The sequence below is a fragment of the Rosa rugosa genome, chromosome 4, assembly GCF_958449725.1.
Source record: "Rosa rugosa chromosome 4, drRosRugo1.1, whole genome shotgun sequence".
NCBI classification, from domain to species: Eukaryota; Viridiplantae; Streptophyta; class Magnoliopsida; order Rosales; family Rosaceae; genus Rosa; species Rosa rugosa.
Genome location: NC_084823.1, coordinates 46,433,514 through 46,561,985, shown reverse-complemented (window position 1 = coordinate 46,561,985; position 128,472 = coordinate 46,433,514). Strand labels below are relative to the sequence as shown.

The following is a 128,472-nucleotide window of genomic DNA, read 5'->3' as shown; positions in this document are numbered from 1 at the left end:
CCCACACCTGCCATTCAATTCTACGACATGCAGGACCGGCTTGGATACGACCAGCCTAGCAAGGTCGTCGATTGGCTAATCAAGAAAGCCAAGGCCACAATCAACGAGCTCGACTAGCTGCCACCGTGGAACCCAAACTAAATTTATGTTCATACAACATTTTCTCCGACGATGCCGATATCCTCCGCGCAGACACGCAGAACGTGAGCCTCAATTTCTCGATGGTTGAGGCTCCGAGTCCCTTTGTTACTAATCGGCGAGGCACAATGATGGGTAGCAGCGGAGTGGCGAAGCTGGTGAATAAGAACAGCTTGAATTTTCTGCAGGTGAGGATGGTGTGGAGGCCGAAGTTGTTAATCTTTGTCTGCCTAAAATTGCCTCTGATCGAAGTTGGGCTAGAGGCCGAAGTTGTCGGCGAAACCGATGAAGTTGCAGGTGAGGATGGTGTGGAGGTGGTGTTGCATGTCGGGAAGAAGGAGAGGATGGAGGGGTGTGATTGGAGCTGTGATTTGAGAGTGGAGGGCTGGCAGGGTCTGAGTTTCTGATCAATGGTGTATAAAAGGGGGTCGGAGGAGAGAACGAGAGTGGTGGTAGTCAAGTCATTGGTGGCGGCGGCGGGGATGAACTCAGAGTGAGCGGTGAAGCCTCAATCCACAATTTCAATTTGTTATAGGATTTGAAGTTGGGGGAACCAGAAACATCTGTGGTGCATGAAGGTGGATTGAGACGCAGCGGCGGTGTTTGATTGGCGATCGGCGGTGGGAATCGGACGAGCAAGATGATTTGAATCTTGATTATTCAAATCAGGGGAAGAAGAAACTAGAAAAGAAGAAGAAGAAAGAAAGAAAGAAAGAAGAATAAAGAAAAAAAAGAAAAAAAAAGAAAGAAAGAATTTGAGGGTAAATCGGTCATTTTGTCTTCATTAAGTGACTCACGTGCATTGCACGTGCAAAATTGGGAAAAATTCACCAACGGTGTCTGGACACTTAGGGGACTTTCAGAATGATACCTGAACTTACAAAGTTATCAATGTGTCGACGCCACCGCGTGCCCCGGCCAGCCTCTCTCGGACTCAATCCCTGCCGCCTTCTTCAAATACCATGTAACCGGCGGCGACTTGACTGTGAATTCGAAAGTATTGTCCTTAAACACCTTAATGGTCACTTCCATGGGAGTATCGGGTTTGCGCGCGCTTCTACGTTGGGCATTGAAGTCTTTGCAGAAGGCCATTAGGTTGAGGCGGGACTGACCTAATGCCGGACACCGGCGGTGCGTGTCAGGTGAGGCGGGTCGAGGGAGGTGGATCGCCGCGGCGACTGGGTGACGTGTTAGGATTTCCTCAAGGGTTGCCATCGGTGAAACTACACTCTCTGCTCTGATTTTGATGATAGATGATTTGGGTTATTGCTTCATGATGATGGATGATTTGGACAAACCAAAAACACATTTCAGATTCTGAAGCAATTCAAAACCGAAAGCCAGAAAATGTCTTCCTCGAAATCCAATCTTAGGAGCTCTTGTTCCTTCCCAAATATCCTCCTAGCACGCTGGAATGTCATCCTCTTCATTCTCTCTGTCACATCTCTAGTGTCCACTATCCTTCTCCGAATGCCCCCAACTTCAATGGGTATGGCGTTTCTCATGATTTCCGGAATCTCACTTCTCTCTTCATTCGTAGGCTTCTACTCTCACCTCTGTTTCATAACCCACGTCTCCCTTCTACTCTCTCGAGAGAGGACACGACGAAGAAGTTGAGTTGACGGCTTGCTAAGGTTCAAGAGGAGCCCATGGCCAATGCTGAAAAAATTGCAGAAATTAAGGCTAAAGAGTTTGAAGAGAAGATGAAGAACAAGTATGGACAGAGGGTGAAGCCTGAGTCTCTGAGTTGTTTGTATGGGTCACTGTGGTTGTGGCCATTGGGTTATGTATGTGACGTAAAGCTTATGAAAAATAAAATAAAATGGATGATTTGGATTCAAGGACATGAACAATTGTTGTGTTTTTGTTTTTGCTATTTTGGCGTCTTGGTTAATGGTTATTCTGGGTTCAAGAGGAGGAGGAGGAGATCGCAGCAACAAAACAAAGGAAGAAGAAGAAGAGGAGAGAGAAAATTGTAAAAAATAAAATAAAAAATTATGGGGTCATTTAAGTCATTTCATGGCATTTTTGGGGCCCACATGCTTGCCACGTCACACATCTAACGGAGCCGTCAGCAAAATTTGACGGAAGTACCTCATAAATAGCGAAATATGTGTTCAGGTATTACATTGGTAGCACTGAGAGTCTGGGTATCAACTTGGCCGGTGCACAAGAGTTGAGGCACTGATGGTGCATTTTTCTCTTTAAATTTTGTTCTGATATAAAAAAGAACACTCATATATGCATGATAAAAAAATTTTATTACCTGAGATGCTTGAGGTAATAATTGATCCTTATTAGACGATCTTGTATTTCTCTTTCTTGATGGTTTAGTTTGATCCTGTTTGACAAGAACAAATTTTTTTTTTAACTCTACACATATATAATAAAATTATCAGTTCATATTATACAAAATCCATTTATCACCTGGGATTGTTGAGGTACTGATTGATCCTTACTAGACAATTTCTTATTCCTCTTTCTTGATGGTTGAGCTTCTTGATCCTATTTGACAAGAGTGAACAAAAAATTAAATTTACCTGCATATGATAAACTCACATGTGCATGATAACAACATTTCTTACCTGAGATAGTTGTGGTACTGATTGATCTTTATCAGATGATTTCTCATTTTTCTTTTTCGATGGTTCAACCTTCTTGACCCTGTTTGATAAGAAAGAAAGAAAAATACTAAATTCGCTACACATGATAAACTCATACATGCATGACAAGAAAAAATAAATCAATTTGTTGAACATATGACATGTAATCAATTAATACTTCTTTTCTTTACTCAATGCTAAAGCTGGTTCTGAAGGATCAAATAGGTCATGGCTTGGGGAGTCATTGAAAGCAAGACTTTCGGTTTAGTGTATATGTCAAAGAACAGAGGAAGGAGCCTATTAATAGATTAGAGTATTTAGCCTAACTCACAGGAAGATCTATGAAGTTTTCAAACTGATGTAGTTCTCGACCTCAAGGATAATTAAATATGAAGTTTCAATTTTAACCTAGTTCCTGTACAAATAAAAGTATATGCATTGACAAACTAGAGAGTTTAACCTAAGTCATTCTAAGTAGAACTATTTGACTTTCAGAAACCAATAAATTATGTACTTCATAAATCAGTGGACATAACAATTAGTTCATATATCAAATAAAGTATTAAGAGGCCGTTTCAAAAGAGGAACCTGATTGTATTCATGCCTTCTTGTAACCATGGACGATTTTCCATAGAAGCGCAGAGAAAGAACAACGTAGCAAGTCACGCATAGAAGAAAGACTTTGACGCCAAGCGGAGTCTTTAACGCAGAGGAGAATTTTTTTTTTTTGGCTAGAGTTAACGACAACTAACGTTACCTTAACTAGAGTTAGAGTAACTCTGTGGTGGTGTGGGTTGCGACGACGTGGCTCGTGGCAGTGTGGGTCGCAGGCGGTGAGATCGTTGCGGCGCGGATCGAGGCGGTGCAGGTCGTGGCGGAGTACGGCGGATGGAGCTTCGCTGGACTGTTGCGAATGACGGGGAAGCAGATGGTTGGGTGGACTGGACCGGACCTGCCGTATGGGCCTTGGGTGGACTTTCTTTGCTAGCTGCCCTATTTGGGCTTTGAGTTTTGGCCCTAGTGCATTATCTAGGATAGTAATTTTATTACTTTCAATAAGTCCCTAATTTTTTAGGACGCTACGCACTTTTGTGCCTCTAGCGAATCTTCCGGAGTAGTACCGATGGAAGATTCATGTTATTTCGATGTATTTAATGTCAAATGAGTGACCTAGTTCTATGTACCACTGTGGGTACTAACACATCTTCTTGTCTGTCTATAGATGACAGCAGAAGGGTATGTAAAGGTCATTCTGGCTTTTGATCAATATATTGGCTACTGCCTTCTTTCAAAAAACTAGAGTTAGAGTAGAGAACCAAAAATTGATCCAAGAATGATGTGTCACTTTTCAGAGCCCTTAGATTAGATAAAGAGTCAAGATTTTATGAAATTAAAGTAAATTTACAGACTCCTCACTTTAGAGGAGTCGGATCCCATTCCAAAGGTTTCCACTGTGTTCTTCAACATGACTGACGGGTAGGAGCCCATGTACCATCTCTATAAACCTTCTACAGTAGTTAAACTTGACTAGCTTACCAGCATTTACCAGCATTATTTTCAACAATAAGTATCTTTTTGTTTCTTTTGATTGTGTCGGGGGCGCTTTGCAGTGGTGCAAAAACCACTACATCTCCGGGACTCCGGCTCTGTCCCCTTAAAGCCACCGTGTTAGAACATTCTTTTTGGTTGTTTGGGTTACTAGCATAAATTAACCAAATTTGCTTAGAACCACCTCATTTGCAAAGGACAGGCCATGGGGCAACACAATCACATTATTTGTACGTGGGTCATAGCGCATTAGCCTTCCAATTCTTCCAGTTTGGTTTGCAAAGTTGACTGACGATTCCCATTGCCTTCTTGGTTAACCGTGCTTCTGTCTGTGAAATACACCGTGCCTGTGATGTGAGGGGACTAATCTCCAAGGCATTTACAATCTCTCCCGGAGGAAGTAGCAGTCTGTTGGGCTAGCCCACCACCAAAGTAATCGTCTAGTTTTGGGATAAAACTTGAGACTAATTGGCCTCCCACATATTGTTCGTTGGCTTTGTTGTCGAGCCATTGCATAATATTGTTGTCCCAAACCACTTCAACTAATTTCCAAGCCACTTGAATATACGACAACACTTTCCGGTCCCAAACCACTTTAACTAATTTCCAAGCCACTTGAATATATATATATATATATATATATATATATATATATATATATATGACAACACTTTCCGGTCCAAGTACTTCAGGATGCATAATCTCGTGGTTGTTTAAGTCACCAACGGAATTAGATTCTCCTAGGGTAAGCAGAAAGAAGGTGAAAGTATAAGAGAAGCTGGCCTCATGGTTTGGGCTGAGAAATATAACTGATGGTAGATTACTTGCTTGTTGCATGCAGAAACAAACAGTCCCATCTAACAAAATCAATACATACACCTGAGAAGCCGATAGGATATATAGCTAGCTAAATACAATTCTTCCATCAACGCTAAAGCCATGGAGGCCCTTATGAATACACATCGATCTGCGCGCCCAAGTACTTTAGTTTTTTGAACCCTAGAAGTCGCGGCCGGCATAGAATTCTTTCTGCATTGTAAGATATTTCCTAATTTTCTATTACGTATCGAATAATCAATTGATATATATACACATTACTGTTATTCTCATTCTCCAACAATAAGTTAAAGTTTTGTGATTGTTTAACATCCATAATATCATATTAATTTGGGGCACGTACGTACCGTCGTACCATTAGAAGCCTTAGCTAGGAGGCATGAAAGAGTCAAGGAGACAACGTACTGTCCCCTCTTCAGGAGTTGAAGAACTGTTTGTCACAGAAAAGGTTGGACGTACTTAACTTTTTTGGCAAAGACTAGCTTGCAATTATGAAGTAAAAGTCTAGTAATGGAACCCAATGGAAATTGAATGAATTCTTGGTATATATTCGAAAATTCTAATATGGACCAGGGTCCAGGTGGACCACGGTTAAATCCGGCGCGTGAAAAGCACGCGCGGATTTCAGGCGAGTGAAGAAGACAGCTGACACCGTGGGGCCCGCTGATCTGCAAATGTTGGGTTGTCGCTGTTCCCGACTTCGTCCTCGTCGGCGTTCCTTCATTAAACCAGCTACACAACGAAGAACACCGACGCTCAGAAGATCAAATCCACAGCTCAACTGGACAACCGATCCACCACCCAACCGGAGCCCCATTCCAGCGAACCCTTCAGCGATTCCACGGTCGGCGATTTCAACAATCTTCACCGAAACCCCCGATGGGCTTCAACGACAACTGCTCCGCCACCCTGAAGCTCATCTGCTACTGCGGCGCTCCCCAAAACCCTAGCCTGAAACATCGAGAATGGCGGTGGCGCTGTTGTAGACGGCGAGGTTCCGAGACGATTGCGGCGACGTCGATATATATATATATATATATATATATATATATATATATATATATATATATATATATATTAAATTTCTATTAACGGTGAAGATCAAAAGATGCACAACGTACGGTCCAGATCGAACCTCTAAAAAATTAATTTAAAATAAATAACTGATATGTTTTTAATAATATAATACAGAAATAATTTTTTAAATTTTAAAACGTCTAAAAATTGTAATAAATAGCTCTTGGGTCGGAAAAAATTCATAATAATTCTGAGAAACTCAACATGACGTGTACTTTAATATTGTGTCTCAAAACTCTTACTCTTGAACGGTCTAGCCATTCGAAGTGTAAGTTAATAGAAATAAGAAAAAAAACTTGGTCGGTTGACCGAGCGGATCGACGTAATAAATATTATGGAATTTTCCAAATTTTTTACCTAAACTCTAAAATGATGTACTTGCCACATCTAACGGATGGTATCTTAATCTCACAATCCAACTTTACCCTTGCTCTTTGAAGCGTGTAGTGAAAAAAATAGGGTTATTAAAACTAAGTTGTTTGACCGAGCCGATCAACATCCTAACGATAACGGATTTATCCGAATTTTTGAACCGATGACGGAAATAATGTACATGCCACATCTGACGGAAGATTTGTCAAGGGTACGATCCGATGACGCCCTTGCTCTTTGAATCTTGTATTGAGAGGGAATAGGTACTATTAAGTCTTAATAGCTTGACCGAGTCGATCGACATCCTATCGATGACGAATTTTTCTAAATTTTTGATTGGAATTCTAAAATAATGCACTTGGGACATATGACGAAAAGATTCTCAAGTGCACTGTTCGATCACGACATTTCCTTTTGAAGGTTGTACAAAGAAAAAAGAGGGTTATTAAGCCTTAATCGTTTGACCTAGCCAATTGACATCCTATCGATGATGGATTTTACCGAATTTTGTACTGAAATCATAAAATATTGTACTTGTGACATCTGACGGAAAGATTCTCAAGTGGACGATCCGGTGACGACATTTCCCTTTGAAGGTTGTATATAGAAAAAAATAGGGTTATTAAGCCTTAATCGTTTGACCTAGCCAATTGACATCCTATCGATGATGGATTTTACCAAATTTTGTACTGTAAGTCTAAAATATTGTACTTGGGACATCTGACGAAAGGATTCTCAAGTGGACGATCCGGTGATGACATTTCCCTTTGAAGGTTGTATCGAAAAAAATAGCGTTATTAAGTCTTAGTCGTTTGACCTAACCGATCAACATCGTATCGATGATAGATTTTGCCAAATTTTGGAATGGAATCCTAAAATATTGTACTTGGGACATCTGACGGAAAGATTCTCAAGTCGAAAATCCGGTGATGACATTTCCCTTTGAAGGTTGTACATAGAAAAAAGAGGGTTATTAAGCCTTAATCGTTTGACCTAGCCAATTGACATCCTATCGATGATGGATTTTACCGAATTTTGTATTGGAATCCTAAAATATTGTACTTGGGACATCTGACGGAAGGATTCTCAAGTGGACGATCCGGTGACGACATTTCCCTTTGAAGGTTGTATCGAAAAAAATAGGGTTATTAAGTCTTAGTCGTTTGACCTAGCCGATCGACATCGTATCGATGATGGATTTTGCCAAATTTTGGACTAGAATCCTAAAATATTGTACTTGGGACATCTGACGAAAGGATTCTCAAGTGGACGATCCAGTGATGACATCCTTGGAAGGTTGTATATAGAAAAAAGATGGTTATTAAGCCTTAATCGTTTGACCTAGCCAATTGACATCCTATCGATGATGAATTTTACCGAATTTTGTACTGGAATCCTAAAATATTGTACTTGGCACATCTGACGGAAGGGTTCTCAAGTGCACGATCCGGTGACGACATTTCCCTTGGAAGGTTGCATAGGGAAACAATAGGGCTATTAACCCATAGTAGTTTGACCCAGTCGATCGACACTCTATCGATGACGGATTTTGCCGAATTTTTGACTGGAATCATAAAATATTTTACTTGTGACATCTGACGGAAGGATTTTCAAGTAGACAGTCCGGTGATGACATTTCTTTTTGAAGGTTGTACATAGAAAAAAGAGGGTTATTAAGCCTTAATCATTTGACCTAGCCAATTGACATCCTATCGATGATGGATTTTACCGAATTTTGTACTGAAATCCTAAAATATTGTACTTGGGACATCTGACGGAAAGATTCTCAAGTGGATGATCCGGTGACGAGATTTCCCTTTGAAGGTTGTATCGAAAAAAATAGGGTTATTAAGTCTTAGTCGTTTCACCTAGCCGATCAACATCGTATCGATGATGGATTTTGCCAAATTTTGGACTGGAATCCTAAAATATTGTACTTGGGACATCTGACAGAAAGATTCTCAAGTGAATGATCCGGTGATGACATTTCCCTTTGAAGGTTGTATATAGAAAAAAAAGGGTTATTAAGCCTTAATTGTTTGACCTAGCCAATTGACATCCTATCGATGAAGGATTTTACCGAATTTTGTACTCGAATTCTAAAATATTGTACTTGGGACATCTGACGGAAGGATCTTCAAGTGGACGATCCGGTGATGACATTTCCCTTTTAAGGTTGTATCGAAAAAAAATAGGGTTATTAAGTCTTAGTCGTTTGACCTAACCGATCAACATCGTATCGATGATGGATTTTGCCAAATTTTGTACTGGAATCCTAAAATATTGTACTTGGGACATCTGACAGAAGGATTCTCAAGTGGACGATCCGGTGACGACATTTCCCTTTGAAGGTTGTACATAGAAAAAAAAGGGTTATTAAGTCTTAATCGTTTGACCTAGCCAATTGACATCCTATCGATGATGGATTTTACCGAATTTTGTACTGGAATCCTAAAACATTGTACTTGGGACATCTGAGGGAAGAATTCTCAAGTGGACGATCCGGTGATGACATTTCCCTTTGAAGGTTGTATCGAAAAAAATAGGGTTATGAAGTCTTAATCGTTTGACCTTGCCGATCGACATCGTATCGATGATGGATTTTGCCAAATTTTGGACTAGAATCCTAAAATATTGTACTTGGGACATCTGACGGAAGGATTCTCAAGTGGACGATCCGGTGACGACATTTCCCTTTGAAGGTCGTATATAGATAAAAGAGGATTATTAAGCCTTAATCGTTTGACTTAGCCAATTGACATCCTATTGATGATAAATTTTACCGAATTTTGTACTGGAATCCTAAAATATTGTACTTGGCACATCTGACGGAAGGATTCTCAAGTGCACGATCCGGTGACGACATTTCCCTTGGAAGGTTGCATAGGGAAACAATAGGGCTATTAACCCGCAGTCTTTTGACCCAGCCGATCGACACTCTATCGATGACGGATTTTGCCAAATTTTTGACTGGAATCATAAAATATTTTACTTGTGACATCTGACGGAAGGATTTTTAAGTAGAGCATCCGGTGATGACATTTCCCTTTGAAGGTTGTACATAGAAAAAAGAGGGTTATTAAGCCTTAATAGTTTGACCTAGTCAATTGACATGCTATCGATGATGGATTTTACCGAATTTTGTACTGGAATCCTAAAATATTGTACTTGGGACATCTGACGGAAGAATTCTCAAGTGGACGATCCGGTGACGACATTTACCTTTGAAGGTTGTATCGAAAAAAATAGGGTTGTTAAGTCTTAGTCGTTTGACCTAGCCGATCAACATCGTATCGATGATGGATTTTGCCAAATTTTGGACTGGAATCCTAAAATATTATACTTGGGACATCTGACGGAAGGATTCTCAAGTGAATGATCCGGTGATGACATTTCCCTTTGAAGGTTGTATATAGAAAATAGAGGGTTATTAAGCCTTAATTGTTTGACCTAGCCAATTGACATCCTATAGATGATGGATTTTACCGAATTTTGTACTGGAATACTAAAATATTGTACTTGGGACATCTGACGGAATGATCTTCAAGTGGACGATCCGGTGATGACATTTCCCTTTTAAGGTTGTATCGAAAAAAAATAGGGTTATTAAGTCGTAGTCGTTTGACCTAACCGATCAACATCGTAGCGATGATGGATTTTGCCAAATTTTGTACTGGAATCCTAAAATATTGTACTTAGGACATCTGACAGAAAGATTCTCAAGTGGACGATCCGGTGACGACATTTCCCTTTGAAGGTTGTACATAGAAAAAATAGGGTTATTAAGCCTTAATCGTTTGACCTAGCCAATTGACATCCTATCGATGATGGATTTACAGAATTTTGTACTGGAATCCTAAAACATTGTACTTGGGACATCTGACGGAAGGATTCTCAAGTGGACGATCAGGTGACGACATTTCCCTTTGAAGGTTGTATCGAAAAAAAATAGGGTTATTAAGTCTTTTTCGTTTGACCGAGCCGATCGACATCCTATTGAAGACGGATTTTTCTGAATTTTGAAACCATACTCTAAAATAATGTACGTGCCACATCTGACGGAAGGATTCTCAACCGTACGATCCAATGACACCCTTGCCCTTTGAAGGTTGTACAGATAAAAAATAGGGTTATTAAGTCTTAGTCGTTTGACCGAGCCGATCGACATCCTATTGAAGACGAATTTTTCTGAATTTTGAAACCATACTCTAAAATAATGTACGTGCCACTTCTGACAGAAGGATTTTCAATTGTATGATCCAGTGACGCCCTTGCCCTTTGAAGGTTGTATAGATAAAAAATAGGGTTATTAAGTCTTAGTCGTATGACCTTGCCGATCGACATCCTATCGATGATGGATTTTGCCAACTTTTGGACAGGAATTCTAAAATATTATACTTGGAACATCTGACGGAAGGATTCTCAAGTGGACGATCCGATGATGACCTTCCCCTTTGAAGGTTGTATAGATAAAAAATAGGGTTATACTTCTTAGTCGTTTGACCGAGCCGATCGACATCCTATTGAAGACGGATTTTTCTGAATTTTGAAACCATACTCTAAAATAATGTACGTGCGACATCTGATGGAAGGATTCTCAATCGTACAATCCAATGACGCCTTTGCCCTTTGAAGGTTGTACAGATAAAAAATAGGGTTATTAAGTCTTAGTCGTTTGACCGAGCCGATCGACATCCTATTAAAGACGAATTTTTCTTAATTTTGACACCATACTCTAAAATAATGTACATGCCACATCTGACTGAAGGATTCTCAATCGTACGATCCAATGAAGCCCTTGCCCTTTGAAGGTTGTATAGATAAAAAATAGGGTTATTAAGTCTTAGTCGTATGACCTTGCCGATCGACATCCTATTAAAGACGGATTTTTCTGAATTTTGAAACCTGACTCTAAAATAATGTACGTGCCACATCTGACGGAAGGATTCTCAATCTTACTATCCAATGACGCGCTTACCTTTTGAAGTTTGTATAGATAAAAAATAGGGTTATTAAGTCTTAGTCGTTTGACCGAGTCGATCGACATCCTATTGAAGACGGATTTTTCTTAATTTTGAAACCATACTCTAAAATAATGTACGTGCCACATCTGATGGAAGGATTCTCAACCGTACGATCCAATGACGCCCTTGCCCTTTGAAGGTTGTACAGATAAAAAATAGGGTTATTAAGTCTTAGTCGTTTGACCGAGCCGATCGACATCCTATTGAAGACGAATTTTTCTTAATTTTGAAACCATACTCTAAAATAATGTACGTGCCATATCTGACGGAAGGATTCTCAATCGTACGATCCAATGACACCCTTGCCCTTTGAAGGTTGTATAGATAAAAAATAGGGTTATTAAGTCTTAGTCATATGACCTTGCCGATCGACATCCTATCGATGATGGATTTTGCCAACTTTTGGACAGGAATTCTAAAATATTATACTTGGGACATCTGACGGAAGGATTCTCAAGTGGACGATCCGATGACGACCTTGCCCTTTGAAGGTTGTATAGATAAAAAATAGGGTTATACTTCTTAGTCGTTTGACCGAGCCGATCGACATCCTATTGAAGACGGATTTTTCTGAATTTTGAAACCATACTCTAAAATAATGTATGTGCCACATCTGATGGAAGGATTCTCAATCGTATGATCCAATGACGCCTTTGCCCTTTGAAGGTTGTATAGATAAAAAATAGGGTTATTAAGTCTTAGTAGGATGACCTTGCCGATCGACATCCTATCGATGATGGATTATGCCAAATTTTGGACAGGAATTTTAAAATATTATTCTTGGGACATTTGACGGAAGGATTCTCAAGTGACGATGCGATGACGACCTTGCCCTTTGAAGGTTGTATAGGGAAAAAAATGGGTTATTAACCCGTAGTCGTGTGACCTAGCTGATCAACATCCTATCGATGACGGATTTTGCCGAATTTTTGACTGGAATCCTAAAATACTGTACTTGGGACATCTGACGGAAGGATTCTCAAATTCACTATCCGATCAAATCCTTGCCCTTGGAAGGTTGCATAGGGAAAAAATAGGGTTATTAAACCCTAGTCGCTTGACCGACTCGATCGACATCCTATCGATGATGAATTTTTCTAAATTTTTGATTGGAATTATAAAATAATGCACTTGGGACATATGACGGAATGATTCTCAAGTGGACGATCCGATTACGACATTGCCCTTGGAAGGTTGTGTAGCAAAATTTAGGGTTATTAAGCTTTAGTCGTTTCACCTAGCTGATGGACTAACTATCGATGACAGATTTTGCCGAATTTTGTACTGGAATCCTAAAATATTGTACCTGGGACATCTGACGGAAGGATTCTCAAAGGGAAAATCAAGCGGACAATCCATTATCTGCCGAATGGTGGTGCTGTTAAGCCTAAAATAATGTACTTGCCACATCTGATGGAAGGATTCTCAAGTGTACGATCCGATAACGGCCTTGCCCTTGGATAGTGTGTCGATCGGGTGCGTCAAACGACTAAGACTTAATAACCCTATTTTTTACCTATACAACCTTCAAAGGGCAAGGTCATAACTGGATTATCCACCTGAAAATCCTTCCGTCACATGTCCCAAGTACAATATTTTAGGATTCTAGTACAAAATTCGGCAAAATCCATCATCGATAGGGTGTTGATCGGCTAGGTCAAACGATTAGGGCTAAATAACCCTCTTTTTTCTCTATACAACTTTCAAAGGGAAATGTCATCACCGGTTCGTCCACTTGAGAATCCTTCCGTCAGATGTCCCAAGTACAATATTTTATGATTCTAGTAAAATTTTTTGCAAAATCCGTCGTCGATAGTTGGTCTATCGGCTATGTCAAACGACTAGGGCTTAATAACCCTAAATTTTGCTACACAACCTTTCAAGGGCAAGGTCGTAATCGGATCGTCCACATGAGAATCCTTTCGTCAGATGTGGCAAGTACATTCTTTTAAGATTCAAGTCAAAAATTCGGTAATATCCTTCATCCATAGCATGTCGATGGCCTGGTCAAAAGATTAGGGATTAATGACCCTATTTTTTTTCACTACAAGTTTCAAAGGGCAAGGGCGTCATTGGATCATACACTTGAGAATACTTCCGTCAGATGTGGCACGTACATTATTTTAGACTTCGCTTTCAAAATTCAGAAAAATCCGTCATCAATAGGATGTTGATCGGGTACGTCAAACGACTAAGACTTAATAACCCTATTTTTTATCTATACAACCTTCAAAGGGCAAGGTCATCAATGGATTGTCCACCTGAGAATCCTTCCGTCAGATGTCCCAAGTACAATATTTTAGTATTCTAGCACAAAATTCAGAAAAATCCATCATCGATAGGGTGTTGATCGGCTAGGTCAAACGATTAAGGCTAAATAACCATCTTTTTTCTCTACACAACTTTCAAAGGGAAATATCATCACCGGTTCGTCCACTTGAGAATCCTTCCGTTAGATGTCCCAAGTACAATATTTTATGATTCTAGTAAAAAATTTGGTAAAATCCGTCGTCGATAGTTGGTCTATCGGCTATGTCAAACGACTAGGGCTTAATAACCCTAAATTTTGCTACACAACATTTCAAGGGCAAGGTCGTAATCGGATCGTCAACATGAGAATCCTTTCGTCAGATGTGGAAAGTACATTCTTTTAAGCTTCAATTTAAAAATTCGGCAATATCCTTCATCCATAGCATGTCGATCGGCCTGGTCAAAATATTAGGGATTAATAACCCTATTTTTTTCACTTCAAGCTTCAAAGGGTAAGGGCGTCATTGGATCATACACTTGAGAATCCTTCCGTCAGATGTGGCACGTACATTATTTTAGACTTCGCTTTCAAATTCAGAAAAATCTGTCATCAATAGGATGTCGATCGGGTACGTCAAACGACTAAGACTTAATAACCCTATTTTTTATCTATACAACCTTCAAAGGGCAAGGTCATCACTGGATTGTCCACCTGAGAATCCTTCCGTCAGATGTCCCAAGTACACTATTTTATGATTGTTGTACAAAATTCGGAAAAATCCATCATTGATAGGTTGTTGATCGGCTAGGTCAAACGATTAGGGCTAAATAACCCTCTTTTTTCTCTATACAATTTTCAAAGGGAAATGTCATCACCGGTTCGTCCACTTGAGAATCCTTCCGTCAGATGTCCCAAGTACAATATTTTATGATTCTAGTAAAAATTTGGTAAAATCCGTCGTCGATAGTTGGTCTATCGGCTATGTCAAACGACTGGGGCTTAATAACCCTAAATTTTGCTACACAACATTTCAAGGGCAAGGTCATAATCGGATCGTCAACATGAGAATCCTTTCGTCAGATGTGGCAAGTAATTTCTTTTAAGCTTCAATTTAAAAATTCGGCAATATCCTTTATCCATAGCATGTCGATCGGCCTGGTCAAAATATTAGGGATTAATAACCCTATTTTTTTTCACTACAAGCTTCAAAGGGTAAGGGCGTCATTGGATCATACACTTGAGAATCCTTCCGTCAAATGTGGTACGTACATTATTTTAGACTTCGCTTTCAAAATTCAGAAAAATCTGTCATCAATAGGATGTCGATCGGGTACGTCAAACGACTAAGACTTAATAATCCTATTTTTTATCTATACAACCTTCAAACGGCAAGGTCATCACTAGATTTTCCACCTGAGAATCCTTCTGTCACATGTCCCAAGTACAATATTTTAGGATTCTAGTACAAAATTCGGCAAAATCCATCATCGGTAGGGTGTTGATCGGCTAGGTGAAACGACTAGGGCTAAATAACCCTCTTTTTTCTCTATACAACTTTCAAAGGGAAATGTCATCACCGGTTCGTCCACTTGAGAATCCTTCCGTCAGATGTCCCACGTACAATATTTTATGATTCCAGTAAAAAATTTGGCAAAATCCGTCGTCGATAGTTGGTCTATCGGGTATGTCAAACGACTAGGGCTTAATAACCCTAAATTTTGCTACACAACCTTTCAAGGGCAAGGTCGTTATTAAATTTCACGTCACGCCAAGTTTGTGAGAATTTTTGAGAATTTTTGCCCACTCCAAAGCTATTTATTACAATTTTTAGAAGTTTTGGAATTTTAAAAGTTATAATACAAATATTCTCAAAAACATATCAATTATTTATTATAAAATAATTTTGAAGAGGTGCGATCTGGACTGTATACTTTGCATATTTTGATCTGAACCGTTTATAGTAATATGTGAGCTCCGAAAAAATGTATTGAGCTTAATGGAGATCGTACGCTAAATTATTCAACGATATCGATAAATGTCATGATGCTTGAGGAAATTTTTAGAAATTTTTCATAATTGAAATCCTCAATCTAGGAGTTGGATAATAAAGTACACGACCTGACAAGTTCGTGAAAATTTTCGGGGAATTTTTCGGATACCCGACCTAATTGTTATGATTTTCCGAAGTTTTGAGATTTTGGAAATTAATTAAGAAAATAGAAAATGGGTGGAGTGATCCTAGCCATCCACCGTTTCCAACTCTTGATCACAGCCGTTCACAAACAATTGAAACAGCCTATGATGGACGATCTAGAACACCCGAGAGAGCATCAAAGCTCTCTGACTCGAACTGCAACCCCGCGACCCGACGACGTGACCCGACCGGAAATCTCTCCTCCGGCCATCTCTCCGATGCGGACCACCGGAAGAAGCTTCGTCTCGCCGTCACCTACGTCCCTGCGATCTCCGATTGTCCCTGCGATCGCTGTCTTCAACAGCACCACCGCTAACGTCGTTGTTTCCGGAGGCAAAGTCGGCTTCGGCTTGGCCGCAATCGGGCTGAGAAGAACACCACTGCAGCTGCTCAATCTCTGCCCCGGCAGACGGAAGTGTAGGCCAGAATGGGATCGAGGCCACCCTCGACGGGTTGGGCCATGGAGGAGAGGTCGGTGAGGGCCTGCGAGTCGTCCCCGGCAGTGCAGATGTGGCAAGAGCTGTGCGGGGCCCAAGCAACGGCGTTGAAGCTGGCCTGGTGCCTCTGCAACTCGACGACCAGATGAACAGGGAAGCTGATGTCGAGGACGATGGCGTTGGCGCTATCCATGATGATGGTGGCCATGTACCTGGAGTCCTGCTTGCTCCATTGCAATTTGTCTCTGTTTTGCAGGTGGTCCAGAGGCTTCGAAGATGGAAAGGAACTGTACCCTCTGCATAACCAGCCGCGGTTAGGTAACCGCGCGTGTCCTTCAAACGCCCTCTAATGGCTTGGTGCAGGTGGACCTTGGTCCATAGAAGTCTCTTCGGTATATATTCTTCGAAATGATAGAAATCTCGATCTCTTGGGTTGGCAGCAGACTCTTCTTTATTTTTGCTTTTCTTTTATCTTTTCGGACATTTGAAACTATCCCATCATACCAGACAAGTTCTGTATTTATGGATGATAGAATTGATTGAATTATTGGTCTGTTTTGATCGATGTGTGAGCCCCTAAAGTTGACATCCGAATCAATTTATGGATTTTTTTCCCCCTAGCCTAAAAGATCTAGCATTGAGAATCGTGGAAATTATTCTATGCACCGACGGTGCAAATGACCCAACACTTATAAGATGATCTTAATCCTTGATATTTATAATTAATACTTTTATTAATAACATAAGAGTGTATATAATATAATCTAACCATCCATTCATGTTGGTGCAAATGCACGTCGGTGCACTGAATCCTCCCTATGAGAATCGTTAGTTGATATTGCTAGTTGTTGTACTATGCATCCAATCAATACTTTAGTTGTTTCCAGATCCCGAATCCGATTGTAACTAGTGGTTTTGCTGTGAATTAACTACGTGAGAGTGTACCTAGTACTTAATTTACATCATGAATGAATATGCGATTTCAGTTAATTGTTTTGTCAAATCGATAAGATGATAATTATTTAGACAATAACGAAGCCAAAATAAGAAAAGAAAAGAAAATGACTAGAAATACTAGCATGGTTAACACAAAGGCGAAGTGGGTTTTGTCTAAATTTGCAGTACACTTGATGTAGTGATGTTTCATGTTACATGACATCATCTTAATCATTAATTTTATCTTAAGGCTCTAATTTATTATTTATAAAATCATCATGGTGAAAAAGAAAAATTTAAAGTTTAAAAATATAAACTAATTAAATAGAATTAATGAAAATGGACCCTAATATTAACTAATAGAAAAATAAAAAAGATAAACGTAAGACTGATTTCTACATAAAACTGTAGACAGTGGCAGATGCAGAAATATATATAAACGGAGGCAAACATTGGGAAGCAGAGGAATGCAATAATTGAAGCAAATATATAAAGCTGATGTATACATCATAGAAAGCTACTATGTATATTAGATAAAGCAGCTGAGTACAAGAAGCAAATATGAAGGAGATCCTAAATTTGCTGTGTACATGCTAAAGCTAGAATTTGAATCAAATTCAACAAAGCTAATCAATAAAGCTAATCAATCAAAGAAGTGGAAAAGTTAGGGACCCAAACACACAAAAAAAGATGTGCAGAACAAACTGAGTATAGAAAACAAACCAATTAACAAGAGGCAAAGTTGTACTTATAATTGACATGCTGTGTACAAGATGCAAAAAAGAGTACGTTCCTAGCAAAACAAAGTACTTCCACATCTATAATTGTCCTCTACGAGGTGCTATGAATTAAGCTGTCAGAAAGAATATCAGCCAAATCAAATTCTACTAGACTCTGTTTTAATCTCTTACTCTATAAGGGGTCATGATAACTCATTTGATGTTCGTTTGAAGAATCTCTCCATCTTTCACAACTGGAATTTTAATAAAAGCAGTAATCTAAGATTCTAATCTGATCAACAAGTCTTCAATCCGGGAAGCAAACTGAGAAGATGAATAACTAACTTGCAAAATGGTTAGATGGCAAAGTAATCTTTCACAACTGCTGAACTGCTACAGACCGGAGATTGAACCATTGAAGACTAAAAGTTGGACTTGAAGGGGAAGACTCGGAATTTGGCCTTTGGGGATTCTACGGTTCTACACTTCTACCGAGATTATAACAGGAAAAGTCTATATCCTTTAGCCCTTAGGAATCCTTTATATATTCAAGGGAAAAATTCACCAACGGTGTCTGGACACTTTGGTGACTTTCACAATGATACATGAACTCTGAATGTTATCAATGTGATACCTGGACTCATTTTTTCATATCAATGTCATACCTACGACCAATTTCCGTCACGGAGCCGTTAAATTTTGCACGTGCGATGCACGTGAGTCACTTAATGAAGACAAAAATACCGATTTACCCTCGGAAAAAATTCACCAACGGTGTCTGGACACTTAGGGGACATTCAGAATGATATCTGAACTTTCAAAGTTATCAATGTGATACCTGAACTCATTTTTTCATATCAACGTCGTACCTACAACCAATTTCGGTCACGGAGTCGTTAAATTTTGCACGTGCGATGCACGTGAGTCACTTAATGAAGACAAAAAGACCGATTCACCCTCAAAAGTTTTTTTTTCCTTTTCTTTTCTTTTCTTTCTTTCTTTCTTTATTCTTTTTTTTTTCCTTTTCTTTTCTTTCTTTATTATTCTTCTTCTTCTTTTTCGGTTTCTTTATTCTCTCCTTCTCTCCTTGCCAACACCACCGCTTTCGGAGAACCCACCGCGCAATGACCGCTGCTTCTCGATTGGGTTTGGGGATAAGGATTGCTTCTTCCTCCATCGCCAGCGAAATCGTGGAGGCTCGAGGCCACATTCTAAGGGCCACCGGCCGGAAGGACTACCACAACAAGGTCTGCACCGCCAAAGGCCCCAGGGACCATCGTGTCCGGCTAGCCGCCCACAACGCCATTCAATTCTACGCCGTGCAAGACCGGCTCGGATATGACCAGCCCAGCAAGGCCGTCGATTGGCTCATTAAGAAAGCCAAGGCCGCAATCAACGAGCTCGATGAGCTGCCGCCGTGGAACCCGAACTCAATTTATGTTCAGACAACATCTTCTCCAACAGTGCCAATATCCGCTGCGCAGGACAAGCAGAACACGAGCCTCCATTTCTCGATGGTGGATGCTCCGAGTTCTTTGTCTGCTAATCGGCGAGGCGCAATGGTCGGTAGTAGCGGAGTGGTGGAGCTGGTGAATCAGAACAGCTCGAAATTTTCTGCAGGTGAGGATGGTGTGGAGGCCAAAGTTGTTAATCTTTGTCTGCCTACAATTGCCTCTGATCGAAGTTGGGCTAGAGGCCAAAGTTGTCGGCTAGACCGATGAAGTTGCAGGTGAGGATGGTGTGGAGGTGGTGTTGCATGTCGGGAACGACGGAGAGGATGGCGGGGTGGGATTGGAGCTATGATTTGAGAGTGGAGGGCTGGCGGGGTCTGAGTTTCTGATCAATGGTGTATAAAAGGGGGTCGAAGGAAAGAACAAGAGTGGTGGTGGCTAAGTTGTCGGCAGCGGTGACGGGGATGAACTCAGAGTGAGCGGCGAAGCCTCAGTGCACAATTTCAATTTTTTGTAGAATTTGAAGTGGGGGGAACCAAAAACATCTGCGGTGCATGAAGGTGGATTTAGACGCAGCGGCGGTGTTTGATTGGCAATCGGCGGTGGGAATCGAACGAGCAAGATGATTTGAATCTTGATGATTCAAATCAGAGGAAGAAGAAACCAAAAAAGAAGAAGAAGAAAGAAAGAAGAATAAAGAAAGAAAGAAAGAAAAGAAAAAGAAAAAAACTTTTGAGGGTAAATCTGTCTTTTTGTCTTCATTAAGTTACTCACGTGCAAAATTTAACGGTTCCGTGACGGAAATTGGTCGTATGTACGACGTTGATACGAAAAAATGAGTCCAGGTATCACATTGATAACTTTGTAAGTTCAGGTATCATTCTGAAAGTCCTCTAAGTGTCCAGACACCGTTGGTGAATTTTTCCCTAAAACAAACTAAGAGCAAAATGTCTTTTTTGCCCTCATTTTTGGGCTCACGTGAGTCACACGTGCTCACAGTTGACGAAGACGTGACGGAAGTTCGCCAGAGGTACGACGATAATAAGAAAAGTAGAGTCTAGGTATCACATTGATAACATTCAAAGTTCAGGTATCATTGTGAAAGTCACCAAAGTGTCCAGACACCGTTGGTGAATTTTTCCCTATATTCAATTATATATGACATGTCAATCACTACTAGAAATAGGGCCTAAGGGGACACATAGAATAGGGACAGATGAAGGATGTGTGCCTTTAAGTGATCAATAGGCACAGAAGAAGATATGTGTCCCTTTAGTTAGAAAAGGGATAGATGAAGTGTCCCCATTTGATAAAAATACCACATACACACTACCAATATGCATTTTTATCTCCACAATAGGGAGAAGGGACGGATGAAGTGTCCCTATTTGATAAAAACTAACACGTATACACTGAAATACGTATTTTATCTCCCATTCTCTCTTTCCCATTTCTTCTTGTTTGTTTTCACGAGGTGTGTATTGCGACTCCACTTCTGTTCCCAGTGCCACATCTCTCTTTGACAAACCCTGATCGAAGCCATCTCTCAAAAATGAACCCTGACCAAAACCATCTCTGCCTCTAGCTAGGTTATTCAATTTGTAGCTTATGAGTTAGGGGTGGGAAACTTGAAGATCTGGGTTGGTTTGGGAAAACTGAAGGGGATCTGGCCTGGGTTTAAGGGTTGTTCAATCTGGGTTCTTTGGTTGTGTTGTTCCATTAGTTTCTTCACCCGACTTTTCTTTTGTGTTCTTCAGTCCGGTTCTTCGATTCAATTTTTCAGTTGGGTTCTTGGGTGGTGGTGGTTGGTTTCATCTTACCATTGAAGCCAGCTACTGTCAAGAAGGGTAGCACTGCTCTCCTTATGATGAGGTATTGTAGTCAAATTCATTTTCAATTTCAAATTTCAAATAGGGAGCTCTTACTTTTTAAGCTTATATTAAGAACTAGGAAGTAAACTAAACAAAGCTTATATTATGGAAAAGAAGGTGCCTTTCTCATTCTTCTTTGCATTTCAAAATCTGGGTCTTGATCTGATTTTGGTTCTATGTTTGTTTTCAATAGCTTATTGTTTGTTTGGTTGAATATTGATGGTGGGTTTAGTTGATTTCTTAGGCTTTTGTTTGGCTTAGTTATGAAAATGAACCGATACAAGTTAGCTAAGATTGAAACTTTTTTTCGTTTTTGGTCTGATCAAAGATTCAAAGCTTCAATTTTTGATCGGTTAGGCATGGACATTGTGCCCAATTAAGCTAATTTTTTTTACCCTGTTTCATTTTTAGGGTAATGAACCTTGCTCTGTAAAGCTTCAAATTTTGATGGGGAGGCATGTACATTTTTAGCAATTAAGCCTATTTTGACTATGTTTTTAACTCTGTTTCAGTCTGATGTTATATCAACTTATGACCATAGATTTTACTAATTTTGGTAGTAGTATGTGTTTTTGAAACCATTTCTGGATCGAAGTAATAAATTATAGGGAAAATTTCGCAAACAGTACACTAAGTAAAGGCCACTAATAATTCTTATATATAAAGTTCCAAACCAAACATTTCGATACACGAAATCTGAAACTCGACCCACTATCAGTACACGACGTCAATTTTTGACACCAAATGTCCATTATGCCCTCAGTTCTTTTTTTTTTAATAATTTTTTTTTCTGTTATTTTTTTTTCCTTCGTTTTTATCTCTTTCTTCTCCTTCTTCCAGGCTCACTCCCTCGCTTCCAACGCCGCCCTTGCCCTCCAATTGAACGCCCATTCCTCCACCCGAGAACAGGTTCTGCTCTAAATTTAGTAGCTGGGTTTTTGAATTTGATTGTGATTCTTGTGTACAACTCTGAATTGTTACATATCTTGTTCAAAGTTTGGATCTTTCTTATCAGGGCGTGTTGCTTTTAATTCGAATTAGGAGGTTTCTCTATCTGGGTCTTTGATTTTGAAGCAGGAGTTAGATTTTCCCATTATTTTTCTCTCTCTCTCTCTCTGACTTCTTCTCACTCTAAAAATTCTCACACTCTTTCTCTCTCTACGCTCTCTCTCTCTCTCTCTCTATCTCTCTCTCTGATAGGACCCGCCCCGGATTTCACCTTGAAATCCGAAGTGGCCCTGCGGGGCCCACCTTAGAAGAAATTCTACCAAAAAAATTGGCGGAACTCCCTCTAAAAGTGGACTACCCAAAAACCTGTAGAAAGACATTTACACTTCTAAAATAATCCACCACAAACTTCTGGAGCCACCCTGCTCCCTAAATCACAACACCTCCCAATTTCACAAACAATTCTGAACTTAAACATATTAATCTCAAAGGTTATCAGAGCAATCTATTTCTTAGGCGTACAAGAAGGTAGAATACAAGATAAAGGCCGATACTTTTATAATGCGGAAGCTATGACAGCTATGCCTCAACCCCAAGTACGCTCGACCTCAAGCTAAACTGGCCTACAAACTGGGCATTTGAAACCGAAGGGCCCAGGGGAAAACATTTAAAAACCGTTAGAGTGAGTGGACGAAAAATAAGTAATTTCGAATGAATAAGTAAAACTTAATGCTTTCCCAAGTTATTCTCTAAAGGGGTTTTGTCCATTTACCCCATTTCTAGGGATTTTTTTCCCACTTACCCCATTAAGTTTTTTTAATTCTCTCTTACCCAATACACTCTAAGGGAGTGTTCCCTAATACCCCATTAAGATTTTTTTTTTGTTTTTAATTTTTTTTTAATACCATTTTACCCCTCACCCCTTTGTTACTTAGAGAGAGAGAGAGAGAGAAAATGGAAGAGAGAGAAACCATAGGAGACTTCGCCGGAGCCCGTCACCGGCCGCCGGGATCCGGTCACCGGCCGCCGGAATCCGGTCACCGGCCGCCGGAATCCGGCCAACTTTCCCCGGAATCCGGTCACCGGCTGCCGCCCACTGGAATTTGCTGAAAATCTTACCGGAAAGTTTTTTTTCCCCCAATAGACATCTATTGCCCCCTAATAGAGGGGCAATAGACGTCTATTGCCCCCCAATAGACGTCTATTGCCCCAATAGTCTATTGCCCCCTAATAGACGTCTATTGGCCCCCAATAGACGTCTATTGGCCCCCAATAGACGACTATCAGCCATGTATTGCCCCCCAATAGACGACTATCAACCATGTATTGCCCCTAGTAGACGTCTATTGCCCCCCAGTAGACGTCTATTGGCCCCCAATAGACGACTATCAGCCATGTATTGCCCCCCAATAGACGACTATCAACCATGTATTGCCCCCCAGTAGACGTCTATTGCCCCCAAATAGACGTTTAGATTACCGAAATGGTAATTAATCTTCCTAAAACTACACAAATAAAACTTTGATTAAAAAAAAAAACGAGGAGATTACATCAATTCAAAACGTCTATTGCCCCCCAATAGATGTCTATTACCCCCCAATAGACGCTTTAACAGATGTCTATTGCCCTCCAATAGCCCTCTATTGCCCTCATATTTTCTAAGATAAATGGTCAAAACCCCAAAAAAAAAAAAAAAAATCTGATTGGGCACCCAGAAAATGATATGGGCACCCATGTCCTCTTCTCCCATCTTTCTGGCTGTAGACCCGGGACCGGAAGTAGTCTTCCGGCGAGGCAGGGGTCGTGGATGATGTCGCTGACGTCCTCCAGGAGCTCGAGCCCAAAGCCTCCTCAAAACCCGATCTGATTGCGCGACCTTGACCTCCTCCTCGACGACACCATCTCCGCCGGTTGGAAGCTCTGGAGACTGGATCAGGGGACAGCTTCGTGTGCTTCTTGCGTTACTTGGAAACACCAGAACAGCCATGGCCAGACGTTTGGATCGGAGATGGCTTCGTGCGCTACTCGAAAACACCGGAACAGCCATGGCCGGACGTTTGGATCGGAGATGGCTTCGTGCGCTACTCGAAAACACCGGAACAGCCATGGCCGGACGTTCTTGCAAGTCGCAGCCATGGCCGGACGTTTGGATCGGAGATGGCCGGACTTCTCTTCCTGCTGCCGCCGGTCTACAGAGAGAGAGAGAGATATCGCCGGATCGGAGAGGGATGAGAGCTGTGGCCGCGAGATAGAGAGAGGAGAGAGAGAGAGAGCTTCACCGGTCTGCACAGAGAGAGGGAGGAGAGAGAGAGAAGGATGATGAGTGGCAGATGGTAGTTTTTTAATTGGGTTGAGGGTAATATCGTCATTTTATTTTAAAACGGGTTGGTGGGAATAAAAATCTCTTGTTGGGGTAAGTGGGATGATTTTTATCAATTTTGGTGCTGTGGGTCAAGAACCCTTCTCTAAAATCTCGCATGCAGTAACAATCTTGAAAAATACTTTTAATCATCATCTTTACTGCAATCTTAATCGCGTAGGAATAAAACATCTTGAAATCTCTTAAAATATCATCCTCAATCCTTATAAAAACATCCTTTTCAAGAGGCTTGCTTGATGACTAGAAAGGACTGCTGTTTAGTCATCTCATGCCATCTGGGAGGGACTGCCACCCAGATGACGCATCGGAAGGGACTGCCAACCGGAATAGGAGGCGGTGGTAGAAGGGACTGCCAACTAACCACAGGTAGTAGACGGGACTGCCGACTAACTACCTCATGTCATCTGGAAGGGACTGCCACCCAGATGACGCATCGGAAGGGACTGCCAACCGGAATAGGAGGCGGTGGATAGAAGGGACTGCCAACTAACCATCTCATGCCATCTGGGAGGGACTGCCACCCAGATGACGCATCGGAAGGGACTGCCAACCGGAATATAGTCTGGAAGGGACTGCCAACCAGATTATTACCTAGAAGGGACTGCCAACTAGGTAATATGCGCATGCGCCGTAAATAGCTTCCTCAATAAACTGAATAGCCTCCTCAATATACTGGAAACAACCTCTTTCAATTACTTGCTTTCGGAAAGAAACTCGCTGTTACTTCAATAAAACATTAATAATCCACTGAAAGCATAACTCAGGATTATCCCGCTAACTCAAACCTCAATATCTCAATAAATCCTCGAAAGCATAACTCAAATACTCTGTAAATCAACAAATGCTTTTGGAAAGAAATCTCAATCTAACTTCAAGGCTGATAAGTGCGGAGCTCAAAACTCAATAAATCTCGATAATTCAATCATGCTCAAATATTTGCTAAATCCTTCATACTCGTATATCATCATATCAACTGATATTCGAAATCAATAATTCTCATAATATTTTCTGAATCAGTCACTTCCCGCAAATCATTTCCCAACTCAATAACTCATAAATAAATAGCTTGAAAATCTATTGAAAGCCCTCGGGAAAGAAATCCACTAAAAATCCCATAACTCATAGAGCATAATAAATCTCAAGAAATCAAGCTCATAAATCATAATACTCAATAATTCAAATAATAAATTAAACCTCAATCGGAAAATAATAATATACTGCAAATGTCCACTCACAGTACTATTTAGGCGATCACGTATACGAATTCCTTCATCGAGCAATAGCTCGGTATATCGCCCTGTACACAATTATAATTCGTGAATAACGATTCGGCAATTAAATACGATTCCCACATCAAATCCTCATAAATTAACATTTCCATTTCTTCTCCAATTTAATCCAAACTTCACCATTAACACCAAAACTTATCATTTGCACCAATTCTTTAATTGAAGGTTTCTAGGGCAAAACTGAGAGAAATCCGATAGTGGAATTCTCATAAATCAATAACCAAACTATTGAACTTCGGAAATTCCGATTAATATCCAAACCTCCTCCAATTTCCACCAAACATCTATCCATAAATTCATAACAATATAAACTACTCAATAGACCAAAATAACTCACCAGGAACGGCCGGACGCGCCCTCACGCGCCGCCACAGACGACTGCACGTGGGCCCCACGCGCCGCCGGTCAACCACCACATCTGGCTACCAAATTTTACCAACATCATCAACTCAACATTCTAAGCATCTTTCATAACTGTGGCCAAGCTCAATTTCAAGTCTAGAGGGTCGAAATTACCTCAAATCCGAAATCTCCAAATTTAGCTCAAATCTTCGATTCACCTTCCTCCAGCTGAATTGGAACATGAAACTTGGTGGATTAGGACCGTGGAGGAAGGGGCTAAAAAGCCCAGACGGTGGAGTCGTCTAACATGGCCGGAAAATCCCGAATTGGCCGGAAAACCAAAAACGAGCTCGCCGGAAATCAAGTTGCCGCGCCGTATTCTGCCATTATCATCGTGCATCGTTGCCACAGGGAGGAAGAGGAAGATGAGACGTCCATGGGAGCCCGGTTGCACGGCCGGGGGTGGCCGGAAACGCCGGTGGTGAGGCCAGGAAGCCCACTGCCGGCTATCTCCCTCACTCTCACTCGAGTTCCCTCTCTTTCTCTCCTCAGCTTGCAGAAATGGAAGCCCCCGAAAATAATGGGTTTCCCCTTTGGGAAACCCCCATATACCAAAAAAAAATCTCCCAATTTACAAAATTGCCATTGCATTCCAACTTATATAACTTTTTCGTTACAGCTCCGATTTTAACGTGCTGCGTGTCCACGAACTCGGTTTAACGTCATCTACGACTGTCATGAAGGAAATTTTCTCAAATTTTGACCCGAACAAAAAGTCAACTTTTAGGGCCCCCGAAAATGTCGAAACGGAGCCAAAAAGTAAATGTAAATGTCGTTTACCCATCGAAAGACTCGTAAACTGGTAAATTTAGGTTCGGGACGTTACACACACACTCTCTCTACAAGACAAATTGTGGTGTAGCTGTGGCTATTGCAAATTGTGTTAAAGTTCAGGGATTTTTCCTTGTTTTTGGTCCTGGTTTAGTTTCATGGTTGTAGGTGATCAGTGCCTTTTTATGTTTCCTTTGTTGATATAGTTCCTGTTTGTACTTGTGGACAGGCCCAGTTGAGAGAGGTGACATTGCAGGAGGAAAATGCTGCATATGAAAAGGCTATATCAAACTGTGAAAGTAAAATACAGGAGAAGATTGAGGAAGCAGAGTTACTTAGGAGGAAGTTAGAGGTGAGATTTATGGTCCTACAGCTTATATTTGTAACTCAGCCAATATTCAGTCATGTGAAAAGTTCCCATGATGCTTGGAACTGTGTATCTGATTGGTGTGCCTTCTTCTAGTGATTGTAATTTGTAATTCAGAAGTTTAGACTTGAAAAGAAATATGTCTTATAATGTTGAGGATATGCGTTGTAGTTAAGTTTTAAGCCAATTTGTTGAAATTGATTAATATTGTTATCAGGAATTGGAGGACACTGAAAAGAATTTGAGAGATGAGCTGGAAAATGCACAAACAGAATTGGATACCAGTCGATCTCACGGATCAGATGAAGTTGTTGGCAACTCCAAAACATCAGTTGAAATTGGAGATGACATGGAATCATCAAATAAAGCTATACTAGACAAGTTAGAGGAGAGGAAAAGAGAATTGGTTCATTGCTCTTTCTTTTGATCTTAAAATTTTCTGACATCTTGTTCTTTTTTCAGAGTGCGTGTGCACCTGTGTTATCTTATTTTGGTGGGTGAGCTCGGGCTTCTTCTCACATGAAAACAGAGGTGGGTTTCGTGGAGCCGGAAGAAGGAAGAAGAAAGAGATAAAAACGAAGGAAAAAAAATTATTAAAAAAAAAAGAACTGAGGGCATAATGGACATTTTGGTCTCAAAAATTGACGTCGTGTACTGATAGTGGGTCAAGTTTCAGATTTCGTGTACCGAAATGTTTGGTTTGGAACTTTATGTATAAGAATTATTAGTGGCCTTTACTTGGTGTACTGTTTGCGAAATTTTCCCTAAATTATAAGAATGAAAGAGTCTCCTTGTTTCCGTTTACAAATTAATGATGGTTGTTGATTGTTGTACAGAGCAATCTAGAGTCAGAATTCTTCACAAAATATGGAAAGGCAAGCAGGTACAAAGTTCAAGAGGTCATTGGGAAAGGAAGTTATGGTGTTGTGGGTTCTGCGATTGACACCTACACCGGAGAAAAAGTTGCGATCAAGAAGATTAATGGTGTCTTTGAGCATGCCTCAGATGATACAAGGATCCTGAGAGAAATGAAGCTTCTTCATCTGCTTCATCATCCTGATATTGTTGAAATAAAGCACATTATGCTCCCTTCTTCATGACAAAAATTCAGAGATATCTATGTTGTGTTTGAGTTGATGGAATCATACCTTCACCAGGTTATTGTTGGATCATAATTCATATACATATTTGTCCCATAAAACATGGAAATTACTTGTTCTAAAGTCCAAATTTAATGTTGACTAATCCAATTTCATTATTTCCCTAATCTTGTACTTTTGCTTAACCTTTGTGTTTATTTATATATATTTATTATGTTTTCCTTATCATGCTAGGAAATGATGGAGAAGAATGAAAATGCACTAAAAAGTCAACCTTATAACATTTTCTTACTCCGGCTAGGAGAAAGTGAGCTAGACAAGGAAGAAGGAGCGGCCGCCTGACCAAATGAACTCCAAATAAGCTGAAACTCTCCAGATCCATTCTAGACATCCTACGAAACATTTCTTATGAAGAGTGTAAGAGCCAGATAGAAGTCGAAGGCCTTCAAACAATTAGTCCAATTTTCTGCAGAAGCAAAACTGGAAAACTGGACCTGTAAGGAGTTCAGTAGCGTTTCCGGCCCAACTACTATTCCAAAAATTCTAAAATTCTAACAGGATATTCTACACTCATAGAGGAACATTTGATATGAATAAATCGGAGGCCCATGATGAAGTCTTGGTGGAGAAATAATTGAAGGAATAAAGGGGCAGAAAGTGACCTAAAAAAACAGCTCAACATATTCCTACCCACATGAAGAAAGCTAGATGCTTTTCTCTTTTTCTTTGGATATATTTTTCTACTCCATCCTTTTTAATATATATCATCATCACTTCCATATTTCTGCACCTTCATGCTTTGCTTTCATTTCATCATTATTCCATCTTTTCCATATTTTACAAACCAATTCCATACTCCACTTTCATTATTTTTATTTCATGCTTTATTTCACTCTTCTTTTTATTCCCTATATAAACACCTTCTCCTCTCACTCTCAACATCACCCATTCCATCCCATTACATCTTCTTTCTCTGTTCATCTCCTTCATAAAACCTCCATATCCACCTCCCAAAATCCAAACCCACAATACCCAATCTACTCCATCTCCTCCATCATCACCACCACAACTACCATCTTCCACCACCATAAACTCCATCACTACCACTCAAAGTTAGCCAAATGAGCATCATATCTTCATCACCATTCCATTCATCATCACCATCAAGAAGTTCATCATCCATCCATTCCACCATCAAGGAGGATTCAAGGAGCATTGAAGGAGAAAAATGAAGGAGAAGCTACCCATTGATTTGTCAAGCTTCAACTAGTTCTTTCTTCCCTTAACTCTTTAATTTACCTTGATTTACTTTATAGATTTGATGCCAATTTGTATGATTATGACTGAGTAGTTACTTTGTTGGGGCTAGGGTTGAAAGCCCTAGCCAAACTTGTATGAATTGTTGTTTTAATTCACATTTGATATTATTTATGATTTTCATCTTCATATGCTAATTCAAGAAGTGAACGCATTCATTCAAACTTAACTAATTTGAATGTGTTGTGTTTGTCATCTCATGAAAAAATGTTTAGAGAGTAGTTAACCTTGAGCATTGATAGCATGATAGCATCCTCTATGTGCATGTGAAGGTTGTGAGTTAAAATCACCTAGATCTAGGATTGGTTTGCTTGCATGATTATCTAAACTCAAAGCTTTATGCATCTAGGAACAATGAATTGAGACTTAACCAGTAATAGGAATTGTTCTTAGGTAGTTAATTCTAGACTTATCCGGTTGGAATTGATACCATTAAAGGAGTTTAAGCCTTTGTAGTCTTATCCGGATGCAAAGAGGGTAATTGGGAAATTAGAATAGCATCACTTGTATTTGAACTTCAATATTTGCAAGGGAGGTTAGTGGTAGACAATCAAACCCCTAACTTCATCCATTATTTTACTAGTTTAGTTTATATTTGATCATTTATTTTATTTGGTTCACCACTCTATCCAACAAACAATTTCACTATCACCACAATGCACATACTCACCATAAGCCTAGATTTCCTTGTAAATTTAGGTTTGTGATTGTAAATTTGTATATTCTAGCTTTCCTTAGGTTAACACCCTAGCTAGTGAAAGGAATCCAATCCTCGTGGGTTCGACAACCTTTCTTAAATCCATATACTATTACTTGTACCCCTTATACTTGAGGGTGACTATTTGGCTAACAGTTATCAAGGCAAATGATGGTCTTACCCCTGAGCATTATCAGTTTTTCATGTACCAGCTCGTTCGTGGTTTAAAGTATATTCATACATGTTGGTATTTTGGACTAATTATAGTAGTGGTATGCAGTTTCAGTGATTTAATTCATTTTGCTTTGCATTTCTTGCAGCAAATGTATTTCATCAAGATTTAAAGCCAAAAAATATCCTTTCTAATGCTGATTGCAAATTAAAGATATGAGACATTGGGCTTGCTCGAGTATCTTCACTGATGCCCCATCTACTATTTTTTGGACAGTAAGTTGCCACCAAACAAATCTGAGAATGTCTATTGTCAGAAGTTTTTCATTTGCCTATAAACGACAATGGCTACAGACTAAGCTTTTTTGTATCTGTGATGGATTATGTTGCAACTCGATGGTATCGACTATCGAACCTCTGAACCTTGTGGCTCATTTTTGTCAAATGTAAGTTTCATTTCACTATTGAGACCTCTGATATATATATATATATATATATATATATATATATATATATATATATATATATATATACAGTCCGGCTACACTAAGGATGTCCTTAGTTTTTCTTAGGTACGAATTTCCGGTTTTCACCCACTTTCCGATCAAATTTTCACATCTTAACCGTTCAGTTTTTAGGTCCTAATGTATAGATCACCTCTGCAAAATTTCAGCCAAATTGGTGATCATTAAGGCATCCAAAACTGCAAATTACAACAATGTAAACGAACGGTTCCGGTTCGACAGATTCGGTTCGTTCGTGTAAATTGCAGTTTTGGACGCCTTAACGATCACCAAATTGGCTGAAATTTTGCAGAGGTGATCCATACATTAGGACCTAAAAACTGAACGGTTAAGATGTGAAAATGTGATCGGAAAGTGGGTGAAAACAGTAAATCCGTTCCATAAGAAAAACTAAGGACATCCTTACCTGAGAAAAATCCTATATATATATATATATATATATATTTTTTTTTTGAGGTTAAACATGTTACTAAGATGGCTAATGGGAATATGCATAAAAATTGATGCTTCTTTATTAATCTGTGATCTTGAAAAGCCACATACTCTTGTCCTGCTAGTTTAGTTCAATGTTATGATTTATGCTAGACCTATTCAGAAGTTGCACAGCTTGTACACTTGTGTCTGGTGAAAGACGAGTTATATTGATCATCAAACATTCATGTACAAATTAGCTTCATTCAGGATGCAGCGATGATTCCAAACATGCCTTGACTGAATTGTGTAGTAGTATGGTAGGGTTAATAGTAGTAGTATGTGCTTCATCTTATTAAGTGTTGCTTTGATCATATAATTCACATACTTGTGCAGTTTGCTGGTTTGCTACAATCTCTATTCAGGAAGTATGTGTATAAAGGTAGTTGATTTCATATTGGAGCGGGTCGGACTGTTGGACCAAGTGCTGCTGAAGTACTTAACTTTTTCATGTATTAATGATCCACTGAATTGAAGTTTCGTAGTTGGATATGGTAACTTATTATATTGTAACATTGAAATACTTATTCATTAATGGGATTGTGATTACTGTTTTTATTCTTTGATATGGTTTCTAATGCATATTGGAGTACTTTACTGTTGGAATTGTCCTGGATTGATTTGAATCTATTATGGTCAGGGAACCGGGGGCAAAAAAAAAAAGGTCATTGGCACAGATGTAAGTGTCCCCACGAGTGAGTATATTTTTCCTGTATTTATAGAAGTGTAGTACAATACTTGATACAGAATCCAAATTTGTAGTGTAGAGAGACCCATGGGACCTACTCTTTTATTTGGGGACACATGAGATATGTGTTCCATTTAGCAATAGGAACACTAGCAATAGGCACACATACCATATCTGTCTCTATAGCTCAATGGGGACACATATTTGTCCCTATAGGTATCAATAGGCACACATGTTATGTGTCTCCTTAGGCCATTTTTCTAGTAGTGAATATATCAGTATTCCGCAAGTTTAGGCATATTCTAAAAGTCATACTTAACGTATACTAAGCTTATGGCACGGGTAAATTTAAAATAACACGTGCATGAAATTTAAAATGTGACTCTGTGACATATTCAAACATGTCAAACCATATATCAATCTATATTTTTATTCAAGTTCTTTCATACTATGAATTCACTATTGGTAAATCATTACGACCCTCAAAATTACAACAGAGCATTACGGTACACCATGGCCACATGCACAAATGGAAGATCGATGTGAAATAAATATAGGACAACAATTTTCTGTGGTATGGTGTTGTTATTCTTTATAATCTGTTCATGTGAATAGAGTGATCACTTGTATAAAGTTTAAGCACTTAATTAGGTGTTATCATTTGACCCTTCGACTCTAAATTTGGTCTAAAAAAAATTTAAACACTTAACTAGGAGAGTCATTATTTGGTTCTCAATTGCACAAAATTTTTTTTAATTCAAATATATGCTTCTAAAATGTTATGCGATTTTTATTTTAGATTCATTTAATAATTAATTTTATATTTGTTAATTAGTTTTTTTTTTTTTAATTAATGCAGAAAGGTCTTGATCGCTGTAAATTTATGTCGCCTTGACTCCCCGAATTCTCAAAAACAACCCTTCATACATACAGATGATCTTAATCGTTGATGAAATTATCCTTTCGTTTGATTCAATCCGATAACTAAAACATGCTTTCAGTGATTTTGTTGGGTAATTCTGAATATGCATTTGGTTTCTCGGCCGTTGAGATCCGACTGCAACCGGCGGGTCCCCACCGCACCTTGTTTCTGCCAAATCATCACTTTCACTTACAAGCTCTGCAACACTTGACAGATGTGTTTATCACTTTTTACTAATTCAATCAGTGACATATGAATATGATCATATCTAGGCATCTTCTACGAAATTACTTTTTTTCTTCCGTAAAAATTTGCCTCTTCGGTTTTTGTATTTTTTACAAGAAGTTAAAATATAACATGTTGGATAAAATGTCTAAAAGAAATATACAAAATTTCTAATATCTGGTAGTTAGTGAAGTTTATTAACTTGGTTTTGTTGTTACAGAGAAACTTCTTACATTATTTTACAATTGACAATTTACTGAAGAAGTTGAAGAGTCGAAATAAAATGTTGAAAATAATTAAGAACAGAGAGCAGCAGTTTTTTTTGGGGGATTTTACATCTTTTTTTTAGGCTAGACTAATAAGATTGTATTTTAGAATGTATGGTGCATTCATGTAGAAAAACCAAATTGCACTAGTCGAATTCGCTTTATATTAATGCAGTCCATCTAGCTTAACTACTTTCTTTTAACTATTGCTCCATCTCATTTAGCTCATTTCTTAATTCGTTTTGTTATATCAATTAACAGTAGTAGTCCAGTAAATACCGACAAGTTTCCAATGGCACTGCATCAACAGACAATGTTAAGTAAATACCGACTATTCTCCAGAAGAGGATTTACAGACTGCACCTGTACAATAACAGTAAGATACCGACAGTGATGGACTGTTTGTTATTAGATATGGTAAGCATTTTATCATGCTTTACATGTTATATATCAAATGTAATGTTACCTTATACGAATTGGTATGTTCAATAGTACCGTATGACTTTTTGTTGGTGGGTAGAGAAGATACTGGCTTTGGGGAGTGAAAAGCTTTATGTTCTGAACCAAACAACTGGTCTCATAGATACCTCTCTCTATCTATTGATGCCTTTACATTCAATGATCGCTACAGCATTGAGGATACGATATGCGACATTGTATTTAAAGGGTTAGAATTTACGTTAAAGTTATCCATATCCAAATACGGGATATGCGACACCGTATTTGCATTGTGGTAGCTACAACATTAAAGTTAGAGAAAAATTCAGGTACCCTCCCCAAACTATTCTGCCAAGGCCAATTTGATACCCAAACTCTCAAAAGTATCAATGTGATACCCAAATACCTAAATTGGCATCAACGTGATACCTCCGTCAAAAATTTCTAACGGTTCAGTTAAAAAATGACGTGGCAAGCACATGAAGACCAAAAACAAAGAAAAATACCAATTTACCCTTTTCTTTTGTTAATTCATTTGTTTTTTCTTTTTCTTTTTCCTTCTTCTTCAGCTTCTTCTTCTCTGATGATCTGGGAACTGTCCCAGAAAACTTGACATCATCATCATGAGGAGTCGATGATGCTTAAGCCTACTTTACTACTACCCCAGCTTCTCTCGTCTTTTCCATCATCCTCACAAACTCAAAATCAAACCCAGATAAATTCAGTATGTCATAAACCCAGATAAAACATTTTGTTCTATCTCCATCATCATCACTCAATATAATCAGATCTGTGAATTTAAATGAAGAAGGCCATGAAATTCGATTTGTAGTTGTTAGTGACCCCAATTTGACCCGCTCATTATCTCTCTCTGTCCCTTATATTACTCCAGTAGTACTATTACTTGCTATTGATGTTCTAATCAATCACTCCACCATCAGAAAGCAAGCAAATAGTGGGCTAAAACCAGGGAACTGATAATGACCTTTAACACTTTATCTTTTTCTTCTTTGCTTATCATCTAACATCTACACCAGCAAATCAAAACCAAAGATTGAGATCACGAAAAGAAAGCTCTGTAACTGATCACTCAGCTTATCGCACGGATCCAACATTTTGTGCAACTATTTTGAAGATCTAAGACAGACCCAGATAAGAAAAACGAGTGAATCGAACTGGGTCTCCACTAATTTGATCAAAGACACAATGCTCTTAAATGAAAAAAACTGAGATTGAAACAAAAGGGGCAATCAGTTTCCATTTGGCATACAATGGCAAGTCAGTCCTCTTGCCATCCTTGATGTTCCTCCCCGCGAAACCGGCTGTGGAGAAGCTTGTTGCCTTGCTCTCAGCTCAGATCCCATACTCCGGAAGCCAAATGCGACCTCATCGACCTGCAAATCTTTCGCCTTTTTCGAATCGGAAACTCACCGCCCACTAATTGGGATTGGGGTTTTCAAGGCCGTCGGGGCTCAGATTGGGATTGGGGCGGTAACTGTCATCGGGGCCAAGCTCGCGTTCGAGTCCGAAATTGGAATCCATTTTGGGGTGGGTGGTTGGTGGCTGTTGACTGTTGACGTCGTCAGGTGTGGGTGCGGAGGACGAGGACGCTTGAGGTCGAGGTCGGTGTGGGTGAGGAGGACGAGGTTGGTGAAACCTAAGGACTGGAGCTTGCGGATGATGGCGGAGCCGAATTGGAGAGGATATCGGCGGGGTTAGTGATGGTTTGGGTGGTGGAGAAGGAGAGGAGAGAGAGGAAGTGGAGAGAGAAGAAGAAGAAGTCAGGTTGAAGAAGAAGAAAAAGAAGAAGAAGAAATGAAAAAAAAAAAAAATTGAATTAAAAAAAAAAAAAAAAGAGGGCAAAAAGTCCATTTTGCCCTTTTTTTTTTTGCTCACGTGTTTGCCACATCAACAAACAGATGGGGCCGTTGGATTTTTTTGACGGAAGTATCACGTTGATGCCAATATAGGTCTTTGGGTATCACATTGATACTTTTGAGAGTTCGGGTATCAAATTGGCCTTGGCAGCATAGTTTGGGGACGGTACCTGAATTTTTCTCTTAAAGTTATCAAATCAATTTATTGTCCCGCTGGAGATTTGGTCCATCTGTAGTCTGCTGCATTAGCTAGCTACTGAATGGTAGTTTGCTTTTCAAAAGCCATAAAATACATGTTCATGTTTTCTGCCATATTGAGCTCACTTCGATTTGTTTCCGGTTTCTGGAAATTATGAAGTGCCACCTAAGTTTTAAATTGCATGTGGTCCATGCACTTTGTAGAAAAAAGCAACCATTATGATGATCCATATATGGCATCTTGAATCTTCTCTGGGAGATTCGTACGTATACTTTTCCAAATGCAGGCATATAATATAATAAACTGGACAAAGGAAATAAGACATATATTGCCGTACATGTTTCTTGGAAGGTCTAAAAAGATCTTCATAAAAAAAAAAAAAAAAGTTATCAAAATATCACATGTTACTAGAAAAATTAAGACAGAAGGATAACCGGTTGAGTAGCAGTAAACAAGACAAAATAGAGACTGCCAAAATTTTCCTCTTATATTTTTTTTTTTTAGGTTTATCCTTTACATGTACAATCAAACACCATATGCAATTAGTCAGCTCATTCTACAGTCATTTTTTTCCTTTGTTCAACTGTCTCTCTCTTGAAAGGAAAAGACTACTAGAAGATTAGTTATATCTGTGACTGTGTGTTATGGATAGGTGGGAAGGTCGTAAGCGAAAGAAGATGACAATTGGTGGTTACATGGGCATGTCACACATTAAAAGCACTATAAGGAGCAAGACAAGTTCTCCCGGGTATGAATACTTGCCTTTGATAAAAAAGATAGAGAGTGTGAGTGTTTGAAAGGCAGGTTTCTGCCTGAACTAGCCAGAGATCTCCAAAGAAAAACAAGTAAGCACTTTTGTCCTGAAAGCATGTTAGACCTAGCTAGAGTGAGATTTCTGGGTTTTTCCCAATGTCTGAATGCATCTTTATTGAGTTACATTACATGCATTGTGTGTTTGAAAGGCAGGTTTCTGCATAAACTAGCCAGAGACCACCAAAGTAAAACAAGTAAGCACTTTGTTTTGAACGCATGTTAGACCTAGAGTGAGTTTTCTGGGTTTTTCCCAATGTCTGAATGCATATTTATTGAGTTATATTACACGATGGGTAGCTTTATAGCATTTGAACATATATATGTTTGGTCTTCGATAGTACCTTTTCTAACTTGGTGATAGCTTCATATGTACCCAACAATCAGATAATTTTTCTTCAAATCTGTGAAGAGGAAGGAACTTACCTATACAATTATGTTTTCAAGTACATATGTTGTTCATATGTACGTACTCTATGTGGTCTTAACTTACTACTGTTGGTCTGCTTAAAATTAACAGTGTATTTAAGATGCATTTCCTTTTCTGCTTTCAAATTCTTCTCCCTCGTAATTGTGCAGACTTTCCAGATCACTGGGGAACAACATGGGGGAGGGTTTCTGGACCTTATTCTGCACCAGTTCCGAGTGTTCAAATGGGTCTGGAAATGAATGCAGTTCTGGCATTCTAGCCATTATCAATCCAAATTCATGTATCAACAATATTGTCGTCATTGCAGTTGATATTTTGCTCCTACTCATCTTGTTATGTTTCCTTATGTATAGAATAGCATCAAAGAAGATTATAGCACCATCACAGCCTCAAACCTTCTCTCCAGTATCAGTTGTGTCAATCAGTTTCAATGCAGGTTTGGCTTTGGCCTACTTGGGGTCTGGGATATGGACAATCATTGAGAAAGTATATACATATCACACGGTTTTACCTCTACATGGATGGCTAGTATATTTTTTTCAAGGGTTTACATGGTTGGGCCTGGGTTTTACCATAAACCTCTCAAAACCACACCTTCCGCATAACGCAATAATGAAATTCTTTTCAATTTTTGGTTTCTTAATTGCAGTTTTCCTTTGTGGTTCATCAATTTGGGAATCTATTCTGGATGGGGCCTTATCAGTTCTGATTGTTTTAAACATTCTTTGTTTCCCTGGATCAATTATCTTGCTCTTTAGTGCATTTGAAGGAACAAATAATGCAAAAGGTGATCCAGAAGTCCATAATGGTCATGCTTTCTACACACCTTTACCAGGTGCAGAACCAGATATCACAGGTGATATCAGTCCAAATGACACTGTAACTCCTTTTGCAAAAGCTGGATTGTTTAGTAAAATGTCATTTTGGTGGTTGAATCCATTAATGAAGAAAGGTAAGGAAAAGATCCTTGAGAATGAAGATATTCCACAATTGCGAGAAGCTGATCGAGCACGAACATTGCACTCAATATTCAGGGAGCAATTGCATAAAAGAAAGGAAAGACATCCGTCTAGTGACCCTTCTATTCTGACCATAATTTTTTTCTGCCAGTGGAAAGCAATTTTGGTTTCAGGGTTCTTTGCACTCCTCAAGATTCTCGCAATGACTGCCTCCCCACTGTTTCTCATAGCTTTCATCAAGGTTGTTGATGGCGATGCAGCTTTTAAATATGAGGTTTATGCACTGACTGCTGGTCTGTTCGTTGTGAAAATCGTGGAGTCACTGTCAGAGAGGCAATGGTTCTTTAGAACTAGACTTATTGGACTCCAGGTAAGATCATTGATATCTGCAGCAGTTTATCAGAAGCAACTAAGACTCTCAAATGCTGCCAAGACGACTCATTCTCCTGGTGAGATAGTGAACTATGTAACAGTGGATGCTTACAGAATCGGTGAATTTCCTTACTGGTTTCATCAGATATGGTCCACAAACCTTCAATTGTGTCTCTCATTACTTATTATCTACTTCGCTGTTGGGGCAGCAACTCTTGCAGCTCTAACTGTTCTCATATTGACTATGGTGGTAAGCTCTCCATTGGCGAAGTTGCAGCATGAGTACCAAACAAAGTTCATGATTGCACAAAACAAGAGGTTGAGGGCCATTACAGAAGCACTATCAAATATGAAAATCTTGAAGCTGTATTCTTGGGAGACAAATTTCAAGAAAGTCATAGAAGGTTTTAGAGCAGAAGAACTAAAATGGATAGCTAAAGTACTGTCACAAAAGGGATATTGTAATGCTTTATTCTGGACAGCTCCTGTTTTGGCAGCAGCTGTCACCTTTTGGACATGTTACTTCCTGGGATTTACACTCACAGCTAGTAATGTTTTCACGTTTCTAGCAACTTTGCGTATACTTCAGGAGCCAATTAGGCTAATCCCAGACGTCTTTGGAGCATTTATTGAAGCAAAGGTTTCATTTTCTCGGATTGTGAAGTTCCTTGATGCCCCAGAGTTGGAGAACAGACATACAAGGAAACAGAGCTGTGACAAGGAGGTTGAGCATTCAATTTTCGTTAGAGCCTCTGAAATTTCATGGGATATAGAAGCTACAAGGGCCACATTGAGGGACATTAATTTAGTGGTTAAGCAAGGAGAAAAAGTAGCTATTTGTGGAGAGGTTGGCTCAGGAAAATCAACCCTTTTAGCTGCAATTCTTGGAGAGGTTCCACGCATCAATGGCATTGTAAGTATTCATTTCCATTGCAAAAAAGAAATTAATAAAAGCTTATAAGTTTAAATCCACCTACAGCTTGTGACTGCCTGAAGTACAGGTTCAAGTATATGGCACGATAGCATATGTCTCTCAGTCTGCATGGATCCAAACAGGAACTATACAAGATAATATTCTGTTTGGGACTCCCATGGATCATGTTAGATACCAAGAAACTCTTGAGAAGTGTTCACTCATAAAGGACCTCAAGATTCTTCCATTCGGCGATCTCACTCAGATAGGAGAAAGAGGTGTCAATCTAAGTGGTGGCCAGAAACAGCGCATTCAACTTGCACGTGCATTGTATCAAAATGCTGAAGTCTACTTATTGGATGATCCTTTCAGTGCTGTTGATGCTCATACTGCCATAAGCCTGTTCAATGTAACTATTACTTCTCAACTAGTTTGATATTGTCTTTCAATTTGAAATTGTCTCCTTTGAAATATGATGTGAAAGTTTTTCAGGAATATGTCATGGGAGCTCTGGCAGAGAAGACAGTGTTGCTTGTTACACACCAAGTCGACTTCCTTCCAGCTTTTAATTCAATATTGGTAATGTATAAGCTCTTCTAAATTCTCAGCTTTTCTGTGTACTATTCTTATGTTTTTGATAGATTAATTACTGTCCATTTTGGTTTCATGATATAAGTTTTCTTATTCAATGATCTGCCCAGTAAGTCTCATATGTGAACCAATCAGTTTATGTATAGTATTTTTCTTTTCTTCACAGTTGATGTCTTGGGGAAAAATTTCAAGAGCAGCTCCTTACGACGAGTTACTGGCTTCTTGTCAAGAGTTCCAAGACCTTGTCAATGCACATAATGACACTACTGGTTCCGGGAGGCAAGTTGAATATGCTTCTACTAGGAAACAGAAATTGGCTGCAGAGGAGATTGAGAAAGAAAGAACAGAGGTAGAGCTAAAAGAATCTTCAGGAGATCAATTGATTAAGAAAGAAGAGAGAGAAACAGGAGACACAGGGTTCAAGCCATACATTCAGTATTTGAAGCATAGCAGGGGCTTTTTGCATTTCTCCTTATCAGTTCTTTTCTTGTTTCTGTTCATTGTTGGGCAATTAATTCAGAATTATTGGTTGGCTTTGAATCTTCAGGATTATAGCGTGTCCAGAGTCAAACTCTTCACAGTTTATTCTGTGATCTTCTGTATAATGTCATTCTTTTTGCTTCTTCGATCTTTTATGATAGTTGATTTAGGATGTGGAGCTTCAGAGTCTATTTTCTCTGCACTACTGAACTCTCTTTGCCGAGCACCAATGCTGTTTTATGATTCAACACCTGTGGGGAGGATACTTAGTCGGGTAAGACTCGACAGTTTTCCAAAACAGAACTTAAATAATCTGCTTTACGCTTTACAGCAACCAAATGAAACTTCCTTACATTTTCATTGGCTATTTCAGGTATCTACTGATATGAATATCATCGACCTTGAAGTAGGTTTAAAGTTGGCATTTGCTGCTGGGGCGATTGTTAGCGCCTACAGCATATTTTTGGTATTGGTTGTTCTTGCTTGGCCACTCGTGTTTCTGATTGCACCTACAATTTATCTTACTTATCTGTTTCAGGTACTGCACTAAACCACCCTTACCATCACACTAATGTCATTACACTTTTTGCCTTTTCTAAACTACATATCTTCTTCTTAATTGGTCTACTTCTGTACCAACAGAATTACTACTTTGCTTCTGCAAAAGAGTTAATGCGAATGAATGGCACGACTAAGTCTGCGATTGCAAGCCAACTTTCTGAATCTATTGCTGGAGCCATGACAATCAGAGCTTTTGGAGAGGAGAAACGATTCTACTCAAAAAACTTGGAATTTATTGATGCAAATTCTAGTGCTGACTTCAATAGTTTCTCAACAAATGAGTGGTTAACCGAACGTCTGGAATTTCTGTGTGCTATTGTTCTCTCAGCCTCAGCCATTGCCATTACTTGGATAGATGCTTCTTCCTCTGGTTAGTAAAGATGGGCTTCCCACCATCCAATTCCTCCTCAGTTAGAAGCACACACGTACATTTCTTCTTGTAAACATCTATTCATTGATACATCGTTTAACATTTTGCTTCATCTTTTGACAGGATTTGTTGGGATGACACTATCATATGGTCTCTCATTAAATGTATTCCTCGTAACTTCTGTCCAACTTCAGTGCATGATAGGAAATTCAATTGTTTCTGTTGAAAGGGTAGAACAATACATGCATATTACCAGTGAATCTGCAGAAGTAATAGAAGAAAACCGACCTGCACACAATTGGCCTGTTGTTGGTAAAGTGGAAATATGTGACTTAAAGGTTAGCATGACAAAGAAACACTACAAAATATTACTCTAAGAAAACTGGAACTTGATTATAACCTTGACTAACATTATGCAGGTCAGATATAGGCCAAATTCTCCTTTGGTTCTTCGTGGGATAAATTGCATAATTGAAGGAGGGTACAAAGTTGGAATCGTTGGCCGGACTGGAAGTGGAAAGACAACTCTTATCAGCGTTTTGTTTCGTCTGGTAGAGCCTACAGAGGGAAAAGTCATTATAGATGATTATGACATTTGTACCATTGGTCTTCATGATTTAAGATCACGTTTGGGGATCATCCCACAAGAGCCAACCTTATTCGGTGGCTCTGTGAGATTCAACCTTGACCCCTTATCAGAGCATACTGATCTTGAAATATGGGAGGTATAGTTTTTGCATGTGTTATTGACTTTTGCTTTTAAAGTCCTTTTCATTCGTAAAGCTTAATGTGTTTAGCTAAAAATTATGAAAGGGCTCCGTCAGAACTAGTCAAGTATATATTCATACTCGATGTGTTTTGTTTCTCACACTTAAATCTTCTATGAATGTGTTGAAGGTTCTTGAGAAATGCCAGTTACGAAAGGCCATTGAAGAGAAAGAAGAGGGTCTGGACACCTTTGGTAAGACCATAAGAGAATGTGTATCTAGTTGTGCTTTAGAAAATTAATTTGAAACCACAACTAAGAAATGGTATTGCAGTTGTGCAAGATGGAACAAACTGGAGCACGGGGCAGCGTCAACTATTCTGTTTGGGACGTGCTTTACTGAAGAGGAGCCGAATACTAGTGCTGGATGAAGCCACTGCATCAATGGACAATGCAACAGACTCTATTCTCCAGAAAACTATAAGAAAGGAATTTGCAGACTGCACTGTAATAACAGTGGCCCATAGGATACCAACCGTGATGGACTGCACTAAAGTTCTTGCTATAAGTGATGGTAAGCACCCTATCCCCCTCCATAATGAACCAAATTTTGCTTGTGGTAGTTATGTGATGCTAGTTTTGACTCTGCCAAATTTGCATTGACAGGGCTATTAGTAGAGTATGATGAGCCAACGAAGCTGATGAACAATGAGGGGTCACTGTTTGGGCAGCTTGTGAAGGAATACTGGTCGCGTTCTGCCAATGCTGGCATCCATTCAGAAGATTGATAGCGAAAGGAGATACCTCTGGTACAGCTCGCACCATATCCGGCTTTAAATTTTAAGATGGCATCGAGTTTTTGCCCATTTTTGGTCTAATGATGGCACTGAGCTAGAATTTAATAAGCTATTGCAGCATTCATTCTTCTTTTTCTTTGGCCATAAGCATGCAAGCTACAAACAGGTGTTCAAGAGATTCTTTTTCCCTTCAAAATAATACTAGCTAGTTTCTTCAAAGCTTATTGCGTCTCTCCAAAGTAGAAATGAAACCATGGTTACAAACAGCAAATAAAATGTCCTGGGGCTTTGAATGCAACTATGGTTTCAAAGCAACTACTGACACACACACACACACACAGATAGTAACAACAATATTCTGAAGAATAAGCATGAATTATCTAAGATTTAGAGCTCTGGCATTGCAGAAAAGATATGAGACAAAGGTAGTAAAATAATGGTCCTGTAGGATGTTATATGTCTGTCATTGTATCTTGTGAGATTCGAGCAGTGTTTTTCTGTCATTGGTTGTTGAAAGATGTTGTATTCTAGTGTGTCTCTTCAAACTAGGGTTTAGTTCTAGAGTTGTAATAGGAGAAGGTACTAGGTTCCCTAATTGTATTCAGATTCTATTACCTTGTATGTACTCTGTAAATCCCTATATAAATGGCTCCTATTATCAATAATAGAACACACAATTTCTCTCATCATTCTCTCAAATCATATTTTCCTACAACACGTTATCAGCACGAGCCCTAACCCTAGCCCTAAAAGCCAAAACCCTAAAACAAAAACCAGAAAAAATTCTCACCGAAACCTGCCGCAAGCCCTAGCCGAGCTAGCCACATCGCCCTGCAGCACCGTGCCTGCTGCCCCCGCAGCCCCTTGCACACCCTCGTGCCTGCTGCCCTCGCAGCCCCCCTATGCACCAGCGTGCCTGCTGCCCCCGCAGACTCCTGCGTCCCTGTGCGCCTGTCAGCCTACCGCAACCCGCACACCAGCCTGCCAGCAGCCCCGCAGCCCTACAGCCCTGCATCCCCGCAGCCTCGCAGCCCCGCAGCACTGCTGCCTTGCATACATGCTACCACTGCAGTCCCTGCTGCCCCGCGTATCCGACACCGCTGCAAGCTCTGCCCCATCACGCCTGCATCAACACGCTCGTGACTCAAGCCCCAAATCATCAAGTAAGTTTTTATGATTAAAGTTCTTGCTTCCTTGTCTTTTAAATTTCTTTATTTGCTTTAGAAATTGCAATATACGAACATGGGTTCGATTATTTAAATAAGCGGAATTGTAGGGATTCATGCTATATACGAACTAAGAGTGTTCGTAATCGTAGGACTAAGGGCGTCCTCAAGCATCGATCTTTGACCATATTAAACATCATTGTTTCGGTCTAATCCAAATGTTCTTGGAAATCGATTTCTTGGTAGCATAGCTCGGAAATCTTATTAATATTAGTTTTCGTGGAAGCATTGACTCCGAAACTAATTCATTCTTGTTTCACTTTTCAGGATGTCGAACTCGAACGGACTCAATTTTGTTCCATTGGATTATGCAGGCAAAAGATACATATTGTGGGCTCAGGACGTTGAGCTCCATCTTATTTCCCGTGATCTATTGCACACAATCAAAGAGCTTTGTTCTGAAGGAACTGCTCCAGACCCTCAAACTGAGATTGACAATTCCAGGGCACTTGCGCTAATGATGAGTCATATGGATAGAGACCTCCAGTTTGAGTTCATGAATGAGGATAGCGCTATAAAGCTATGGCAAGCAATTCAGGAACGTTATGGTAATGTTCGTGACTCCATCCTTCTGAATTTAGAAGCAGAATGGAATGATCTTCGCTTCTCTGACTTTGATACAGTCATGCAATTTTATTCGGAAGCTCGCCGCATCAAAGTAATGATGCGCATATGTGGCAAGACGATCACAGAAGACCAATTGATTGAGAAAACCCTCAATACCTTCCCTATCTATGCTATGAGGTCCTCTAATTTATTCCGGACTCATGTAAACGCAAGATGGATCACAAGTTTTCAACAGCTTATTGAAGCTATGGCCACTACTAAAAGACATGGCAACGAGCTTGTGAGAAGAGAAATTGATAGGCTTCGAGATGGCCACCAAGAGCATCGTTCCATGGCTAGAGAAAGTCGCCATAGACGTCATGATCCATATGATCGAAATGCTCATGAAGGTAATTGCCAAAGGCGACGATCACGCGACGGTAGGAGCCGTGACTTTGAGGGACGAAGGGTTGGAAACCATGAAGCCAACGTTGGCCATGGTCATAATTTTCTAACGCCTCAGGTCCTAGGGACCATGCACATTGCGCCAATGCGCCTCAATCAAGGGAGAATCCTCTTCATGGTGTCTATTTCTGATATGGAACGTCTGATCAATGGACCTGAGTTTGCAATGTACCTAAGAAGGTAGCCACCTCATGGTGATCAAGACATTGAGTCAAAGAAGACTTCAAATCTGGCGATGAAGATAAAATGCCGCAGATTTTTATAGTCTTTTATTTTCCAAGAATTATGTAAATTTTGGATTAGATTTTTGGTTACGAAACTTTGATGTAATCATTGGCTATTAATAAAGTGTCGATTCTTTTATTTCATGTCTTGGACATACTTTAATTCGAACTTTATTATTTCAAAGATATAAGAGCCAATGATTTTCATGTGCAAACACATTGTGAGAATGGACAAGAGTTCCTTTGCATCACCTCTAATTACTACGGACATAAACGAGTATTAGAGAAACTTACGTGTCGCTCTAGTGGGTTGTATGCAACCACTATTCGCATCACTGAACCCAACCATGTCCTGAGAGATGGCTTATGGGATTCTGACACATATAGGCTTTGGCACGACCGTTGGGGACACCCAGGTCATGATATGATGATCCATATACTAAAGACTTCACACGGACATCCATTTTTCAAAACGAAAATAAGTAAAAACCGAAATTCGGTCCAAGGAAGGGCACATGCGCCACACGGCGCCATCCCTATGCACAACCGGCCATCAATGGCCAGCGTTGCCTACCCCCTGCGGCCCAAAGATGGCTTTGACGCCACCAATGCCTCCTTGGCCCATTTTTCTACTTCTAAAGTCCATTGTGACTTCGTGGCTCAACCAAATTCTTCTTTGGTTGCTTCTAAGGCTCATCGTTCATTTTACAAAGCCTGCTCTTTAGCAAAATTAGGATCGAGACCATCCTATGCAAAGGACCCAAACGAAATATTTCCATTCTTACAAAGAATCCAAGGGGATTCAGTGGACCGATTCAACCAACGTGCGGACTGTTTAGATGTGGTTGATGTGCGGACACACTAGTCACGTGTCGCTCTATCGCCTACTCGTAATACTGCTTATGATAAACTCCTGGCCCAGATCATATGGCTACGGGCTCACTACCCAGATCATCTCATTCAATCAATTCAGCTTGATAATGCTAGAGAGTTTACATCGAAACAATTTTCGATGACTATTGCTTATCATTAGGGATTGATATTAGGCATCATATTCCTATGAACACACCCCCATGGTCTCACGAAAAAGCCACCATTAAACGACTACGATGGTAGCCCGGACATTGGTAATGCACACCAATATTTCCACTTGGGGTTATGTGATATCGCATGCAGCTATGCTAATTCGTCTACGACTCATAGCCACTCAACTTTTATTTGTGTTACAGTTAGTGACTGGGTGCGAGTCTAAATATCTCGTACTTATGCATATTTGAGTGTGCGGTTTATGTGCCAATTGCGCCACCACAGCGCATCAAAATGGGTCATTGCAACGAATGTATATATATACATTTATGTTGGATATAAATCTCCAACTATCCGTCCGCTATGTAGAACCCTTGACAGGCGATCTCTTTACCGCTAGATTTGCGGATTGTCACTTTGATGAGACAGCCTTCCCGTCCTTAGGGGGAGATTTGAACGTCAACATTCAACAGGAACGACAAGAATTGTCGTGGTCTGTCCCCACTATGTCTCATCTCGATCCCCTAAAAGTGACGATATCACATATACCTGCTGCAAACATGCCTGCAAAGATAGATGTCCCCTTAAGAGGACATTGCGCCACCTAGAAGAGATGGGCACGGCACCACCACCATGGATGGTGGTATAGTGACGCCACAATGTAGCATAATGGCTTCACAGGCCATGGGTTCTGCTAGAGAGCGTAGGAGACCTATAGGTTCGATGGATTCTCGCCCTATGAAGAGAGCGAGTTTTGGCACAACCTGATCCATTGATCATTGATACTCAAAATCCGTCTCATGAGAATATTCTGGATTGTGGTTATGTCCAAGAGACATCGTTGGGGGACGCCTCAACGTTAGAACCAACTCCTGAGAATATAGAGATCTCTACAAATAACACTAGTGTACATGAGGACGTGGGATTATTGAGACCAATGACATCGAACCTGGCTCCGTTGAAGAATGCCAACGTAGAGAAAATTGGCCTAAATGGAAAGATGTGATCCAGGTTGAATTAGATTCACTAACGAAGAGGAAGGATTTCGGGCCTGAGATGCCAACACCTCCTAACATAAAACCTGTTGACATTAATATATAGGTCTTCGTTAGATAGTGTGATGAGAAAAAGAGATGGTAATTTCGCCTTATGGCGCAAGGCTTCTCACAATACGCCCTGCAATCGACTATGAGAAGACATATTCTCTCGTAATGGATGTCATTGCACTCCACTACCTTGTCAGTTTGGTAGTTTTCCGAATAACTGAACATGCAGCTTACGAATGTGGTCACTATATATCTTTATGGGGATCTAGATACGAAATATAATGAAGGTTCTTGTGAACATCATTTACCTAAGTCAAGTGGCTCTAGACCACGGAGTGCGTTTGCAACGAGGTTGAAACGCTCACTAAAGTGACTATTTGATTGGGAAGGGATATGATGAAATATGCCCATGCGTGTTTTATTAAAAGGACAAGTTCCGGATTTGCAATCGTAGCAGTTTATGTCGATGACATGAATCTGATTGGAACTCTAGATGAGTTAAGAGAAACTGCTAAGTACTTGAAATCCGAATTTGAGATGAAAGATCTTGGGAAGACACGGTTTTGTCTCGGATTAGAAATCGAGCACCGTAGTGATGGGATTATGATCCATCAGTCAGCGTACACTCAGAAATTACTAAGGCGCTTTAATGAAGATAAAGCAAAGCCTGTGAGTACTCCCATGAGTGGCCGAAGTCTTGAGCCCGAAAAAGATCCGTTTCGTCCAAAGAATGAGGACGAAGAGTTGTTAAAGGCAGAAGTGCAATAGGCACATTATTGTACTTAGCTCAATGCACAAGACCGGATATCTCATTCGCAGTGAGCTTGTTAGCTCGACATAGTTCCGCGCCAACACGTCGCCATTGGATTGGTGTAAAGACAATCTTTCGATACTTAAAAGGTACGATTGATATGGGTCTATTTTATCCTTACAAAGAGAAGAGAAATGACGGAAGTTTGGGATTGGACCCCATAAGGCAAAACGCCAATTTCCGTGATACAGCCGCCGACGCCACTACACATAATGGCCGACGTCCTACTCCTCCTCCCCTCCATCAAAACGACAATAATGTCTTGATGGGTTTTGCTGATGCAGGGTATCTCTCTGACCCTCACAAAGGTCGCTCCCAAACAGGTTATGTCTTCACCATGGTTGCGATATCTTGGAGGTCTACAAAACAGACCCTTGTTGCTACTTCCACGAATCATGCGGAGATTATTGCTCTACATGAAGCCGTGCGTGAATGCATATGGCTAAGGTCTGTAATTAAACACATTCGAGGAACTTGTGGTTTGAAGTCTACCACAGATGAACCTACATGCATTTATGAAGATAATGCAGCATGTATTGAACAAATGAAATTAGGTTTCATCAAGAGCGACAACACCAAGCATATATCGTCTAAGTTTTTTTACAATCAGCAACAACAATCACTTTTAAAGATTGAAGTAAATCAAATTCGATCAGAGGATAATGTAGCGGACTTATTTACTAAGTCGTTACCTAAATCCACCTTCGAGAAACATGTGAAGAGCATCGGATTGAGAAAGTTATTCGAACTCCTATGATTGCAGCAATCAGGGGGAGATGTCGACATCAGGGGGAGGATGATGTCTACATGTTCGATCTCGAAGAGTGAAGGACGTGTTGTGCTCTTTTTGTCCTTCGACCAGGGTTATTTTTGTCCCACTGGGTTTTTGTTACCTGACAAGGTTTTTAGTGAGGCAACGGTCAAAACGTCATCACCAAGTTTGAGCGGCACAAGGGGGAGTGTTGAAGGATGTAGTATTCTAGTGTGCCTCTTCAAACTAGGGTTTAGTTCTAGAGTTGTAATCGGAGAAGGTACTAGGTTTCCTAATTGTATTCAGATTCTATTACCTTGTATGTACTCTGTAAATCCCTATATAAATGGCTCCTATTATCAATAATAGAACACACAATTTCTCTCATTATTCTCTCAAATCATATTTTCCTACAACAGGTTTGTAAGTTGGACTCATGCTATTGAGACGAGGTTAATAATTCAGGTGAAGAATCTTGAGATAAGAATTATGTAAATTTTTCTGGGTAATGCTTCTGAAAAATGTTTGCTCTAGTAAGAAAAGTATCTGGACAAGGGCATCTGATGTTCATGTGATCAATTGTAAACACTTTCTGGTTCGTCCTCAATTGCTAACTTTAACTAATTACAGAGACTTGGATTGCCCATGACATCCAAATGTAAGGATCAAATGGAGAGGGTTTTATATTAATTGCACGTACGAAAGTGGTGGTTGGGGTGGTGTACCCTCTTGTCAGTCCCACGGGAAGCCTCGATCAGATTAATCATTGTGGAAAGGGGTTCCTTGTACCGTAGAAACTTTACTCAACCCATAACTGTTAAGTGTTGTAATGAAGGTTGTGAAGATAGCCATGAGAACCATGAAATATCAAATGGTTGATCATTCAAAACCTGCAAATTCTGAGACCCGCACATTAAGTTATATGACACATCCTACGTACATTAAACCTTCAAAGGCCTATCAATAATATGCAACCAATTTTAAGGACAATGAGCTCCACCAACCCTCTAATACTATTCATGAGGAACCCCAGAGCTAGAGCGTCCTGAAAGGGCACTTTACAGAGATGGAAACAGCTATAGTGCCAGTGACCTTTCCGAAACTAAGAGATCCCCGTGACTGAGCGCTGTGGATTGTAGTTATATCAGTATACAATCCACTTGAGACAAGATATAATGGGAGGAATAGACCAGAATCACCAGATACAAGATCCTCAACATTTTTTCTACAAATGGTTAATGGTCCTTCCTTTGGAACAAATGCACCAAATAGATATAGAGCATGAATTCCAATTTTGTCAGTAACAAACCCAGCTGCCAAAACTGAAACCAAAGTAGCGCATTCATACATACAATTCCTGTCCTGGTTCACCCTCAGGACAACGCTGCACCATCCATTTAAGGACGCAAAGTATGAAGGCCGGCTTTAAATTTTTAAGATAGCATTGAGTTTTGCCCTGTTTTGGTCTAAAAATGGGCACTGTCCTACAATTCAGTAAGTCATTGCAGCACTCATTCTTCCTTTTCTTTGGCCAGAAGCATTCAAAGCTACAAACAGATGTCCAAGAGATTCTTTTTCCCTTGGAAATAATAATACTAGCAGTTTTCTTCAAAGCTTACTCTGTCTCTCCAAACTACCAATGAAACCATGGTTACAAACAGCAAAAAAAATGTTGTGGGGCTTTGAATGCAACTATATAGTAGCAAGCATGCATTATCTAGCTTCAGAGCTCTGGGGCATTACAGAAAAGGTACGAGCGTAAAATAATGGCCCTGTGGGGGTGTTTATATCTGCATGTCTATATATTTATGCTTGTGAGATTGAAGCAGTGTTTGCCTGTCATTGGTTTCTAAAGGTGCTTGGACTCATATTAATGAAGACGATGTTAACTATTCTGGTGAGGAATCTTGAGCTGAAGAATAAATCTGGGGAATGCCTTTTATTTAGTAAGAAAAGTACCTTGGACAAAGGGATTCGCGTGTGATGTTTTCTGTGGGGCTATATATGAAAACGGTTTCTGATTCATCCTCAATTGTGAACTTTAACTAATTACAGGGACTTGATAGCAAAAGTTGAAAACGTCGCCATTACGTACTACTATACGTCTACACTACTCGGGTTCATGAGCCCCTTCCACCCGCTACAGATCGACGTCTCTCAACCTCCACCCCCGCCATGCCAACCTCTTTCGGCACGTAATCAATCTTCATAACACCGTTCACTTCCGGAAAGGGAATCATATTTTTGTAGTAAACCTACGAAAATTATGTGAATTAATGTTATAAATTGAATAACTATAATCGTTTTAGTGGTTTCTCATTTACTGAATTATACTACAGTATTAGGTGAAAATTATCAAGCTTCAATAAGATATTACTGAAAATTTATTTATAATATCACATAATATCTTATACTTTAAGTATTACAAAAAATCACGTACAATAAAAAAAATAAAAATAAAAAGGAAGTGAGCAACCCAACAACTACCACCCATCACCACTCTAGCAACTATTCATGGATCGACTTCAATGAATAGTATTGATACGAAACACATCTGTAATAAAATAAAAAAGTAAACAAAAATGCTTAGTTGAAATTACAAAGGACATTATTGTCAAAGTGATATGAAATTGCAAGCCACAAAAATGTTCCAATTTTATCGGATGTCCCCGAAGAGACCAAGCCACCAAAATGTTAAAACCAATTGTCAACAATATTAGACATTTATTCAAATTAGAATAAATCATATTCAACCGAGCGTAATAATCTGCACGAAAATAAACCAATAGTTAGATTTTTCAAAAGTTCACACCTCTACACTCTACAATATTATCAGTGCAAATAGATTAACTATATATTATAAAATGGTAAATACCCTAATTTCCTTTTCTATCTTTCCATTTTTGTTTAAAAAAAATAAATAAAAAGGAAGTAGAAGGTATCGTTGGCGCCTGGCGGGCACCAAAACGGCGTCGTCAGTTGGACTTCGTAGTCATCGACGTCTACGGCACCCTCTCGTTGGTGTTTAGGTCACTGTCCCTTCAGTCCCTCGACGAGTCCGTCGCCTCGCTTCTCCCACTTGCTCTCTCTCTCTCTAAATATCACCTATATCCCTTTCTTTCTCCCCTGAACTCTTCACCAACCCTCCATTTCTCTCCCTCTCTCTCTCTCTCTCACCCCAATGGAGGCTTCCCCTGCTCTCTCCCGCATCGGCCTGGCCGGCCTGGCCGTCATGGGCCAGAACCTCGCCCTCAACATCGCCGAGAAAGGCTTCCCCATCTCCGTCTACAACCGCACCACCTCCAAGGTCGACGAGACCGTCGATCGCGCCATGAGCGAAGGCAACCTTCCTCTCTCCGGTCAGTACACCCCCAAAGACTTCGTCCTCTCCCTCCAGCGCCCCAGATCCGTCATCATTCTCGTCAAGGCCGGCGCCCCCGTCGACCAGACCATCGCCGCCCTGTCCGCCTACATGGAGCCCGGCGACGCCATCATCGACGGCGGCAACGAGTGGTACGAGAACACCGAGCGCCGCATCCAGGAGGCCTCCGCCAAGGGCCTCCTCTACCTCGGCATGGGAGTCTCCGGCGGCGAGGAGGGCGCCCGCCACGGCCCCAGTCTCATGCCCGGCGGGTCCCACCAGGCGTACTCCAACGTCCAGGATATTCTCCACAAGGTCGCCGCCCAGGTGGAGGACGGCCCGTGCGTGACGTACATCGGCCAAGGCGGGTCCGGTAACTTCGTCAAGATGGTCCACAACGGAATCGAGTACGGCGATATGCAGCTGATTTCCGAGGCCTACGACGTGCTGAAGAACATCGGCGGGCTTTCGAATTCGGAGCTGGCTGAAATCTTTGACGAGTGGAACAGAGGGGAGCTGGAGAGCTTCTTGGTTGAGATTACCGCCGATATTTTCAAGGTGAAAGACGATTTGGCCGATGGGTTTTTGGTGGATAAGTTGCTGGACAAGACGGGGATGAAGGGCACCGGGAAATGGACGGTTCAGCAGGCTGCTGAGCTTTCCGTGGCGGCGCCGACTATTGCCGCGTCGTTGGATTGTAGATACTTGAGTGGATTGAAGGAGGAGAGGGAGAGCGCCGAGGAGGCTTTGAAGCAAGCCGGGTTCAAGGAGGAGATTGGGAATGTGACTAGTGGGATTGATAAGAAGAGGTTGATTGATGATGTGAGGCAGGCTTTGTATGCTTCCAAGATTTGTAGCTATGCTCAGGGGATGAACTTGTTGAGGGCTAAGAGTATGGAGAAGGGTTGGAATTTGAATTTGGGGGAATTGGCTAGGATTTGGAAGGGTGGGTGTATTATTAGAGCCGTGTTCTTGGATAGGATTAAGAATGCGTATCAGAGGAATCAGGGTTTGCCTAACTTGGTTGTTGATCCCGACTTTGCTAAGGAAATGGTGCAGAGGCAAGCTGCGTGGAGGAGAGTTGTGGGGTTGGCTGTGGCAGCCGGGATTAGTACTCCGGGAATGTGTGCTAGTTTGTCCTACTTTGATACATATAGGCGTGCTAGGCTTCCGGCTAATCTTGTTCAGGCTCAAAGAGACTTGTTTGGAGCTCATACTTATGAGAGGGTTGATCGCCCTGGCTCATTTCATACAGAGTGGACTAAACTTGCTCAAAAGAGTTCGGGTGTTGGGGCTCTCAATTGAGCTGTTGTTACTTACTAGTTTGGTTAGTTGTTGATTTCAATGGGATGTTGGTTGGTTTGATAGTTGAATTGGAATTGTATGTCTCTTTGAGGCTTTCTTGCGTAGGCGTAGCGATCATTGCTTACCCTTGTCAATAAAAAGTGCTTGCCTTTTGAGTTCAATGAGCTAAATAGTTTTCTGATGTTTTGTTTCTTTGTTCCCTTCTGCATTTTGAAATGATTACCCTGCTAAATGACTTGTACTGTGGGATGCTATGGGAAATTGTGTTGTGTGAATCCCCCCCCCCCCCCCATACATGTATTTTCACTCAAAACAAATTTAGATTGGATTAACAGGCCTATTGGTAAATGGCAGATATAGCTATGTTAAGTAGTCGTTTTTGGCAGAGTGGTTCCCATCTCACTTCCTATTTGAAAATGAAAATGGATACTCTACAATGAGAGGGCAGCTAAATAAAACTTGCTTCTCTTTCTTACACATGTCAGATTATGCTGCTTGAACTCATGACTGATTGACTGGTAGATACTTGAGTTTGCCATTGCTGTAGGTAAGAGATTAGGCTCTTTCTCCATGTCATCTGATTAACTCTTTCCCGTTTACTTTTTCGTTATGTTATGAGTTGTGTTTAGAAATTAGAATCCGGAAATAATTGCTCTGTCAATGCTTGTTTGATAACTCTGTTGATGTTATGTTATACTGTAGACTAGCATGTGCTAGACTCTGAGGAGCCTTGTTTCGGATTTTCATTTTCATTTGAACATTCAATCTGAACGTCATCTATGAATTCAGAATTAAGTGCTTGGTTCAAGAGTAATCTGAGCTTTCAGTCTGCTGCCAGCTTTAGAGATTTTGAAAGTTTATTCTACATACACAATGCTGAAGTTAATAAAGTTTATAAAACGCTGTAATTTGATTAAGAACTATTACTTTTGTTAATATCGAAAGTTAATTGAACAGTTTATCCTTGATTCTCAAACTGACGCTGGTTATGATCTCTTATGAAGAGTTTAATACATCGCATTCTGTTAGTTTTACAAAATTATTTTTCTGGTTTTGGTCTAATGCAAACCACCAAAAACACACTTTTTTATTTAGTACACCTCTGGTTACATGCCATCTACCTGTAAACCATAAGAGAATAATTGTGAAGCAGAGTTTAAACCTTAATGTTTATAGTATTAGCTACTCAGCAATTTCATTTCACAAATTTACAATTCCTTTCAAACAGATTTTGGTACCTCGGAATTGGCTTTAATTCTATCTTCAGATGAAGTGATCAGGTGAAGCTAGGTGTTGGAAACCATTCTCAGAAACTGGCTGAGTTCTTGTAACTCCACCAGAAGGCATTTTGCTACCACGAACCCACCTATTTTCAAGAACTGAATCGTCGTCAGCCTGTTCTTCCATATCTTGAAACTTCTTCCTCTTCCGATGTCTCATACACACCATCCCAAGATAACACCCCAAAATAGCTGCAAGAACTCCAAGGACAATCGCAACTACCCATGAATACCGCAGGATCAGTGGTTTTTTCTTCACTGGAACAACAATTGAAAAATGACCATGACCCGTGGTGTTACATATACCAGGATATATCATGTCACTGAGGTAAACCGTCCCACTGGCAGCAAATGACGCGCATTTTGCATTGGAGTTCAACCGTTCTTCCGATGTCAGATTTGGGAACTGAATCAATATCGACTTCCCCATTGTGTTTAGACCAACCATTTTGGCACTTTTCAAACTTGTATGTGTTGCATCATAAACGAGAAAACCAACAACAGAGGTGAGAAATGAGTAACCTGGAAGACGGTAGAACTGAGATGACAGATTCCCCAAGTCTTGATACACCAAAGCCAGTCTCTTCACATGAGGCATTGGCTTGGTTCTTGATGGGATATGAAAACAGCCGAGCTTTTCAGCACCTCTGTTCCACAGCCTCCTGCTTCGAATCCCTTCAACGAACACTTCCATGCCGGATAGGTTAGCCGGGAGGAGAACCTTGTATACAGCACCCGTGTGAGGCCGGTGCTGCGCAAGAGTTTTCAGGGCCACATCTCTAGCAAACACATCTAAAGGGTCAGTAGTGCTAGAGTTGCTACATGAGCAGAAAAGAAAGACAGAGAAAATCGAGATGAAAAACCAGCTCATATTGTGAATTCTTAACAAACCTAACACGACTAACCCAGACTTCAGTTTCCCAAACAATGCAGATGAACATGGATTTCTATGAGTACTCTACTTGAAGGTTTAGGATTAAAGGGGTTCTCTATAATGATATGTTCTGGCAAAGATGGTCAGCATGCCTAGTGGTCCCTGGAGAAAAGGACTTTTAGAGTACCTTTCATCAAGTGTTTGGTCTGCTCTTGACTTTCCTTAAAGCCAAAAAGGATGAGAGATCTACACTCATAGACGTTGGACTTTAAATAGGTGTGAAATCTAGTCGGGATTTGGAAGGAGATCAGCTTTTACCTTAGAGCATCCAATCCCATTAATCATTTTAATGATGGTAGATTTTGTGGTGAAAAACAAGAAATCTTGGACCATAGAGTTAACTATTCATATTTGTTAGCATAAACAATGACAATTCTTAAGTTCACTCCTTTGGTAAATGAGCATATACACTCGGTCTTGCGATTAACGTATAATAATATTATAATTTTCTAATCCAACCATTCATATTGTATAACGTAATACAAAGATTAGTTATGTAAAAAATCAATTGAATTGAAGACATTTTAGTTATTCATTTCTATGAAATACATGGACGGTTCATCATAATAGTAGTAAGTGTTGTTAGAAATATTCATTTGTTTGATTCAATTAGATAATTAAACAATTTCTGATTCGATTGATTTTTTTACAGAGATGATTTTTAAAGACTAATTTAATATATATATATATAGACCGTTGGATTATAAATTTATTAAGTAAAAGTATGTTAATCGACAATGGAGGTAAATATGCTCTTTCACCCTAGAGGTGAACCTAAGAATTGTCTCATAAACAATGGACATAAATAAAAAAAATAAAAGGAAACAATTTTCCTTTTTTGGTTTTTTTTTACAAGAGTCGATGTCATTTTGAGAAGTCGAGAATATCTATAAAAATGGTTATTTGGCTTCTACGTATACATCGTTTGAAAACTTATCCTCAATCAATATTTATGATTAAAAATATTGAAGTTGAAAAAATAAACTAACAAAATTGAAAACCTTTGTAGTAGAAGTTGAAGGTTTTGAGTATAACTCAAGAACGACTGGTTTCACGATAAAAAAGAAAAGAATAAAAAAATTCACAGCAAATAATTTAGTGAAAACCATCCAATTAGACATTTTCTAGGACTTGTTAGGACTTAGAAGTCGTTAGACTCCAACAATAATGAGCAAATTTTTCATCTAGGTTTTCTTTACCTTTCTTTTCCAATCATGTGGCAGTGCTGGTGACACTAACTCTGTAGATGAGTTTACTAGAGATTTGGTCCTCCTGGTTAATATGTCTGGGATGGTAGTCTCCGTTGTAGGACTTCAAAGCTAGAGATTGTGAAACAGAGGTACGTACTGAAAAGCTCAACTGTTTTCACATGCCACCAAGAACCAAGCTAATGCCTCAGGTGAAGAGACTGGCTTTGGTGTATCAAGACTTGGGAAATCTGTCATCTCAGTTGTACCGTCTTCCAGGTTACTCAATTCTCACCTATGTTGTTGGTTTTCTCGTTTATGATGCAACACGTACAAGTTTGAAAAGTGCCAAAATGGTTGTTCTCAACACAATGGGGAAGCCGATATTGATTCAGTTCCCGAATCTGACATCTGAGGAACGGTAATGCATCATTTGCTGCCAATGGGATGGTTTACCTCAGTGACATGATATCTCCCGGTATATGTAACACTACGGATCATGGTCATTTTTCAATTGTTGTTCCAGTGAAGAAACAACCACTGATCCTGTGGTATTCATGGGTAGTTGCAATTGTCCTTGGAATTCTTGCAGCTATTTTGGGGTGTTATCTTGGGATGGTATGTATGAGAAATCGAAAAATGAATAAGTTTCGAGAAATGAAATAACAAGATGAAGACGATTCGGTTCTTGAAAATAGGTGGGTTCATGTGAAGAGACCAGCTTTGTGGTTAAAAATTAAAAATAAATAAATAAATAAAATAAAAAACTCATCATTCCAGATCAAGCATCGGGTTTCAAGATCTTTGATATCTTGTATAACCTTGGAAATTCTCGACAATGTTGACATCTACTAAACATTGCATCAAATCACAATTATGGAACTAATCTCACAAGAAATAGGATTTATATCGAACTCAAGAGAGACTACAAAACTCAGTGCTTCATGTTTATCGTTCATATTCTAATTTATAGTAATGTATAATGTAGAATCCTTGGGATTTTATGAACTACTTTTTGTGTGAAATAGTTGAGGAAAAAGCTGTGTAAATATAGATCTTTGTTAGATTTCAATGTATGAAGACATGATATTGTTTTTTTTTTGAAGAAAAGAGAAACTTTATTAATTAAGTACGAATAAGGTCGTACATGAGGGCATCCAGTAAGAAGTCTGGAGCAGAGGTAAACCAATCTACACGAATGTTTGAATCAAAGCTATGACTAGCTAAACGATGTGCAACTCTGTTTGCCTGTCTAGGAACAAAATAAACTGCAGCTGCTCCTACAGTAACTAATAAAGCTTTAATCTCTGAGATCAGAGCTCCCAAATCAGACAGGTCGTCAGCTAATGAATTTATAGCTTGTACCGCGATAAGGCAATCACTCTCTACCACTGCCTGAGTGATATTCAAGGCAATCAATAATTCTAATCCATTCTTTATAGCTAGGAGCTCTATATGCAGGGGTGATCTAACAAAGTTAGCCCTGTGAGAGAATGCAGCAACAAATAGGCCCTGCGCATTCCGAATAACCCCACCTGTACCCCCATAAGGAATGGGAGAAAAGAAAGCTCCATCAACATTCAGTTTGAGAATATCTTCAGCAGGGGCAGTCCACTGTTTCCGGTGGACAAGTTGACACCCATTCGTGGCTTTAGACAAGCGATGAGCACGAGAGTACTCCTCAAACCAAGCCATGGCCGTGGCTACCAGTCCAGATCCATTAAGCGAATGATCTCTCCACAACTTATCATTCCTGTTCTTCCAAATACTCCATAACATCACCAGTAATTTGTCAAAAGATTCCGATGACATAGAAGTGACTCTATCCAAAAACTAGTCTTTCCATGGTAGATGAGAAGATGGAATGAAAAAAGGAGAAGCACCGATGATCTCCTTAGATAAATCACACTGACTGAACAAATGTTCCATCGTTTCCACTGCCTCAGAACAAATAACACAGCGAAGATCTCCAGTATATCCCTTATGCGATAGAGCCGCACGAGTAGGGAGAAGGTTAAGTACTGCTCTCCACCCAAAGATGGCCACCTTACTGGGGACTTTGGCCTTCCACAAGGCCCTCCAGATTGGGCCATACGGATCCCCAGTGGAAGATGAAGCAAATATATGGCCAATAGAGAAATCCCGAGCTATGGTGTAGGCCGATTTCACCGAAAAGAAACCGCCTTTGTTTAGCTTCCAAGCCACTCTATCCTGCCCAAAACGCCTACTAAGTGGAACGGACAGAACCTGAGCTGCCACATGCGGATCGAAACACACATGTACTGCAGCTTCATCCCACATCCAAGTGTCCATATTGATCAGATCAGCTACTCTCTCGAAAACGGTATCCGAAGGCTTGACTAAGGCATGATGGGAGACTGATGGTATCCAGTCTTGATCCCAGATACTGACCGACATCCCATTACCAATCCTCCACGATAATCCAGCCTGAAGAACTGGCCGAGCTTCCATGATACTCCTCCAGGAATACGAGGGACGCTCTCCCATGTCAGCAGAGAGGAAAGTACTATGAGGATAATATACTGCTTTGAAAACCCGAGCCACAAGGGAATTTGGCTGAGTAAGCAAACGCCAACCCTGTTTAGCTAGCATAGCAAGGTTGTGGGCATGGAGATGTTTAAACCCCATTCCACCTTGTTCTTTTGGAAGACACATTCGCTCCCAAGATCTCCAATGGATTTTTCGTTTTTCATCAGTACTTCCCCAAAAGAATTGACAACAAAGCTGTTGCAAATCATCACAGAGGGACTTTGGTAAAGCATAACAATTCATAACATAGTTAGGGAGAGTTTGAGCAACAATCTTGATAAGCAATTCCCTGCCCCCAACACTAAGGATCTTGGTCCGCCAGCTAATCAACTTCTTTGTAAGTCGCTCTCTCAAAAACTCAAAGATAGCCTTCTTATTGTGTCCAACGTGTATGGGTAGCCCGAGGTACACTCCATGCTCTTTAACACATTCCACACCCAAGATATCTGTCAACTCATTTCTCGTATGCAAACTCACGTTCCCGCTGAAAACTACACTGGATTTCTGTAAGTTTATGTGCTGCCCCGAAGCCTTAGCATACACGGCCAGAATATTCTTGAAAGCTCGACATTCACCTACGGAAGCTTCGCCGAACAGAAAGCTATCATCTGCAAATAGCAAATGATGTAAAGTGAGAGCCATGGGAGACATGGTAAACCCTTTAACAACTCCACTTTGTACAGAAGAAGAAATCAGGGCTGAGAGTCCCTCGGCACAAAGGATGAACAAGTACGGAGAGAGTGGATCCCCTTGTCGAATACCCCTAGAAGGTAAGATGAAACCTGTAGGAGATCCGTTAATCAAAACTGAGTAGCTAACCGATTTAACTGTTGCCATTACAATCTGAACCCAATTCGAACAGAAGCCTAACTTGAGTAGGACTGCCTCCAAATAACGCCTGTTAATGTCTAAAAGTTCGGCGGTAGCTGAACCTTTGTTAACGCTGATCCGGAGGGCGGATCGATACTTGTGACGTTCTCAAAGCCTCCGCAACCTGTCAAGTAAAATACAAAGGGCGTCAGAGGGAGACCGCGTTGGGCGGTCTTCAACTCTCCGATGCCTAAGTTAGTCAATGTATTTATGTTGACAAAGTAACAGTAGGTAAGTATTGAATGCGTAATTAATGAGGAGAGAGGAGAGAACCTTTTATAGGTGAGGAAGAGGTTGATCTTCTCTTTGTTTTCGATGTGGGACTGATGTGCTTCAGTCCCCAGCTCTGGGAGCTTCTGATGCTACCTTGGCGCGGCGCGTGGCGGCGCGTTGGCGGTGATCTGGGGGTGATCCGCCGCCGAGGTTGTAGCCCGCCTGGCGGTGTGTTTGCATGTCATTCCTTTGGTTGGAATTAGTACATTTGGCGGTCGAATGAGCGTGGCCCATTATAGCTAATTATGCTTGCAAATGTACATGTATGTACAACGCCATTCTAGCCGATCATAGGCTTTAGAAATATCAAGCTTTAGAGAAAAGAAACCATCAACCTGTCTGCGTAGTTTCTTCATAAAATGAGCAATTTCGGTGGCTACCAAAGTGTTGTCAGAAATCAGTCTTCCTGGAACGAAAGCACTCTGCAGTGGGGAGATGATGTGGGGAAGCATACTCTTTAATCGATTTGCCAGGACCTTAGAGGCAATTTTGTATACCACATTGCATAACGCAATGGGTCGCAAATCAGACACTTGCTTAGGTTCTTTTACCTTGGGAATCAACGTGAGATGAGTGAAATTGGACTCCTGGGATATCTGCCCTGTACGAAGAATCTCCCGCACAGCCATACAAACATCATGTTCAACAATACTCCAAAATCTTTGAAAGAAACAAGGAGACATTCCGTCTGGCCCTGGAGATGATTTGGATGGATGCATTTGAAACAGAGCTTTCTTGATCTCCCCATCAGAGTAGGGTGCAGTGAGCTCATTATTCATAGAGGAGGAAACCTTAGGTTCTAAGCAAGCAATAACCGTTTCCAAAGCATCGGGTTCAGAAACACCTGCCTTGAAGATAGATTCATAGTACTTGATGATAAGTTCATTCACTTCTTCTGGATTGGAAGTCCACTGCCCTGCTGAATTAATCAAACCCTTGACTCGGTTCCGACATCTTCTATTCGAAGCACGGCGATGGAAAAAGGCCGTATTGCGGTCTCCATCTTTCAACCATAAAATCCTTGACCTCTGCCTCCAGTACGTCTCATTAGCATACAGTAGTTCGTTCAAACGAATTTGAAGAGCTTTCTGAATCTCATAATGTTGCGGTTCAAAACGCTGTTTCATCAAAGTGTCAAGCTTATCCTGGATGAGCCTCATCTCAGTTTGTCTTTGCTGAAAAACTCCAGTATGCCAACTAGAGAGTAGACAACCAGACTGTTTAATCTTTAAACCAACCTGTGACATTGGCTCCCCGACAGTTGGTAACATCCATCCTTGTTGAATAACCTTCGAGCAATCTGAGTGCTGTAACCACATCTCCTCAAACCGGAATGGATTTGGGGTGCGATTTCTAATAACTGGTTGAGGGGAAACTTCAATAAGTAACGGACAATGATCCGATCTACTAAGAGGAAGTGTAATGCATCTGGAGAAAGGATAAAGCTCGCGCCATTGTATAGTTTGGCAGGCACGGTCAAGTCGTTCTTTGGTAAAACGATTAGACCACGTGAAACGGGATCCAACGAACCCCATATCCAACAACTCGCAATCAACCAGCGCTTGATGGAAACGAAGCATCTGTGCTGCACAACGGGGAGGGCCACTCGATTTGTCGTCATGATTGAGTACCTCATTAAAATCCCCGGCTACGAGCCACGGTAACCGACTCTGAGCCGCTAGGGTGCGCAACAAATTCCAAGTGATATTCTGATTCGCTGTTGTCGCTACACCGTAAATGCCGGTGAAACAAAATACGCCCGCAGACCCTACAACTCCAACTTCCGCATCAATATGATTAACAGAGTAGTGTCTGAGGCGAACAGGGACTTCATTGCGCCAAAACAAAGCTAAGCCACGGAAATCATCCTCCTTTGGTACACAAATGACACCGTCGAAACCAATCCGACGTCGAACTGTTGTTAAAAGATCTGGTGCCGCTAGGGTTTCAGAGAGAAACACGAGACTAGGGTTTTGTTGACGAACAATGGTAACAAGTGCATCCTGGGTTTCCACGTTATTCAGACCTCTGCAATTCCAAGATAGAATTTTGAAGGCCTGCATGGAGTGCTAGATCTGGAGTAGTAGCCGTCGGCGGCCTAGGGTTTGATAGGGCGAGAGAGGGAGGCTCTTCTAGGGTTTACTCGCTGTTATTTTTATTTGTCTCTGAAGACATGATATTGTTAGTAGCTGTATCTTTCATTTTAACAAAAATATTTACTTTTAATATCGTAAAAATATTGGGTGTCATAAATGCGAACATCTACAAATTTATGTTTAACTCAAGAATTTTACCTAGTATTTCATAGATTAGGCGTCCATTTGTACTTTTTCATTTGAAAAGGAGAAAAGTCAAAAAGAAAAAAAATTTGCATTTGCCTTTTACTCCTGGGTTTGGGCCCTAGTTCAAGTTTCTGAACAAGAGTCGAACATTTTCAGTAGGGTATTAGGTTTACTGGAGTTTATGGGATCCATTCTCATGGTTTGCGCTTAGTCTCCATGGCTAGTTTTGAGGTCACGAGTGTAAGTTTGGGTTGAATCTAGTACCCATCACTTAACCGGACACGAGCCCACATTTTGAATTGTTGAGAAGTAAATCAGTTCGTATCTTCTATACTAGGAAAGTAGTAATCTGTTTGTATTAGGTAATCAATTGTGAATATTCTGTACACCTTAATTGTAGGTGACAGGACCCGCCCCGAATTTCACCCTGAAATCCGAGGTGGCCCTGCGGGGCCCACCTTAGAGATAACTCTACCGAGAACTGGTCGAGTCACCCCTAAAGTGGACTACCCAAAATAGTAACCCACAATAGATCAGAGCCAAACAAAGAAGTGCGGAAGCTATTCGTCAACTATGCCTCGATCCATGTACGCCCGACCTCAACTAATAGCGCCTGCAAACTGGGCATTAGAAACCGAAAGGCCCAGGGGAAAGTAGACGAAAAACGTTAGCGTGAGTGGACAAAAATAAACAATTTAAAAATAAGAATGATTTTATACTTTCCCACATTTATTTCATTAAAAACCTCGATGCATGCACAAATGGTAAAACACATTTAGCTTTAAATCCAAGGATTTCAAAACGATAAACCGACTAGCCTTGCTAGTCAAAACATTCGAAAATAATATATCGTAAAACTGAAATCTCGTTTCTCAAGAAGATAAGACCAGCCCCGCTGGCTACAGTGAAAATCGGACTAGCCCCGCTAGTCAAGCAACGATAAAATATGGGGAAGAAGTTTCACCATACGAAAGAAGGGAGCCTCCCAGGCTCGGGTCGGAGTGTCCCACACTCTGGAGCATCCCATGCTCTGCTCTTACTCACCCACAAACACATAGTAAGCAGGGAGGAGTACTAATAGGCTAGCTAGCAATAAATATGACGACCCAGGTATGGCGGGTAAAAACCATTCAAATCCAGTAAATCTATAAGGCTTCCCCATGTCCCACGAATAAAGAAAACACGGGTACGATTCCCAACCGTACCCGGAAATTCTCGTAAAAGTCGTCTAAAGCAACAGCGTGTCCCACACGCTAAAAGAATAACTAGATTAACAATAAAGCATTCCCAATGCCAAAATCGAAAGTCAATAAATAACAAGAAATATAATCCCATCAAAATCCCATTTCGAAAAATATTCCAGAAATCTCAATATCGACGAATAAAATATATTAATAAATTCCGGAAATCACATCGGAAAAATAATTCGTCGAAAATCACTTAAATCACAAGTTCAAATCCGAGCGAATAAAACTCACGTTCCAAAAATCATGATGGAAAATCCAAGCAATATTCCAAAACCGAAATCATATCCGAAACTAAAATAATATGATAATTAATAAAACATTAATTCGAAAAATAAATGCATGCATCAATATTCAAAAACAAACGTCCACTCACAGTACTAGTTGGCGACCACGCAAACGAGTCCCTTCATCTAGCCGTAGCTCGCAACATTGCCCTGTACACAATTATATTTCCGTAAACGGCAATCCGATAAAATAAATACGAACCTAAACGAAACCCGAAAATCTCTATCTCCAATACTTCTCAAATTCCACCCAAATCTCTTCCACAACACCAATTCCTCAATCTACATATTCCACAATGAAAACGAGGGAAATCCAACGGTCAGATTTCCAACAATTCCACCACAAAACACCGAACTTCGAAAAATCACAAACAATTCCAAACTCCTCCAAAATTCACCAAACTTCACATACAAGCTCTATGATAATTATAGGATTTAATGGACTAAAAACTGGAATTAAATGTCAGCCCTACACGCCACCACGCGCCACCCACAGTGGCGGCGAGTGGGACCCACGCGCCGGAGCCACCACCTCCGATGGCCACCAAATTTGGACAGCACCACCTACTCAACAAGCCTAATCTCTTTCTCAACTACAACGTAATCCAATTTTACCTCGAAGTGGTCGAATCAAGCCGGTGAAGAAAAGCCCGAAACTTCAAGAACCCTAGAAATGAAAAATTGTCAATTCGACATCTACAATGCAAATTGAAATGAAAGACCTTAGGGGAAATGATCTATGTTAAAAACCGAACCTTCGATGCCAATTTCGTGGCCGGAAACGGCCGGAATCGTCGGAAATCGATGAAAGTTCCGATCTGCTACAGTAACCTTCACAGCTCAATTCCGAGCTCCACCGGTCGAGCCACCGCAAAACACCACCCCAGGCGTGACCAGAGTGAAGAGGCGAGCCAGCTGATGTCCGGATTCCATCGTGGGTCGGCCGGAGGAGGAAGAAATCGGAGGAGGAAGAATCGGGCCGAAGAGGAAGAAAAGGTCGGGGGAGAAGAGAGAGAAAAGCCGGTAAGTTTCCAAAAATGGAAACTTACCACAGTAACTCGGCTATTTATAGAAACTTACCATGAACAGTAACCGTAAACAGTAACTTTACTATTTCGCTTATAACTTTCGCATACGAGCTCCGATTTTTACGTACCACATATGCACGCGCTCGGTTTAATGTCCCCTACAACTTTCATGAATAACATTTTCTCAAATTTTGACCCGAACAAAAAGTCAATTTTTAGGGCCACTAAAAGTACTAAAATGACAGTAAAAGTGAAAGTAAATATCGTTTACCGTCCAAATGACTAGTAAACCGGTGAATTCAGGTTCGGGACGTTACAGTAGGGATAGTTACCTTGTAGAGGAAAACACTACTTGTATATCAGTTCTATCGTGAATGAATGAACCATATGTTTGCCAAATCATCTTCTTTTCATGGTATCAAAGCAGGACGAAAATCCTGTTTCTGCTCACGCTGTGCTTTGCGTTCTCGTACAGTAGATTGGTTACCCATTAGGTCAGAAGGCTTACAAGTTGTATGACCTTTCCTCTCATAAGGTGTTCACAAGTCGTGATGTTGTCTTCCATGAGTCTGTCTTCCCTTATGAGCCTGGTTGTCCAGTTCCTACTCCTTCCACACCAGTTGGACCCATCCCCTCTCCCATTTCCCTGCCATATGGTTCAGACGAAGATTTTCCGTCCAGCTGCGATCGATCGCTCCCACCCAACGATCGATCATCTTCCATTCCAGAACCTGTCGCTCCAAACGATCGATCGCCCCCTACCTATGATCGATCGTTTCACCCTCCAGACCCTACTGCCCTTCCAAACGATCGATCTCCGTCTTCTGACGATCGCCCATTCGCCCCTGTCCCTCTTTCCGTTCCCGACGCAGCCAGCCACGATCGCTCGTCCCTCCCTGTCAACGATTCCTCTCTTCCCGATCCTCCATCCCCTTCTCCATTACCTAATCCACCACCTCCACCACCCGCATCCTCTCCTCCACCACTGCCTCTACCAGATCCTCTCCATCGTTCTAGTCGCTCTACTGCTCCACCGATCAAACTGCGGGATTATGTGTGCTCTACCATCACGCTGTCCTCTCCGGATCAATCGTCTTCCTTGTTTCCTGGTCCAACTAACGGTACACGGTATCCCTTATCCAATTATGTTTCCTATGATCGTTATACACCCGGATATCTCTCCTTTGTTGCCCAGATCAGTCACGCTATTGAGCCTCGTACATATGCCGAAGCAGCACCTCATCCTCAATGGCAAGAAGCTATGTGTCATGAGCTTCAGGCTCTCCATCACAATGGTACATGGTCACTCACACCTCTTCCTGCCGGCAAGACACCCATTGGTTGTCGTTGGGTATACAAGATTAAGCATCGTTCTGATGGTTCTGTTGAGCGTTATAAAGCTCGTTTGGTGGCTAAGGGCTTTACTCAGATGGAAGGTGTTGATTACCAAGACACTTTTTCTCCCACTGCCAAAATTATCACTGTGCGTTGCCTTATTGCTCTGGCTACTGCTCAGCGTTGGTCCCTTTCTCAACTCGATGTCAACAACGCCTTTTTACATGGAGATCTTCATGAGGAGATTTATATGACACCTCCTCCTGGTCTTCGGCGATAGGGGGAGGAACATCTTGTTTGTCGCCTTCACAAATCTCTATATGGCTTGAAACAAGCATCTTGGCAGTGATTTGCCAAGTTTTCAGATGCTATACAGTCAGCCGGTTATGTTCAATCAAGAGCTGATTATTTGTTATTCACAAGACGACACGGCAAGTCCTTTACTGTTCTTCTGATATATGTTGATGATATCCTAATTACTAGTAATGATTCTGATAGTATTGCTGCACTCAAGAAATTCCTGCATAGTCAATTTCATATTAAAGATCTAGGTGATTTGAAATATTTTCTTGGCATCGAAGTCTCTTCCTCCGCTCATGGGACTTTTATTTCCCAACGTAAGTATGCCTTGGAGATTATTAAAGATGCAGGATTGTTAGGTGCAACTCCTGTTGATACTCCCATGGAGCGTGGCCTAAAGTTGTCAAATAAGAGTGATGTTCTTAAAGATCCATCTCGATACAGGAGGCTAGTTGGAAGGTTAATTTACCTTACTGTCTCAAGACCAGATATTACTTATCCAGTTCATGTTTTGAGCAGATTTATGCATGAGCCACGCAAATGTCATATGGAGAGTGCACTCCGTGTTGTGAGGTATCTTAAGGGTGCTCCAGGTCAAGGGTTGTTCTTTTCCTCCAGTAATGACCTCAGGTTATGTGCTTTTTGTGACTCAGATTGGGCAGGATGTCCACTGACTCGAAGATCAACCACAGGTTATTGTGTTTTCCTTGGATCTTCATTAATCTCATGGAGGTCAAAGCGACAGAAAACTGTGTCGCTTTCTTCAGCTGAAGCGGAGTATCGAGCAATGACAGGTGCGTGTTGTGAATTAACACGGCTTCGATATCTCCTTAAGGATTTAGGGGTATTGCATCAACAACCTGCCTTGTTGTATTGCGACAATAAGGCAGCACTACACATAGCAGCCAATCCTGTTTTTCATGAAAGAACTCAACACATAGAAATGGACTGCCACTACATCAGAGATAAAATTCAAGATGGTTAAGTTGCAACAAAGTTTGTGAGTTCTACACATCAGTTGGCTGATGTCCTTACCAAAGCCTTGGGAAAGGAAACTTTCTTTCCTATGATTCGCAAGTTGGGCGTTCGGGATATCCATTCTCCAACTTGAGGGGGAGTGTTGAGAAATAAATCAGTTCGTATCTTCTATACTAGGAAAGTAGTAATCTTTTTGTATTAGGTAATCAATTGGGAATATTCTGTACACCTTAATTGTAGGGATAGTTACATTGTAGAGGAAAACACTGCTTGTATATCAGTTCTATCGTGAATGAATGAAACATATGTTTGCCAAATCATCTTCTTTTCATGATCGAATTGTTGTAAATTTCTCATTTTTTCTTTTAATTTTCCTCCCTTATTCTATAATTTTAGATTTTCAAAAGTAAAGAAAAGATATATTAGAAAATAAAGAGACACACAATTTTAGTCTCTTGCATAATCAATGTTGGTAAACGATGATGTTATCGAAGTTGGCCACACCCTTTGGTACAGCAACTAGCTAGTTTTCTTCCCCATTAATGTTGACATTTAACATTTACAGAATTCTTCAACTTAGAGAGTAAAAAGTACAAAACCAAGCTAATGAGTCTAAAATGACTAAATGAGTTTGTTATTACTTAACCCTGGTTAATTAATCCGAAAAGTCAGGACCTCAGACAAGATGAACTTCACAATTGTAATTGTACAATTGTAATTGGAACCAAGTTTCAACCAATTCTTCGATTTGTATGTTAATACTTACACTAGTTACCGTAGAATATACTTTAAGAATGGTTAGACTTCTATATGCCTCCTACATTTCCCTAAGATGAGAGATTGATCACTCCAAGGCTAAGTGACCAACGGCTAGAATCATTTCCAGCTCTTGAGAGGAGGTAGTCTTCCACGTGAAAATTGAGCTCCAAAATCCTTTTAAGCTTAAGAGGAGCTTGAATCTCCCATGCTTCAAAGCACTACGTGACTAGCGGCTATTGTTTTTTTTTTTTTTTGAAGTAAATTTCATTAAAACAATCAACGAGTACACTAATTTAAAATGACATCCCTTATAAAGTCGGGAGCAGTATCAAACCATGTTTGGCTAACATTATTGCATGCTTTGCTTGCTAACCTATAAAGTTGGGAGTAGTAACAAACCATGGGTAGCGGCTACTATTCTTAGTTCTACTGAAGTATATAAACTAAAAAATGAATAAATAAACATAACAAATATAAATAATGTCAATCTTAGATTTGTAAACAAAAATATTACTTTTCTCTCTCAAAATGGTTAGTTTCTTCCAATATCTAACTTAAAATTATTGGTTTCTTGCCTTCATTGTAAACTGATATGGATTTCAATAACAACTTTCCCCCACAAAAAATAATCAGGTTTCTCTATCAAATATCACATATTCATAGTTTCATCATTGCCATCGATTATCATGCTGATGATATGTGCTCAACATGAAAATTTGAACGAGATTCTTCTATGCCAAAAAATATAATGATTTAAACCATTACAAAACAAGTTTCATCCAACTAAATGACTAACCAACCATTCAAATCTAACCCCAATTAGATGCTTCCGAGTTTAAACCCACATCAAAAAAATACTTCGCACACAGAACAGTCAACCATATACGTACTTAGCAAACTAATTGACATTAACTAGGTACAGAAAGCAACCATAAGAAATTACTGCTGTCTGAAAACGTACGTAAGAACAATTAGTCCAAATCATGGTTACAAGAAACACGATATAGTCCTTGGCTCTAAAAGAAAATCAACTAATTTATACTGGCAATATTGTATATCAACAGCGCCAAGAGCAAAGAGAGGGGCAAAAGGAAGCATTTATTTCCGTAGGAAGAGAGATTATGACTTAGTACTAAGCCATCCAAGATCTTCTTGAGTCACAGGCTCAGGCTTATCTCTGAATTCTGATAGAGGCAAGCAAGTCATCGATCATATCCGGGTGGAAGTCCTTTAAGAACGCAGGAAACAAACTCACAATCTTCAACAGGAAACGCCACTGCTTTGAGGTCATTGGTGATTTGCTTAGCTAGCTTATTCTAGATATTAATTCCTTCCTGCTGAAACACATTCTCAGGTTGTGTAGGCGATCCTTGAGATTTCGTACATGAGATTTTGCATTTTGAGCCAATAGTTTTTCCAAGTTCATCCACAGAGCTTGTCCACTTGTGCATTCTCTTGTATATCGGACTATCGGAGCATGCAAGCTCGTATATAAGCTTGCGTTAATCCTAGTCAGGAGTGTTTGGTCCCATCTTGATCCACTTGGTGTAGGTAGGGTTCTCGACTTCTTTGGTGTCATTGTAATTAGTCAGGAAGTGTGGTGGACACTTCTCTCTTTCTTGGACGAGGTTTAACATGTCATTGGCTCTTAGGATTGGGATGAACAAGGATTTTCACAGCACATAATTCTCCCTCGTGAGTTGGACTGGCATAAGCATGGACATATTTTGAGGCTAGGAGCTGCAGCACCAACTCCGATCTGTGACGTTGAAGAAAGGTCGATGATGATGAGGAGGAGTTGGTAACCGGAGACTAGTGGGACTGTGGGAGGGAGTCTTCAGCCATGTTGCCATGTTGGTTTGTGTTCTAGGTTTTTTTTTTATGCCAGAACACTTCCTTGAATTAATGCTTGAGTTAACGAAGAATTACGAGTTTTTATTGTTCTTCATTAAGAGATACTTACAATGATACAAGAACTACTTATGACATCATATTTACATTAGAACTACACAAACTATACACAACATAAAAGAAATCCTATTCTCAATTATATTATAAATTAATTATATACCATGACAACAATTATATATAAAATAAAAATTAAATTAAATTTTAAAAAAATTGGTAAGTTGTAACTTGTTGGTAAGTTATAATTTCATTGTTACTGACATATGTTTACTTTTTTGTGGGCTCCCAGAGTGTGGCAAACCCCTGCCCTTCAAGATCGAGGGTGAGATTTATTTCTTACATCGTTTTTATCTGAGAAGCTAATATCACATGATCTCTTATTTGATTAAATATACACACACACCATGACAACAATTAGTTCTAGTTAATTTTAGGTTCTGTTTCAAAACAAAGCAAACCACTCTTTCTAATAGAGGATTTAACTTTTGCATTACACAACTAGCCTACCTAACGGAATATAACAATTTAAGTTTAGCAGCATCAGCTAAGAAAACAATTACTCGTGTGAAGTTTTCAAAACTAGCTAGCTAGGCGGTGATGATAGAGTCTACATATATGCTTTAGCTATTGCTATAGGCTCAATAGATGTTATTGTGAAGCCAGCCAAGGCCGAAGTTGGTAGCACCTAACCTGCTCATCATTGTGAACAAGATCATTATCTCCGACACTTACAATGAAATAGTGGGGTAATGGGGAATGTTTTTTTAAGGTCAATTACCCTTTACAATGATGGGATGAAATTTCAAAAATAATTATTTCTAATTCCGATTCATGAGAATTAGTAAACAATTTACGAGTTCTCCTATTAACTTGAACCACTATTTCCTTTTCAAAAAAAAAAGACCATCCTCATCGAAACGGCAGCGTATTGTGTTCGAAGTGTTTTCTATACTTGCAATGCCACCCGTGCGGTTCAGGTAAAAGTTGAAGAACTTTTTTCTTGTATTTCAAAAACAACAGACGGCTCTGAACCGTTAGTATTCTCATTTCAAAACGAAAGCTTCGTTTTTATTCCGGCAAATGAAGGAAGCCAAGGTCGAGCAGTTCTCCGATCCGCCGCCGGTCATGGAATCGGACTCATCCCCCAGCCCCGAACCGGACTTCACCTTCGCCTTCAACGACCGCAATTTCTCCGATCGGGTTCTCAGGATCGAAATCCTCCCCGACATTTTGGATTACAAATCGGACGGTGAGGCGTACGCCAGCATCTCTGAATGGGCGCGTAATAGAAAGAGACGCAGGGCGGAGAGCAAGAGAGAGAGTGGTAGGGCCTCTTTTTTCTTTCCAAGGTTTCATTTTTTTTACCCCCAATTGATGAAATTAGGGTTTTGTTTTTGTTGTGGAAATGAGGGATTTGGGAGGAAAGTTTAGGTCTTTAGTGTTTTGTTTGTGGCTGTGTGTGTGGAAACTATAGACCTTAAGTGGGTATGTATGAATTTGGATTAACATTAATGGGTAGAAATTGCCAAATTGGGTTCGAAAAGGGTGGATTTGTTTTGCAGTCTCTGCACAACCATAGAAAAGCACCATTTTGTGTTATTTTCTCTCTGTTACTTGTATAGCATCTGTGAATTTGGAGTTTTGTGATTCAAAAGGCTACATGTTTTAGATGGTTGTTTTAGTTTCTATGTTTTGATTAGTGGTGTAGTGCACTCTGATTTTACATGATTATTAACAAGTTTAGGATGCGATAGTCGAACAAAGAGTTTACAGTTTAAATACTCAGGATTGTTGAATTCTATAGACTGCGTACCTTTCTGTTGATTGATATACGCTATGATAGGCTGATGGCTTAATGGCCTTTGTATGGTTGTTTTTTTGTTTCTTTGGTCATTCTGTTACATTTGTTTTGGATTTGAGTTTGTAACTGTTTAGGCCTTTGTATGGTTGTTTTTTTGTTTCTTTGGTCATTCTGTTACATTTGTTTTGGATTTGAGTTTGTAACTGTTTAGGCATATATCTTGCATGTATCTCAGCACACTTACTAGGCTTACTTTGCCTTGTTGGTTAAAATAACATGGTACTGAATTGGAGAATTATTTGCGGTTTTGCTCTCAGCTGAGGACATTATTGTGCGATGTGAGGAGCAGGTCTTAAACTGTAACATGCCTGATACAGAGGATTTTGCGGCATGTGAAAATCAAGACGAGGATGCTGTGGGAATGATTGAGTCGCCTTCAGGTTCTCACTTAAACTCAGGTTTCGTACATTATTTTGATCTGTCTGTTTTACTTTTCTTTTTTCTTTGAAATCTATGAATATATGATGAAGCTTCCAATATCTCTGAGATGAAATCGTATGAATTTCATTGTCTTCGATTCTTGGATACTGAGAACAAAAAATTTTGTTTTTATCTAAGACTAGTAAACTGCTTTTGTGTTTGTAAATCCATTTTATTACAAATGACATAGCACACAGTTACATATCCTGATTTTGTATGCTATTTATTGGCCGCCATAGTGTCTTGTATGTTGATATGAAATTATTGAGTGGTTGTGGTATCATTTTGTAGATTCAGTACGCAATTATGTCAATGATGAAGCTGCAGGTAGCAATGACTCGTCCTGGATCTGGGATTGCTCCACAGTTCTGAGGGTTGAAACCATACATATAAGTTCACCGATATTGGCTGCAAAGAGTCCCTTTTTTTATAAGGTGAAAGATCCTGTTTTGGTGATTGCTGGTTTCTTTTAGTGGCTGTCTCCAGTCACTCACTTGTTTGTTTTATGCCTCCCATAGTTGTTTTCGAATGGGATGGAACAGTCAGAGAAACGCCAAGCAACTCTGAGAATTCATGAATCTGGTACTCTTTCTTTTGAGTTGTATTATCAGCTAATTAAATTTGTTGATTTATCTTTATAGGAAATTTGCAAACTGTAACTCTGCTATTTTTTCAAGAGAAAAGAGTTTATCTTGTACAAGCCTTTCTAACTGTATCTATATCTTCCAATCTGACTGCAGAAGAAGCAGCCCTCATGGACCTTCTTAATTTCATGTATAGTAATACTTTGTCCACGACAACGGCACCTTTACTGTTGGATGTGCTAAAGGCTGCTGACAAATTTGCAGTTGCATCTTGCATGAGATATTGCAGTAGGTTATTGGGACAATTACCTATGACTCGTGATTCTGCCTTGCTTTATTTGGACCTTCCCTCTAGTGTTCTGATGGTTGATGCAGTTCAGTCACTCACAGATACAGCAAAGAAGTTCCTGGCTGACTGCTACAGAGAACTAAGCAAGTGAGCTCTTTTTCATGCAACTCCAGTCTTGTCTTAATCATTCTTAATCATGTTTCAAGTGCTTCATACCTTTTCTTTGAAGTCCCTTTTTGTTTCAATAATCTTTGTTAAATCTAGTTTTCAGAGCCTCTATATTTCCTGAACAGGTAACAATATTTTGTCTTCCCTGTTGTCTGATATCAAAATTTTACTTGTGGCCTGAATCTTTAAAGCATTTGTTTTATCCACTTTTACTTGAATAGATCAGGCTACATAATCTGATATCTGGTATACTTCATTTGCAAATTCAGAAATATAATTGTTGAAGTGCTGCATTCTTACCAGGTTTGTGGATGAGGTGTTAAACTTGCCCCTTGCTGGTATCGAGGCTGTACTGTCTAGTGATGATCTCCAGGTTGCATCAGAGGATGCTATTTTTGATTTGGTTCTTAAGTGGGCACGGTTGCATTACCGGAATGTCGAAGATCGACGAGAAGTCATTGCTTCACGCCTTGCTCGCCTCATTCGTTTTCCTTACATGTCCTGTCGAAAGCTTAGGAAGGTTCTAAGCTGCAATGATTTTGATCCTCAACTGGCATCAAAGATAGTGCTTGAGGCTTTATTTTATAAGTCTGAGACACCACACAGGCAGCGCTTCCTTGCTGTAGAGAATGCTAACGCCACCTATCGCGGCTTTGTGGATCGTTCCTACAAGTACAGGCCAGTGAAGTTAGTGGAATTTGAACTACCCCGTCCACAGTGTATTGTGTACCTCGATCTGAAGCGCGAAGAGTGTGCACGCTTGTTTCCAGCTGGTCGGGTGTACTCACAGGCTTTTCACCTGGGTGGGCAGGGCTTTTTCTTGTCAGCCCATTGCAACATGGACCAACAGAACTCCTTTCAGTGCTTGGGGCTGTTTTTAGGGATGCAAGAGAAAGGATCAGTTAGTTTTGCAGTTGACTATGAATTCTCAGTAAGGGTAAAGCCCAGTGAGGAGTTTCTGAGTAAATACAAAGGTACTTACACTTTCACTGGAGGGAAGGCTGTTGGGTATAGGAACTTGCTTGCTACACCCTGGACAACATTCATGGCCGATGACAGCATCTATTTCATCAATTCTGTCCTTCATCTCCGGGCTGAGCTCACCATCAGGCAATGACTCTTTAGGGACTGGTTAGGAAGAGCGAAAAATGCCTTGCATAACAACTTGTAGTTTAGATGTCTGGCAGGCTTAGGTAACTTCTTGGCATCACAGACTGGGTAACAGTTGTTTCAAGTGATCCCTGTCAAGTTCTTGGTACATAGATCCTGGTCAGTTTGTACTCGTAACTGTTCAGGCCGAAAGAAATGAAAACGTAGGGTTAGTGAATAACACATTTTCTTATTTATTATTTGCTTTTAAAATGCTTTTTTCATTCAGCCTTGCTTTTGATGGCTTCCAGTTAGAGTTAAGAGCTCTTACTGTTGTTCCTTGAAAATGTATCATCATGGTAATTTGGTGTACTACAGTACTATAATATTTCAATCAATGAATTTATTCCCTTTGAAAAAAATAAATAAATAAATAAATAAAAACGATTATCGCAAACGTTCGTTGTCTTTCTGTTTTCAAGTCCACAAGCATAGGGGTGGGCGTCCGGACCCGAAAAACCCGAAAACCGACCCGACCCGACCCAAAAAGCCCGAATCGGTTCGGTTTTGATTTTGAAAATATCGGTTCGGGCTAGGGCCCGACCCGAGAATATTATCTCGGTTCGGTCTCGGGTTTCAAATATGAAGAGCCCGAACCCGACCCGTATATACCCTGAGTTGCCACTTGTCTATCTATGATTGGGTGTTATATTAATATATTAAATATTTTAAAAAAAGAATTAGGGTTACTCGAACCCGATCTCAGCCTCTCATTTTCTCAACCTCTCATTCTCTCAGCCTCCATCAGTCCCTCACTCCCTCTCTCTCTCTCTCGAAACCAAAGCCTCAAGCCTCAAACTCTCAAAGCCTCCGTCTATGAAATCCGCCACTCTCCCTCAAATCCGCCACTCTCAAAGCCTCTGTCTGTGAACCCGATCTCAGCCTCTCATTCTCTCAGCCTCCAGAAGTTCGCCGTCGCCGACGATCTCAGTGGACCACTGAGGTCGACCATCACGCGCTGGAGCTCGTTCTCGGGGACGTTGGAGCCGAGGGCCTTGAGGACTTTGCCGAGCTCCGAGGTTGAGATCTTGCAGTCGCCGTTGGAGTCGAAGCTCTTGAAGACGCGGTGGACCTCGTCGAGTCGTCGGTCACGACGGGTTTGGACTTTGTCCTTTGGAGTCGGTGACTGGTGGCAGATGAATTTTTTCCATTGAAGTTTGGTTGGTTTTGCAATCTCTTGTGTTAATTTGATGCAGATTATAACTGAATCTGAATGTCTTCTTATTCTCCTATTGAATTTCTTATTCTCTTCATCTCTTGTGTTATCATTTTTGCAGGCAAGTCCTATTCCAAAGTGTTAACTTGATATCACTTTGATGGCTTCTCCTCAAAATTCATCCCAAAGTTCCGATTCCAATGAACTGGCAAAGCTGAAGCCTTCAATGAACTGGGCATTTTGGGCCCGAAAAACCGAACCGGCCCGAATGGGTTCGGTTTCTGTCGGTTTTCATTTCAGAAAAAACCCGAACCGGCCCGAATCGATAGTTTCGGGTTCGGTCTCGGTCTCACTAATTTCCGGGCCCGACCCGACCCGAGCCCAGCCCTGACAAGCACATCATAGTCCGAAATGATGAAATCTTAAATTTTAGTTACTATTCCCTTACTGTTTCTTGGAACACAGGACAAATCAAACAGTAAATTTGGTTCCTAGTCATTCGAACATCTGAATGTTGGATATGCTGTTTTAACTTTTAACCTTTTGGTGGAATTGGAATATGTAATCCATTTTTATGCAATTATCGTCTGATATTTGGTATAGCAGCTTCTTTCTTTTCAGTTATGGTCCAAAATTATACATCCACAAAAAAGAAACAATGCCATCAAAATTATTAACCCTATAACATTAGGAATTATTAAAGTGTAGTAGTACTTTTTCAAATGGAATATAACTCACTGATTTATTAGATTCTTCATTCTGATTAAACTTGTAAAAGAAATGTAAAGAAAAGAAGATTATGTTCGTGTTGCTTCCTCTTTTCAAGTCCAAGTACACGTTTATGACACATTCAATCTTAAATATTGCTAAATGATAAGAGTTAGCAACAGCTTTGTTCATGATCAGTGAATATTTCCTTTGTTAATTTGTCGTTAAAGTTGATTAATGCTATGCTTAATTATGGGTGCTTGAACAGCTCAAAGTGAAATTCTATCTGTCTCCTCTACTACTAGTTAAAGAATTGCAAAGTAGCAACCACATTAATGGATCATTAGCTTGGTTTATATTAGGAAAATCTTTGCTTTACTGCCGACCCCGGCATGAGGAACTAAGCAGAGTTAGCTTGATTAAGCATTTAACATAAAGATCTATTTGCAGCCAATTAGGGCATTTAAGCATCAGATGAATCTAGTTGTTCAGTCATGTCAACAAATACGAGCTTTTAATAGTATCAATTTATGTGTCTGGCTCTGGTTTATGAATATGCATTATCACAAGGAAAAGGGAGGAATAGTACTTTCTTGAATTGCTTATCGAGGACGAAGCCACTTCTTGTTATTATATTTTCTCCTTTGTTCAAGTTGAATTTTCAAGGGAAAGTAGCTAGCTACTTTCTTTGTTTCTGCTTTCCTCCTCATCTGTTCTCTTAATGTGGTTTCATGATCTATTCTTTCTACCTCTAACTAAACTAATACAATCTTTTGGTCAAATTGTAGCAGTTTGATAACAAACACGGGGCTCCCTACAATGCATTAATGTCATCTATACATTAAGATAGAACATTTTTATATCTACCGCATGAAACTAGTTCATGGCGTTTCAACATATCTTAAAAAGGGAACCTAACTAATGCTGATTTACATTTATATATTATTTCATCAAAGCATTATAGAATTTCTCAATAACCATATAGAATAATATTAGTTAATTTTTTGAATGAATATTTATATAATTCCATGTGATTTAAAATACAAATAGCTTTAATCATGAACTTTTTTTTATTTTAGAGATTAGATGGTCCAAACTAAAAATTCAATAATGTGAACATCTCTTAACAGATATGAGTATTTGAATGTCATATAGTATTTGGGAAATTCTAGGGTACAAAATATTCTCTGCGGGGCATGGTCTGTATTATCATCATTCATCAGAGTACAAAGACTACATACTACACAGGGAGTTAAATCAAATCAAAGGTAGAAGGACCAGAAGGAAAAGCAAAGACGGACAACACATCGCGAGAGAGAGAGAGAGCGCAACCGTGAAACCCAAAGCAAAACGCAATTATACAGTATACAGTGCACAGTGCAGACATGAGAAGACAGGCACAACCAAACCCCATTAGTGTTTTCTTCAATAATTTGAACCCATTTAAGTGATGGAAATCGATTACGACGAACGCATTTGTTCATCTATAGCTCATCTCATCTTGCACTAGAACATGATCCGAGTATGACTTTTCTCTCTTCAACTACTAAAACAAGATGGTGTGTTTGGGATTTAGTTTTGGTTTTGAGGAAAATTAAGCATATTATTTGCCAAGTAGGTTTATATACATTGTATCAAACAAGTTGGTGTGCTAATATATTACTCGATCATGAAAATGCAGAGGTCAGATACAATAAATCAAATTATAAAGACAACTCAAATTATTATAAAGACAATAACTCATATTCAAATTATTAACCACAACTCAATGAATGTGCATGAGCTAGACTCTATTTTGACAACATAATGGCTAAAACTTAAAATGTATTGCTGTAAGATGTTCTTAATGGGAATGTCTAAATACCGGTTACTAATTAATTAGTGTTTTCTTCAATAATTTGAACCCAGTGTGAAGGCCATCATCTAATCCAGGTTCAGTAGCTAAAACTACTCTAAAAGTTGAAAGTGGGATCCCATTCTAGTGACCTCAAAGTTAAAAGTAAAACCTCCAACCTTGTGTATTCAATCATTGATCCAACTGTTTGCAGCTCCCCTGCTTTCTAGTTTTCTTATAAAAAATTAAAAACTAGTGATGAGATTTTTTTTTTTTTTTGACGAGAATTAGTGATGAGATTTCTGATCGATGGATGGACAGGGAAGAGTAGAAAAGTAGTGATTGGACAAATGGGAAAATGAAATGGTAGTCAGAAATGGTTCATTTCCGTAGGCAGCCTTTTGAGTTGATTAGACAACCGATTTCAGCAAAGTGACTCAGAATCTGATGTGATAACAAAATTTAATAATTTCCACATTCCCATCATATTCCCGCTGGCTCTTGATGTGGTTCCCCCCACCCTTCTATGTCTGTTTCCTAATTATTTTTGCTTTGAATAAAATGTAGATACCGTTCCAGTTATTATATTTGCCTCTAACATTATTGAGACTGATATTTTCTTCCAATAAGAATATGTTGTGACCGAAAATTACACGTTTTTTTTTAAACACAAAAATATGAGACATCACCGAAGTAATTATTTGTGAGTAGTTAAAAGTTTAGTATAGACAATACAAATACTTTTTGTGTGTTTTTCTTGTTTTTTTGGGGGGGTTGCATATATTAAGCAATTGGGATGTTTACATCAGCCAGACAATACAAATACTTGAATCTTAACATATTAGAAAAATCTGAACTCAAGACCATAGTATTATTGATGTAGCTTCACTCATCAAAACTTTGTGGGGTTTTAGGCTGGAGGCTTCTTCATTTGGTGATACCGCCAAGGGCACGGGCTAATCTCGAAAACTTAAGCCTAAAGTCATAGTATCCTCCTAGGATAAGGATTAATGCCTGTAGCTTGATCCCAAAGTCGTATTTTCATCGATCTCACGACAAGGATTGATGCTAGTATGCTAACCTTAAAATAAAGATTGATGTTGATGGCGGTAATGCTGAAGTGAGAACCCTAAAAACCACCACCCACGAAAACCATCGTGGAAGCACCATGACTACGATGCTGCATAGACAAATTCACGATCATGGAAGGAGAAGAGAGAGCTGAGATTTGATCGAGAGAGAAAGAGAGCTCGGTGGTGGAAGAGGAATCGAAGAAGAAATAAGCCAAAAAAATAATAAGAGAGAAAAAAATTAAATTAAAAAAAAAAAAGACGTGAGGAGTATAATAGATATTTTAGACCTATTGGCTCACAGCCAGTCATTCCCCAAACCAAGTCGCCTTGCTTAAACTTTGCATCTCCAGATTCCAAAACTTTAGCCATGCTAAAACCGCTGATAGGTTGCACATATATGAAAAATGATTAAATACTTGTTACTTCTTGTACTTTGCCCCGTAAAACAGTTCAGTCTAAAATTTTAAAATTAAACAGGTTAGTCGTCCTTATTCTCTCTAATTCTCATACAATAAGTCCAAATTCTCACACAATAGGTCTAAAATGACTATTTTACCCCTCATTTCCTTTTTTTTATTTGTTTTTTTTATTTTTTTTTCTCTCTTTTTAAATTTATTTTTCTGCTTCTCTCTCTCATCTCTCTCTCTATCTGGGATCGATTCTTCTTCTTTCTTAACTATCTCTTAACTCATAGAATTCTCTGTCGCCAAATATAATCTTGAGAAAAAACTGAAATTGAGAAAGGAAACAGAGGACCTAGAAAGCGTGAATGGACCCTTGAACAAAATCTCACAAGACTGTTGTGTGTTGAATGCAAAATTGAGGCGATGATGAAGGACGCCTCGGTGATAAAGAAGGTGTTAGTTCGGCACCAGCCTCCGTCTCCGTCTCAGTCCGATTTCTTTCAGCAAATCGACCACCTTTTCGATGACCGCCACAACTGGTTTTGCTTTCGTCTGGGAAGAAATAGTCATAAGCATCAGAGGTACTCTCTCTCTCTCTCTCTCACAAAAACAGAAATCATGGACGATCGTACCAATGCAGAAAACCTCCGAGCCATTCGTGGCTCCTAGTCTCTTACCACTACCGCGCCCAATCGGAGGTCGATTTCCAAATCCCTGATGACCTGGATCTGCTCCAGAATCCCTTCGACCGCCATCCAAAAGCTCCAAGGAGCTCGGCTATAAGATAACGTCTTTTGCACCTACATGGACATTGAGAAGCTCGGATCCAAGCTCAAAGATGGTTCCTCAACCCCCAAATCCGATTAATGCCACCGGGTTGTTGCAAGTGGATACTGGCTGGTGTGGAGAGCAACGCCGAGGAAGAGAGGAGAGAGAGAGAGAGAGAGATGAGAGAGCAAAGCAGAAAAATAAAAAATAAATAAAAAAAGAGAGAAGAATTTTCTTTTTTAAAGTGAGGGGTAAAATAGTCATTTTGGACCTATTGTGTGAGAATTATAGAGAATAAGGACTAACCTGTTTAATTTTAAAATTTTGGATTAAACTGTTTTACAGGGCAAATTATAGGGAGTAACAAGTATTTAATCCTATGAAAAATTATTTCAAATAGAACAAGGAGTAATTTGTTGAATTTAGAAGATGATGGAATAAACTGTTTCAGGGAGCAAAATACAGAGATTAACTAATATTTAGTTCTTTTATGAATATATGTCACAATATTCTTTGGTCATTGTTTGTATATTCAAAACCTAGCTTGCTAAAGACTTCATTATACACAATATATCTTTGGGAAGGGATTTAGAGTACCGACTTACAATTGCACCAAGAAAAATAGACAGCTGGATAACATTAACTGTACTTTTTTGTTATTAAAAAAATTGACTGCAAATATCAAGTATTGAGATAATCTAATATTGTCGATGTATAGAAGAATTTTCATATATCTTCTTATTTTGGTTCTTTGAACATATGCAGACAAGGTTTTGGGAGTGTTTCAATTGGGACCTCCAAATTTGCTCACTTGACCTCACTCCGTTATTAATTATTAAATGACATTTATAACCTCCTATAAAATGACTATTAAGGACAATAATTATACCAAAAAGATATTATGTTTATTTTCTCTAGAGTTTCCAATTCAATAATATTAGATTGCATTCTTTATTATTTTTCTTATCTATTTTCATTTTCCAATTTCACTACATACTCATTAAAACATTTATATATCTTTAATAAGAATTAAAACTAATAGATCATGTGACATAAAAATTTCTATCATTTGTTGAACGCATATTTTTTTTTTTTTTTTTTAAGGTGGATTTCATTAAACGCATGCCAAGATGGCTATTAGAGCAACTCCAACAGCTTTCCTATAATTTATATATAATAGGGAAGCAAAAGTCAAACCTTAGCATCCTTTTTCTTCTCCAACTCCAACAGATTCTCTATTTTACAGCAATCTCTAAAATCTCCATATTCTTCCTTAAAATTTTAGAGATTGTTGTAAATATAGGGAATTCGATTTTCTCTTTCCTCACTTTCCCTAAAATAGAAATAGTTATAGGAAATCTGTTGGAGCAAAAGAAACTCATTTTTCCCTAAAGTAAAGAAAAATCAAAATATGAGGAAGCTATTGGAGTTCCTCTTACATATCATTCTGCTGTCTTCGACTAGACAGATCAAGAAGTTGTAGTAGAAGAACTACTATGATACATAGAAGATAGATCATTTATATTCGAACTAATCGCTCACTTAAAAAAGCAAGCCTATAAGCTATGAAAAAAATATAGCAAATAGACAATCAACTACACTCATTAGCACTCATTAAGGAACTAACAAGCATAGGTCCCTAAAAAACTAGGGAATTATTAGAAAGTAAAAAAAAAAAGAACTATTAGAAAAAAAACCCAAGAAGGCAGCCCAAAGAAAAGCCACAACTCCAGCCCAACAAAGCTTGGTTAGACCCAAGCCCATTTGTAGGGCTGGGCACGGGCCGGGACGGGCCGAAATTGTGGTAATCCTGATCCCGGGCCCGGAATTATAAGTCGGGACGGGCCGGGACGGGATGTTGGTTTTTCAAAACTGGTACCGAGGGTACCGAAACCGAACGGGTTCGGTACGGGCCCGGGACGGTTTCGGGACTAGAACTGTTATGAACAAAGTTCAATTCATTCATCATTTCCAGAATTGAAACTTGCAAAAATAAAAAATAAAAAAACCTGCAGACGGCAAACTGAAACAACATCATATAATCATTGATTATACTATATGACCCAAGCTTATACGTTGATGATTGATCAGCCCTAGTTAATCACCCAAGCTTATACACCTTGATGCCTAGTTAATCACTCAAGCTTATACTAAGACCAGACAATGAACATAAAAATCTCATATATGAACAATTGCAGAATTGCTTACAAAGATTGTAAGACTATAGATCAAGTTACCAATTAAACTTACATATTAACTCAGCCTAATTCATTTAACTAAGAAGAACCCAACTGGAGATGAAGGTTCTTCAAGCCCCGAAGCAGGTGGATGAGGCCGAACAACTGGCTTCTTCCAATCTTCCCTCTAGCCATCGAAATTGGAATCGAATAACTGAACTGGAGATGAAGTGTGAAATGGACTGGAAGTGAAATCAATGCTGATTACTGAAGAACAGGAGCAAATTTGAGGAAATTGGAATGAAATTGGGGATTTAGATGAAGAAATTGGGGATTGGGGATTGGGGCCGGTGTTGATGCATGGCAGTGCTGGACTCGGCTGTTGATCGGAATTGGGTGCTGGTTCAAAGGGTGCTGGCGGTGAGTGTATAAAGTGATCGGAAGTAGCCCTTTCGGCTAGGCATGGCGGCAGGATCTGTGGTGGTTGGAGGCGCTGCGTGCCGGTGATTCTTGCTGGGTTTAGGTCGGATATAGGAGCTGCGTCGATTGGTGGTGGTGGTGACTAGAGGTGGTGGCCGAAAATGGTGGTTTCCGGCGTTGGCAGAGAGAAGAAAAAGAGAGAGGGAACTAGTGGAGAAGAGATTGAATCGAATTAGCCTTTTAGGTTAAATAGGTTTAGTGATCAAGTGTGGTCATTCTTCCGTGTTCCCATATATTTGACTTAATTACCCAATCAAACTCAGCCAAGTATATAAAAAAATTAAAATTTTAATTTATTTTATAAAAACGGGACGGGACGGGCCCTAACGGTATGCATTGAGCTCGTACCGGTACCGGGCCCGTTTGTCTCGGAACGGGACGGGACGGGCCCAAACAGTAAAATTTCAATTTTAATCCCGGCCCGTACCGGCAGATTTCGGGATGGTTTCGGGACGGTACCGGGACTTCGGTTTTGGGTGCCCAGCCCTACCCATTTGTTGAACACATATTGGTGAGAGAGAACAAAAGAAATTATATTATGACCTAAATCTAAGTCTATTAATTATATTTGCAAAAAAAAAAAAAAATCTATGAATTAAAAAAAAATGAAATATTTAATCATGAGGTACAAAAATAGAAAAAAAAGTTCAACATTAAGTATAAATAATTACTCTTTTTTTTTTATTGGGGGAGGTTAGCGTTAAAAAGTTAGCAACACACACACCTTTCGGGGGGTACCCCAGCAGATCTGGACTAATCCCTTCCAAACGCCACGGGGCAATAAGCACCCATTACTTTTTTTTTTTTTTTTGCACAGCTAAAACATAAAAGAATAGTTAAAAAAAAAAAAAAATTCATGCTAAAACATTTTCTCGTTAATTAGAAATTAATTTTTGAAACCCAATACCTTATGTTTGATCTTTTTATTGGATAAGAGATTTGTGTTGTCTGATTAAAGAATGGACATTTAGTTAAAATTTATAGAGTAATTATATCATTGAAATAGTTAAGTTTTTTATTTTAAAGATGAAATTTTTTTGCAAATTATATGAGTAAGGTTATTTGAGAAAATTTTGTGAATAAATTTAGTATGTGAAAATTTAATAGGAAGTGTAAAAAGTACTGAAGTCTAGTGAGTAAATTGGAGGTTTCAATAGAAAAATTCATTCAGAACTACTAGATTTTTGAGGGGAGAGGAAGATATATTCCTGTGATCGAAAAGATCATACGACCGTACAAGGTCAAACTAGGAGATCCGAAAATCACCCATTACATTCAATGCTCAAGTAGTGCACTGACTGCACATTAAAATGACTACTAGCCTAGACTACTCCGCCTTGATCAATAAGAAGCTACAACACCAAAGAATTGTAACAACCCAAAGAAACAAGGTATACAGGGCCAAGGCCCACTGCACCCATCAGTAAAGATGGAGCTTTATTACACAAAATAAAAACAGACAAAAAAATAAAATTGGGCCCAAAGCAAAGCCCAGACCCAAGAGCACTCAAACCCTAGCCCAACTCCAAGTTGCAGTAGCCACCACGCCTCCACCACGTTGATGAGACCCTAGCCACCGCCACGAGTAGACGTCGGACGACCATCCACCCCGCCATCAGCGCCAGCACGCCGACAAGAAGCACCACCTCCCCCAAACACCTCCTCCCCGCATGGTTCCAAAGCACCCATACCCGATCCAAAACGAGCCCGTCGAAACCCCACCTCACGTTATCCTGCCAGTCGCCGCCATCGATCAAGGGAAGAGAACGCCGAAACCACCAGTCTGCCACCGCTAGAGCCTCCCAACGATCAGAAGATGCAGACCCACCACAGGCTTGCAAGCTTGTCAAGGTCCAAGCCACGCCGCCGCAGCACAGTCGGAGAACGACCATCAAAACATCCCCGCCCGGCCGCACTCACCGTTTACCGACAAGGCTAATAGCCTGGTGCGGCACGGGAGCCGCCGGACGAGAACCTCCAAACTTTCAGAAGAAAACCTAGCCGCCCTCTTCGAGAGAGAGAGAGAGAGAGAACCGGCATACGGTATTTGATTTTCAGAACTACTAGATTCATAATTAGTAGATGAATTTAATTGCCACAAAGCGCTAATCCCTTACATTACTATAGCCAGGGACCTCCAATCGTTCAGTTGTCTTTTCGCCGGCAATGAGAAGATTTAAAGCGGAGAGGCCCCATATCTTTTGCTTGTGTACTTGTCTAATTGATCAAATTTAAATTACCAAAAAAATAAATAATAATAATTCGTATTTGTATATATAAATATATAATTTCATGTAAAAAGACGTGTATAAAATAATAAATATAGTGTAGCAAGATTAGATGGACCTGCAAAAGTTAGTATTAAAAGTAGTACGCAAAAAGGCTACTGTGGTTCTGTCAAATTAGGCTTACTATGCATGAAAGATGAAACCCTAGATAGGAAAATATGAACATGTATTTACGGAAATTTCTATTCAGGGTTCAATCATTGAGCATTTTTGTTTTCTTTTGATTGTAACAGTTTGAAAATACTACTCCATTTAGCAATTCAGTAACTCTCTTTCTCAAGAAACAGTAGAATGTGAATTTACGGATACTTGAAGACACATGTATATATGTACAATTCCATGCACAGTGTGAGACATTGAATTTTTCTTATTTCAGAGTATTATAAAGAAGTATTACAAATTTACAATGTGAGATGATCAAATAGTCATGAGGGCTAAGAACATCAAGCTGGAAGACAAATGAAAAATCTCATGATATATACATATATATACAAATAGGGCCCTTCTAGTGAGGGATCCCTTTTTTTTGTCTTTTCTAGGGATAAGAATTTAGACCAACTTTTCGATCATATTTTTGCATCTCAACCATTCAGTTTTTAGGTCCTAATGTGTAGATCACTTCTGCAAATTTTCAGCCAAATTGATTATCGTTAAGGCATTCAAAATGACGATTTAAGATTATAAGTATGAACGGTTCAAGTTTGACAGATTTGGTTCGTCTGTTGATTTATACCTTAACGATCACCAATTTGACTGAAAATTTGCAGAAATGATCTACACATTAGGACCTAAAAGCTGAACGGTTGAAATGCAGAAATGTGATCGAAAAATTGGTCTAATGTCCTATCCCTAGAAAAACAAAAAAGAAGAATCTCTTAGTGGAAGGGCCCTCTATATACATACACACACACACACACACACATATATATATATATATATATATATATATATATATATATATTGTGGTTGAGAATCTCATGATAATTAAGATGTACTTGTACAATGAAACAAGTCCTACAAGATTAATCATAGGAGAATAACTGAAATTAGTGATGGGCTTTCCATAATACAAGGGATTGGTACAAGTGTTATAAATAACATGCAACATATATGAAAAGGAAAACAGAATATGAATAACTACCTTTCAGCATTTTGTATGATTTACTTAAGAATATAATAATATCCAATTATTTAATATCTTCAATGTTTAAGTCTGCTACATCAACCTGCTTTTAGCTTATATAAAGCCCCCTTCCTCCCTTTGAAGATTCATGAAATGTTTGGTTGAGGTGGCACACAAACCCATGGCACACTCTAGACCACCTTTGCCTATAGCTGTCTTACCCCTCTTACCTCCCCCCTCTCTCTCTCTCTCAGCTAGGGTTACCATGAGATGAGGGAAATCTTTCGAAGTTTATTCATGTGAAAGTTGCTTTATACAGATCTGTGCAAGCATATATGATCGAGTTCCTTGAATTTTATGGATCATCATCTTCTTTAGAGTTTGTTGGTGATGAGTATTAGTGGTATTGAATGAAGGGAGCTTTCTTCAGTCCACTCATGGGTGGCAGTGAGATTTCAATTAGCTGCCGACTCATTCATCCAAATACTGGGTTATTAGATCGATCAGGACAGACCCAGTAAATGTGTGAATGATGCGGGAGACAAATTGGATCTTAAGCCTCCTGTACTTGGACTGAAGGGAGCTCCCTTATCTAATTCCCTCGTATTCATTTACCATGTATATTTTATACTGAAGCTGGTCATCATCGATTAGGCGATAACCTTGAACTTATCCAGATATTGAAGTACGCTTATTAGCCCAAATCTAGATTAGCCTACTTTTTGTTGTGTTTATCTTGTCGGGTAACCTAGAAAGGGAGCTATATATAGATTGCTATGATCTCAAATATAGTAATTTTTTTTTTTTGGTCAAGATCTCAAATATAGTAATAGTTAAGTTAGATTAGGCATGTTTCTTAGTATCCATCTATTTGCTTAGCTTAGCTTTTGAGCATAAAGTAATCATTGCTTGCTGGTCCAAGACTTCAAGTAGGGTTAAACTGAAAACTGTTTTATTTTTTGTTTCTTACCTGGAAATCGAGCAGTCAGTGGATTCTTATCGCGGGGTGCTTATATATCTATCTATGACAATGTATTCTTTTTGCAGTTAGCTAGGGTTTGTGAAGTTGCTGAAACACATATACATGAGGAGGAGGAAGGAGATGAAGAAGAAGCTTCGCTCACACGCTTTACAACATTAGCTTCTTGGTTCCTGCTCTCCAGCCGCAACAAGTTCCTAGACATGTCTCCCAGAGGCTCTGGTCAATTACCAAAATGTCCTCCTAATATAAGTCAACCAAATTGAGCTAGAAAATCGTTTGTATTATTGTACTAAGAATTAATGTTGATTTAATTGGTGTTTGTTGTTGTTATTGTTCGTAGTTCTTGAACTTTCAATGCCAAGTGTGGAGAAAATGGAAATGAAAAAGGAGGTTATTGCATACTTAAATTAACTTCAACCCAGTGGTTCTTATTCTATTTCCATGCCAATATGTATATATATATATATATATCCTGATCTTTTTTTGCCTTTTTCCTGTTGTGTGATAATGTGTTCCCTAGCTAATGATATAGGATGTGATGAAGTGGACTTATTTAGCAGGAGCTCTTTTTATTTTTTGTGTTTTTGTTTTTAATTTGATAATGCTGCTTGGAACCCAGTGCAAAAGGAGCTCCATAGTTTGCAGTTCTGCACTGCCAATACTAGTTTAATCGAGTATGCAAATAAAAGTTTCTGAAAATGCTTCCATAAATTTGCAATGATAAAATTAACAAAGGCCATATTTTGCTAATTGATTAATTAATTTTCCTTTATTTTCTTCTGATAAATGGTCTCTTGATCTAGTTTGCAATAAGGTTGGGTTTTTCAAGCGAGCTAGTGCTTCCAACCAAGTCGTAGCCAAGAAGTGACGGATGCCTCATCACCTGCTCAGTTTACTTACCTTCCCGAAAACGAATCTCTTTGAATAGAAAATGTACCTGCAAGTTCCAACCACAGTTGATTTTCTGTTTTCTACCATTACAAGACACATATATATGTTATTAACCTTTACATTCTTTAGGGTTTACCTCCTCAGAATCTCCTCCTGTGTTTCCTTTGCCTCTCTAAGCAAACAAACACTATTACATCTCTCTTTCTTCCCCACTTTGTTCCATCCAACATTCCAACGGTTCTTTCTCGTGCTTTTGATTGATCATTGCACCATCTTTAACAAACATGAGTGCCATTGTCTTTTGTCTTCATTGCTGGGCAAATATTTGGTGAATCAATTGTGGGGAAATTTCCACGCGTTAATTTCCTACTGATGAATACACAGACGCATTCTCGAGGGGTTTAAATATGGTGCTTATTAAAATCCCAAATGTAATGTTAAACTAAGCACACTACATATCTTGCCTAATTGCCTTTATTCTCTGGGTCCTGGATGTTCCAACGGTCCAACCCAATTGGAAAAGGGTTAATGCTGATGATCATCATCAACTGGTTTCATTTCTTAATCACAATTAGTTTTCTTGCCCCCAGCATCTCAATCTTCAGATTTGAACCAAAATCTCTTTAGAAAGCTATGAGAGATTGATAGCGATGCTTTTCTCTATTATTATTAATATGATGGGACTAATGAGTATGAAATATGTTGGTTTTAAAGTACTGGATAGTTTGTGAACTACAAGAATTGAGTAGTGTAAATAAAGGAAAAATTGATGTAAGCAAGTATTCATAACACTTTTAAGTTTTAAGTAGGTGGTAATTAATGTGAGTGGATAAAATCTTATTGTAATTAACTATAAGAGAAAACACATGCAACTCAAAATTCATTCTAGTTAGTTAATGCATGCATACCCTTAGGCCATGTTTGGTTCATGGATTTGAGGCATCAGGAAAGGAAAGTCTTTCATTTCCTTTGTTTGGTAACCACAAAATCTGGAAGCACTTTCCTGACAGAGGGGAAAATTGGGGGGAAGGTCATTCCACTCAAGACCCATGGGATTGATTTTCCCCTCTTCTTTCCCAGCATTTATGACTGCAATTTTGGACAATAATAACCTTGCTCAAATATACAATTGCCAAATATACCCATTGAAACATAGTTTGTATTTTTATTAAAATACAAGGGTATTATTGAAACATAGCTATATTTTTACTTTCCTTTCCTTCACCAACCAAACACTGGAAGGGAAATCAAATGGTCTTTCCTGGATGCTTTCCCTGCTTCACCAAACACAGGAAAGGAAACCTGACAGGAACTTTAGTTTCCCTTCCCACTGGAAAGACAAGGGAATTGATTTCCCTTCCGTGAACCAAACGAGGCCTTAGGCCATGTTTGTTTCCCGGAAAATGGGTGTTGGGAAATGAAATATTTTCCTTTCCTGCGTTTGGGGACAGCCAAGGAAGGGAAATACTTTCCCAAAGCAAAGGAAAAAGTGGAGGAATTTGGTTCCCCCCCCCCCCCCCCCTCCGGAAACACTTTCCCAAAGGAAAGGAAAGTGATTCCTTTCCTTTCCAGTCAACCAAACATGGCCTTAAGGCCATGTTTGGTTGGTGGAATCTGGGCATTGGGTTTCCTTTCCTGTGTTTGGGACAGCCAAGGAAAGGAAAATGTTTCCTTTCCTTTCCACCAACCAAACATGGCCTTAGAGTTGGTCTCTGAATTTGTGTCGGATTTCCAATTTAGTCTTTTGATTCATTTTTAAATTTTGCAATCCTCTAATTTTAACTTGCTTCAATTTTATTTCATTTTCTTTCAAATTTAGAGCTTACAAAGGCTAGCGGCAGCCATATCATATTCTCTATTAAGTCATTAGTCTCTCCTAATTTTTCATTTGATGGCCTCAACCCGCGGCCGCATTCATATTCTCTATTAGGTGTATCTAGCCTGTTTAGATCTTAAACTACTTATTTATTTGTTTGTTTGAATGGCTTTGGACAATGAACTATGGCTAGTTGGCTACCATAAAATGAGAGTGAAGCAAAGGAGGGAAGGTAAGGTGAATAGTGACGAGAGGACGGTGAGAACTATATATAGTGGCAAACAGTTATTAAAATTCGAGGAATTGAAGGACTTAAATCAGAATCAAGTAAAAACTAATTAATATATTAATTACAACGACTAATTATTCCTATAGGTTTGTGTTGTACTACATGTGAAAATTGGGTTCATGATTTTTAAATTTTGCAGTTTTTTTTTTTTGGAGGGGGGGTGTTAGAACATGAACTCTAGAGTACAATAAGCATCAAGCGAACGTTTTGAATAATATCAGGAGTCTTCACAAAATCTATGTATTCTAATATGCACCAACTAGTAAAAAGTTCTCTACCGGCTACTTCGGAGTACAATAAGCATCAAGCGAACATCTTGAATAATATCAGGAGTCTCCACAAAATCTATGTATTCTAATATGCATCAACTAGTAAAAAGTGCTCTACCGGCTACTTCAGAGTACAATAAGCATCAAGCGAACATCTTGAATAATATCAGGAGTCTCCACAAAATCTATGTATTCTAATATGCACCAACTAGTAAAAAGTGTTCTACCGGTTATTCCATTTGCTTTGACATAGCGGTGACATAACATAAAGATAACTCAAACTCGAAGCATCAGTACAAGTAGTGCAGCTTTCCCATTATGTTGCCGACCGGAACTAAGACTGGTAACACTTAGCTTCATCCTACCACTAGGAGGTTGCGACCATTTGACGAAGTAAAGAACTCGCCCCCTAACTAGGATAGACAAGGCACACAAGGTGCTTGAACCAGGACAGGGCCCACATCACCTTATCACAAAACGATTGTGACTTATTACCAGCAAGCCACATCTAACTAAAATTAAAAAATAAAATAAATAAAATCTAAAATTCTCTTTGCCCAAAACAACATCCCAAGCTACAAACCACCCAGCCTAGGCCCATGTTTAGATCTGTGAGAAGCGCCATATCCAACACTCGCCTGGACAACCATCGAAGCCTTCCTTCCACCACCATCACCCCTCCTTCCACCTTTCACTACCTGAGATCACAATCTTGGGAGATAAACCCTGACCCGCCGTCATTACCCGCATACAGAGCAAACCAGGTGAGATCGTAACCCAAACTAGCGGTTGCAACCGCACATCCATGCTGGTTGTACCTTGTACATGTCTGATAGTAACCCAATCCTAGAAACCAACGCCTCTCATCCTCCACTTGAACCAGGCTCCCTTTACTAAATTGGCGCGGCGGCGCCTACAACTTGAAAGGCCAGTCCAATGCTGCCTCCGCGGTGGCGTGTCGTCGGACAAGGCAAGAAAGTTTGGTAGAGAGAAATAATTGTTTAGGATTTTTTAGAGAGTGGGATTGTTAGTTCTTTTTTTTTTTTTGGTTGAAGTCAAAGGTTAAGAGATGCAAAGAGCCACCTTAACCTTTGAGATTTTATTGAAGAAGAAGAATAAAAAATACAAGGGGAGGGGGACCAAAAAGCCAAAACCTCCCATACAAAATAAAAATAAGCTCAAGGAAATACAAACTAACGAAAACAAAAATTCGGCATTCCCGAAAGGTCACTCTGAAATTGTCTGTCAATGAAAGGAGGAGCTAGGTCCCACCAAATCAGATCACTAAAGGCCGCATCATAATTCGCCAAAGCATCAACAACTTGATTCCCTTCCCGAAAGATATGTGAAGATCGGAATTGCATTTGACAAATACGATATAAGCAATTGCCACACTCAACACGAAGCTGCCAAGGCACTAAATCAAGGGACTGCAAAAAATTTAGAACTAGGGAAGAGTCAACCTCTAGCCATATATGTTTCCAGTCCCGTACCCAAGCTAGTTCAATGGCCTTAATGAGAGCCATTACCTCTGCTGCTATTGAGCTAGGAATGTTAAGTTTACAAGCAAAGGCACCAAGGAATTTTCCTCTATAGTCACAAAAAACGGCTCCATAACCACAATGACCTAAATCTTGCTTCCAAGCACTGTCAGTTTTTATTTTAACCCACCAAAAGAATGAGGGAACCAATTAACCTCAATAACTGACGGAGTATGGCGCGGCTTGCATTGAACTCCGAAACGCTTTAGCACTTGAAGATCAAGAAGAGAGTTGTTCGTATAGCCGGAAGCAATGCAACTTGCAGCTTGTACATGCCGAATAATTAAACGGCAAATTATTGTCACATGGAAACCTTGACCCTCATGTTTCATTTTATTCCTTGCTTGCCGTATAAATCATAAAACAGTGGTAAAACATGCCCACCACAACTCCTTCAACTGAGGACTACGATTAACCAATCCCACTTTCCACATGTCAATTAATGAGAAAAACAAAATATATATGCTATTCTAAATCTAAATCCTAGACCTCAATTAAAATTGGAGTCAAACTGTCAAAGAATATCACTAACCCCAATAACTAATTGGTTATTTGTATTAAACTACTTTGAGTACGTACTAGTCTACTAATTATTTTAAGCATCAGCTAATAGCTAGTAGTCATTTGTAAATTTGTCATTAGAGGCTGCAGGTGTACTGAAGTGCAAAGTATAGGAGAGGCAAATCATTATGGGGATATGCTCTAGTCACTAGTCCAGCACCTGTGGAGGAATCTAGAGTCTGCATCAGCTTTTCAATTACTTATGAATACTTATAAAAACCAATTAGGATTTGGTTAAAATTAATTAATGGTCTGGATGTTGTTAATTAAGATGTTTTAATTAAGGGTTTCAGGCACTTGAGAATTCATGTACTAGGCTCTTGTTGTATTGTGGTTAGTACACTTAAGAATTCATGTCGTTTCAGAACATTCGTTAGTACGACATGGAAATGGAAAATACGACTAGGGAAACAATCAACGACTATGAACTAGTATGAACCCAACAGAAGGTCATATGGTAATAACAAACAACAAACAAGACAAATGAAACCATGGATGATGGAACAGGAAAGCCTAAAGACTAACGCTAGTTTAGAACAGAAGATAAGGTTGTTAGCTGATTAAGAAACTCTGGAAGTTTCGAGAGGCTGTTGAACACGTGTCAACAATTAAGTATATATTAGTTACTAATTAGTTGATTAGGGCTAATTAGTTTCGTTACAAGTAGAGTGCTTTAAGCTTCTTATATAAATAGATGTATTCTCTCTCTTATCCTGTCACGAAAGCTTTGAGAAATAGAAAGAGTAGTGTGAGTTCTTCTCTCTCAAAATATCTCTTTCGCTGTCAACAGTGGTGATATGAACAACATAGAAGTAGAGGCTAGTGATGATCAAAATAGTGGTGCTAATGAAGTAGGCACTGATGAACAGAATGAGGCTGGTAATGTTGTTAATGTTGTCACTGAAATGGGAAGTGGTACTGAAAGTGTGGGAATAGATACTGAAAGTGTTGACCAACGTGCTAATGAAGACCCTGCAATTGTTCCAGTTGTTCCAGTTGATGGTTTGAATGCAATTGTTCCAGTTGTTCCAGTTGATGGTTTGATTGTTTGAATACAAATGAGGCTAATGCTTTACAATTTGGTGGAAATATTAATGGTGAGAATCTTCCTCAGGAATTAGAGTTCATTGTGAATCAGAATTATAATGATCATTCTATGATGACTAGAGCCAAAAATGGGATTGTTAAGCAGAAAACTTTTGAAGATTTTTACTGTTTCTCTGCCATTGCACAACAAAAATTGTATGATGAGTATCCCTTTTTTAGTGGTTTTACTGCTATATCAGATATTAGTGATATTGTTGAACCAAAGTCATTCAGGGCAGCTACTGGTAGATCTAAATGGGATCAGGCAATGATGGAAGAGATTGATGCTCTCAAGAAGCAAGGCACTTGGTCTCTTGTTCCATGTCCCAAGGACAGAAATATTGTGGGAAGCAAATGGATATACAAGATCAAGAAAAACCCTGATGGTTCTATTTCAAGACACAAAGCCAGGTTAGTAGCTCAAGGTTTCAGTCAAGCTAAAGGTCTTGATTATGATGAGACTTTTAGTCCTGTTGTAAGACATAGCACAGTGAGAGTCGTTTTAGCTCTTGCTGCCATGAACAATTGGGAGTTAAGACAATTAGATGTTAAAAATGCCTTTTTGCATGGAGACTTGAAGGAAGAAGTCTATATGGCTCAACCACAAGGCTTCATTGATCATGTGAATCCTGATTATGTGTGCTTACTAAGAAAATCTCTATATGGCCTAAAGCAAGCTCCAAGAGCATGGAATGAGAAGTTTACTAGTTTCCTGCCAAGCCTAGGATTTACTTTCTCTCATTCTGATCCAAGCCTCTTTATTAGGCATACTGCAGGAGGAATGATTGCTTTGCTATTGTATGTTGATGATATAGTAATTACAGGTTCAGATTCAAAAGGCATTCATGAGGTTATCTCTGAGCTCAGTATGGTGTTTGACATGAAGGATCTAGGTACTTTAACATACTTTCTTGGATTAGAAGTAGCCAAAGTTCAATGTGGTATATTTCTGAGTCAGGCTAAGTATGCCAAGGACCTCCTTGCCAAGACAGGAATGGATACTATTAAATCCTGCAGCTCCCCATGCCTTCCTCACTATCAAATGACAAAGGATCAAGGTACTCCTCTCAAGGATCCCACTATGTACAGAAGTATTGTAGGTGCTTTACAGTATCTACCATTTACACGACCAGATATTGCATATGCTGTCAATACTGTTTGTCAATTTATGACAAATCCTACAGATGTTCATTATGCTGCAGTCAAAAGAATCATACGGTACTTACAAGGAACATTACATAAAGGACTGTTCTATAGTTCTAATGGTGCCTTGAACGATACTGTGAATGTTAAGGCCTTCTGTGATGCTGATTGGGCTGGAGAAGTTATACAGAAGCGTTCCACCACTAGATTTGTTGTGTATATTGGATTGTGTCCTGTATCATGGCAGTCCAAGAAGCAAGGTTCTGTATCACGAAGCTCAACAGAATCTGAATACAGGAGTCTTGCCAACACTGCTGCTGAGATAAGCTGGATCAGACACTTGCTATGTGACTTGAAGATCAAGATTCCTCATGCTCCTTTGCTCAAATGTGACAACCTGTCAGCTTTGGCCTTGGCATCTAATCTAGTCTTTCATTCCAAGATTAAACATTTGGATAATGACTTCCATTTTGTTCGAGAACGTGTGCAACACAATGATCTGTGCCTGGAATATGTTCCCATACAGAGCAGACTGCTGATATTTTGACAAAAGGGTTGCCTTCTCCTATCTTCCGGACACATTGTGTCAACCTCAGGCTAGTAACCCTAGCTGAGCTTGAGGAGGGGTGTTAGCTGATTAAGAAACTCTGGAAGTTTCGAGAGGCTGTTGAACACGTGTCAACAATTAAGTAGTTAATTAGTTACTAATTAGTTGATTAGGGCTAATTAGTTTTGTTACAAGTAGAGTGCTTTAAGCTTCTTATATAAATAGATGTATTCTCTCTCTTATCCTGTCACGAAAGCTTTGAGAAATAGAAAGAGTGGTGTGAGTTCTTCTCTCTCAAAATATCTCTTTCTCTGTTTTCTTGTTCATTTCACAAACCCTAGTTCATCTCGGATGCCATGGCTATCAAAGGTCCTCTAATTTTTTGACTTGCTGAAATTAATGGAGAGCTCTAGCATGGAAGCAGAAGCTTTGGAGATATTTGAGGTTGGTCCTTGTGAAGATGCTTACACAATGGGCTACATGATAGGCCAGAGGTTTTCAAACAAGATAAAGAGCAGGTTGGCCAGAGACCTCATTCTTCAAGACCAGCTCCTCCCTTTTGCTCAGACCCCAGAGTCACAGCCACTCATTCAGTCTCTTACTGAAAATCACCGGAGCAAGTTTCCAAGGTATTGGGACGAGCTCGTAGGAACTGCAGAGGGAAGTGGTGTGCCAGTTCTTGAAGTAATGATCAATTAATAAGTATAGTTTTCAATTCCGCTCACTAATTTCATTGGTCACGTACGTAATCACATTGAAGTTGTTTGATTATCTGTAGATAATGCTGATCAACTTTAGGAAGGAGATTCTTCCATTTCTTCCAAAGACGGTGACGAATTGCGAAATAGATACCCCGGATGACTGCTCTGATGTTCTTGTTGCTAGTGATTCCATGGCAATTGTGGCTCACAATGAGGATGCAGATGTTGCTCTGGTTGGCCATACGTATGCTCTCTTGCATTCTTTTCCTTATCCAAAAGAAATAGGAAATTATATCAGTAAAAGTAGTAGAAGAAAACTTGTACACAACTTTTCTTACAACCCCCTTTTACTTTCACCATGCCAAGTATAAGCTGATTATACAATATTACTGTTTCTAAATGTGGTAGCAAGTTACAGCTTAATGACTGTCTTGCTCGATCTTGCAGCTATTTGGTAAAGGGAACTCTGTCAAATGGGATATCATTCATTGCTTATACATATGCCGGAGAGCTCCCTAGCTGTGCATTCGGCCTCAACAGTCATGGCCTGGTAAGATAACCCTTTAGTATTGCAGCTTATCTGGTCTGAGACACAGTAAATTAATCAAGTAAGACATAAGGTTCTGACATCAATTTACACGAAATTGAATGCGCTAAGAAAAGGGTTTTCCAATGCAAAATTTACAGGCATTTACGTTGAATTCGGTACCCCCATCTGAAAGTGAGATTGTTCCTGGAGGCATTGGGCGGAACTTTATTTCACGAGACCTGCTTGAAGCAAAGAGCATTATTGATGCATTATGTGTAAGACCTAGTAATCTGAGCTCTTTATATCGCTATTCGCTATATTGGGCCAAGTATCAGTGGTTTTAATAGCATGGATTGCACCTGCAGAGAATTGAATCAGCAGAAGTTTCTGCAGGACATAGTTACAATCTGATTGAGACAAGGACACGAAGAATTATCAATGTAGAAACTGCATCAAAGAACCGGGTTTCAGTTTATGAGGTTGGAGAAACACCATTCTTCCATGCAAACATGTATCTCCATCTCCAGGTTAATCAGGTAAGTAAAACTGCATATCTAGACAGGACTTTTATAGAATGGATGAAGCTATAGATGTGACGAACACACGCCAAAGTTTGTTAGTTACCATACTACGGACTAAACTGTTGACCAAGTATGATCATATATGAACTGATTTTAATTCAGAGTCGGACAACAATAACATGTTAAGTATATTCAGTAGATCCAACACAGGAAAGTCATCAACTAGTATCAAATCGATGGATCAATAATAATGGTAATAAGAAACTAGGTTTCTTCATATTCACCAAGTTAAAATCACGGATCTCTGTGAAGGTACATGATGAAAATTCATTAACAAGGCAAAGGAAAGCAGCTATGCTACCTAAAGGCTCCAAAGAAGATGTCCTGTCACTTCTAGGAGATACAGACGAGCCAACATACCCCATCTACATGACAGGTGTTTATTAGAACACAATACAATTTGAAAGTTTTTCCTTCCAAGATATTCCTACTCCTGATTAAACTGCTTGCCGTGTTTCCAGGTCCAACGCTTTACACTCTATGCACAGCAGTGATAGACCTCGACGAACAAACCCTATCAATTGTTGAAGGAAACCCGAAAAAAGGTGAAATCTCTCACATCTTCTCTACGTGTTCAGAAGATTTCAAGATGCCATAACAAAAGCTCAAAGTCTAGCTGCATTCTTAAGGGTGTAGCATCTGGAGCTCCTATGCAGGTTCATAGAGGCCTAAAATGTGCCCATCAAGACAGCGCATTGCTGCAACCTGGACACAAAGATTGTTACATAAATTTGTTGACAATTCAGAGAATAAGTTATGTCACAAGTCACAACTGTTATTAATTAATTAGAACTTCAGTCATCACCTTGCCATGGATTTCATATTTGATAGGACCATCTAGTTCAGCTCCTAATGCCATTAGTTTCGTCATTGTTTGATTAATGTCTGTCACTGTGAACGACAGAAGCGATGAGTGTCCCTTCTGCATTACATGGTCACTGTGAAACAGGATTAGCAGCTGCCATTTTCAATTACATGCAAAGAGGTACTGAATCCTAGTCACCACCCTATAAAAATAGGACCAAACCCAGAAAGCAATAATACCCTTCAATCTTTACGTTTGAAAAACTCAAAAACAAATGTAGTGTTATTCATGGTGAAGGGTGTGTGTAAAGTTTCTCTGGGGCATAGAATCAAACACCGAGAGTGCATAGAGCAACGAGTCTGAGATAGAGAGAGGCTTACTTGGGGGATTGCATGAGGCCGAGTTTGAGTGGACCGGACTGAAGCTCAGCCCAGCGAAGAGTACAGACGTGCACGGTGAAGTCCAAGCCTTCCGAGTAGAACCGAGCAGCTTTGGGCACGTCCTTGTGCAGCTGCAGTATCCACCTAAACGACGCCGCTGCCATATCTCTCTCTCTCTCTCTAAGCGAGTAGAAATAATTTAAAGGATTAAATACTTGTTACTCCTCAAACTTTTGCCTAAAAAACAGTTTAGTCTCTAGCTTTTTAAATTAAACTGGATAGTCCTTATTCTCTCTAATTCTCACACAACAGGTCCTCAACAGACCTAAATTGACTATTATACCCTCCTTCATCTATCTTTCAATTTTTTAAAAATTTTTCTCTCTTTTTGTTTATTTATTTTTATTTTTTCTACTTCCAACAGGGGAATCGGGTCTGGGACGATGGTCTGCACTAACGGCGGAGTATGCCTACACCAACTCAGAGAGAGACAGAGAGAGAGAGAGAATAAATAAAAAGAGAGACAAATTTTTAAAAAAAATTGAAAAAAAAATGAAGGAGGGTATAATAGTCAATTTAGGTCTGTTGAGGACCTGTTGTGTGAGAATTAGAGAGAATAAGGACTATCCAGTTTAATTTAAAAGGCGAGGGACTAAACTGTTTTTCAGGCAAAAGTTTGAGGAGTAACAAGTATTTAATCCTAATTCAAATAAAGAGAAATTTCTACATTTTATAATTACTCTTTTTTTTTCTTTTTCTTTTTTAAAATTGAGATTTGTTCACCAACAAAATTTGTTGAAAAAAGAAACTTAATTAGTGAAAAAAAAATATTAATTCAGCAAATTCTAAGCATAATTTTTTTTTTTTTTTTATAAAATAAAGGCCCTGTGCAGCTGCCCTCAATCCTTGATTAATGAAACTGTCGAATACAAGGGGGGACATTGAGTCTAAACCCCTTATTACAATAAGCACCTCGAGAACGTCCTGAAACGATCTCTACCAAATAACTGTATTCAACTATGTACCAACTAGCAAAGAGCACTCTGCTGGCGACTCTATTTGCTTTGACATAGCGATGATATAACAGAAAGATAACTCGATATGTAACCCGATTACAATATAACATAATTACCATACGCACAGCTTTCCTACTATGTTGCCTCTGGAGGATAAATCCAACGACACTTATTAGCTTCATAGTAAAAGTTATGAATAATGAAATTTAAGCTAAATTTTGGAACTGAAATATGACTTGAGACTGTCTTTTGCTAACATGTCAAATTCGCAAAAGCTTAAACAAATAGTATTATTGGAAAATTTACTGAGTATACTTAGAGATTTTATAATTTTGTTGGGTGTAAAAAATTTATCAAAGTGTAGTTAGATATTTGTTGAGTACATTTAAAAAGAGGAGAAATTCATTATAAACCCAATTTCTAGAAAAGTTAATGGAAAAAACCCACCTATTATTTTTTTTTTCAATCTACACGGCTACACCCAATTATTGCCAACTAAGATAAAATATTATCTTTCTTTTTCCTAAAAATTACACATATTGTCACTATTTAAATATGATAAATATTAGTCAATTAGCAAAATTAACGTCCTCTTTAAATATCTTAATTATAGATTTTTTATTGGTCCCATTATTCTAGCAATTTTCCTTCTACTCATCATCATTGCTAGAATTATGGATCTTTTCTTACGTATTTATGTTTTTTGAATTTAAAGATTTTATAGATTTAAATAAATGTGGAATTTAAACTTTATATTTTAAATGTGTTTTCTATTTCTGTTTTCCATCCATTTACTTGCAACTTTTACCTTTAGGTAGATGTTTAAGCTTTTAACCTAGCTAGCTAATAGGTTTTTTTTTTTTTAACCTAGCTAATAGATTTTGAGATTTTGTGTTTTCTATTTCTGTCTTCCATCCATTTACTTGCAACTTGACTTAAAGGTAGAGGTTTAAGTTTTTAACCTAACTAATAGGTTTTTTTTTATTACAACCTAAAGATTAGACGCGTGTGTTTAGTTAACCTCAATTCTAGAAATTTTCATTTCAACCTACTTATTCGAATCATTTTTCACATCAACCTCTTTCTTAGGTATTCTATCATTGCGAGTTGACCATATTTCTTAGGTTGAAAATATCTAACTTATCCCTATATGCATTTTTTTTTTTTTTAATCAAACCCACTGGGCGAAATAATATATTCATCACAAGCCAGAATAGGCCATTACATACCCTGCCGCTGTCATTTAAGGACATAGACAGACAAGGAGGTAGTGATAGTATTCACAATGGTACGTAGAAATAGACCCACTGATTGTAAATTTCAGATCGTAGAGAGAGCGGAGATCCTCCTTTGGTACTACGCCGGAGGCGCTAGAGATCTAGGTTCTTAATTCAAGAACATTATTGAATTTAGATAAAACTAAAAACATAGGGTTGGGCCAAGAGCCTAAACCCTAGCCCAAATAGCAATGGACTAGGGCAGAACCCCAGCCCAACAATTCGTGGCCCAATAGGGTAGTCCACCAAGGACACATGCTTCAGGCCCGTCATGATGGTTCGGGCCAAGTCCACCTTCCCTTGCACCCCGTCGTACCATCACCGTTCGGCCACGCTCCGTTCGACCCACACCGCCTGAACCGCGTCTTCCCGAGTCGGCCTGCCACTGTCGCAACCAAGCCACCCTCGCTGACCTACATCAGCACAGAACAAACCATCCCGGCGATCTAAGCCATACTGAGTCCACGCCGCCGCCACGATCTGCACCAAACCAGAACAGCCTTCCCGGAGCCAGGCTTCGCAACCGCACTCCATGGCACAGTCGATCCAACAAAGCCCAGCCACGGGGATCGACAAACCTGACCGTGACGCCACGATCCACCCTTCACCACCATCCCAGCCGAACGCAGTGACGAAACCCGAGCAAAGCCCTTCGACAACCCTATGGACAATAGGTCTCCCGTCCGACAGCAACCCTATAACGATGGTGAGGCCGGATGCCATCTCCAACGTTCGGGCGCCGCCGGACGAGAACAAGATTGCAAACCAGAGGCGGCCTTAGGGTTTCTCGAGTAGTTTTTAAGTTACTTACTTATCCCTATATGCATATTCCTATCTATTAGGTAACAATTGAGAATGAACAATAATCATCAAATTAATATGACAATATGCAAAAGGAAAAGTTCAAAGAAAAGAAAAGTATCTTGTTATAGGTATGACAATATACCTAGAACAAGATACACCATTACAATGATGACAAATGAAAAGATTTGAAAAACTAAATCTCATGAATAACATACCTTATGAGTAGATACCATACTTTCGAAAGCCAAATATTAGAAAGATAATATGGTCACGAATGCATAGGTGATAGGTGATACACAAGTTCACAACAACAAATTTGAACTTCTTTCTTATGATCTATAAAACTGAACTAGTATCTGTATTCAGAGCCGGCCCTGAGGGTAGCTACCTGAGGCAGCTGCCTCAGGCCACCAGCTTCTGGGGGCCTCTGAAGCTTTGAGTTCCAGTATGCTTAGTATAATATATATCAACTTTGCGAGTTTGAAACTGGTTGGTTGTGTTAGTGCGGTGGTGATGTGGTCTTTGCTCTATCTTGGTAATTGGGGTTCGACTCCATTTTCAGTTCATTTTTTTCTTTTATAATCTATAAACAGTAACATAATTTTTATTATATACTTTTTTCTTGATATTATTTTTATAACGGAAAAATGATTTTCTATAGCTATTTGAAAAAAAAAAAATTATTTAAACTTCATGTAAGACCACATTTTAACTATTTGCCTCAGGCCTGTACAATCTCAAGACCGGCCCTGTCTGTATTGCTTGAAATCATGGTGTTATATATATATATCATCAATGAAAATTTGAAATCAAAACATGCATGATTTAAGCCATAATGTCATATGCTATAATTATACATCAACACTCTACAAGGAAGGTTGCCCAACCTCTCTAAAAAAAAAAAGTTGTCCAAGGGTAAATCAGGCATATAAAAAACACAAAAAAATATTGGTTATACATCAACACTCTACAAGGAAAGTTGCTTACGTGGATTGAGTGTAGATTGATAGAAAAATATGTGTGGGTTTTTCCCAATATCTCTTTAGAAAATTGGGTTTATATCTAATTTTTTCTTAAAGGGACCTTTTAGGTTTTTATTGTACTCCTTATAGGGAGTTATAGCTACAGTTAATGCACTATTACTTTTGAAAAATGTTCAAGGTTTGCATGTTGATGTTCAGAGCTGAATGGATTACAGTATCTCAACTCATTTTACAGAATATATTCTATCATAACCATAACAAACTAAAACCCCATTATAAAGTGTAACCTAAAAAAAAAAACCCATTATAATGTGGGACTTTCCAATATCATTTCATTGTGGCACATTCCAAACTGTATTATCAGTAGCTTTCACGAGGTACATGAAAAGAATGAAAAAAGAAACAAAGAACAGTGGAACTCCATTACGAAAAATAGAAGTGAAATTAGTTAACAAATAATACCCCCACTTTTCCATAATGGGTTGAAGCTGATGTGAATGTGACAAAACATAAATCCACTTTAAGGTTGTCACAAATATATGTGGGACCTGAGTTGAGTGAATTCTCATGTACATCCCAGAAATCATAACCCAAAATTGTTGGTCTTCAACTTCTTATGATTTCTGTAGGCTTTGAAGCAATATATAATATTACACTGATATACAGATTACAGCTTCTCTTTTAAACTCACCAGAGAGACAGAGATTCAGAGTACCATGGCAATATTCACGATAAGCACCAATCACCAACCAGCAGGGCCCTTTCAGAGTAGAATTAATGCTAACAGATTCGAAGAAGCTTAAGAGGTACTTTTGAAAGCTTTTGTTCGTGTTGACCGTTGTCCTTTAGACCTTGCTTCAAGAAGCTTTGCCTTCAAGGTATTTTTCTTTTTCCGCAGAGGCAACTTGGAAGAAGACTCTGATATGTCAAGAGTTGGAGAGGTTAGTCTTGCCATCCACTGTCGAACTGGACTTGCCTGATTCCTCCATCCAGTATTACTGCAAGAAGCCTCATTCAAATTATTTTCAGGATGTACAAGCCCACCATCTGATATCAAAAGTTGATTTCTTAAATGGTTTTCAGCCATGTAATTCGGATTAGAACCATGTCTTTCATCTTGTTTATTTCCCTTTCTGTAAGTTTCATCTTCTGTGGCTTCACAATGTTCAGATTTTTGAGACATGCTTGTTTCAGTTTGCTTCACTTCTTCAGTTTTCCCCTGCTCTGCATTTACCACTTGGGATTTCTTATTTTCACTACATGACAAGGCCCAAGCCATCTGTTCTTCAAACTTAACTTGCAAGCTGGACGGAGTACGGCTTCTTACTCTTTCAGAAGAGGCAGGTTTTTTCTTTGAGTGCTCTGATTTTACCTTTTCATCAATACCATTCTCTACATCTTCCTCCTCCACTTGCAATTTGAAGTCACTGTTGCTCGGTTTATTGAGCTCGAAACAATGCGAGTCACTGCCTAAAGAATCTTCTTCATCACCTGCATCTTGAGGTGCACTCACAGCCTCATTAAGCGGAACAGATTCCAGTGAATTCTTTCGACGATCCCTTGGCAACATACTTTCGGCATTCTTAAGAGTGTTGTTCATGTGTTTAGCTCGAAGGAAGGTCTCTATTTCAAGGCTTAGTTTGTCCACTATTGAGTTCTTTTCGGGAAGACCACACTCGGTTTGTTCTAGCTGCATCTGTATCCGTTCATCCAGCCATGATTCAGATACATGGAGAATCAATCGATCACGGTCGGAGCTTCCAGTCCAATCCTTGTCAGATTTCTGTTTCAAAAAGTGCACCTCTTGTTCATAGTCTTTAATGCCTTTAGCAAATTCATCGCATAGGTCTTCCAACAACTTCCTCGATTTCCTCTCACTTTCAAGCTCTCTCAGGGAATTGGAAAGAGAAGATTTCACCTCAGAGAGGTCTCGTGCTAACTTCCTGTGTAGGCTTTCTGATCGTTTTCTTAACCTTCTCTCATCTTCTAGTTCATCCCTCACAGACTGAACTGCAGCATGTATCCGATCCTGTTCTTTGCTCTTCCTAACTAGTTTATCTTCTCCAATTTGCTTCATCAAATTGTCTAGCTCATGTCTATCAGCTTGCCGTACCCTAACCAAATCTTTGATCTTGACACGGGCATGATCCAACTCAGCCTTCAGTGCTTTTATCAGTGCTATATTAGACGTATGCTGCTCCTCCAAACTCCAAATCCGGTTCAAGACCTTTAGCAGTTCTGTAGATGTTTTAAGATTATAATGTGACTCGCCAATCCTTCCCTTAAAGTCTAAAGAACTGGTGGGAGTAACTGCAGGGTTATAAGGCGCCACCTGAAACGAGAGGCAATGAACCATGGAAAAGGTTTAAAGCATGGAAAGATTTCTTATAGATTGAGGCACAGAACTTAAGACTGCAATTTTATTAGCTAAGCATATGCTTCACATATGATACACTTTAGAGACCAGTGATTGGTAGAATATGCATCTAATGCAAATTTGGAAGTAGTTGAAAACTATGTTATGGAACGCTCATCAAAACCGTAATGACTACATTACAATGCCAGGCCATGATTACAGCTTGTGCTGACATAATCTTATATATCACTTGAGAAATAAGACTAAGATATATATTAGTAGTTGCAAAGTCCTTCAATATAGCATATGAGGGTACAGATTAGTCAATTTGGTAACAGGCCAAATCTGATTGTGTTAAGTCTTGACTCCCAACTATCTTATTGACCCAGATAAGATTTATGCCTAATTCCTACACAGATATAACTCCGTAAATGGCATCAGTTTAAAGAATAAATAAAATTGTGTTATAGTGTAATCACCTTTCTTATGATCTCAAATTACATCTCCTTGAAATAAAGGACAAAAAGCAGTTGACTATGTGGCAACAGATGCTTACCTCCATAGAACTACCATAGCTTGCAGGAGATACAGGTTGTAAAAGGTGATTGTTCCTTCCAATTGATCGGTGATGTTGCATCAATGACGCAGCAATATGCCTCGTTAAACTGCTTGCACTTGCTGGCTGTCATAGGTTAAAGGAAAAAAACTCAATTGCAGAGGACAGAGATGTTATACTATTATCTTCCCTATGCATTGTAGCTAAGAATGGAGCAAAGACAGTGGTCTTGCAGCCTCCAGAATATGAAATTACAATGCAGAGTTGAATGAAATTATTTGATAAGACATAGTTTAATACAATACCCATAGTTCAGTAAACACCTCTCAAATGCTAATTGTGATGTGATCAGCATCTAACAAGTTCATACTTCCTTATACAAAGCCTAGCTAATTGATTGTGCTTTTTAAAGAATTAAACTGGCACAATGAAGCTCCAAATTCAAAATTTGGTGTTGGAAGTAAATAGCAGAACAAGGCAAACTGTAAAGTCTAAGTTCTTCTGAGTTTATGATATCTGATAAGAATGAATTCTCTGAAGATCAAAAGAGGAAAACTAGAATCTATCTAGTTAGAACTGAATAATGCATCTTGTAATAGGATTTTGGAATATATATATATATATATATATATATATATATATATATATATATATATATATATATATAAAGTAAGAAATAATAATAGATGTACAGCATGTTGACCCACTACAGAACCTGAAACTCTGAAAGCTCCATAAATCTCAAAGAAACATCAATAAATCCACACAGAGAAGCAGAAAAAAAAGAAAAGAAAAAACAGTGTGTACCCATCAACATAACCATGATTGATTCACATGATCTTGCTTCTCTAACATATAGAGCAAAGAAAAAATATATTAAAAAAGAACTTTGAAAGAAACAAAGAAGAGAGTGAAAAAGACCCAACATAAAATTGCAGAAACCCAACAAAGGAAAACTCCATCAACACCTAAATCTCCAAAACATGGGGAAAAAACACCCAAAAACAGTACCTGTTCAGGAGAACTGGGACAATTATCAGCCAAAAAGTTGGAAAGGTCAAGAGTGCCCTTGTCCTTGTTGAGGTGGTGGTGGAGATGAAGGTGGTGGCGCTGCCTAGGCGGCGGTGGAGGAGCACCACCACCACCATTGCTGTGATTGCCTCTGTGCATCTTTGAGAGTGGGAAGTAGTTCTGAAACTCCCAAAGAGCAGCTCCTAGCTTTCTAGCTGAGGCACCAGTGTGATTAGTAGTTAAGGGAGCGTCTTTAATGATGGGTTGTTGTTCCTGGCCTAAAGGGTAGAGACTCCATGAGGACAACACTGGAGTGGTTGGGCCACCTCTGATGCTTTTTCTAATCCTCCTCCTTGCCAACTTTTCTCTCAAATTTTCCTCCTTTTCTGCTAATTCCACACCCCCACTTTCCCTCGCTTCTTTCATCTCTCTCTTCCTTCCTTCCTTCCTTTCCCAAATGGGTGTTTCTCTCTCATCTTTTCCTCAATAAAGATTTATTCTTTCTTTTTGCGCAAATACTACAGTTGCAGCACACAAGTGACTGAGGTTTATAAAATATGATCAGACTGTCTATGCAGTGTAGCGTGTTGTTTTTTGTGTGTGTCTTGCTTTCTTTCTTTCTTTCTTTCTTTTCCAACCGAACCGAAGAGTACACAGATGCGGTGCATTTGGTATAGTCCCTCCAAAGATTTGATCGAGATTGTACGGATCACAAGGATTGATTGTCTAGCACTTGGACGTTAGTGTACCTCACCGGCTCACTGTATTGTTTATATTTTGAAAAGTATGTACATTGACAGACTAATTCGATATATAGCTGTAAATTAGCTTTTTATAATTATAGATTAAGTTGAGATCATTCCCCGCTAATCTACAAAGATTTGGAAAAAAGTGCCGGTTCTCTCTCTCTCTCTCGAAGAGGGCGGCTAGGTTTTCTTCTGAAAGTTTGGAGGTTCTCGTCCGGCGGCTCCCGTGCCGCACCAGGCTATTAGCCTTGTCGGTAAACGGTGAGTGCGGCCGGGCGGGGATGTTTTGATGGTCGTTCTCCGACTGTGCTGCGGCGGCGTGGCTTGGACCTTGACAAGCTTGCAAGCCTGTGGTGGGTCTGCATCTTCTGATCGTTGGGAGGCTCTAGCGGTGGCAGACTGGTGGTTTCGGCGTTCTCTTCCCTTGATCGACGGCGGCGACTGGCAGGAAAACGTGAGGTGGGGTTTCGACGGGCTCGTTTTGGATCGGCGTTTTCCGATCTGGTATGGGTGCTTTGGAACCATGCGGGGAGGAGGTGTTTGGGGGAGGTGGTGCTTCTTGTCGGCGTGCTGGCGCTGATGGCGGGGTGGATGGTCGTCCGACGTCTACTCGTGGCGGTGGCTAGGGTCTCATCAACGTGGTGGAGGCGTGGTGGCTGCTGCAACTTGGAGTTGGGCTAGGGTTTGAGTGCTCTTGGGTCTGGGCTTTGCTTTGGGCCCAATTTTATTTTTTTGTCTGTTTTTATTTTGTGTAATAAAGCTCCATCTTTACTGATGGGTGCAGTGGGCCTTGGCCCTGTATACCTTGTTTCTTTGGGTTGTTACAATTCTTTGGTGTTGTAGCTTCTTATTGATCAAGGCGGAGTAGTCTAGGCTAGTAGTCATTTTAATGTGCAGTCAGTGCACTACTTGAGCATTGAATGTAATGGGTGATTTTCGGATCTCCTAGTTTGACCTTGTACGGTCGTATGATCTTTTCGATCACAGGAATATATCTTCCTCTCCCCTCAAAAAAAAATCTACAAAGATTTGAAATGAGTTTACTTCTGTATCAAATTAAGTTTTTTGTTATATTAATATATCAAAAACAAACTCTATATTTTACGAGAGAAATTATTTAGAAAAAAATCAAGAAACCAATGAATTCAAAATTTTCACTAATTTTCAATAACAAATCAGTGAGACACTATTGTTTCTTTTTCTTTTTGACTTTCTCTACCATCCATAGAAGATGGAAAAATGCCTGGCTGAGGACTTAGAGATCAGAATTCCAAATTCTTCATTGCGAATAGGACCCAATTAGGCTCCACCTCAGTATAGGGATCCGCATCTTTATTTTTTGGTCGGGTATTTCATTACTACATGTGAAGCTGACAAAATGATAATAATACTACACAATTAAGGGATTTGCTGTTTTTGATTCTGATACAACAAAGGAGCTAAATATTTCATCTCTTTCTGTCCTTTTTAAATTTAAAATAGGATTTGAGCTGGTTAGAAGTTAGAACATAGTTTAATAAAGTCCCAGTTGATTGTGACTATACAAACCGTGCAGAGTTGAAGAGGAGAAAAGACGTTTTCCGTGGCGTGTTGGGTTTTCAGTTTTCACTGAAAAGTCTGAAACCATGGGATTCTGAATCCTCCTTTTCTATTTTTTCTACTTGGATAAACAACTTGTCACAAATAATTTCAGACAAAATGTTTCCAGACGATTTATTTTAGAGGATTATGGGGTTTCTTAGTTTTGTTGGGTTTTCCTATATAATACAAGGTAGATTATGTTTTACTGTCCATGTTAGTTTATGTAACCACTTTGCAACATACACAAACTGATGTACTATTATAAATATATAGCTAGCCTGTTAGATCTTCCATATACGAAGTTACATACAGAAGTACACAACTAGCAGATCTAGAACACATGATTAGATTTTCAGCCATGAGACCGACTTTTGTGACACTTTCGTTTTTCTTTGTATTGAATTTTGCATTATCATTTTCTTTAGGAGAATCTATATCAACTGGCGATTTAAATCACCATGAAATTCCTCTATCCGGAAACCAATGCTTTCGATTGCAACGGGGCACCCTATGTTGGAGTCGCAAACATATGAATATTTAAGTGGCTCAAACAACAAGGTTGGATGGAGTTTGCGACGACTTCTCCACACAGAACAAGAACAGTATACGATGAATCAACAAGCGAAGATTATGATCCAATTTGTGGGAGACCACTTGCTCTAAAGTTCCACCCAAAACTTGTGAACTATATATTACCGACGCTTAGGGCATCTCCAACCCTAGTGTCAAAAGTCATTTTGGCTTCCCCAATCTAAATCTAGCATCTCCAACCCAATAGAAAAGGTAGTCAAAATGACCCCTGGGTAAAAAACTTAGTCATTTTGTCATTTTGATTAAGCTTTGTAGAACGAAAGCCAAAATAAAGAAGAAGGGAGAAGAGGTGGGTCCCATGATCTATTGAGATTATATTATGGGTTTTTGACTAAAGAGGGTTGGAGATGCAAAATCAAAAATGAATAGCAATGACACTAGAGATGTCAAATTCATGAAATGATTATGATTTTTTACTAAAAGGTTAGAGATGCCCTAACTTTGGATTTCTAAAGACAGGAATCATTGGTGGACTTGTACATCAACCGGCCACTTCTGCCAACAATGTTCATTGTTTGGCTCCAATTTTGTTACAGCTGGTCAACAGTCTCTTTTCTTGCGCGGGCGTGCCAACACCGTTCGGGTGCGGTCGTCGGGGGTGTCCCTTGACCTGACTTCTATCAAGCGATTGTAGACGAGGAGAGCACCAACCTCGTCGTGAGATTCTTTGTGCCTCGTGGTGAGGACTTTGCTAAAGTTTCTTCTTGTTCACAAGTCGATACTCAATATTGCAGATTGAGCAGAGCGAAATCACCGGGAAGTATTGAGATCTTGCTAAAGCGTGACTTTAGCTTGGCTGGGTTGCTAGGGCGTTACCCTTGCTTGGCTGGTTTTGTAACCGTTGTGGTCGCGGCACTACCGTCGGCTTCCGAGGAGACTAGGACCGAAGCACGTTGACAGAGGGTTTGGTGGCACTGAAAGTCGGCTTCTGAGAAGACTAGGACTAGGAGTGTGATCACCGGTAAGAGAAAGAGAAGGAGAGGAGTTGCTCTTAGAGAGGTTGCTCTAGAGAGAACTTAGATCATCTTAGAGATGTTTTGATGTTGTGAATGTGTCTGTTTTAAAATGAGAGGAGAAGGTGTTTATATAGGGAAGAAAAAGAAGAGTGAAATGATGAGTGGAAGAAAAATAATGAAAGTGGAGTATGAAAGTGATTTGTAAAATATGGAAAAGATAGAGAAATGATGAAATGAAAGCAAGGCATGAAGGTGCAAAAACATGGAAGTGATGATGATCTATTAAAGAGATTGTAGTAGAAAAATATATCCAAGGAAAAAAAGAAAAGCATCTGGCTTTCTTCATGTGGGTAGGAAACATGAACATGATGAATGTTGAGCTGGTTTTAGGTCAGTTTCTGCCCCTTTATTCCTTCAATTATTTCTCCATCAATATTTCAGAATGAGCCTTCGACTTCTTCATAAAAAATGTTCCACTATGAGTGTAGATCATCCTGACAAATTTTCAGAGCTTTATTCCATGCGGTTGGGCCGGAAATGCTGCTGGACCTCTTACAGGTCCAGTTTTCCAGTTTTGCTTCTGTAGAAAATTGGACTGATTGTTTGAAGGCCTTCCACTCAAAACTAGCTCTGGTACTCTTCATAAGAAATGATCCTTGGAATGTCTAGTATTAATCTGGAAAGTTTTAGCTCATTTAGATTTCATTTGGTTAGTCTGCCGCCCCTCCTTCCTTGTTTAGCTTGGTTTCTCCTAGCCGAAGTAGGAAAATGTGCTAAAGTTAACTTTTCATGCTTCCATGCTTCCATAGTAGGCTTTATTTAGCCTCTAAATATATATTTCAAGCTTGTCGACAATATATAGCTTGAGCCACTGACATTGGCTCAATTACTCCAACACATGCCTTGTCAGACCAAAATGTTCATTTTGGGTCCAAACATTCATTTTCGCTCCTTAAGTGCCTTAGACATTGTCCCTCGACAGGCATGCTGTACTTTACAGACACAATAGCACCAGTTATGAAATGAGACAATGGAAACTAGCGGTCATCCCTGGTGACAAAATTGGAAGACTAATGCGATATGATCCACAAACAAATACGGTGACAACGTTGCTTAGTGGCTTGGCTTGTCCAAATGGTGTGGCTATAAGCAAACTCGGTTATTTTGTCTTAGTAGCTCAAACAACCGAGAAGAATGTTATACGATATTGGCTTCAAGGGCCAAGAGCTAGAGAAAGAGAAATTTTTGTGTCACTGCAAGGTGCACCAGTCAATATTTGCCGAAACCAAAACGAAGACTTTTGGATTGCTGAAAATAGTGCTGGAAAAGGTAGAGCAATTAAGTTTGACGCGCAAGGAAGATTTATGGAAGTAATAAGAGGGACCCTGGCCCTTGAGTCATGTTGAAGAACGCCTTGGAAAAATCTGGAACCAGGGCCGGTCCTAAGTTTTTCAAGGCCCTGGGCGAAAAATAACATAACTTGTATATTCATCAATAAAATAAAATGAAAAAAAAAAGTCTTCAATAATTGAGATCTCTAAAGAGAAGCCAAATATAAGTCCACTAAACTTTGAATGTAAATACTTGCATAGAACAATAAAACCTGGAATCAACTTTGTTCCTTCTTGTTTTTCCTTTTCTGATCGAGATCGACTTGCAACTTCAACTTCCAATTGCACCTAATATTGAAAATTGAAAACGAATTAGCAGGTTGTTAGAAATCAATAGAACTTAAAAATCAAGTAACCCACTATCAAAATTGAAAATCACCCAATACCTATTTTGATTTGTACTTCAGCCTACATTGATGGAAAGTCAAAGAATTCGTATGAACACCGTAGAAGAACAGAAGCATAGAGAAGAGAAAGAGTGGGTGATGATAAATGATGAGAAGAAATTGAAGGATTGAATAACCAATGAAACCAATTTAAAGAGAATTTACTTGATTTCAAGGTTTGGGAGAGAGTAAGAGACACTGGAATAATGATGTCGTGCGTGCAGTTGGAAGAAGAAGAGACGCAGATTGCGTCTAGAAATCTGTGTTTTTTTTTTAACGTTCTTTACTTATCTTTCTATATAAATATATATAATTTTATATATATATATATATATATATATATATATATATATATATATATATATATATATATTAAATCTTATTTAAAAACTATGGTGCCCTCTTCTCTGTTGTGCCCTGTGCGGTCGCCAACGCTGCCTAGCAGCAAGGCCGGCCCTGTCCGGAACGGGTCCTTGGTCATAATTTTGTATTCATTAACTTACATGCAAACTTTAATTTTTAGAAGTAATTACATAGTTTATCGTCTTTTATTTATCATGATTAAATTTGGGATGAAGAAATTATACAACTAGTTCTTTTTATCTTTTATCATCTCTCAGGTTAATTAAACACCTCAAATGCTTCATATTTTGTGGCCTGATGGACAGATTTGAACTTTTAATACAACAAAGAACATCTGCATAAATCTGTAGAAGAGTAGAATCATTAGACAAATTAAGGAGGGCAAACTACAGCCTGCAGAGAAAAGACATGTTGAGTGTGTTAAAGCCATATACAGATTCTAATGTTTTCGTGGCGTGTTGTTTTGGGTTGGGTTTTCACTGAAAAGTCGACCTAATTACTGAACTGACCTACCTCTCGTTCTTACTGAACCTGGAGCTTTGTTATCTGAAACAAAGATTAGAACTGTTCTAAGAGATCGCTACAATTAAGAAGTCCAGTGGGCTTATTGAATTATGAATTATGGGTTTTGTAACTGGACTCATATATAGATAGTTACTAATACTATAATATAGTTGTCCTAGACTCGTAGAAAAGCTCAAACTGGTCTTTATGTTTTAGGTGGTTCCATTAGAACAGCTTGGAGCTTTGACTTGTTCAGAATTCTTCTGGCCTGTGTAATCTATTTAGTCAGTTTTCTTGAGCAAGAAAGCAGCTGATATCTTATATATAATGAATTAATGCATGGGAAAATTTTTTGTGCATAGTGAGAAGTACTGAGAGCTGACGGTTTACCATTTTTCTTGGCTAATTAAATGTATTCTTGATTGTTCAAAAACAAAAACAAAAAAAAATATTCTTGATCGATGAGATTCTTATCCAGTGTTTTTTTTTTTTTTTTTAGGGAAACAGAATCATGTTCCATTAACAATAGCAACGACCTCTCTCGGTCAAGCGAATCCCTCATATTACGGGGTGTGTATTCATTTAAGAGTCTACAAGATTTTTTTGTATTTTGAAAGTCTATGGGTATTCAATTGAGATTTTAAACAATCCTTTAAAATCTTTATGTATTCAATTAAGATTTAAAATTATCCATTCAAATCTGCAGATATTCAAAAGTATACGGATTTTTAAGGATTTCATTAAATGCTAGATTTTGGAGGATTTTATAGTGCTTTTTATACATATCAAAACATAAAAACAATCCAACCACTTCCTAAGAGATTTTGATGGATTCTTTCTCACTCAAAAAATGAAGAAGCTTTTCATCACTCAAAAAATGAAGAAGCTTTTCACCAAAAAAAAAAAGAAGAAGCAGCTCTTAATAGGTGACACTCATCCATTTTGTCTTAGACCTGTCTTCCCACTATCCTCCTCTGCCTCTGCCTCTGCTCTCATCTAATATTTTTTTTTAATTTTTATCACTATAGCTCTGGAAGCCTTAATCCTTCTAGCTAATTAAGCTCACTTTCAATGGTATTGTTAAGATGATACATACACATTTTTTTTTAATCAAACCGGAAGCCGGGTGCCGATATATATATATATATATATTCATTTAAAGCCAGAATAGGCCGTTACATACACATATGTTTCTTTAAATATGAAATAAATTAGTCATTAGTTTACTACTTTATTTTTTGTGTAACATTTTGGTTGATTAGTTTTCTCTTATTATTCATATATCATTATACACAACATAAAAAATGGTAGATTGTCATATACACACACACATACACACTTTTTGTCACTGAAATAGCATTATAGTTGGATCCATACATCTATTACTTTTAAAGAAGAAGAAAAAAAAAATTAACCTATCAAAAACATCACAAGGACTTGTAAAATCTAAACAAATACCAGTAAATCAATCCATTATAATCAATCAGAGTCCATATAGAATTTAAACAATCTGTGGATTAAGTAAATCCATGGATTATAAAAACTCAAACAAAATATTTTAAAATCTGAATTGAATACACCCCCCTACATCTCGATACACAAATCAGCCTGCAAAGAGCAGAGCAACTAAAAACAAAAAAACAAACTACAAAGAAAATGTGAAAAAATAAAAAAATCCCTACTCTTATCCAACCCTAAATCAGAGCAACCAAATTGACAAGCGTTGATGCCTAAGACCTTCATTGATGTACATCGTCACTCATAAATCTGCAAACAGCAACGATCAAGGGCAATATATGGTAAAAGCCAAGCGACGCTTAGTTATTCAATGAGTGCTTTGATTAGCAAAGATATAGAAAATGCAAATGCAATTATGCAAATGCTGATAGTGGTAGCCGGCCTTGCCTAAGGGCGGGCTTGGTGACGGCCCAGGGCCCAAGTGAGAGGGGGGCACAAATTTATTTTTGTTATATAAGGTTATATATATACAAAAAAAAAAAACTTATATATAGTATATGTCGACGGTAAACGAAAAAAAAATTGCTTTGTTCCCAAACGCAGTGTCTTCTCTTCTCCTATCCTCACTTCGAAATCGTTTTCTCTTCTCACTTTGAGAATTGTACACATAATTATAGCAGACGAATTTCGAGAGTCTCTTAACTCTCTCTAAAACTTTAAAAAATCTCTTTAAATATTTGGGTTTCAATGGTTATTCAATCAAGCAATTTATTTTCATCATCTGTCACCTCCTCTCAATCTTTCTCTCCTATATTTTTCTCTTCTTCTACGGTGATCTGACACAATTTTTGGCAATCCATCTATTCAGGCTGCAATAGAGATCAAAATAGGTATAATTAAATTGGGTGTTCTTTAATTTTTTTTTTTTATGGTGGGTGTTCTTCAATTTTTAAATTCGTTGAAATTTTGGACATTAGAAGTTCTATCTGGTATTTAGTGGTATTTGTTGATTATTCTAACTATTGTAAATTTTTATGGCAATAATCTCAAAATCTCGACTATACCGTCACCGCCGATGTTCAATTTGCAGCTTTCAACATCCTTAATCAGTTAATTACAGGTTCAATCTATACTGAACACTAGAAGACTTTTCTTTTCCCCTAGAATGGAATTTTTTTTTTCTCTCTCTTTCTCTACAAACATAGCATCTTTAGATGCATTAATTGGAAGTCAAAAGTTGCAGGTTGATATGTTGATGCATACGTCTTTACAATTGTTGCATCACAATCCTAGTTTTATTGTTCTGTGCTCGAATGTTTATTGTTTAAAGTTTTACTGTTTACATGTAAAAAAAAAAATTATATGTCTATCTATGGGTAGTTAGGCAGTAATTTTTTTTTTCGCCCGAGGCATAAAAAACCTCAAGACCGACCATGAGTGGCAGTATTTGTATTGATGATGAAGATATCAACATCTCTCTAGTAAATTAAGGTGTCATCATATCGATCATTCATCATGTGCTGTGGACACAACGTGTGTGATAGATATGGCATCTCTTTTTCATTGCATTTTGGTTCTTTCTCCAACCATTTTTTTTCTTCTTTTAGCAAATGAGGACTTTTATATGAGACTCTCTTTTCGATTATATTTCTGCAAATCAACCATTAGATGTTTAGATATTTATGTGTAAATCATTTATGTAATTTTTCAACCAAATTGAAAATCGTTAAGGCATTCATAATCATGATTTATCAGTTATGAACATAAACGGTTCATGTTTGACAAATTTGGTTTGTCTATTGATTTGATCTAGTTATCTTAACAATTAGTAATTTGGAGGAAAATTTTCAGAAATGATCTACTCATGCATACATAAACATCTAACGGTTGATTTGCCGTAATATAATCGAAAAGTGGGTCTCCAAAACCGTTGATTGGAAAGTCATCAACTAATCCTCATTAGAAGTACTCCCTTGAATCTGATCAGCTGCGAATCCAAAAATTTATTTATACAGGAACGTAGTGCTGATATGAATTCAAGTAAAAGCATATGATCGTGAGGGTAAAAACATTAGATCAGATAAGACTACGTACAATTAACTTTATATAAATTATAAGGAAAAAAATATAAACAGTACCTGAGGTAAGGCCCATTCTAAATTTTTATACCTAAATTTTTGAAACTATCACAATGGTACCCAAAATAGCCAACCCGACCCAATATTCGTACATACCGTCCATGATGGCGTTAACCCGCATGCTACGCGCCAAAATTGGATGGGTATTTGGGTAATTTTCCTACCCAGCCCTTGTTTGTCTCCTCCATCGAAGGCTCGAAGCAGTCCCTCTTCTTTCTCCTTCTCCTTCTCCTTCTCCCTTTCTCTGCCGTTCTCCTTCTCGAAGCAGTCCCTCTTCTTTTTTTGAGCCCAGAAAAATCTTCCTTTACAAGCTTCTTCCTTCCATCTCTTTCACACTCTCTCTTCACCGCCACAACGCCAAATCTCACCCTCAATCTCCGCCATCACCGCCCGATGCAGCCCTCTCTAGGAATGCCATTGGCACCAACAACCACCGATTCCGCCGCCGAGATCGCTCACCGAGTCCTCTAAACTCACACTCTCTCTCTCTCTCTCTCGTTAACTTCCTCTCCATTTGAAACATACACACAAGATTTCTTTGGGCACTAGAAAAATTCAATCGGATTAACACATGCCAAAGGTCTTTTTTCATCCCTATCGACAAGAAAAAGCTGCATCTCATCTGCATAATTAACTACAATCTGGGTTTGAATATGAACTTAAGCTTTTTTAATCTGGGTTTGGTGTCTCTACAAAGTAATTAATTGAGGATGTGAAGATGAAGGGTTTTGTTTGGGATGGGTAATCTAAATTACCCAATCAACTGCAATTCTGGGTTTGAATATGAATTAAAGCCTTTTCAATTTACCCATCAGACCAGAAGAAGATTGAAGATTGCCCTTTATCGGGGATTCGGGGAAGAAGAAGAGATAGAGAGGAAGGTTTTTTTTTTTGTTGGAGAATAAAAGCTGCCGAGTTTAAAAAGTAGAGAGAGGAAAAAAAATTTAAAACAATATATGAGTTAAGACGAGAAGTGACCAAAATATCCTTTAATCTATGTCAGCTGTCACAATAGTTAACGCCGTTATGGACGGCGTGTACGAAAATTAGGTCGGATTGGGTACTCCAGGTACTAATGTGATAGTTTCCAAAAGTCAGGTACAAAAATTTAGAACGGGACTTAGTTGGAGTACTGTTTATATTTTTTTCCCTAAATTATAATATGCGTTACTAGAAAATAGAAACAAAAGTAAATTTCACTCATCTATATATATAGACACACACACACGCACATTACAAAAGAAAAGTTAAACTGCAATACTCCATGACAAGATGAGTCGGTCCACCAACCATGTAACCCTCAATCACATGCACGTACTTTAGAATGTGCTGCATGTGTTTGGTAAATGGTAATACATGTCCGCTATATTAGACCGCGTTCTTCAAGACTTCAACGAGAAACCGATAATGAGCAAGGCTTGCCTAAACAAGGAAAACCACGCAACACGTTGAGAATGCTTGAATCGAATGAGAACATATATATGTACCTTAGTGCTCGTGGAAAGTAGATCGAGTGCCACACTTTGTTGTTAGATTGAAAAGCTACACGTGAAACTTTATATGCGGCATCATTAATAAAGTTTATAGTAGTTTAGAATGTGTAGCTAGCAATAGTAGAGATGTTGACTTGGCTACTGGCCGGTTATCATAAATTTTGGGGTCAGTTATCATTAAATTTAAATTCAAAATTTTAAGATTAACTGAAAGTATTACAAGTTTTTATCACAATTATTTATCAAACTAAAGTCTAATAATAGACTACTATAAAATTCTTGGTCACTTTTTTTTTGAATTAATTACCAATCGGGGTTTAATTTCATTCATCGCAAACTAAATAGTCATTACATACCATTTCGTTGCTATTTATAGACAAATAAGAAGATGTGGTAGTACTCACAGTGGTATATAGGAATAAGTCCACTCATTTGCCATCTATTGCACCATGGTTACAAATAGCTTGAATCCTCTTTTAGTACTACTTCAGAATATTCGCTAGAACGCCTAGACAAGACATGTAGAATGCACAAAATAAAATTCATAATCACCCAAAAAAAAAGAAGGGAATTATTGGAAATAAACGAACTCAAACTATCTAAAATCATACCAGCCCACAAGGCCCAGGAAAGTAGCACCCAAAGGCCGAACATGACTAGCCCGGCCTAGTTCAGGCCTTCACCGCTCTACTAGAAAAATGGCGCACGCAACCGAAGTGTATCTTCAACGCCACCACCACCATGAACATACTACTGCCGCCACGCCTCAAGAAAGCATCATCACCACTACGACGCTGCCATCCAGAAGGCACCAATAGAAGCTAGAACATCTTGGCCATACCCAAATCCAATCGGGTTTAAGCCCCCCCCCCACTCCCCAAGCCTTCAACAGCTCCTAAAAAAAAAGCCATCACCGCCGCCGAGCAAAACCCAAACTGCGCTGCTGACGTCGTCCCATGCAGAAATGCCCACGACCGCCCCAAACCGCAGAAGAGCTTCGAAACCAAGCAGAATCGCCCACTCACTGTCTAAACCCCAATCACTGCAATTTCACCAAGGGCAATAGCAACCATTCCCATCCGGCAGCATCCCAACGTCGGCGAGGCAAGTGCCAAAGCTGACAACGGACGCCGCCGGACGAGAGGAAGATTCTCAAGTTTGCTCGTTGACTACTTACGGCTAGGGTTTTCTCGTTATGTGAGTAGATTACATATTCATCCATCCAAATTAAATTCATGGTCACTTTTTTTCTTTTTCTTTTTGATAGAAAATAGAGATTTCATTAGATCTCAAAGCCAAAATGACACTTACATTAGATCCCTATGTACTTGTACCCTAAATCAGTAATCAAGTAGTTAAGGGAAGATGTGTACCATCCACTAGTACAATGAAACTCAAATAATTGAGCCTACATGACTATGTAAAGTAATTCCACACAAAAAATTCTTGAATTTCCCTTCGTCAATGTACTCAATTGTGATACTCTTGAAAATTCTTTTACTTGGCATAAAAACCTCATAGTGTGCAAGCTAAGCCATCCATCTGGTTGCTAGCAAACACTCCCACAAGAATTAACTTGATAAACTTCAATTCACTTGGATCCCATATACGAAATCTAATAGAATAGAAGCCCAATTACCTAGTCCAGCGTATAGTCCAGAGTTGAGCCCACTTCCAAGCCCATTGCCATTTAGCCTCCCTAAACACTAAGGATAGCCAAGGCCCTACTTTGGGTTGTCCGAGTGCTAAGGGCACCCCGCCTTGGTCCGGCAGCTTACTACTGCCATTCCAGTCATCTTTAGCCCCCCGACCAAGGACACCATCTCCAGCACAATATGCATCGACCCAAACTAGGAGCCAACACCACCGATTCCTCGCGCCGCCACTCAGCATTATCGCCCACTTTCTCAGCCATAGCCATTGGTTATAGGTACTCCGACGTGAAGCACCCACAACTTGAACCAGGAGTTCGGACCAGCGCCATCAAATCGCATCTTCTCCATTATTACCAGCAACAATTTGGTGGAACTCACGCCAACCATCACCACCGCAACCTAGGCCTTATCATTTAGCCTACAGATCAAGTGGGCTGATGGAGGCTCGCAAACCCGACGGGTAAAAGCTCGGCCCGCATAAAAGCCTGCAAAACCCAGCCTCGGTGGGTAGAGGGCCGGGCTTGGTTTAGGGGTTTAAAACCCGGCAAGGCCCATAGGCCCGGCCCGCCAAAGGCCCGTAAAAGCCAGCTCGGCCCTGCCTGTACCTGTAAGCCTGCAAATTAAATACTATACTATGTGTAGTCAATTATATATACTACTATATAGTCAATTATATATATACATATCATATCCAGAGCGGAGCTCCGCTTTGAAATTAACGTGTGAAGTTCGAGTTTTTAGCCACTTTTCGGTCGCATATCCACATCTCGACTGTTCAGTTTTTAGGTACTAGTGTATAGATCATCTCTGCAAATTTTCAGCCAAAATGATGATCGTTAAGGCATTGATAACTGCCTTAAAGCTAGTATGGTTCAGGTTGACAAATTCAGTCCGTCCATTGGTTTAAGCGAGTTAGATACCTTAACGATCATCAATTTGGCTGAAAATTTGCAGAAATGATCTATACACTAGTACCTAAAAATTGAGTGGTCGAGATGTGGATATGCAACCGAAAAGTGACCCAAAACTTGAACTTCACACGTTAATTTCAAAGCGAAGCTCCGCTCTTGATAAAATCTATATATATATATATATAACTTTGCTCAGGTGCGGATATCTGCACCTAAGAAAAAAGGTACAAATTTCCAGTTTTGACCCACTTTTCAATCATATTTTCACATCTTAACCGTTCAGTTTTTAGGTCCTAATGTATAGATCAGCTCTGCAAAATTTCGGCCAAATTGATGATCGTTAAGACATCCAAAACTGCGATTTACACGAACGAACCGAATCTACCGAACCGGAACCGTTCGTGTACATTGTTGTAAATTGCAGTTTTGGATAACTTAACGATCACCAATTTGGCTGAAATTTTGCAGAGGTGATCTATACATTAGGACCTAAAAACTGAACGGTTAAGATGTGAAAATATGATCGAAAAGTGGGTCAAAACCTAAAATCCGTACCTAAGAAAAACTGCGAACGTCCGCAGTGGAGAAGCGCTGTATATATATATATATATATATATATATATAAACACACACCACATATATGTATATGCATGTGCGTGTTCTTTCCTGAAATTAAATACTTCAAGAACTCTAATTAACTTACTTAGGTAAAAAGTTATATGTAAATTAAATTATTTATTATTTGGAACTAGAGAATATAGGCCTGGTCCGGCCCAGCCTGAAAAAGCCCGCAAGACCCGGTTTATATGGACGGGCTTGGATCTTAAAATTTATAATAAAGCCCGGCCCCGCCCTTTATTATGTAAAAATATTGTAAGGCCAGGCCCGGCCCTGCCCGTTGACGACCCCTAGGCGCAACCCAAATGGGATCCATGATCGACCCAGATAAAATCTCACCGCCACATTCCTTCTCCATTGTCGACAAAAGAAAATCAAATTGCAGTCGATCGCGAGTAGGCCGTTGCCGGAAACCCGGCCAGATCCACGAATCAGATCTCAGTCAGCCTTGAGTGCAACCTTTAACATGAAAAAAAGCTGAAAGGAAATCAGAGGCTAAAAACAAAAAACATGGTCATCAAAAGGAGTCAACATTGGCTTCCAGCGAAGATAATTCCGACCGGCGATGGTTTTGACGCACTAGAGCATTGCTGGTTACCTAAGCCTAGGAGACTAGGGTTTGAGGGCGGCAAAGCTCTCACTGCCATATAAAACTACACTTTTTTTTTTTTTGAATAATGGTAATTCTATTGATAATAGCGCATGCCAAGAAAGTCATTACATACCCACCCGCTGACACATAATAATGGCCAGAACAAGGTTTCGTGGAGGAGCAACAGTGGCACATAGGATAGACCAATTATATTTGAACTTATCGCTCACTTAAAAGTGAGCCTATAAGCAATAGAAAAAAACCATAGCGAATAGACAAGCCAAACTACACTTGTTAGGTTCCTAATACAAGGAAATTTATGGTAATTAGACAAAAAGCTAAAAACATAGGCTTGGGCCAAGAGCCTAAACCTTAGCTCAAATTTAGAAGTTAATGGACTAAGGTAGAACCTCAGCCCAACAACTAAGCCCAACAGGGCAGTCACCAAGGAGATCTTCAGGCCCAACAGCCTGATTCGGGCCCAGTCTGTCATCCTTCCCATCATCCTCATCGTACGTCGTCTTCCGGCAGAGATCTTCCGATTCGGGTTCCCCGACCCCACGGCCCAACGCCATCGATCGAACCCATGGTGGCGCCGTCGGTGCAAGATCCAAACCGCCACGACCTGCATCACCCGTCGCCCAAGCCACGTCGCCGCGACCTGCATCACAACGGACCAAACCATCCCTAATTCCAGCCTTGCAAACCACACCGCCATCGATCAAGATCCATTACGCCGGCGATCCAAGAAACCCATCAGCAGGGATAGAATACTGGCCCGGACAACACGACCATCATCATCTCCACCATCCCAGCCGAAACAACTGACAAAACCATAGAGAATCCCCCCGACGGTGTCCCATGGGTAGTAGTTCTCTCATCCGGCAGCAAACCCCATGACAATGGGAGGCCAGAGGCCAGACCTGACGTCCGGGTGCCGCCGGACGAGAAGAAATTTGCAACCTAAAGGTTTTTAGGGTTTAGGTGAGAGAGAAAAAGCCTCGGTCTTTTAAAGTTGGCTTTCTAAACTACACATTTCTTATGTATAATATTCAGGTAAGATAAGTATAATTCTCGGTCATTTGGTAACCATATAAACACACTATATATTTTTCTTAATTTTACAACCGAAATTTAATAGGATTTGGGAATTATCACCCCATGATGAGATGCTATAGGGTATAGGTCTACAGTGAAACTATCGGTGTTTTTAGTTAAAAGTATGGCTCAAGAAGTGGAAGATACGAAAAAGTTAAAAGGAATTGATTAAGTTATACACTTATACGTATTTAGCTAAAATTTTAGGCAAGTAACTAATTCATATATATTATTCGGAAATTTTCTTTTTCAATTCTCATTTTCTTTGGAAGACGAACAACAGAAAAAGTTTTAGAAAAGGGCAATGATATAGGGCCTCAATGAGGCCTAAGATTTGTGGCCTCAAATCCTAGGTGTCATGCCATGTAAGCAAATACAAATTTTATTTTCAATTTCACATAATAAATCTTGCCACATCATACTATTGCAACACCAATTCTACCCTTTTATATTTCCTTCTAGATGTTAAGGGATGAATCAATTACATTAATGAATTAAATTAGGTGACGAAAAAAAAAAGATAAGCTATTAATTATGTATTAATTTAAGAGATATGTCTACAAATTCTTTGACAAATATTTTTCTTCATTTAATTAAATTCTTTCCTATAATTGTTCTTTCCAAATAGCATCAATGTAGTAAAGAAATAGGCATTGACTTTTCTTTACAAATATTGATTAATTTCATCCAAAAAAATAGCATTAATAAATTGAATTTGGTATTATGTCTAAATTAAGAGGTAAGAAAAAATTCCAGCCATTAATTATCATCTACAAATCTAAATATAAGGGAAAAAACAAACAAAAAATAATAAACTCAAATATAACGTGTAAACCCTAGCTACATAAAGAGAGAGAAAAATGAACAAAAGAATATATATAATCATATGAATATGTATTTGTCACATTATTTTCAAAATTTACAGGAGCCCAACAAAGGTTGAATTCATATACATATGTTATGCAAATCTATTGACTGAATTACATTAATTTTTTTTCTATTTTTGATTGACGAAAAAAAAAATTGTTGTTTAAATCTAATCATGAGTGTAACGAAAAGAAAAAATGAAACAAAAAAACCAAAATAATTTTTGTTTAGAAGAAAGCCAAAATAACTTAGATTCATTAGATTTTGGAAGGATAAGATGATATTTTTCTCAAGAATTACATGTCATGATTTGACAAATTGGTGATGTGTGTAGGTGATATGGCATGACACCTAAGATTGAGGCCACAAATCTTAGGCCTCATTGAGGCCACCAATCATTTTCCTTTAGAAAATACATTTAGAATCCACCAACTGGTGATACCACAAATGAGTTTGAAGATTTACTGAAAACTTGAGCTAATCTCATATAACACGACTAACATTTATAGCAAAGCCAGAAAAAGTTCTCAGCCTCTCTCTCTCTCTCTCTTACAACTCAGCTATATCACCTATTATGACGGGCTTGAAATCTTAGTTACTTCCTCAATTAATTAAGGTTTCTTCCCCCACCCTTCTTCATCCACGACTACAAGAAAATGAGGATAATAATAGTCTTGTCAAACCTTGAATTTGGTAATCTTAACGTGTTGGTTGTGTATGAATTATGAGTATGAGGAGGCCAGAAACTATGCTCATTGTCAATATTACACATTTCAGCTAGGTGACGGACGTCTAAAACCACTAACAATGTCAAGCTAGAAACTACGTTATGGTTTACATAGCTCGTTGCCTGGATTGACCCCCATTCAAATTAAGACAAATATATCTCAAGTCGTAGCCTCCATATAATGGACTGGTAAACTTTGTCAACTCCGATCCACACTAGTCTTTGAGAATATTGATGGCGATTGGTACTGAAACTATATTCAGATTTTTCAAAACCCTAAAATGATTTGAACAACATACTCATCACAGAGTTGATGATTAGTTGATCAAGTCATCAAGGGTTTCTTGTACATTAGAAAACAGGTTACTATATGCTAAGCGGGGCTGCTTGCATCGAAGTCCAATGACCAATATTCATAAGAAATTGAAGCTCGATTTCTTTAGTGCAATCATGCAATCCCAAGATGGTGTTTTCATGACGAGTATTAAGCACCGCAAGTGGCCGGTAAGATCGAGGATCGCACACTTGAGCAAGTTAATGTGTTCATCTCTCCCAAAATATGACACATATTAGTATCTCATCGATCATTACATGTATGATTAGTTTCTTTAGTCTACAAGAGATAAAATCATAAAATGAAATAATATATTGCATGCAGGAGTACTAGCTAATATAGTAATACTAAAACACTTGTGTCATAGGCACCAAGAATCTTCAAAGATGTTCGTACGTAATATGCGAGAATGTCAACCGTCATACCGAGACACGTGCTATTTTTAAGCCAAAGATAAGTCTACTGTGATTAAGATAATAATCATTCAAATTTAATTTGTATGTAAGTTAAAGATTATATATATTATATATATTATCACGGGCGGATTAATAGCCACCTATAAACTTCAAATCTAATTCATTAGATTAGATAATTATTGATGGCCAAGATTTAAAATAGATGGCTATTAATAATTAATTAATTATGTAAGCCAATGAATTAGATTTTGAGTATAATATTAACTACAAAATAGAATTCGATCGATTTACTTGGTTGGTCTTCCTTCTTGAGAGATAAAAATTAAGTCATGTGCTCCTGTAAATGTTATATGTATAGCGATGCGCTTATTGCTAATCAGTGTAGAATACAAATAGAGTTGTATACTTTGTGAAGATGGACATAAAGGAATATTCTAAAAGGACCGTCTATTCCAGATCTTATTGATTAAATTTTTAGAATACCTGAGTTATGAAATTTCTAATACCGATCGAGAAATAAAATCTTTAATCATTTGTACTTAAAATGAAGTTTCGATCCCATTTAGTCTTACTTCTCTCTATTTCTTTAGAATAAGTTTTAAATAGTTTAAATCTCTCGATCATCTTCGAATACCAATTAACATCGTTGCCTCAAATCTCAAAGACAAATTAAGTACTATTGGTTTTGGTCTAATCTCTAGGGTACGAGATTTACTGAAGGTACATTGACTTCTTTTTACTGATGTTAATCTCTATGCTTTTCTCCATAAGTTGAACACATATTAGTAGGGAGATGTCTTCATAACCATGCTCCAATATGTCGTTACCATATTCAGAAGTATCAGCCCTAATTATGTAGTTTTAGATTGGATAAATTTCAGTTTATCTTCCTAAACTTTACAACCTAAATCATTTATGCTCTTGCACTTCTAATTTCATTATGAATGCCCCTGTACTTATGAATTTCAATCAATCTTATACAATCCTTGGTATTTTTGGCAACTATTTTGTGATTTATCTTCTCATTACTTATGATATAAATTTGTATGCTACATTAGTGAATTTTCGTCATACAATGGAACTCACTAGAGCTACGTTTTCAATTTACAAAACTTGACAAAAAAAACTAATAATTGGACAAGACTGAATAAATTTGAGAGCACAGGAGTTTAGAAGTGCAGAGACAAAACTGATTTAAGGTGTAAAAGTGAATGAAGTAATATGAAATTAGCCCAAATTAAAAAATTCACAAATACATATCCAAACTTACACGATCGTACGAGGTCACAATTCACCCAACACAATCATCCGGGGTGAACAAGAATTGGGGATCGGATGCGAGCGAAATTCCCGCCAATGGCTGAGATGTTTAGTCGACTCCCTCCCCCTTTGTCTTAATGTAGAGCTGGCTAGGCTAACGAATCTAATACCGTCTCATGACGGGGTAATCCACGATTTGTATGCGTCTCTACGAGAGGAACTTCTTCTGTTCTTGAATAAGAAATTTGATACTGTAAAGTATAATATCATAGCTTCTATGTTAGATTAACATATTTCGCCCAGTAC

The 128,472-nt window shown here is 39.2% G+C and overlaps 8 protein-coding genes, 2 long non-coding RNA genes and 1 pseudogene across 13 annotated transcripts in view; 7 read left to right on the top strand and 4 right to left on the bottom strand.

Moving 5' to 3' along the window:
• Positions 1 to 2,871, bottom strand: part of LOC133742374 (uncharacterized) — a 6,161-nt gene extending 3,290 nt beyond the window's left edge. Inside the window, exons 1-3 of the mRNA XM_062170037.1 lie at positions 2,724 to 2,871; positions 2,566 to 2,643; positions 2,405 to 2,479 (exon numbers count right to left, since the gene is read on the bottom strand). Coding sequence (XP_062026021.1) covers positions 2,405 to 2,479; positions 2,566 to 2,643; positions 2,724 to 2,861 — 291 coding nt within the window. The 5' untranslated portion in view covers positions 2,862 to 2,871. The remainder of the gene's footprint in view (positions 1 to 2,404; positions 2,480 to 2,565; positions 2,644 to 2,723) is intronic.
• A 19,427-nt stretch (positions 2,872 to 22,298) lies between these two features.
• LOC133742376 (uncharacterized) lies at positions 22,299 to 27,944 on the top strand. The gene is made up of 3 exons (XR_009862533.1): positions 22,299 to 22,367; positions 27,478 to 27,600; positions 27,833 to 27,944. It is a non-coding gene; the product is annotated as an uncharacterized LOC133742376 (long non-coding RNA).
• Positions 27,945 to 37,158: 9,214 nt separating this feature from the next.
• LOC133742372 (ABC transporter C family member 10-like) lies at positions 37,159 to 46,099 on the top strand. The gene is made up of 13 exons (XM_062170034.1): positions 37,159 to 37,355; positions 37,900 to 39,994; positions 40,083 to 40,403; positions 40,487 to 40,573; positions 40,752 to 41,339; positions 41,439 to 41,603; positions 41,708 to 41,996; positions 42,120 to 42,334; positions 42,416 to 42,721; positions 42,894 to 42,957; positions 43,037 to 43,276; positions 43,369 to 44,662; positions 44,993 to 46,099. Exons 2-12 carry the CDS (start codon positions 37,925 to 37,927, stop codon positions 43,488 to 43,490), a joined length of 4,467 nt encoding a protein of 1,488 aa, XP_062026018.1. The 5' UTR covers positions 37,159 to 37,355; positions 37,900 to 37,924; the 3' UTR covers positions 43,491 to 44,662; positions 44,993 to 46,099.
• A 6,531-nt stretch (positions 46,100 to 52,630) lies between these two features.
• LOC133743158 (6-phosphogluconate dehydrogenase, decarboxylating 3, chloroplastic) lies at positions 52,631 to 54,421 on the top strand. Its single transcript, XM_062170985.1, has one exon. It carries the CDS (start codon positions 52,776 to 52,778, stop codon positions 54,258 to 54,260), a length of 1,485 nt encoding a protein of 494 aa, XP_062026969.1. The 5' UTR covers positions 52,631 to 52,775; the 3' UTR covers positions 54,261 to 54,421.
• Positions 54,422 to 54,551: 130 nt separating this feature from the next.
• Positions 54,552 to 56,811, bottom strand: LOC133743159 (uncharacterized). The gene is made up of 2 exons (XM_062170986.1): positions 55,499 to 56,811; positions 54,552 to 55,381 (listed from the first exon to the last, which is right to left on the bottom strand). The coding sequence occupies exon 1, from the start codon at positions 56,409 to 56,411 to the stop codon at positions 55,524 to 55,526; it is 888 nt and encodes a 295-aa protein (XP_062026970.1). The 5' UTR covers positions 56,412 to 56,811; the 3' UTR covers positions 54,552 to 55,381; positions 55,499 to 55,523.
• Positions 56,812 to 72,444: 15,633 nt separating this feature from the next.
• Positions 72,445 to 76,145, top strand: LOC133745606 (BTB/POZ domain-containing protein At2g46260-like). 4 transcript variants are annotated; one of them, XM_062173711.1, is made up of 6 exons: positions 72,445 to 72,799; positions 73,594 to 73,716; positions 74,084 to 74,190; positions 74,275 to 74,338; positions 74,497 to 74,776; positions 75,101 to 76,145. In XM_062173711.1, the coding sequence occupies exons 1-6, from the start codon at positions 72,556 to 72,558 to the stop codon at positions 75,912 to 75,914; spliced, it is 1,632 nt and encodes a 543-aa protein (XP_062029695.1). In that variant the 5' UTR covers positions 72,445 to 72,555; the 3' UTR covers positions 75,915 to 76,145. The 4 variants fall into 4 exon arrangements, with proteins under 4 accessions (XP_062029695.1, XP_062029693.1, XP_062029694.1 ...); XM_062173709.1 differs by having other exon boundaries at positions 74,048 to 74,190; XM_062173710.1 differs by having other exon boundaries at positions 73,594 to 73,734.
• An 11,865-nt stretch (positions 76,146 to 88,010) lies between these two features.
• Positions 88,011 to 89,350, top strand: LOC133706435 (uncharacterized). Its single transcript, XR_009844525.1, has 2 exons — positions 88,011 to 88,642; positions 89,005 to 89,350. It is a non-coding gene; the product is annotated as an uncharacterized LOC133706435 (long non-coding RNA).
• Positions 89,351 to 97,331: 7,981 nt separating this feature from the next.
• LOC133707451 (uncharacterized) lies at positions 97,332 to 99,694 on the top strand. The gene is made up of 7 exons (XM_062133023.1): positions 97,332 to 97,766; positions 97,861 to 98,027; positions 98,231 to 98,333; positions 98,471 to 98,587; positions 98,678 to 98,848; positions 99,146 to 99,269; positions 99,355 to 99,694. The coding sequence occupies exons 1-7, from the start codon at positions 97,482 to 97,484 to the stop codon at positions 99,489 to 99,491; spliced, it is 1,104 nt and encodes a 367-aa protein (XP_061989007.1). The 5' UTR covers positions 97,332 to 97,481; the 3' UTR covers positions 99,492 to 99,694.
• Positions 99,316 to 100,254, bottom strand: LOC133707452 (uncharacterized). Its single transcript, XM_062133024.1, has 3 exons — positions 100,079 to 100,254; positions 99,699 to 99,831; positions 99,316 to 99,598 (listed from the first exon to the last, which is right to left on the bottom strand). Exons 1-3 carry the CDS (start codon positions 100,240 to 100,242, stop codon positions 99,542 to 99,544), a joined length of 354 nt encoding a protein of 117 aa, XP_061989008.1. The 5' UTR covers positions 100,243 to 100,254; the 3' UTR covers positions 99,316 to 99,541.
• Positions 100,255 to 104,672: 4,418 nt separating this feature from the next.
• LOC133745679 (uncharacterized protein At5g41620-like) lies at positions 104,673 to 109,856 on the bottom strand. Its single transcript, XM_062173791.1, has 3 exons — positions 108,082 to 109,856; positions 107,071 to 107,196; positions 104,673 to 106,490 (listed from the first exon to the last, which is right to left on the bottom strand). Exons 1-3 carry the CDS (start codon positions 108,505 to 108,507, stop codon positions 104,958 to 104,960), a joined length of 2,085 nt encoding a protein of 694 aa, XP_062029775.1. The 5' UTR covers positions 108,508 to 109,856; the 3' UTR covers positions 104,673 to 104,957.
• A 1,115-nt stretch (positions 109,857 to 110,971) lies between these two features.
• Positions 110,972 to 113,361, top strand: LOC133744907 (protein STRICTOSIDINE SYNTHASE-LIKE 10-like; annotated as a pseudogene).
• The last annotated feature ends 15,111 nt before the right edge of the window (positions 113,362 to 128,472 follow it).

Coding starts and splice junctions, on each gene's coding strand:
- LOC133742372 (XM_062170034.1), top strand. CDS start 37,925: ATGGGGGAGGGTTTCTGGACCTTATTCTGCACCAGTTCCGAGTGTTCA. Junction 41,340..41,438: donor TGGGGAGGATACTTAGTCGG/GTAAGACTCGAC, acceptor TGGCTATTTCAG/GTATCTACTGATATGAATAT. Junction 42,958..43,036: donor AGAGGGTCTGGACACCTTTG/GTAAGACCATAA, acceptor ATGGTATTGCAG/TTGTGCAAGATGGAACAAAC.
- LOC133743158 (XM_062170985.1), top strand. CDS start 52,776: ATGGAGGCTTCCCCTGCTCTCTCCCGCATCGGCCTGGCCGGCCTGGCC.
- LOC133743159 (XM_062170986.1), bottom strand. CDS start 56,411: ATGAGCTGGTTTTTCATCTCGATTTTCTCTGTCTTTCTTTTCTGCTCA.
- LOC133745606 (XM_062173708.1), top strand. CDS start 72,556: ATGAAGGAAGCCAAGGTCGAGCAGTTCTCCGATCCGCCGCCGGTCATG. Junction 73,735..74,047: donor AGGTTCTCACTTAAACTCAG/GTTTCGTACATT, acceptor ATCATTTTGTAG/ATTCAGTACGCAATTATGTC. Junction 74,339..74,496: donor TCTGAGAATTCATGAATCTG/GTACTCTTTCTT, acceptor ATCTGACTGCAG/AAGAAGCAGCCCTCATGGAC.
- LOC133707451 (XM_062133023.1), top strand. CDS start 97,482: ATGGAGAGCTCTAGCATGGAAGCAGAAGCTTTGGAGATATTTGAGGTT. Junction 98,028..98,230: donor GTTGCTCTGGTTGGCCATAC/GTATGCTCTCTT, acceptor TCGATCTTGCAG/CTATTTGGTAAAGGGAACTC. Junction 98,849..99,145: donor TCCATCTCCAGGTTAATCAG/GTAAGTAAAACT, acceptor ATCTCTGTGAAG/GTACATGATGAAAATTCATT.
- LOC133707452 (XM_062133024.1), bottom strand. CDS start 100,242: ATGGCAGCGGCGTCGTTTAGGTGGATACTGCAGCTGCACAAGGACGTG. Junction 99,832..100,078: donor GGCCTCATGCAATCCCCCAA/GTAAGCCTCTCT, acceptor CCTGTTTCACAG/TGACCATGTAATGCAGAAGG. Junction 99,599..99,698: donor AATATGAAATCCATGGCAAG/GTGATGACTGAA, acceptor CTTTGTGTCCAG/GTTGCAGCAATGCGCTGTCT.
- LOC133745679 (XM_062173791.1), bottom strand. CDS start 108,507: ATGAAAGAAGCGAGGGAAAGTGGGGGTGTGGAATTAGCAGAAAAGGAG. Junction 107,197..108,081: donor GTCCCAGTTCTCCTGAACAG/GTACTGTTTTTG, acceptor AACCTATGACAG/CCAGCAAGTGCAAGCAGTTT. Junction 106,491..107,070: donor GCTATGGTAGTTCTATGGAG/GTAAGCATCTGT, acceptor CTCTCGTTTCAG/GTGGCGCCTTATAACCCTGC.